Source organism: Indicator indicator, chromosome 2 (genome assembly GCF_027791375.1).
Source record: "Indicator indicator isolate 239-I01 chromosome 2, UM_Iind_1.1, whole genome shotgun sequence".
Lineage (NCBI taxonomy): Eukaryota > Metazoa > Chordata > Aves > Piciformes > Indicatoridae > Indicator > Indicator indicator.
In genome coordinates, this window is record NC_072011.1 from 40,951,967 (window position 1) to 41,095,235 (window position 143,269).

General features: G+C 46.0%; 2 protein-coding genes across 2 annotated transcripts; one reads left to right on the forward strand and one right to left on the reverse strand.

The window, feature by feature from the left end:
• The first annotated feature begins 1,262 nt into the window (after positions 1–1,262).
• Positions 1,263–24,279, forward strand: RSPH9 (radial spoke head component 9). The gene is made up of 5 exons (XM_054395697.1): positions 1,263–1,489; positions 1,815–1,977; positions 2,545–2,674; positions 4,233–4,379; positions 24,119–24,279. Exons 1-5 carry the CDS (start codon positions 1,263–1,265, stop codon positions 24,277–24,279), a joined length of 828 nt encoding a protein of 275 aa, XP_054251672.1.
• A 1,268-nt stretch (positions 24,280–25,547) lies between these two features.
• Positions 25,548–49,171, reverse strand: MRPS18A (mitochondrial ribosomal protein S18A). The gene is made up of 6 exons (XM_054395709.1): positions 49,072–49,171; positions 48,864–48,895; positions 45,495–45,599; positions 38,783–38,906; positions 37,937–38,003; positions 25,548–26,293 (listed from the first exon to the last, which is right to left on the reverse strand). Exons 1-6 carry the CDS (start codon positions 49,169–49,171, stop codon positions 26,149–26,151), a joined length of 573 nt encoding a protein of 190 aa, XP_054251684.1. The 3' UTR covers positions 25,548–26,148.
• Positions 49,172–143,269: the final 94,098 nt, after the last annotated feature.

The following is a 143,269-nucleotide window of genomic DNA, read 5'->3' on the forward strand; positions in this document are numbered from 1 at the left end:
TCAGATTGTGTGCTGTACAGCTCATTAAACATTTCACTTGACAGACAAGCAGGTGACGACTGTTACGGGCAGGAGTTGCAGGATCAGTGTTTTCCTGTTGGATGTTTTCCTTAGAACAGGAAATGGATGAAAGAGAAATCCAAGAATTTACGATGTGACAATGGATTGAAATGAAAGGGCACACACAGATATTTATTTATATAATGCACACATATAAAAGCTTAAACTTCCTAAAGATGTCAAACAGAAATTCTATTTGTCTAAACAGCAGCACAGACTCATTACTTATTTATTGCATTTTGTATTAAACCAGACTGCAAGATTTTTAGAGTAAAAACTGTTTCATGGATGTCTGTCTGTATGCAATTCAGCAAAATGAGCCACCAAAGAACAATCCAAATGTTATCATTTATAAATAAGCTGTTATTTATAGATGTATATGAACTAGGTAAGGTCTGTAAAAAGTAAGGAGATTCAGAAGGTGTTCATGCAAGAAATGAGGAATATGGAGAATCCCAGCTAAGATGCAACACAATGGTATGTTCCCCTGCTATTTGGACGTACTTTTGGATTTAAGCCCCTTGAAGCTGAGGAATATCTATGCAGTTCAGCCACCCCTAACTGCATGCTTAATGGGCTGCTGCTCGTTAGTGTCTCTGGATCATGGGACACGGTTAGCTTTACACAGGACTGCCACAGCCAGACCTGGCGGTACGGGCAACTGCCTGCACGTTCTGCAGGGCCCAGTTTTCTCCTTGCTTCTCTGGAAGAAGCCCGCGGCTGGTGCACAGCTCCTTGCCGTGCCTGTGCCGAGGAGGGAAGGCCGGGGCCGGTGCGGCGGTTCAACCGCACCTGAGGCGCAGCCGCCCTGTGCCTCCTCCCGCGCTACATTACTGAGGACGCCCTGAGACGCCCGTCCAGAGGCTCCCATCCCGCCTCACCCACGGGGCCTGCCCTGGGGCCCACTGCTCAGCCGGCGGCCCTTTCGGGTATGCGGGCCCGGCACCGGCCGCTCAGCGGTGTCGGGAGATGCCCCTCGAGGCGCCGCCATTGTTCGCCATCGCCCACCGGCGCCGTTCCCATGGCAGCGGAAAGGCGGGACCCACCGTTGCCATGGCTCACCGCCCCGCCCGCCAGCTTGGCGCTGAGTTTGATTGACATTTGGGGCTGTTCTCTCCGGCGGAAGCACGCCGTCACTTTGACCGCAGCGGCGCCTGCCTTCCCTCCCGCCGGCTGCCTGGCAACGGCGACGCGGAGCCGTCATGGAGGCGTCGTCGCTACCCGCCGCGCTGGAGCTGGTGGTTGGTGGTGGTGCAGGGCTGAGCCCGGAGAAGCGGGCAGTGCTGGGGGCCTCGCTGCTGCTCCTCCAGCGCGACTACCGCTTCGAGCGGGTCTGGTTCTGGGGCTGCATCCAGGGCGTGCGGGGCACCTACTACATCGCCGAGGGGCTGGGCCCCGACCGCGCAGCGCCCCGCAGCCGCCTCTACAGGTGCGGAGGTCGAGCTGTACTTCACTGCTCCAGACACCTTCCTGGGGAAGTCTAAAAAGGCTCGGGAGGCCCGTCCCCCCGAGAAGAGGGGGCTGGGAAGAAGAGGGGACTGGGAAGCCGGTAGGGGGACGGGGACGGGGACAGGGACAGGGGCAGGGACAGGGACAGGGACAGGGACAGGGACAGGGACAGGGCCAGGGACAGGGGCAGGAACGGCTGTCCAGCAATCCTGGAGAGAGCCTCGTGCTCTGAGGAGCATGGCAAGGCAGCGTGGGAGGCCAGTGCTTCAGAGGGCTTTAGCCTGTATCCTGGTTGTTGCTGGCAGCTTGAACTGCGTGGAATGGAGCCTTCTGCCACCAGTGACTGCAGAGATGGTTGTGCAGGCTGAGCAGCTGAAGGGCCGTTTCCAGGGCGATCCTTCTTTTGAGTATAAGTACACTGAGATAAAAGAAGAAGATGCTGAAAGATTGTTTGAAGACGGTAAGGAGGTAAATACAGCAAAACATTTTCAAGCTCTTTTTGCTACAGTTGTGTACCTCACCCTGGACAGGTGGTGACTCCTCATTGTTTGCAACAAGCAGCCTGAGCCTGTGCTCAGACAGAATACGCACAATTTGCTCTTTGCCAACGTTGTGTAGCAGCAGCTTCCTGACTGAATTCTTACTTCAGTTACTCCTGGAGTTAGACACAGCTCAGAAATTGTTTCTCCTTTTATGTTTATTACGCACAGTTGCTACAGATCCTCACTGCATTGTCTGCAGCTTTACATAGGAACTGCAGGTACCATTCTTTATAACTGACAAATCATAAGTAGTTTAATTGAGAGGAACAAAAGGATGGATGAAGGGAGGGACAGTTAATTCTCTCCTAAATTTAGACTGTATGCTCCTGCTTTGTTCTTATGAAAAGAATGTCCAATTTGTGGTCCTTTGCTTAGTGTCATTGGCCTCCAAGCTGATGAGTCTGATGTGGTTTCTATTGTCACCTTCAGTTTATTTTCAGAAATGCTAACAAAGAAAGCCCTGCCTTTAAAATTTGCTTATTTTTCCTTAAAGCCCATGATCAAGGAGGAGGCTCGCCTTGTAGCTACAATAGAACAGATAGACAAAGCAGTTGGTATCATCCCTCGAGGAGCATTTTTGAAGACTCCTCGTGGGTCTGTGCATGAAAACAGAAACTTTGAAGGTAAATTCTTATTGTGTTTATCAGGATAAACTCTACTTTGATCACAGAGGCTATAAATTAAAACAGCTTTCTCTAGCTGATGTTTTGGTTTCATGTTTATGTTTTCCTTGGGCAAGACGTGGAAAAACGGGCTAGATGGCCAGGCCCTAAGAGGGGTGGTGAATAGAGTTAAATCCAGCTGGTGGCTGGTCACAAGTGATGTTCCCCAGGGCTCAGTTTTGGGGCTAGCCTTGTTTGATATCTTTATCAGTGATCTGGATGAGTGGATTGAGTACTCTCTCAGAAAGTTTTCAGATGACACCAAACTGGGTGGGAGTATTGATCTGCTTGAAGGTAGGAAGGCTGTGTAGAGGGATCTGGGCAGGGTGGATCAATGGGCCAATGTCAATTGCATGAGGTTTAAAAATGCCATGTGCTGCATCCTGCACTTGGGTCACAACAAGCCCATGCAATGCTGCAGGCTTGGGGAAGAGTGGCTGGAAAGCTGTCCGGCAGAAAAGAACCTGGGGTTGCTTGTTAACAGCCAACTGAACATGAACCAGCAGCATGTGCAGGTGGCCAAGAAGGCAAACAGCATCATGGCCTGTATAAGGAATAGTGTGACCAGCAGGGCTAGGGATGTGATTGTGCCCCTGTACGCAGCACTGATAAGGCCACACCTCAAATACTGTGTTCACTTTTGGGCCCCTCACTACAAGGACATTGAGTTGCTGGAACATGTCCAGAGAAGGACAACAAAGATGGTGAAAGGTCTGGAGAACAAGTCTTATGACGAGTGTCTGAGGGAAATGGGAGTGTTTAGTCTGGAGAAAATTAGGCTGAGGGGAGAGCTTATTGCTATCTACATCTACCTGAAAGGAGGTTATAGTAAAGTGGGCATTGATCTCTTCTCCCTAGTATCAAGTGATAGAAGGAGAGGAAGTTGCCTCAAGTTGCACCAGGAGAGGTTTAGATTGGATATTAGGAAAAATTGCTGGAAGAGTGGTCAGGCATTGGAATAGGCTGCCCAGGGAGATGGTAGAGTCACTGTCTCTGGAGGTGTTTAAAAAATGTGTAGACATGGCACTTTGGAACATGATTTAATGGCCATGGTGGCATTAGGTCAATGGTTGGACTTAATCTTAGAGGTTGTTTCCAACTGAAATTATTCTAAGATGCCACTAATGTTCAGGTGCATGATTCAGTGCTGGAAGGTAGGAGAAGAGTCAATAATGGTTCTGAGTCCCTAAGCCTGTAGTTTTACTTGTTGGTGCATAGTTTATGTCAGTGTTTAGAAATTATAGCTGCAGTGAATTCTCCATCTAGATATAGGGTGTAACCAAATGGGCACAAAAACTTGGTCTCAACTTGGTGCCAGTTGCTTATCTAGGGCTTCAGTTAGCCATGGTCTGCACTGCACGGCATCAGGAAATGCTGTCACACATTTCTATCAAGTCTTTGGTCTTCTGTGGAGTCCACTGGAGAAAGATTGTGATTCAGTCCTACGCTCTGTTATTTGATGATATAATAAATGTTAGCCTAGCTTGCTGTGCTAATGGTCATCAATGGTCTTTTGCAGGTCTTTCTTTGGCAGAGGCAAAAAAGTTAAGTTCCTATTTCCATTTTACTGTGCCTGTTAACCTGAAGAATAAAACACTGCTGGAAAAGGCTGACCTGGACCCATCCACTGACTTTCTTGACTCTCTGGAGCATGATATCCCACCAGGTAGAGGTAGCAGAGTCAACAAATGGGGAAGGCAGTCTGAGAAGTCTGGGAAATGCAGAGATGACAAGGTGTGGGTTACTGTAGAGTCAGTATGCTTGGGAGAAGTGCCTATGATTCTGCAGAGAGACTTTATCCTTTACTAAATATTGTACTTAATTCCCTTTTAAAGCAATTCTAAACACTTATAAAGGTAAAATGTAAGTGTATCAGGGCTGTCACATCCCTCACAACAGGTCTAATCACACCAGCAGTTACTCCCCCTGACTGAGTGCCATATTCCCTCCTGACTTTTGTAAATCTGAAAGCCTGTGACAGCTGGTGTCCCTATGGGGAGAGATAACTCCACCAGTGATAGAGGGAATTTATGTGGTTTGAAGTATTTCACACCTCTTGTCCCACCTAGTATTGCTCTTTATCTAAATGGGCTCTCATTAACACTAAACTGCTATCTCTGAGAGGTTGAATTCAAATGTTCCTTTGATAAATTGTGTTAGAAATGCTGTAGTCTAGAAGAATCTGTACTCTAGTAGGGTTACATATTGTGGAAGGAGAAAGGAAAGTGTGCATACTGGAATGCATCTTCAGTTCGCTTCTCTACTGTTCTGCTTGATAACTATTAAATATATTTGTAGAATCTTCCAAGGATTCCTATGGCAGAATATTTCTCTAAAGAGATGGGAAAATTACTTGTAATTTGTTTCTCATTGATGTGTTTTTTTTAGCCCCCCCCTTTTTTCCCCTGATTTGTTTTGTTTTGGCCGCATGTTTTCACATCCTGCTGTCTAGAAAGATTCTTGGGACACAGTAAGAAATTAAGTTTGCTATCTTGGAGTATCAGGATAGGATAGTAGGTGACCTGTGCCCGATGAAATTGGCTGGAAAGACAGTTCATTGTCATTGATGTAAATTGCTTTTCAGACTTCATCTTGTAGATGTATCTCCTAATCTTTCCTTTGTCAAAAAAGAACTGAGAATAAAACTTAGTGAGCTCCTGCCTGAATTCAGAACATGAACAGCACCCATATCTAAGCCATTGTTTAACTTACTGGGAATATTCTTACTGCAGTAATTTTCCAGAGGTGTAGTGTGGAGAGATTATGCATTTTCACATATACTGGCTTATTTAGTTGGCCCCTTTCACTCAAAAAGGAGTATTGCAAGAAGAGTCGAGTCCTAGACACCTCCTAAGGTAATTTTAACTTCTAATGTTTGATTTTTTTCCCCCTCTTTTTACTAGGGCTTGTGGTAGGAAGACTTCTTACCTTTATGAACCCTGAAACTACAGAGCCACTGCAGCAGGAGATGAATCTGCAGGGCTTTCTATGTTTCCACTAGAAAACAGGTTCCAAAGGCCAACAGCCTGAAGAGCAATTGCATGACAGAGCTGGTTTTAGCCAACATCAGCTGTAATGGACAATGGCACCTTTGAAAAGACTACAGATATCTTCAGTGTTTCTAGTCTAGTTCCAGGGACCTGGTGAAATGGCAGGTCATGCTGTGTGTTGGATGGCAGTTTCACTGAGGTCTTTAAGTTAAATTTGACTTGTAGCTGTATTTTATCCAGTGGCAGGTAGAAAGTGGGACTCAGCTGTGCCACTGTGGCAACCTGACGTATGTGTAAGCCTGAACTTCTTGGAGGTTGTTGCTGTTAGTGCAGATCTCAGTCTTTGCCAAACAAAGTTACGTCTCAAAGATTAGCTGAACTCAAGTGCAGCTGAGTGATTCTCAATGGAAGAGAAGATTCATCATGGCTGTATTGTCCTGCTCTTTTTTGGACTGAGCATGGGGATTGAGCTCGTCACAGGCAAAGGAAGACAAGAACTAGTTACAGAATCAGCAAGGCATGTAGCCTTTCTAATTGCACTCTGTCACATGGGGATAGGAACTCTGACATTAAAGAAAAATCAACCCATCCCCCTTTAACAAGCATTCAGGCTGCCTAAAGTACTAGTTGCATGTGAAAACATGGGGGAAAAAGACAGGAGGGCAGACACAGGGTTCTGCTGATTTTATCAGCATGGCTCTGCCGAAGTCACTCACTCCTCGTTGGGAGGCACTCAGACTCTGGTTCTTGGATTACCTTCCTTCAGCTCTGCCAGTGCATGTTGGTCCTGACCCTGAGCAGACAGTACGTTTTCTGTTTTTTTAATATGTTATTCATAGCTCTGGTGAACCTCCTCGTATCGACCTGAAGCTTTTCTTGGCTTTTATTGCTAGATCCTCTCTTGAACAGTTACTGTCAGAGCAGAAGTAAGATGTCCCAAATCTGTTGCATCTAGAATTGTGACTGAAGTCAGAATTGTCTCTGCCCCCAGCAAATAACACCAGAGATGGACCAGGGGTGAATGACACCTAAGTGATGCTCCCAGCCTGCATTGGCTAGAACTCCCCTAGTATCTTAAAACACCTAAAGAACAGGACTGAGAAATTAAGGGCTGATTTAAAAATATCTGAAAGTTAACAATTCTCTTGGAATAATTTTCTTTTTTAATTGGAGATTGAGCATCTGTGATGGCTGTCATGGGGGTAACTGTCATAAAATGTACGTGGTGTCATTACAAGAGAGCAGAGGTGTCTTACAGAATGCAAAGTTGGAGGCAGAGAGAACATTTTATGTGACAGCTGAGAAGTGGGAAGAAAGGAAGTTTAAACCAGGTTGTGTAAAGCATGCAATGGTAAGAACAGAGAGTTTAGTGCAAGACTGGAAAACCTGGAGTCTTGTAACAAAACTGTCTGCCACCCTTATCTTTACCAGCGATATCTGTGGCGATTGCAGGTTCCAGGCTCTGTCTGTGCATCTCTCAGGTTATCTGTGCACTTTTAAGAGTTCAGAATATTTTGCTGCTCTTTCCCTAATCATACTGTGAGTCTGTTTTTTCTTGGTGTCAACTCCCAGAGACAAGTGACTGTGTGACTTAGCTTTAATTAAAAAAATAACATTTTTAATGATAGAAAAGTGGGAGAATGAGAAGCCAGTCTCGAAAGTAAATTAAATTGGTTTATCCCCTTTAAAGTCTCCCATTTTCTGAGCCAAACACATGAATTCGAGTGACCTGACTCATGATTTTTGAACATGGAGGGGCTGCAACACTGATCTTCTGTCACCACAGTATCAGATCATGTAGTGCTTTATCCTGATCCAAATGGCCAGCTGGTCAGAATGTTGCATGCTGGGATCTGTAGGTCTTGCTGGCCATATGTCTGCATTAAAGATAACCTTGTTTGCTCTAGTCTAAGCAGACAATCTGCTCAACTTTATGCCCAATTACATGCAGCCTTTCAGCTGCTGGCACATTGCCAGCACTGTCCTTTCTGCTACATCCAGTTCAGCACCCTGGGCCATCGCGTTTTAGGAATTAGAGTTGTGGTAGCTTTACATGTGCTTCTAGATAATGGACTGGCAAAGCAAGTAGCAATAATTCCTAGCATGCCTACATCGTTGTCACTTGATGACTTCATGTTGTGTCACTTCTTGGGCATTGAAATGAGGGGAAAGTGAAAATGGAGGGGGAAGGATGATTTTACTGTGACCATGGTATCAGATCAGGCTCTCCTTCTCAAAAGATAAAGGAAAAGGATGGGAGAAAGAATGAGGTACTACTGTAGAAAGGAAACCTTGAGAGGAAGTAAAAACAGGGGTTGGAGAATTCAGTTCTTTGACTCTTTGAAACAACAGTTCAGAAAAACAATAACTTGACTCTGAAACGGATTACTGACTCAGATCACTTTGATATGGAGATAAGGGGCACCAACAGGGAACTGCTAAAAACTGATGCATGAGGGGAGGTATATTAAAGGTAAATGAAAAGTGTAGATAGGAAAATATTTTGGTGGAAATAGGTTTTATGTGAGAAGACTTCATTCAAAAGACAGAACTCCTGCTCAGTAAATAGCTGCTTTTGGCTGATAGCCTATTGGTTCACTGGTGCAACGAGTAGGAATTAGAATGAGAAAGCAATAATAAAAAAAGAAATGCAGAAAGTTGGGATCCACTAATAATTGTTATAAATTGGAATTTATAACGAGTAGAAAATGATAACAGAAGCCAGGACAATCTAGAGTAGTCCATGACACCCATAAAGAGGATTTTTTTTAAAGTGTGTTGAGTGGAAAAGATAGCACAGTAACACTACTAGAAACTGTCACTAAATGATGATGGCAAAAAGTCTGATAAGAGCAGAAATGCTCAATCATTTTTTCTGGTTTGTTTTTGGAAAGAATATGGACTTGCATCAAAGGCAATAAAATACTGTTTCAGATCATTTTCAGACTGTTTGCTAAGGGAGAGTAGAGTTAAACAACCTTTACTGTGGGTCAAAACCTAAAAATGGTGGAGACAAGTGAGTTACCCCTGAAATCATTATCTCAGGAAACTTATGGCATACTTACAATGCTAACCTTTAATAAACCCCAGCATTGCAAAATATTCCTCCAGTCTTATCTTAATTAGTAGTTGTGATTCAGAAATCACTGAATGAGTGTATTTCTGGAAGAGGTCAGAAAGGGATTCACCTGAGACCACTGATATTCTTCAACATTTTTATAAATAATCTAAAATCACAGAATATAACTGGTTGGAAGATACCTCCAAGATCATCCAGTCCAACCTTTGACCCAGCACTGAAGAGTCAACACTAAACCACGTCCCTAAGTGCCAAGTCCCCATGCCATTGCTTGAACACCCTCAGGGATAGTGACTCTGCCACTGCCTTGGGCAGACCATTCTAATGTTTGGTAACTCTTCCAGTGAAGTATTTCCTAATATCCACCCTAAACCTCCCCTAGTGCAGTTTTCCTCTAGTCCTGTCTCTTGCCTTCAAGGAGAAGAGGCTGGATCCCTCCTCACTCCAACATCCCTTCAGGTAGTTATAGGGTGATAAGGTCTACCCTTAGCCTCCTCTTCTCTAGACTGAACAACCCCAGCTCCCTCAGACAGTCCTTGTAGGACATGTGCTCCAGGCCCTTCATGAGCCTCACTGCTATAAGTAAAGGATTGGTGGAGAGACAAATAATGACAAAGGCAAGATGACCAGAGAGATCTGGTAAACTCTGCTTACTTAAATAAAGTAAATTTTGAGGTAGCTACTTGGAAAATCATCTATCTAAGAGCAGCACCTAGAAGCCACACTTGTATTCTGAAAGCTCTGGCTCTGAAAGCAATTCCAGGCACAACCCACTGAACATCAGCTCCCATTTGATCCTAAGACATACAAGGCTAATATGATCTATAAATGTATAAACAAGGGTGTAGTGAGTAGGAACAGGGAGGTGACTTAACTTTTGAATATAATTAGTGGAATCAGAACTAGATTACTGTGCATTGCAAAACTGGAGAGTTGCAGAAAAGAGCCACAAAGTGATTCAAAGGCTGATAAGAGACATAAACAGTTCAATCTGTTTATCTTACAGAAAAGAACACAAGAATGACTGTATTACACTGTGTAAATACTCCATGGGGTTTAAGTATTGGGTACTGAAGATCTATTTAGTTCATCAGAGAAAGGCATAACAGGAACCAGTAGCTGAAAATTATAGCCAGAAAAACTAAAATGAAAAAGTAGATAAAAAATTTTAACAGTCAAATGATTACCAGCTAGCAAGTGCAATGGATGAGTCTGTGTCTCTTTGGTATCTTAGCATGATGCTGGATGTCTTCCTGGGAACTGTGCTTTAGCCAAGAGCAAATGTAAGTTGTTAGTGGCAGACATGAGTAACTGAGTTCAGTGTAATGGGCAGTAGTATGCAGGAGTCCAGAACATAGGATTTCCTGGTACACCTGGCTGGAAGCTTAATGACAGCTAGGGAGGGTGATGTTTAGCTTGGGTTTCTTCATTGTCAGTGATGTTAACACAAAGGTGATAATGACTTCCTGAGACAGTGACTCTAAGCATAGGACTCTCAGTACAGCTGGCTTGGCTTCATGAACTATGAAGCCTGAGGGCTTAAAGGACTGAGGAGATTCCTGACTTACTGCTGTGCATTGTGGAGTGTAAACTGGGGATCTGAAACCTCTCAGGTGTAATTGCCGACTCTGTCATGCTGGGAGAGATTTTACTGCATCATTCTAAATGGGTGTATAGTGGCAGGGTGGACCGTAGTGAGTCTTCACTACTTGCTATTTCAAAATGCACCTAGAGGAGAAGTTCCTAGAGAGGAGGTAGTGTCAGCTCCTTTGCCATTTTGACTGTGAAGGAAGTAACAGCCACTCAGCCTGTAGCTCTGTTGCTTCACCTGAAAGTGCAATGTTTTTGGAGCTTTCCATATACAGCAATACAAAGGGATTTGTGGCTGTTTCCTTGGCTGAACACTTCAGGCACTAGCCTTTCTGTAAGCTTGCTGAACAGTAGCCTGGGTTAAAACACTAACCTCCTGTCCTCTAAGTTTCATTAGTGTGCTTTTTATCAGTTTAGCAAAAGCTGGTGCTTAATGGGCCCTTGAAAATGGAGAGGTTGCATTTCTAAGTGAGAAATAATTTCCTTTGGCTGCTCTTAAGGGCCATTTTAGTAGCCCCATCATGGCTGCCCCAAAAGTCCAGGTGCTGGAAGGAAGAAGGCCAGGAGACACAACCTGCTTTATCTCCATGCATTAACACAGCTGCTAATTAACTCCCTTCCCCCCCCACTCCCTCTCCAGGCGATTAACCCCCTATCAGCCTCTGACTCCAGCCATTTGAAGAGTCTGTGTCTGCAGAGGTATTTACAACCCCTAGCTAGCCAGCAGAAAGTAAGCCGGCCGTTATCAGGGCTCTCAAACAAATGGCTGCCTATCTCCTCAGTGGTCTTGCAAAATCCAGCAAAGTGCTATGCTGTGCTGGCCACCTACTTTCACCCAGCCTCCCTTCTCCGCTAACATTTCACAGATGTGACCTGAGCCCTCCCCTTTCATTGCTTAACAATAAGCAGCACCTCCCCGGCTCTGTGAAAGCTGAGAGCAAGAGCACTTCTTAGCCTGCCAAGAGCCACACGGGGACAAGGCTTTTCAAGCTGTCTCACTGAAATCCGAACTAAAAGACCCATAATGAACGAGCGGGCAGTCTTAGCAAGGATAAAAAGAGGTAGCCGAAATGTAGACTGCAATACCTAGTGTGGCTCACAGCTATCCTTGTTAGGAGAGGTGATCCTTGGGCTCGGTGAATGTGTGTGAAACCGAGCTACAATATGCCATGGAGTGCCTGATACCAGTGGCTTTGACAAACAAGCTTTATGGCGCAGAAGGAGTAAAACAAATTAGTGTGCATTCGAACAGTCTGCTTTCAGATGTGAGAATGGAACCCAATAGCTAGACCAGTTACTAGTTAAAGCCTTGATATCCGATTTTCCTGTTCAAGCCGGAGTCAGCCGTTCCTATCAGAAACCATTCTGGCGTGGTTGCAGCTGCCGCCTTCCAGCAGGGCGCGCTATGGCGCCAGCATTGTCCGTGCTGAGCACAGGAAAAGAAACCACAGAAAAGTAAAAACGAGAAAGAAAAGCACCAAGAGCAACATTAGGAGGAGAAGGTATGGCCTGAATTTCCAGGCTCTGTGGTATAATAACCTCCTCAACTGTAGATATGGAGAAGATACTCTGTCCCTTCCAAGCTTAGGCAATTTCTTGAATGGCTTTTCATTAGCTTTCTTAACATCCTCACAGATCGCAGGCACACAATGGACATTCACAAATACATAAGCAAGTCTCCTGCATCCTTCAAAAGTAGAGTCACTGGTCGTTTTTGCTAGTAATGTGTGGAGTGGGGAGGCTAGGGCTACTCCTAGGGGCTTGGGAGCAATACAAGATATTGGCTGTCCTACAAGCTGGGGCAGTGTCAGCTCAGGAGTTCAAGATCAGACTGGAACCTTTCACGTGGGGCAGCACAGCAGAAGGAATCCAGAGCCAGCTAGCATTCTAGCTTTTGACTGGCTGTTCATGGTCTGCCTTGATTTCTGGAAAGGAGTCTTGTTTTCTTTGGGCTTTGTGTCTATGGGTAATAAAGCAGTGCATTCACTGTCTTTGGGCCCTAGATCTGCATCACCTCAGGGGTCTTGTTTAGTCAGAGGCCTTGGATGAGTTTATACTGGAGCAGGGCTGCCCATGAACTGAGAGCTGTGACTGCTGCAGTGAAAGAATGAAGACAGAAGCAAAGTCTTCATAGCAGCTTTCTAGGGATTGTATTTAAAGGTTTTTTTTTTCTCTTCAATAAAAGAAATCATTGCCCACTCTGTCTCCATATCAGCTCCTGGTTCATTTGACATGAAAGGGAGATGAACTTCTTGCTAACTGATGGAAAATGCTGGTAAAAACCTCTTAGGACCAGAAGTAGCTCTATCACTCTATCAGTCAGCCTTGGCCTAACCCTTTCTCTAGGGAATGATGAAAAACCACTTGCAGGGGAAAGCCTAAGGCAGCCTGTGCCGCTGAAGTTAGAATAAGGTCAGGTTTTGCTAGAAGGGTTTTCTGAAGGGCCTTCACGTAAGGAGTGGCAGCTCCTGCCTTTGCAGCAGTTGCCTTGGTGCCAGCTCTGCACACAACTTTTCTTTTGCTGTTTGCTGCCCCTTTGGCCATAGAACATTTTGCAGAGAGGGAGTCAGCAGATGTTGTCTTGTTTTACTCTACATAAATATATGGATTGAAATTCGGCATGCTGAAGGGGTGTGTGGCTGTGTGTAGAAGGAAAAGTACAAGGGACAGTTCATCTGTGGGTATATTTGTACAGCAGTTGTTCTGTACAGAGATAGATAGGCTACCCCAGGCACTAGAATATGCTTAGCCATCTTTAGTGTTCAGGATTAGCCTGAGTATCAACACAACCACACTGTGCTGTGTGGATATGCTCAGTTTGACAGTCTTCTTAGAAACTGGTAAACTCCTAGGAAATTTGGGCTAAATTTGGTATTTAGCTTTTTTTATTTTTTATATTTTTATTTATAATCTGTGCCATCTGTTCCACATCCTAAATCCTTTTAACTAGTCCTGCTAACTTGATGATGAGGTAAGAAGTGCAACTGGGGGACCAACAGGACTTGTAGCCTTGCCCCGGTTGCAGGAGGGTGAATTGGATGTACTCTAAGCATTTGGTGGGGTTTGAATCGCAGCGTCAATTGCTTTGTGTTCTTTCAGAACTCAGAGATCAATGTGAGGTTCTTTGCCCTTAATCCAGCCCCTGTTCATCATTATCACCTCCTCAAAGTGCCCAGGGTTTTGTTACCAGGAGAGGCAAAATCTTACAAGGTGGTCATAATCTTCTCTGAGAGTCAGACATTCTCCCGTGGGTAAGAAAGTGACAGTGACCAAAAGCTGTAGGGGGAAGCAGGCTAGAACAAAGCTGTCCATTGCATCCTTTCATCAAACTGTTAATCTTTCAAAGACATCACGTTTGTTTGGTGACAAAAGCCCCAAAGAAGCTGAATTGAGCCTGAAATCCTGCAGCAAGATTTAGAGGAAGCGTCTTTCATTCAGAACAGGGCGGGGCGAGAGTCTCCTTCTTTTTCTTCCCACCAACCAATGGGCTCACAGAAACCCACGAAGGTGACGGATTAATGCAGGGGCTCCCCAGGTAGATGCTACGTGACTCCCAGCACGCTCCAAAAACGTTTCCACAGCGACCAGCTGAACAAGAAATATGGAGTGTGACTAGATCCAGCATAAACTTGTGCTTTGGAAGGAGGATGCTTTGCCACTCTGAGAGATTTCAATATTTACTATAGAAGACCTAAGATACAATGATCTCTATTATAGTTGTCAGAATCAAAACAGTGAGGATGTTAATAATTTTTTTCCTACTCCTTAGAAGTTTTGGTTGCATATTGTCTTGCTGTTTCTTGCAGCGCTCAGCCCCATTCCAAATCTTTGTTCTGTATGATTTCTGTGTTCAAAGTCTGCATATTTTCTTTAACAAAACATCTTTTCCTTAACAAAACAAAACAAAAATATTATTCGTGCTCTGTTCTAATTATCAGGTGGATTTAGGACTAAAGGGCAAACTAACTGGGTTATAAGGAAGGCTGTATATTGATGTGTATTCCTTCTGTGTTAGCTTTTTTCAGTCCTTCCCATCCTCTGCAGCTGATTTATGTTTGTATATTGTCCCTTTTTTGGTGTTAGCATTGCTGGAAAAATACCTTTATTTTTGGCTAGACTGTCAGCCAGGTCGTTTCCTTGACCTGGTTCACTAAGCAGTAAATAAACACTTTTGTGGTCTCTATGATGGAAGAGTTATAAGGGGGGAAATAAGGGTTTGAGTGTAGAGGCCGCTTCAACTAGATTAAGCAGCACTTGATTGGATGTCTAAGTATGGCCTGAATTTCACCCAGTACTGGAAGGCACCTGAATATTGTGCATCTGGGACAACATTGCAATCCCCTCCTTGTCAGCAAGAAACAGGTATTTTGTGTGTAAGTGGAAGGCCCAGGACTGTCTTAATCATTTGTGCTGCAGAGGTGTCCCCAGTGGGAAAGGCTAATGGAGAGAAAAAGCCTCTGAAGTATGATCATTTTACTTTGAGGTTTGGGCACGGTTGCATTTGTGTGTCAAAGACATGGCAGGCATTAGGACCATGCAAGAGCCACTTGGCAGCATGTTTGTAAGCTGTGCTTTCCTGGCTCTTGAGGCTTTTAAAAAAGTGCAGAACCTGAGACCAGTCTGTGTTTTTGTTTAATTATTATTAAATAATTATATGGGAAATTGGACATATTGACAGCAGTGTTAACATATGGGGTGCAGGTGGTATGTCAAGCAAATGAAAGGGATTTAGTTTGCAGCCAGTAAGTGGCATGGAGGAGTTTGAGGCCCGCATAAGAGTGTTTGGATGTGTCCTTATGGCTGGTAGGCTGTGTGTGGAATGTCTGCGTGGCAAAATTTATTGAGAGACAGAGCACAGTGACCTTTACGTACAGCTGCTCTGCTCTGCAATTTGTCTTTGTTCCCCACAGACAACAAATTAGAAGCAGGAAGCTCTTCCCAGTGCAGGATTTTCTGTTGGAGGTAAATGGAAGTTAAATCCCATGGGTGTAGTGTAGCTTTGTCAGAGCTAAGTACTTGCGGTCACGCAGCCAAGCAGTGGCTGTGGTGTTGCCCCTCTCTGGGTGTTAATATGTCCTTGTAACTCCATACTTTCATGCTCTCAGGACTCACTGCAGCAAGAAATGTTACAATGTGCTCTTCTGGCAGCATATTGTGTTAATGGTAAGTGCAACCATGCTGTAGCTTGAAACATTTCTTTCTTTGAAGAAGAATTGATAATGTCACTTCTACCACCCTCTGTGAGCTTTTGCAACATGAAGCCTCTCTGTCAGGCTGGCTAGCTCTTGAAGCTGTTTCTTCTCAAGCTTGCACCAAAATAAGGCATTGCTGAATTGCCTCCAGAACAGCAATATTAGGAGAGGTCATACTGAAAAGTGGACCAGTTGTGGCAGGAAAGTTCTGCAAACAGCCCTCTTAAAAGGCTTTTGTTTAAAAGCTGATGTCTCATGCACCTTATCATCTCTGTGAATTACAAGATTCAGCTCATAGCTGAGACAGACATGGGGGATGAGGCAGGGATTTCTATTGGCAGCTGGAAAGGAAGAAGCTGAGAAGGAGGTTGACTTTTGAAATTCAGCCCTGGCATCCTGACAGCTGTGGAAGGGCCATAAAAAAGGTAGTGGTTTAACACTGGGTGAGCATCAGGATCTTCAAAGCACTTTCTTGTTTAGGAAAGATGTAAGGAACTCGCTCAGAATTTCTGCCTGTGTTTGAAAGGGTGGAGGCTGCAGCCTGATTCAAAGAGGGAATAGGAAGCTCCAGATCTTCATCCAGCGGATACTTTTCCCATGCTCTTTCCTCCCACACAGCAGCTCCCTCCCTTCCCTTCTGGAGCAATAGGCAATAGTTTCAGCACAGACAGTGCTTGGCTTCCTTAGATTTGCTGGGTGCAGCTTAAGAATTAACTTGCTCTTTTGAAAAAATGTGTTTTGAAGAATGGAAACCTCAGCAGAGCAGTGTTACTGTGAGATCCTCTAGCGTGAGACCAATGACCTCCAGTTCCCTGTACCTCAGCAAGCTTTGCATGATGAGGGAAGTTGAATCTGCTGGCTGATTTAGGGACAATACAAGCTACAGCTCACACATAGATGGAAATTAAAATCAATATTTAACTCCAGCAAAGCCAGCTTTTACTTTATAACTAGAAGTGGAAGTAATTTTACCTCCAATGCAAATAATAACAACAACAACAACAACAGCATTATTATTATTATTATTATTATTATTATTATTATTATTTTTCCCTGACAACTTTTTCTAGGAGTCTTGGTGTACCCTCCAGACTAATGCTCTGAGTTTCCCAGCCTCCCATTAAGAGACATGTTTTCTGACAGAGGGGCAATAATGAGCACAGGAACTGCCATGAAATACTCTGATCCAATGTTAGATGCATTTTGACAATAATACAGATGTACACCTACCCATGCAATGATTTACTCCAAGAACTATTTGTAATAGCAGGGAGTTGTTGTTTTGTTTTTTTTTTTTTAAAGGATAGAAGCAGCATTTAATTTTCATAATTCTCCTCATCCCTTTTTATATTTTATTATTAAATGCATTTCTAAGGCTTTCTTTTGAAGGAGGAAAGAAGGGACAGTAATTTTAAGCTATTAGACTGTTCATTAGCTACTGATTAAAGCACTGTTAGCATGATTTACGACGTTATTTCAAGCTCCTACAAGAAAGGTGGGCCTGAAAAAGAATCTCGTTTGAAGATTTGTGAGATTTGAGCTGTGATGGAAGAGAATACAGTTGTCTTGGATCTTTCAAGAACAACTTTCTCTGTGCTTCATGAGTTCAAGTATTTTCTGGACCATTTCATCAAATGCTGCTAATGTGGTGAGGTATGAGGAGAAAAAAAAAGAGTTCTAAGTTCTCAATTTTTCTGTTTAAAGCAAAGGTCCAAAAGAAGCAGATAGGTTCCAGAACTTTAAAGTGGTGTCTTAGAAGGCAGGCAGCAGCATTGTGTATCAAATGCAGTTTCTGAATGGGTTAGAAATGAAAAGCACAATCTGGAAAAGAATTCTGAATAAATATCCACCTTTGATAGCTGGGTTAGAATAATGCCCCCAGTGATCTGGTTAGTAAAAGGTGGAAGATGGCACTGCTGCTGTTTGGCTCTGCACAATAAACGGCAGCTCTATGACTAATGATCACTATGGCTGAAAACAGAATCTGAGTGAAAATTACATTAGTTTTAGGCAGTTTCTTATTCCCCCTCCCCCCCTTGTGTCTGTCTGTCTGGGATTGCCCTTAAGTAACCTGCTTGTTTTGTTCAGGTCCTCTTTCACAAGCAGACTTACACAACGTTAGCAAAACTTTATTGTACATATTTGCATGGAACTAGATGCAGAATCCAGGATCAGAGAAGAGCTGGAAAGGTTAAGAACTTAGTATGCCCCAAAGGTTTCAAATTTATGAAATGACAGATTTGAGCCCTTTGAGAGGTTGCAGCTTGGACAAACAGTAGGGAAATGAAGCAACTGCAAACCACAGCCTTCAGAGATCCAGCATAAAAGTGAACAGAGCTGTCTTCAGTTACATCTGTCCATTTCTGTCAGGTGGGAAGGTGCATGGCAAGCTGGTTTGATCAGCAGAGTAACTCTGCAGAGACTCTACCTTCTCTGTGAATTTGTCCAACAAGAAGCCTGACTTGAGATACAGTTACAGAGAGCACTAGTATCCTTGTTTTCCCTCTCACCTTTCCCACTTGTGCTCCAGGCATTTCTTTTTGTTCTTTGTACATAGTTTGGGGCAGAGGGTTCATCTGTGTACATGTACATATCTATGTAAGCTGTCATGTGCACCCAGGCTGCTGGATGCTTCCAGGATGTTGGGAGGCATTTGCAAACTAGGTATCTATAAAGGCTTTCACCACCCATCAAGGCAAGGCACAGTCCTGTTCTGGACAGACTTGCTAAATTAAAGACAATAAGAGTTCCTCATTCCATTATCTTTTTGTCAGAGTACTTGTTCCAAAAGTTTACAGCCCCCCCACCCCCAACCAATGTATAAAGGTGCAGCAAGAACCACCATTTATTTGAATGAAGGGCTTGCAGATAATTTCTGCAAGTTCAAGCTGCAAGAACCCTGCACTGAAAGCAAAGTCAGTTCAATGTTCAGAGCAGAAATGGAAAAAGTTACTTGTCACAGTTAGATTCAGACCTATTTGTTTGCCACTTGCTGTTCAACACCCCTATGTGTAGCCTTGCTACTGCCACTAGCAAATGCAGAAAACCTGTAGAGGCAAAATTCAATAAATGGTTTCAAAGCTTTGACAGCAAATGGCTCTTGTGCTTGAGCCACTAAATCATTTGCCTTGCAATGAAGTGTTCTTCATCAGGGTTCCTGGTTACCCAGGTAGTGAAGTTTCTTAAGAACATACAGATTTTGTTGGAGACCCAGTCAATTAGAATTTGTAATCCTGGTGGATGAAGTGTGAGATGTGTTTTAACTCCAGGTACAACAAAGATCCAGTCTAGTTTGTGTCCATGAGTGGTACTGGAGAGACTGCATAGGAGATTGGGTTGTCTTGTATGTGAAACCACTGCTTGTGAAGACACTGGCTCGTATTTTAGCTAGGACCAGTGCAAAGAATGTCAGTGCAAGGAAGGTAAAAAGATGGCACAAACCTGTACTAATCCTGCCCTATATTAAATAGTGTTTTGCTTTACTGTGATTCCAGCTGTTTGTCTTTAGTGGAAGCATCAGCTGGAATTTCTGTGAAATAAATACAGTATTCCAAGTTAGAAAAAAGCCTTGTATTATGCCAAAATTTAATAGAAAGGGCAGTAACTTCTTAAAGAGGTATTTCTCTCCATGTACAAGCTAAACCTGCAGCAAATTCTAGACAAGCAGATGGTTTCCCTTTTCCTTTGAAATATGGGGCTTAGAAGTTTTGTTTATAAATGCACAGAGACAAGTTTTACTTAGAAAATGTCAACCGAGGATTTTATTTTCTGCCAGATACACTACAATTTCACTGCTCACCTGAAGTCACCAACACTATCCTACCAAAGTAGGATAGCAAGTTAGGCCTACTGGGTTTTAGAATGAACCTCAGAGATTTTATGCATTTTCAACTGCTCAGTTACTGTTGAGTCAGAATTAAGCTCTCCAGTGTGGAAATCTCCTGGGTCTTTAAGACTGTGAATGTCTCTTGTACTTCTGTCCTCCAGCCAGACTCATTTTTTCAGAAAGTTCAGTGATTGTCATGGAAGGTAGGTGTTTTTATTTCACTTAACTGTGTGGATGTTTGCATATAACTGAAGAGGGTGCTTTGAAAAGCAACAGATCCAAGCTGTGCATATTGTGTTGTAACAAACCCATGGAACCTGCCACTGAAGGAGACAAGAAATGATGGTGTTCAAGAAAAGTACAGAAGTATAAAGAGAAGGCCTAGGAAACGTGAGTGGCACAACTTGTGACACCTGGTTTTACAGGGCTTTGAACTGGCATTGTGCCTTTCTGATTCTGCAGCCACCCATGTGTTTCCCTGCAACTGAGAATCATAGAATTTTTAGGGTTGGAAAGGACCTCAAGGATCATCTAGTTCCAATTCTCTTGCCATGGGCAGGGACACCTCACACTAGATCAGGTTGCTCAGAGCCACATCCAGCCTGGCCTTAAAAACATCCAGAGATGGGGCCTCAACCACCTCCCTGGGCAACCTGTTCCAGTCTCTCACCACTCTCATGGTTCAGAATTTCTTCCTAACATCCAATCTGAATCTACCCATTTCTATTTTTTTTCCATTCCCCCTAGTCCTATCACTACCTGATATCCTAAAAAGTCCCTCCCCAGCTTTCTTGTAGGTCCCCTTAAGATACTGGAAGGCCACAATAAGGTCACCTCAGAGCCTTCTCTTCTCCAGACTGAACAGCCCCAACTTTTTCAGTCTGTCCTCCAACCCTCTGATCATCCTCATGGCCCTTTTCTGGACACGTTCCAGCATGTCCAGATCCTTCTTGTAATAGGGGCTCCAGAACTGGACACAATACGAGGATGATTAGGGGACTTGAGCATCTCCCCTATGAAGAGAGACTGAGATCCCTGGGGCTATTTAGTCTGGAGAAGAGAAGACTGAGAGGGGATCTGATCAATGTCTATAAATATCTGAGGGGTGGGTGTCAAGTGGAGGGGGCCAGGCTCTTTTCGGTGGTTCACAGTGATAAGACAACAATGGGTTCAAACTTGAACATAGATTTCACCTCAACATGAGGAGAAATTTCTTTAGTGAGGGTGACAGAGCACTGGAACAGGCTGTCCAGGGGGGTTGTGGAGTCTCCTTCTCTGGACTTTCAAAACCCACCTGGATGCATTCCTGTGTGGACTACCCTAAGTGATCCTGCTCTGGCAGGGGGGTTGGAACTAGATGATCCTTGAGGTTCCTTCCAACCTCTGATACAATGTGATACTGTGGTAGTCCAAGTGGGGTCTCACCAGAATGGAGTAGAGGAGGAGAATCACCTCCCTCAACCTGCTGGTCACACTTCTCTTGATGCAGCCCAGGATGTGATTGAATTTCTGGGCTGGAAGTGCACACTGGTGGCTCATGTTGAGCTTCTCATCCACCAGCACCCCCAAGTCCCTTTCTTCAGGGCTGTTCTCAAGCCAGTCACTGCCCAGCCTGTATCAGTGCCGGATTGCCCTGACTCAGATGCAGGACCTTGCATTTGGTCTTGTTGAACCTCATGAGGTTGGTTTGGGCGCAGCTCTCCAGCCTGCCCAGGTCCCTCTGGATGGATCCCTTCCCTCCAGCATGTCTGCTGCACCACACAGCTTGGTGTCATCAGTGAACTTGCTGAGGGTGCACTCAATGCCACTGTCCATGTAGCCAACAAAGATGTTAAGCAAGACTTGTCCCAGGACTGATCCCTGAGGGACTCCACTTGTCACTGGCCTTCATTTGGACATGGACCCATTGACAGCTACTCTCTGGGTGTGGCCATCAAGCCAGTTTTTTTATTCACTGAATGGACAATCCATCAAACCCAGACTTTACCAGCTGGGAGACCAGGATATCATGTGGGACAGTATCAAAGGCTTTGCTCAGGCCCAGGTAATTGATGTCAGTTACTTGGCCTTCATCTATTAATGTTGTGACCTTATCATGGAAGGCCACCAGGTTTGTCAGGCAGGATTTGCCCTTGGTGAAGCTGTGTTGATTATACCAAATCACCTCTTTATTATTCTTCTGCCTCAGCAGTGCATCCAGGAGGATCTGCTCCATGATCTTACTGGGCACAGAGGTGAGACTGTCTGGCCTATAGTTCCCTGGGTCATCCTTCTTTCCCTTTTTGAAAATGGGAGTTATGTTTCCCCTTTTCCAGTCAGTGGGGACCTCCCCAGCCTGCCAGGACTTTTAGAATATAAGAAGAGAATGGTTTAGCAACCTCCTCCGCCAGTTCCCATCTTGTCAGGTCCCATGGACTTGTACGCTCTCAAGTTCTTCAGGTGGTCACAAACCTGATCTTCACTCACAATGGGCAGTTCCTTCTTCCGGTCCCTGCCATTATCTTCCATGACCCCAGGAGTGTGGCTGGGGCCCTTGCCAGTGAAGACTGAGGTAAAGAAGTCATTGAGAACCTCAGCCTTCTGCATGTCACTTGTCACCAGCTCACCTGTTTCCTTTCTGAGGGGGCCCACACCTTCCCTAGTCTTCTTTTTACCATTGATATACCTATAGAAATGTTTACTGTTCCCCTTGATCTCCCTGTCTAGATTTAATTCCAACTAAGCTTTAGCTTTTCTAACCAGGTTTCTTGCTGCTCGAGCAGCTTCCTTATATGCCCCCATTCTCGCTGTCCTTCCTTCCACTCCTTGTAGAGTTTCTTTTTGTGTGACAGCATGTCCAGGAGCTCCTTGCTCATCCAGGCAGGTCTCCTAGCATTCTTTCTTGCTTTCCTCTTTGTGGGGATACTTTGCTCCTGGGCACAGAGAAGGTGATCCTTGAACACTGACCAGCTGTCCTGGGCCCTTCTCCCCTCTAGGGCTTTGCCCCATGATACTTGGCCAGCAGATCCCTGAAGCAATCAAAGTCTGCATGCCTAAAGTCTAGGGTTGTAAGCTCCTAGTTGCTCTGAGGATCTTCTATTGCTTCATGTCACGGCAGCCAAGGTTATCCCTGAGCCTACACTGGTCACCAGCCCTTCCCTACTGGTAAGAACAAGGTCCAGCAACTTCCCTGCTTGCTCATGCCCTCAACTAGTTAGCCAAGAACTGTGTAAGAATGCCTGTACTGTGAGCAAGCCCAAAGCTTTACAAACACAGCTAGTTGCTCCTTTTGGCTACCAGGCAAGCCAAACAGCCCCACAGCTGCTGCTAGACCAAACAGCTTCAGGAGCTGCAGTCAACCCTTGGGTGCATCCTGGGGAGACCTGATGAAAAAACTTTTGGTGTTAAAGCCCTACAGCCCCTTGTCAAATGTGACTAAAATTGGCCAAGAACCAGAACTTAGTGGGAGGGGGAGGACTGGCAGCTGACAGCAATCACAGAAGTCTTCCCAAGGCTAACCATGGCATGAGTAAGCATGAGTCACAGAATAAATTGATGAGCCTAAAATTATCTACAAAGATGAATACCATCTAAGTGGCCCAGCACGTTAGTGGCTTTCTGCTTACTCTGGAATTGGCAGATTTTGGCTTTGGGAGCAGATAGGCTGACTGCTTGACTCCAAGCCAGTAGTAGCCTGACAGCTCCCTTTAAAAAAAAAAAAAATTAAATTTGGGCTATCAGATTTTGCTTTCAGATGGAGATTCAGCAGGAATCTACATTGTAGCCTCTAGCCATTACTGATTTGGTGCTGAAGCTGGTATTTTCTTCTCCTAGCAGCTCCTTGCTTTCTGGGCATTGAATCTGAGCTGATGTGTCAGCCCCCTGCTCTCCAGCATTGTTCTCAGGCTGTAGTGCCAGATGCAAAACAAACATTGTAGCTCAGAGGGCCTTGCATCCAGGAGAAATTGCGTTTTCACACTGGCTCTGAACCTCCTCTGTGGAGCCAAAGCAAAATTAATGAAGAAACTATTCCCTTTGCCCCTACCCTGCACATCTTTTTCAGTAGTGGAGTCAAGAAAGCCTGAAGAGAATTGACCTCTTGTCAATTTTTCTGAGATAGGAAATACCCTACTTTTCATTTTCTCTTCTTCCTCTTTCCCAGTTGCTGCATCAGGGAAACCAGTCTTCCCTGGAGCACCAAAGTGCCTTCTTCACACTACTAATGGTACAAGTTTATTTTAAGAAGGCATTTCATACCTAGCATGATTGCTATAGCTAGTCATCACGTCCTCTAGCTAGACCAAATAGGTGGCAGAGCTTGCAGCCAAGAACAGCGGTAGCCTCTCTTATGAATCAAGTATCGAAGTCCCTTCCTGTGACGCATATGAGACTACCCTAGCCATGAGAATAGGCTACTGTGTGAACCTAGAAGGAACCTAGAAGCAGACATCTGGAACTCAGGGCAGCCTTTAATACTGAATTGATGGGTTAAAAATGGGCATCGAGGTTTCTCGTCTCTGACTTCTGTTTTCAGGTGTCACAAGCTCCAGTGCAGCCTTGTGTACTGTTAACTGGTTAGGCAGACCCCACTGCAGGCCTTCTCCCACCTTAGGGACAGCTTTTGCCAGGAACACTGCCTTTCTCATTAGACTGACTCATTAAAATCAGAGATAGTAGGGGTTGAAAGACACCTCTGGAGATCATCTAGTCCAACTCCCCCCACTAATGGAGGGACATGTTCTCACACAGGCTCCTGGACTGTCCAGCTAGAGAAGGGAAGCACTGTAGTGGTGCTGCGGAGCTTGCTGTGGCTGGGACTGACCTTCTACCACATCCCAATGACCAAGCAATATGGCTACATCTACTTTGGCACTGGTGAGAAGAACTTTGATCTGCCCTTCATGCTGTGACTCTTCTGTCTGGGACAAGAACTCGGACATTTAGATTTTCTGTTTAGGAGATTTTTGTTTACTGCTTGTTCTAATAAATGTGTGAAAGCTCTGCATTTTGAATAGGATTTTTTTGTGTGTGTGTGTGCATGGACTCTGGCCCTGATTATTATTCTAGGTCTTCACTGTGTGCAATCCTCCTTCAGTTCCAGATTGAATTCCCTATGTCACTGCAAATCCTTTAGATACTAACAAATGGCATTTTCTTCCATTAAAGCCCTAGGTCAGAAATCAAAGCTAGGCCATCTGTTTGATTACAAAGACACCACGCTTACACAAAAACTAATTTAGAGACAACATGAATGAATGCCTGCTGTCACCCATGAATGATAAAAAGCAAAAATAGAGTTGGAGTCAGAGTAGAAAGCTGCTGATGAATACTATAAGGGATTTGAACTCTAGAAAGGCATACTGAAGAGTATTTTGCTTTTCAGGTGTTAGGTTTCACCAAAATTAGAGAGGTCTTTCCAGCTCATGGCATGAAACTGTAGGAAAAAATTAACTGTGGGCATCACCTAATCTTTTGCAAAATGCACTCATTCAAGTTCATCTCAAGGAAGTGGTTTAATCCAGTGATTTTTCCATTAGTAAAGCTCACTGAGCAGGGCTATCTGGGCTAGAAGACATGGTAACTTCTGTATGTAGGAGAAGATAAACCTTTTCCTTTCTGAATGGCTGTAGGTTTCAAAACCTTAATGAAGTCTTGACCCTTGTCTCACACAGCAAAAACATCTTTGCCAGCTCGAGGGGCTGAAAGTAGGGCATCCATTTCACAAAGTCTAAAAACCAGTATAATCTAATTGGATGTCCTAAGTAATATGAGTTTACCCTTACCATTTGTTCCTGTCCATGCTGAATAGGTATCAGCAGATGATTCTGATGAAAGCAGCACAAGGTTAAGTGGCATAAAAAAGCTGTGTTAATTGGTAGTCCCCAGATAAATAACAAAGAAATGAAGCCAAAGCAGTAATGACCCTGATAAATTTAAGGAACCTTTCATACCAGGCCCACAGGTAGCACTTCTCAAGCAGCAGTGGTCAACAGGTGGAAGGTACATACATGCACTGTACAGGGGGAGAAATGGTGCCACCTTTTTGTTACACAATGGAAAAGGATGCCCATCTATCAGCCCTAAACTATCCCAGAAAGCAACCGTATACCTGACATAGAAGACTTATGGCAAAGGTATTTGCAAGGGGAAAAACAGGCCAAGTGATCAAGGATGTCAACATTCTGTATTTGCTAGATCCAGGAGTGAAGCACAAGCCAGGAATTCTTTAAAGGGACATGGTAAGATGCACACATGCCTGTCTGCCACTGCTACAGGTGTTCTGCTGCAAATTACAGATAGTAGAGATTATTAAAAAAATCATTTCAGTAGTCATTAACAATTTCTGTTACTGCCAAGGAAATTAGAGTGCTGCAGGAGACTTTTTTTGTTCCATCAGTGTCACAGGTTTAAAAGTCCAAATGAAGCAAATCTGAGTTGAAACACATGTTAACAAGGAATCACCATTCACTGCTGGAAAAAAGGAAACCTCCTTTTCCAAATCTAGTTATGGACCATAATGACACAAAAGCCTTCAGATCCTTTCTGGCTTTGAGACTAAAGTCTTTGCCCCTGCTTTCTCCAAATAATTTTGCAACCTGAACTTTGCTTTGCTGAATCTTGTATTCTCCTAGAGGAGCAGATCACACATCATTCACTGGAGACAATATAGAGTACTAATGACAGTTTTGGAGTAAGAAAATTGGAGATACTGGCACGCTTGCAAAAAAACCAAAACACTGGAAACCCACTGTGTATACTGACTGTGCCAGTTCTGGCCACTAGTGATTTAAAAGGAGAGGCTTGTGTGTATATTTGACATTATCCTTCAGCAATGGGTGTCCAACTGGAAAGGGTTTTTTGCACCATTTAGGGCCTCTCTTCCAGATGGGCTTTGCAGATCTGATGGACCAGCGAGTCAGATACCTGTCAAAACAACACAAAACGATTTCAGTTTGAGACATCACTGAGAAAAGGTTCCAAAAGCAGGCACTGTAACCTCTGTCTTGCCACATGCCTCTCTGTAAAAGGAATAACCATGAGCAGAGCCCCTGCAGTTCAGCAGGGACTACTGGAAAGGAAGTTTTGCTTTGGAACTTCTAATCTGCACCTCTGTACTGAACCCACTGGCACCTGCCTGGTTTCCAGTCTCACAAAACAGATCAGGTGTAGTCTGCAGGCTGCTGGCATGTTGTCCACCTGTAGCTAAGCTGCAGTGCCAAATTCCTTCATTGCAACCAAGTCCAAGACTGAATGCATCCAGCCTCTATGGGAGGTGTAATTTCAACAGCTGACCTCAATAAAGTAAACTGACTACAAAGGCTAAACTCGGTAAGAAGTAATGACTCTAAAAGAGTATCCATTTACTTTCAGTGAATAATCAATTCTTTCTTCTGCACGGCCATGGGTTTTTGACCTAGTCTTGTGTTTTCACATGCCCAAATTTGCTTTAGTGTTCTCTGTGCAACACCATTGCAGTTTGATGACTCAGGATGTCATAACCTAAAGTTTAAAGAGGTATTAGAATGGAATTATCATAACTACAAATCTCTGTGAAGAACAACATCTGGCAAATATCCTCTGCTTTTTACCATTTGGAGTTTTAGACTTGGCTTTGCAAACAGGCTGGGGATTTCAGATCTAGAATCAGTTACTGGAAATTCTACCCTGTGACTGGGTGGCCTGGACTTTTGTTAGGCTTTAAATCTTTTGCTACCAGTAGAGAGGGGAATAGGGGTCCTTAGAGAAAGAGAAGTCTTTTCAGACAATAACGATCCAAAGTAAAACCCTAGCATAATCTGCACAAACAATGCTCCAACAAATTAGAATTTGGAACAGACTGATAAACTTTGTCCAGTGATGTTTGCATGCCTCTGTTGAGTATTCCCATGGTCTTAATGTAACCTCAATCAGTCATCTTCTACACAAACAGCTTTGTTACCTTTTATTTGCATCATGCAAATTTGAGATATTAAGAACTTTGGACAGAGACCATGTAATGCATTTGTTTGAAAGCATTTGGCACATTCCTGAGAATTACAAAGAAAGGTTGCTATGCTAGGCAGCTATAGACTGCATAACAGCAGCCCATTTCCCCAGTACTTGCTGCTTCCAAAATACTTTGCTTTTGCTTTGAGGAATTGATGATAGTTAAAACACTTAGAAGTAACAGTAGGAGGGGTCTGAGAGACAGCACAGAACAAGATCCAACCACTTGTTCTCCTATGCATGCATTACATTAGTCCCTTTTGACCTTTAACGTTATGCTAGTGCATTAGTGGAATCCCTTACATAACACCAGGACAGGAAATAGGAGAGACTCAGTCCTGTCTCTAATTTCACATGCAAGACGAGTTCAAGAGAGACCAAATGCAGGTCCCAGTTTGGAATCTGGCAAAGAACTATGGCAAGGCAGCTCCTCTGAGAAAAGCTGTGGGGGTATTAGATGGACACATGGGGCCAGGTCTTTCTTTTCATATTGCCCTTGTGCAAGGGGAGGTCTGTAGCACAAGTTTTGATATTTAAAGACTGCACTTACAGTGAAGGAGAAAAAAAAAGTCCCAAATTGTTTTAAAGCATCAGTGTGCCAAGTGCAGTTCTGGTCACGTGTCCACATGCTTACGGGAAAGTGCTCCCATGATAATAAATGATCTCAGTGAGAGAGACATGAATGTGTGAGCGACATAGACATCAATGCTGCGTGCAGGTTTAGACAGACAGTGGCGTTTCAAGAAAACCCCACTGCTGTGTGGGGCTTGGAAGTGCACACCCCACTTCTGCATAGGAAGAAGGATTTAGTAATGGCCTGATTTTAAAGCTTTTGTTATTTCTCCTTTAAGCAGGTCTAATCCAGCCCTCTGGTCCAGGCTTTTGGCTTCCTTTGGGGACTGCAGGCTGGGGCTTTTCATTGTTAGCTGAAACAGACATTTGGACACTTTCCCTTACTGAAGCACATTTGCTTTTAGTGCTTTTAATACTTGCTTTGTCTCAAACTCTCAAGCTTGTCCTATTTTATTTGCTGCCTTTTATTTTTCCCCAACCTTGATTCAGCAGTGGCAAAAGCCTGATGCCTGGGAGCAGTCAGTCTACAAAGTTCCTTTTCCTCTTTGACTAACCCCAGTTCCTACTGCTTCACAGATAATTATTTTTTTTCCTGAAAGTAAAAACAATCCACAAAACTCACATGTTAAAGCCTCAAAGCCCCGCACACAGGACTTCTCTGCAAACTCTGCTGCCCATGTAAGGCAGCATGCCCCTTTTCTAGTCAAGTCATCCAACTTTCCATTGTATCCAATCACACAGTTTGTCTTGGGGAGTTTTTATAATAACCTACAAACACACAATGGCAGATGGTCTGAATTTTCTCAACCAGACAAAAGCTGTCAGGACAGAGCCTCCACGAGGATGCCAAATGCAGCTGGTCCACAGTCTCCTAACCTGTTACCTCAGTGTGCAGAGCTCTCTCTCACTCTGGACAAAGCTGGACAGAACTGCCAATCTTGGGGACCAGCAACTCATCTTGGGGCTCTGCTTGCCCCAAAGGTCTGGGGCAACAACTAGAATCCTTAGATTCAAGCTGCACAAATGAATAGTTTATCTTAGATAAAGTGATAGGAATCCTGGTGGGATTTCCCTGATGGGAAAAGGCAAGACAAACCACAGGATGGGAAAAACTGCAGTTTGTCACTTGCAGTCTTTGCAATCGCCTATGATCTCTATGGCACGTGGAAAGCTATTTCCATGGATTTTATTCACTGGACAGGAGGGCCTCAAAGCCTCCCCACTCAGAGGCTGCCACTTAACACCTAGGACTAGGCACAGGGCTTCTATGTGCTGGGTAAAGGAAACGACCTGCCCATGAAGCAACTGCAGTTATGCATGCAGCCCAAGCAAAGGCCACGCTGGTGCAGTTCAAAGCTGAACTTCTGAACCCTCACTGAACTTCTTCAATCTGGCTTTTGTTTGGATTGAGAGCAGAAGGCAGAGGGCTACAGAACGCAGGAAGCACTCGATCAAAGTCCTGGCAAGACTGCCTCCTCCCTGCCACATCCCTTCCCATGACACCTCTTGGCTCTGCTCACCTGCAAGCCACTCTGGCTCTTTGCTTTTGAATTCACATGTTATACACAGCATAGTTTCCATGCAGATGAGAGAAACCACATGCTGTTGGAGTGAAATGCTGATAGCAGTGAAACCAGATTCTGCTCCCAGGGATGAGAGGTGTCCACAGAGTCTGAGAACTTTGTAATTCATGAGGAGTTCATACGGAACCTGCCTTTCCTAGCACATAACAACTTCTTTAGTTCAAGAGAAAGGACTGGATATTATCTGTGCCAAGTTCTGTTCTTGCAGTAGGAAGCTGAAAATGGAGTGGCAGCTGAGTGCTCAAAATCAAGTACTCCATAATCTACAGCACTTCTTGGCTGACAGAGGAACCTTTGACATTCCTCAGTCCTTTTGGAAATGGAGCAACTTCAGTCTTGTGCTTTAACCAATATTCTGCACCTGCCAGAAGAGACAGAGTGCTATATTCACATGAAGCAAGCATCTAGATGCTGGCTTGAACTCAGCAACTGTTCTGGATAGAGTGTTGGTCCACACTCTCCATGTGACAACCTTCATGCTGGAAAGAAAACTGCTGAGCTATTCAGGTTTCCATTCCTGAAATCAAAGACAGAAATTTGACCTGCAACTGTGGCCTGTTTTGCAAATGATTCTGGTGTGTGGTGGCCTGCACACATGACTCTGGAATCTGAGAACAGTCTGTCACTCTGCACAGCCCTAGTGAAGTCCCTGAGAGCCTCCTCAGCCTCATGGCCTAGTGACTATATTTTCTTGATGCAGCACTTAACTGGAAGTGAACATGCCAGGCTGGAGCACAAATGGATGCAGAAATAACAGTAGGAAGTTATGAAGAGGAGAATTCAGGATGAGGGAACAATCCTTGGCTGCAAGACAAACTTGCTTCTAGAATCATCCCTTAGAAACAATGAAAGCCCCAGACTGGGCCAAACATGAGAAAACGAGCTGCAGGGAATGATTCTGCATTGGTGGGGGTAAAATGACATTGATTTTCCATTCCAAGTTCTGAAAAACAAATCATACAGAAGAGAGGGTGGAAGGACAGTAGACTCAAGAGTTTATGGGTGCTGGGGGTACTCCCATGGTCATATTTCTTCAGAAGTACACACACAGCTAGTACAGCACTTAAGTAGTAACATTCATGAGCTACTGCTGTCAAACCTGAATCAGACAGAAAGTAAAAAGGCAAAGAACTGAAGTTCAAGAAATGAGACCTGGAAAGCGTAGAAGAGAGGTGGAGAGTGAACACCAGTTGAATTCTGATCATGAGGTATTCTCATATACCTCCTATCACCCCCAGAACCACACAGCTTGGATCAAACTGGCATTTCACTGTCATGTTGTACCTTCTTCTCCTCCTTTAAGTTATATTACATCCTGGATGGGTGACCCCATACTGTGCTAGATAGCTCGATGATGAAGAACAAGGTGGGATCTGCAGGCCGCTACTTCCCAAAGTATTCTGCTCTTCCCCTTGCAATCCAGTAGTAGACACAGTGTCAGGAGATGGGGTGTGTAGGGAAAAGGCCTGCTGCCAAATGCCCTAGTACAAAGCAGGCAAATTCTTACCTCTCTTCAGAAAACCCTGAGGCATATAGGAGGGAATGTCCAAAGTTCATACAATGCAGACAGCTCACTACAGAAAATAGAGCAGGGATTCTGCCTTTTAGAAAACATCATTGAATAAGCACCAGAGGAACACGTTTTAGAGGGGCAGAGCAGGAATAGGCATTCTGGATGGTAAATCCACACTTGACACTACTAGATCAATGGCAGAGCAACACCCCTGACCTGTGTTAAAACAAGGTAACTTGCTGATAGTTTCATATGGTGGCATGTTACATTTTAAGCTCAGCTAGGTGCTAGCCAGTACATGCCAGACACTTTGAAACAGGCTCACTTTGACCAGGGTGACTGTGACATGGGCCGAAAGGTTCTGGCCAAGATAGCCACAACTGCATCCAAACAAAAGTTGAGGAGCAGCTTTTCTGGTGCTCTCAGATGTATATGTTAACACATCTCCTCAGCCATTATGTGCTGTCTTAGTATCTCTGTCTAGGAAACACGCAGCTGGCCTGTACACTGTCTCAGGGGCAAAGAGCAGAGACAAAGTTTTTCATCAGGATAGTTTGTCCCTCTTTCAGCAGCAGATGAAAAACTGCTCTCAAAAATATTGGTACAAGCTTAGAAGAAGCCTGCCCAAACGGAGCATAAAATGGTCTGGGCCAGAAGGGACCACCAAGGGTCATCTAGTCCAACCTCCCTGCAGTGAGCAGGGACATCGTCAACTAGATCAGGCTGCCCAGGGCCTCGTCGAGCCTCACTGTGAATACCTCCAGGGAAGGGGCCTCAGCCACCTCCCTGGGCAACCTGTTCCAGTGTTCCACTACCCTTGTGGTAAAGAACTTGTTCCTAATATCCAATCTAAATCTGCCCTTCTCCAGTTTGAAGCCATTGCCCCTTGTGCTATCACTACAGGCCTCTGTGAACAGTCTCTCTCCATCCTTCCTGTAGGCCTCCTTCAGGTACTGCAAGGCTGCTATTAGGTCTCCCTAGAGCCTTCTCTTCTCCAGGCTGAACAGCCCCAGCTCCTTCAGCCTGTCTTTGTAGCAGAGGTATTCCAGTCCCCTGATCATTTCCGTGGCCCTCCTCTGGACCCTCTCCATCAGGTCCATGTCCTTCCATGCTCCAGACCTGGGTGCAATACTCCAGGTGAGGTCTCACCAGAGCAAAGTGGCAGAATCTCCTCTCTGGATCTGCTGGCCACACATCTTTTGATGCAGCCCAGGATGTGATTGGCCGCCTGGGCTGCAAGCACCTGTGCCTGCTCATGTCCAGCTTCTCTTCCATCAGCACATCCAAGTCCTTTTCCACAGGGCTGCTTTCTATCATCTCATCCCCCAGTCTGTATTGATAGTAATGTTCTGGCCCAGGTGCAGGACCCTGCACTTGCTCTTGTTGAACCCCATGAGTTTCACCCAGGCCCACCTCTCCTGCTTGTCCAGGTCCCTCTGGACGACATCCCATTCCTCTGGTGTATCAATAGCACCACTCAGCTTGGTGTCATCTGCAAACTTGCTGATGGTGCACTCGATCCCACTGTCCCATTGATAAAGGTATTAGACAGCACAGATCCCAGTATGGACCCCTGAGGGACACCACCTGTCACTGCTCTCCATCTGGACTTCAAGTCAATGAGCACCACCCTCTGGATGTAACCATCCAGCCAATTCCTTATCCACTGAACAATCCACCCACCAAATCCCTATCTCTCCAACTTGGCAAGTAGGATGTTGTGGGGGACTGGGTCAAAGGCCTTGCAAAAGGCATCAACGAGAGCTTTGAAAAGCCTCAGAGAAATGAAAGGGTTTGCTCACCCAAATGAAGTAATCTGCTTTTTGCTACTCTACATGCAGTAAGTGAATGCTCAGATTTTTATTATGCTAGTGGTGCTGGGCTCTGACTTCCACTTCAAGTTACACTTCTCACAATAAATCTACAGTCCAAGGTGGTGTGAGTGCAATCAGTCCTTGAGGTTCTTAGGTTTTCATCTTTGTCATGTCACTCTAGCAGCTGGTGGTATAGTCTAATGTCAAGAGCTCTAGCATCAGCAGAATAGTCTTCAGCCCAGTCAGCAAGATTTTCTGTCCCTAGATGGTAGGAATTCTCATAGAAATATGTGGGGTAACATCTGGAGTAACAGTGACTTCTTGTAAGTCCCTCCTTTACAAAAGTGAAAGGTTTCTCAATTCAGAGTGAAGAGCTAGACAACAGATTGCTTAGAGTAGTAATGAGAGGAATTTCAAAGCAGAAAGGGTGAGCACACAAAAGTACTGAGAGAAACATTGTCCTTCAGCAGGATAATCTTATTGTCACAGTCTTGAGACAGACCTTATACCTTTACAGTAATCTATTCTTTTCACCTTGCACCTTCCTATTTTAGAGCAGTTTATCAGGAACTGAGAGCAAAGCACTCTTCCATGCACAATGCAAGCTCCTGATGGCACAACAGTAAGTGCAGGTGAGCAAGAGGCAGCAGGAACAGAGGCCATGTGACCAGGAATGGACTAAATTCTCAGTATTGTAGAACGGCAGAATCAGTCAGGGTTGGAAGGGACCACAAGGATCATCTCGTCCCAACCCCCCTGCCATGGGCAGGGACACCTCACACTAGATCAGGCTGGACAGAGCCTCATCCAGCCTGGCCTTAAACACCTTCAGGGATGGGGCCTCAACCACCTCCCTGGACAACCCATTCCAGGCTCTCACCACTCTCATGGTGAAGAACTTCTTCCTCACATCCAGCCTGAATCTCCCCACTTCCAGCTTTATTCCATTCCCCCTACTCCTGTCACTACCTGATATCCTAAAATGTCCCTCCCCAGCTTTCTTGTAGGCCCCCTTCAGGTACTGGAAAGCCACAATAAGGTCACCTTGGAGCCTTCTCTTCTCCAGACTGAACAGCCCCAACTCTTTCAGTCTGTCCTCACAGGAGAGGTGCTCCAGCCCTCTGATCATCCTGGTGGCCCTCCTCTGGACATGTTCCACCATGTCCAGTATACTGGATACTACTGACCACCTGTGAGAACTATCCCCCTCAGTTTGCTGCCCTGATACAAATTTGTCTCCATCTCTCTTCTCTGGCCTGTTGCTGCACAACTACTTTATTTTGACCAGGGATGACCAAACTCCTGCAGAGCCAAGCAATCGATGCCTCTTTCACCTTTACAAACATCACTGCACTGAGCAAGATGATCCCTGGTTCTTTTGCAGATTGGGTTAAGGGTCCCTCAAGCAGCTGGTGGGAATTCAATAGCTCCAGCATCTGCAATATAGGTACTTCAGTTCACTCCTGAAGCGTGGCTGGTGTCATTTTGGAGAGGATAGGGTGCAGAAAAGCGTATTTCAGTACTACACTTGGAGTAGACCCACTGGTGGAACACAGAAAAGGCTGCCACTGCAGGCAGTTGGAGAGCACAAGGACTAGTTAAGCTGATGTTAAGGAATGTACATTATTACCTGTATTCTTGTGTTGGAAAAGCTTTAACAATGGGTTCAAGCATATAATGAGGCACCTCAGTGTCTCCCTCTTGGCATTCCCAGGGCTACAGCAGCAGTGCAGAAAGGCACTATTACCTCTCATTTAAGCAAGAAGGGAAAGACAACTAGAGCAGCCAGAACAGCAGCCTCAAGAAGAGCTGTAGTTCAAGGATTTGGAAAATATACCATTTAACTGTGCAATGTGCTGCTTGTTCTAATAGCCTCTCCGTAGATCCTGTTGCTCCCTTCGTGAACTGGCACTTAAAACCATCCGACACAAATGCAGTGAAGGGACAGGCTAAGTTGGATGTACACCACAGGAAAGTTTTGATAAAAGCTCTGGCTTAATTTCCAAATAAGTATTGGTTCAATGTCTTCACCATATGGGTAGCCTTCAATCCTCTCTTCAGGCTAGAGGAAGGAAGCCATTTTTATCTCCTGCCTTATTTGGTGCCAGCCTCTGTCCAGAGAGCAATGCAGGAAGTGCAGGTTGGGGGAGGTACAGTCACAACTCTCTCAGAACTGCAACGGCCAAGATTTCGCACAGCTCCAACATGCACAGCTTCCCCCTTCCAGCAGGCCGAGAAGACAGTATCAGGAGGGACCCTCCTGAAGTACCTCAGCACTCCATCCTGGCTCTGGGACTCATTTATTTAGTTCCAGCACTACCACCAAAACTTTCAGTGTGATTTCCTGATCCCATTCTCTTGTCTCCAGCTTGACCACAAAGCCTGCTTGTGTCAGTGTTATTCCACCTCCTCAGCAACAGCTTTACACTTTTTTCCTAAACTCTGCTTCCACCTTGCTTGCTATGTTCCTTTGCTGTGAGGTGAAAAAACAAGGGTGGTGTAGGGAGGGACTAGGATCCCTATCTCCAGTTCAAATCTCTTAATTTTAGAGCTGTAGCAGCACACCTACTTGCATGTGGAAAGTATCCAGAGGTATCTGTTCTTTGTTCTCACTAGAAGTCTATGGAACAATATGCAAGAGTCAGGCAGCAGTACATTTGGAGCCCTGGTGCAATTCCAGCAAGACACAGGATTTACCATTTCCTGTCTCAACCTGCTATGCAGGGTTGCTGTATGAATGCTAACTAGGTAATGTCCTCCACTCCACAGCTGCTAGATAAGCACAGCTACTAAAGAATTCCAAAGACTTGTAAGACACAGGAAAGAAGTTTTCAGAAGTGAAGCATCTGATGGCTCCAGAGCTGCATCAAAGAGTGCTCTAATTTGATCTTCACTGATACTCAATGTGCATCCTGTCCATATCCAGGGGACATTTCCCAGAGCTTGCCTCAAATCTCCACTGCAGAGTCAGACCTGAAATGCAGGAGTCTTCAGCTATCCCCATCCCTGCAGCCTAAGCTCTCCCAGCAACAGCCCCATGGCCTCTGGTAACCCCATGGCTTGCTAATGCAAGGTTCATAAACCGCTCTGACATCCCCATGGAAACACAGAGTGAGGTCATAAATGGGGATTAGCACTTCCGAGCACTCAGCACAGTGCAGGAGGTGACCACAGGCTTTTCCTTCACCCATCAAAGGCCAGGGGCCATCCCATTCAGGAAGGAGGAAGAGACCTTTGTTGCATAGGAAGGGCAGGTGAAGGGTGAATTGCTGACTGGGGGAAATAGGGATGGGGCAGAGAGGAACAGGCTTATGACAGGCCCCTGCTCGCTGCTCACCCCCAGTTCACTGGTGGCACCCCTCCTGGGCACCCTCCTGCTGTTGGGGACCATGCACTAAAAGGTTAAGAGAGCAGCTCACTACTCTGGACTTTGAAAGAACATACTATGGCCTCTTCAGAGGTCTGCAGGGGGAGCAACATGGGATTAAGCCCTGGATGGGAGAAGGGTCCAGGAAAGCTGGTTTATATTCAAGGATTACCTCCAAGCCCAGGAGAGATGGGAAAATGAGAACCCACTAACTGTAAATGCAGATGAGGTTCAAGACCACCTGAAAAAAATCTCAAGGTACACAAGTCCATGGGATCTGATGGGATCCATCCAAGAGTCCTGAAGGAACTGGTAGATGAAGTTGCTAAGCTGCTTTCTATCATATTTGAAAACTCAGGCCAATCTAGTGAAGTTCCACTGGCTGGAAAAGGAGAAACATAATCCCATTTTCAAAAAGGGTAAAAAAGGAAGACGTGGGAGCTACACGCTGGCCAGTCTCACCTCCATACCCTGCAAGATTAGGAAGCAGAGTCCCCTAGAAACTCTGCTGAGGCACATGAATGCAGGGGTGATTGGTAGCAGCCAACATAGCTTCACCAAGGGCTTATCATGCCTGGCAAAATATGTGGCCTTCTATGATGGGGTAACAGTGCTGGTGGACAAAGGGCAGGCAACTGATGTAGTCTACCTGGACTTGTGCAAAGTGTCTGACACTGTCTCCCACAACATCCTGGCCTCTAAATTTTAAATATAGAGATTTGATGGATGGATCGCTAAATGGATAAGGAATTGGCTCGATGATCACACTCAAAGAGTGATGGTCAATGGCTTGAAGTCTAAGTGGAGACTAGTGACAAGTGGTGTTCCTCAGAGGTTGGTATTGGGAATGGTGCTGTTTAATATCTTTGTCAGTGACGTGGACAGCAGGATTGAATGCACCCTCAGCACATCTGCTGATGACACCAAGTTCTGTGGTGCAGTCAATGTGCTGGAGGAATGAGATGCCATTCACAAGGACCTTGACAGGTTTGAGATGTGGGTCAATGCCAACATCATGAAGTACAATGTCCTGCATCAGGGTTGGGATGATCACAAGCACAAATACAGGCTGGATGGAGAATGGATAGAGAGCAGTCCTGAGGAGGAGGACTTGAGTTTGCCCAGGGTGGTACAGGCTCCCCAGGGCAGGGTTGTGGAGTCTCCTTCTCTGGAGGCTTTCAAAACCCACCTGGATGCATTCCTGTGCAGACTATCCTAAGTTATCCTGCTCTGGCAGGGAGGTTGGACCTGATGATCTCTTGAGGTCCCTTCCAGCCTCTAATATACTGTGAGGGTGCTGGCTGATGAGAAGTTCGACATGAGGCAGCAATGTGCACTTGTAGATCTAGGTGACACTGATTGAGCAGAGCGCTTGGACTGGATAATCTCCAGAGGACCCTTCCAACCTCAACTACTCTCTGATGCTGTGACTCTATCTCTGCAGCATCCTCCTGTTACTGCTCTCCAGAGTGTCAGCAATGAGGAAGTAAAAAGCAGCTGAGGAAGGGAGGGCAGACTCTTAACAAGTGTGGTGGTTTTAATCCTGCATGGATAAATGGTTTGAATGAGATGTAAGTCTTTTAAGGACAAACTACAAGAGAGTATCATGATAGACCTTCCTTTTCTGAAATGCTATGAGCACTCTTCATGGTATAAGTAACTGCTTTCCCTCTTCCAATCTATTCCTTAAAAAAAAAAAAAAGAGAGATGTGGAAAGATAAGACCATTCACCTGTTGAGCACGGGTTTCTTGGGAACATGCCCTTCAGGAAGTGGAGGCCTGTGGTTTGGCAACAAACCTGAAACAGAAAGATGTCAGATTTTGCAGTGCCTCCTTGCCTCTATAGCATCCAGAAGTTTCATTACACCTTACAAGCCAGACAACCCAGATCCCTGCTGGGACAGTACATCAAAAACTGAAGTACAGTAGAAAGAGTATTCCATCTTTAGTCATTGTTGAACATGCACCCCAACCAAAGAGAATCTAGAAAGTTCTGCTGTGTTTAGTGAGTAAACACACAGGTGCTACTCATTGAAGAGGCTTTTTGAGAGTGCAGAGGCACTGGTGTCTAATCAGATTCCATCTTCAGGATGATAATCTAACTATTAAAATTCTCAGTCCACTTAACTTTGATACAACTCAGGTACCAGCATAAAGATCAGCACAGTACTCCAATTGTGTCAACCTAAATCCCACTCCCAGGGTAAAGCAAAGAACTCTTCACAAGGCAGATGGCAGACAGGTGCATGTTATTAACAGGGTAGGTCAAACTTATGCTAAATCAAGTAATTTCAAAAGCTGGTATTTAATCATTAGTTACTGGAGACTGAGCCACTTCCCAGATCTTTCTCCAACAGCAGACTCATCTACAGAGGTAATGCCTGCTGCCAAGGCAGGAGCCAAGAACGCAGAACAGTCTGTAGTCCATCATCTTGTCCCAGCACTTGGACCATAATGAGCTTGCAGGTAACTGGACACTGACATCTCACTGAGCTATATTAATTGGTAGGAGATGCCTCTCAAGGGATTCTATGGGTACTCCACAGTTAGGGGTTGTCTCAGGAGGAGGCTAGGTACCTGCACGATGAGCCATTTGCACACAGACAGCAATCTTCCTGTGCTCCTCCAGACAGAGACCTGTGATCCTTCGTGGCAGCATCCCTCCATCAGAACGGATAAACTGACTCAGCAGCAAGACATCCTGAGGGAACAAGAGATAAGCAACCCAACACTGCTACAGTTACTTTAACTGCTATGATTCTTAGGTGTTGTGACGACCCTTGTGCTCTGTACAGAACTCAGAACAAAGGGAAAAAAACAATGATTCTTTCTACGCATTTTGGCTGTAGCTTCACTGCAAATGTCTTTAGCTTGCTGTCACTCTGCCTGCCAGCTTGGCTCAGGAAGGTCACTCAGATGATCTGAGTCTTCCCCTGACTTCACTAGCATAAACACATGATGTCAGCTGCAATCCTTGCTACTTCACTGTCACTTGCTCCAAGATTCTAGCAAAGATAATGTGTCCTAGGTACTCAGGCAGAGTTACACAAGACCTACAGATGGATACTGTTTACACAACTTAAATGCCATCACAGCTGCTAACCTAAAGGTCACAGATATGTTAGATCACCTCTGGCCCCTCCTTGTTACCTCAGAGCAGAATTGTTCTCTACTATCTACTCCTCAAACATTTATCCAGTTTCCCATGGTGGAATTTTTCTCATGTCTCTCTGGAGGGGTGGAGAGCAGGGAAATGGTCCAAGATCTTGCACAAAGAGTCTTTTTGTAAGAAAAGAACGTGTGCTGATGAGAAAGGCCTAACTGAATAAATGGCTGCCTTCAGTTCTTTGACTCTGCGTGCATTTAGGTGGAGCTATTACAGCCATGATGGACTTGGGGTATGCAGAGGATTCATCTGTGATTCAAGAGTCATTTAGATTGCACTGTTGTTGACCTTTCCAAGTAAGAGCTCTAGAAATGTAAAGCACTCTTAATAAAAAATAAAATTTTAATGATCTCTAGGATCAGATAGTATCACATGTAAAGCACTCTTAACAAAAACAAAATTTAAAGGATCTCTAGGATCAGATAGTACCACAGGGCTGGGATATTTTTTTAAGCACAGCAGCAACAGCTGCTGCATGAGTGTCCAATTAACTGCACAGAGTACAACATCCCAGTGTTTAGATACATGCTCTCCATTTCCAGACACAGCACCAGTGCAAATCTGTCCCTCAGGCCAGGTCCCCTTGGCAGGTCCCACTGATATGCTGATGTCAGCATAAGTTGGCCCAGAGAGCCTCTGGAGACTCTGTGCTTGTCTTTTCCCCATCTGTTGACAGATGCTGCTGGTTGAGAGTTTACTTTTCCACCACTGTTGTAAACATGGTCATAGTTGAGGTAGCTGAACCATGCAGGGGCTGCCTGCAGGCTGGAAGAAACCTGCCAGCAACCACCCGAACAGAAGGAAAATTCAAACTAGTTATGTCAGCACTTTACCCTCTCCCCCCACATCTAGGGCAACAGGCAAGAACAAAGAGTACTCGTTGCTTTCCACATTGGGTGACCCCCTGACTCTGTCAGTTGTTCAGATTTGCAGACCTGCTCCTTCCACACATCTTTGCTCTTTACAAAGAGCTCCCTGGATCACACCTAGCTTCATTTACTACCCTTGCAAATGCAGTCACAAGTGGATATAAAAACGAATATTCAGAAAACATAGCTATCCAGGAATTATACAATCACCACACAAGACCAGCTCAGCTCTGAAGGAGCCTTCTGGAATTCAGTACAGCTTTCTGGTAATGACTGATTCTGACAAACACCATCATACAAATTTTGCAGTCAGAATTTAGAGGTTATTTTGTTTGTCTTGGATTTTTGTGGTTCATTTTTGTCCTTCCCTCCTTCTTCCTTCAATCCCACCCTAATATCATCATGATGCACAATTTCCCTCTTCCCTTATCTGGCTTCCTTCCTACCGCCACTTGTTCCGATTTTCAGATCCAGCTCCTTTGAAACATAGCAGGTTAGGCAACTTCTCCCTGATACAATACATCAAGATACCAACCACCATACAGAGTGATGTATCCAAAGATGTGTTCTCAGCTCAGCTAAAACATGGCTTTGCCAATGAGAACAGTAACCAGGGGACCAGTTGGTGCCAGCTGCATTGATGGAAACTGGATGGAGGCCACCAAACAGTCCAAGAGCACTGACTTTTAGCCACTCCTGAAATGCACTGGATTGGATTCAGGAAACCAGAGCAAAAAACATCCCTGTTTTTTTTCCCCTCTTCTTTGGCCACACAGTTCTCTAAATCACCAACAGTTCAATTTGCCATTTAGCATAAACACATCGCTTCCTTAGGTGAAAAAGGGCTGTTCACCTCCAAGTGCCTAGAAAGAGAAAAGATTTCTAGACTTTTCTATTAGCCTGCTGCACTGCTCTGTGGGGAAGAGTCATTTGGCTGAGAATGCCACACACTGGACAAAAGGTTTCTCCATTTCTGAAGATCCCCACAGTGAATGAGCCAGGTGCCTCTCCCACAGCACTTGCACAGATGCAGTTTACCACAGGGAGAAAGCAGACAGGTACAGCCAACTTTATGGGGCAGCTGTGGAGGGAAGTGAACAACTATGTGGAGCAGTCAAAGAAAAAAAAATATGTCTGGCAAGTTCCCATGGTGCCGTCATGTTCCATGAAATTCAGATTTTGTGCTAGTGGACAGCCAAGCCTGTAACCACAGATTTGCTTTAATCAGTGGACAGATCCCACGAGGCTGGACCCAGATTCCCACCCCTGTAATCTGCAGCATTTGATGAAAACAACTTGGATTGAATTAATCTAGGGCTAATAGGCAAAGCTTGCAGTTTGGTTTCCCCTAATTGCTGCCAAAGCAAAATGACATATTTACTGCCTACTCAGACTAATGATGTTTGAAGTGAATAAGGGGGAAAATGAAAAACAAGTTTAGCTTTCACCTCTGCAAGGGCTGGATAAACTTGTTAAACAAAACACTATGAACAGCACGTTCTTGTGGAACGGATTGCAACCAAAATGCAGAGGTGGTTCTGCATCGTAATACCTGCAAACACTTTGAAAAGAAGGATCCTGGGCTGCTTGCATATGATTCACTAAAACCTTCATTTACTGCAAGAAGAGTTCGGTCTGTGCGGGCTGTGTAAGCCTAGTCTGCCAGTCATTATTTCCAGTTATACAAGAGCCTAGTTTTAACTTTCTCCCTTACTCCTGGGAGCTGTACACCGTTCTCCAGGCTTCTTGTAACAGGGTTGCAAGTTTCAGTCCAGCTGCACCCTAACAATGACCAAAACCCAATTTTGTATTTTCCAATGGATTGGGGCAGGCAGGGGGGGAATAAAAAAAAAAAAAACCAAACCAACAACTGAGGTCTCAGCAATGGACAGACACATGCAGACCACAAACTCTGGGAATTTATACCTTAGGCTCTGTTATCCTGAGCCTTGCAGGGACTAAGGCTGAACTGGCAAAGACAACTGCAGCCCTCCACACCACAGCTAAGGCAGGTTGGAATCATGACCTACGAGTGCTCACAATGCCTGCTCAGTTGATTAATAACTTTGGAAACATTAGTTCCCCACTCTCTGACAGCCAAAGTAACTCATTATGCCACTACTTTAGACTGTGCTAGTTGCACACGACAAAAGGAAAGTCCTATGAGGTCATCTTACTCAGCTCCCTCAGGGGCTAATTCAACACTTCCCTTTTCATAGTGCTTCATTCACTCCAATTACAAGCGTCCCAAGCAAAAAAAGCTTACACTTTCCCTTCTGTGCAATTGACTGATCTCAATTTATCAATTTGAAAGAAAACTGTGATCCATCTATTCTGATCTCTTACCCAGCACAGGTTATAGGTTATGCTGTATGAACTTGGCTGTATCTTTAACGAAAATAGCTGTTCTCAATTTACAGAATGCAGGACAATTAACCACCAGTGAGGAAACTCTGCCACTGTTTAATTATCCATACAGTCAAATGCACATACTTTATTATTTAGGCATTTCAAGATTCTGCTGCTCATCACTGCTGCAGCAAAGAAAAATAGCAGCTCTTTCATGAAGAAAAGGGAGATTTTGTTCACCATAGTATTTAAAAGGCTGAAAATTCATGACTGGTACAAAGCATTCAAACATAAAAGGGATTTTTTTTTTCAAGCAGAAGAGATGGTCTACTCCAGAACTGAAATGTCTCCTCCTAGTTCTCATCAGCCATTAAGAGGAAAGCTTCTGAATACTGAAGTAACAAACTTACATAGTTCTAAAATATCAGTTCACACTGCCCTCCTTAGCACTTTGCCCAGGGTCTCCTCTGCTCAACAGCAGGAGTACTGGATATATATACACACCAGATGCATATGCATGACAACCAGGATGGTCATGTTCTTAGTTTGTTTCTCAAGTCCACAATTTCTTGGGAACAATCTCAGCAATGCTTCTCAAAACTCTGGCTGCAGGATCACATATGGTTTTCTCTTGCATCCACACTGAACTGTAGAAATCATGACCTATCAAATTGACTTGTGGAAGAAAACTCATAACCTTAGTTCACTCTACAAACACACCTAAGAGTCACAGTTTACATTGTCTATTGGGACCAACAGCCTACGGCTAATCCTGGAATTTAGGCTCTACAGTCTCAGCCTGAAACTGCTTCTTTGGTTCTTGATGACACTGTTATCTCTATGTGCAACAGTCTTCTACCACAGAAAGCAGTAGAAAGTGAGACTATATATTAGTTTCCAAGATTTAATCCATTCCTGTAGCTCATTTCACCTCTGAGTACTAGTTTATAGTTTCTCTGGAATTGTTAATGTGTGACTCATGGAATGCTTTCTGGAAATCTGTACAACTAATCAGTTTAATGATGCTGTTGACTCCTCATGTTGAAAAGGCAAATAAAACTATATTAAAAAATATTTTTGAGTGGATACAACTGATATGTTTTGATCACAACACAATTCAGTAACCATGAAGAGAGCTGCAAGCAATCACTGCATTCAAACACAGGCTACATAAAAACCGCACCGTGATCTCTTGTTGTAGTACTTTCCATACCCTAATGTTATTTGCAGTTTCTTCTAAATTGCCATCACCTTCAAATTCATTGTATTTTTAGCTTTTTTAATTTTCTGAGAAATCAGTCCAGAGAATGCTAAGTCCCACCCCTGCCCCAAACTTATTTTGCTGCTCAATATTGCATCCAGCCTAAGTCAGAATCACAGACAACGCTTGGATCCTAAACAACTGAATTTCTGCAATACAGGCTTTGAATTACACTAAACTGATGTTTCATTTACATCTCACATCCCTGATTTCATGTGCCTGGAGTAATTGCAAGTATTTTGTCTTGCACTATTGCTGTGCTCATGTTCTTCATAATTCATGAATCAGAATTAGTCCTACCAAACAGATTATTTTTCACTCCTAGTTGATACCATTTTACTTGGAATCTGCAATATCTGATTTACCATGTGGTAATCATCAGCATCATACTGTCTTTCCTCTTTCAACTACTTTGTATTTTACTTGCTATTTGCAAACCTTTTGGTGATTCCTTAGGATTTTTTTCATGTTTTCAAGGAATCCTGCAAGTAACATGGTACATTCATTAGCTAATTCCCTTACGATTTTGGGGCTACTGCAATACAGGCCTGATGGTCTGTACCGAATTAAATGCTTAGGCTATTTCTGCATCTGCTTTTTTCTTTTGTTTCACATTTGCAAGACTGCTATTACTACTTAGACATTAAAACATGTTTTTTCTTTTGTCTGGTCTAGGACAGCAGCTCAGTCATTCTGCAGCTAACGCAGCTTTCAGTCTCCTCCTCCTCTCATAATGGACTCTCTCTTACAAAGATTTCTTTTCCTCCAGATGCATTTGTATCTCTCTCACCCTAATCCTATTGACATAAACGTATTCTGAGTTTTCTGTTGCCTTATCTTAGGAACAGCATGTTCCTGTCTGGTTTTCTTCTAATTCCACTACCGAGTTTTCAGCTTGCAAGGGAGGCCCTTAGTCCTTTTGTAAACTCCATCTGAATGACCTCTTGTAAAGCTACATTCTGCAACTTCCATCTCATGCTTTTTATTCTAAAGCATTCTTGACTGTTGTGCTTTTGTTTTAAAGCATTACAGGATTTCCCTTCCATCTTCTACATTCAGTGCTAGTAATCCTGTCATTAATAAATAAACTCCTCATTAGCATTTTCTTCAACAACCCTGACTCAAACATGTTTCTTCTGTTGCCAGGGATGTAAACATGTATGCCCTCCTTCATACCAATCAAGAATTTCAGAAGTTGTATAAAGCAATTACCTTAGTGGACAATGACCCAATAAGAGATCACAGTGCTTGAAGACATAATCGATCTAGTCAGGTCTTTTGACCTCTCTGGAGATAGACCAGTTGACTAAATGCTGCATTCCAGTTTGATTCTCCCAGAAGTGCAATGCTGAAAGTCAGCTAGGCACAAAAGAGATATATACATAGCCTTCTCAGATCAGATGGCCATATATATAATTCCAAGTCTCCTGTTTGATAGCAGCTCATCTTTCTTTTTCCCAGGAAAAACACCAGCCAAGACAAATAGTTACTATGTAGGAAGCTCCTGTTACACCCAAGAGAAGAGAGATGCAGTTAATCTTTACTACACCCAGGTAATGACGAGAGGGGCAGGTTGTGCAGTATGTAGATCTGAGAGCAGTATTTTTGCATGAGGATAGGACAACTCTGCTTCATTAAACTTACCACATAGTCATACTTATGCTTCAGGTTCCAGCGGCAGATAGGACACTGGCCAGAAGGGTTTGGAGGAGTTGGTATTTCAGGATCCTCTATAATTCTCCCTTCAATCTAGGAAATAATTCAAAAGATGTAACAATTAGGCATAGTTCAGACTGGTAGCTATGCGGAGAACAAAAAATTAATGGGGCACTGAGAATCATTTGTTCACTTCTTGTATGTTTCACTAAATGTAAACTAGTCAGTGTAAAGTTCTCTTATTTGCCTGAATTCCATTTATTACAGTAATTAGGACCACCATGCCTTGAAATTGTAGTGGCCCTTTAATCAAAAGCTTTAAATCACAATTTTTCTGGCCATATGAGAATTTCACAGAACAGCAGACAGAAAGCTGTGGATGAAAATATGCAGGGGCTTGCTAGAGTATAAAACACCAACAGGGAAAATTCTGAACAAAAGTTAAATTTAAGATGGCACCATTTGGAGACGTCTGCAGTTTTGTGGCTTTTTTTTGGTTGGGTTTCTTTGTTTTGGGTTGTGTGTAGGTTTGGGTTTTTTTTAATATTATTTTATTATTTATATTTAAAAACACCAGCATTTTATCCAGTTTGATTCCCTGAACAATTAATTCAGGAAATAATTTTATAATCTTTTCTATATCACTGCCAAGTGGTGAAACCTAAACACTCAGCTTTTCTCAAAGGTAACCTGCAAGGAGATGCAGAAGATGTGTATGGGAAGAATTTGAGATATTTGTTTTCTAAATATATAGATATTTTAGGAATATGAAGGCCATCTACATGCATGCTTGTCTTTTTTTTTTTGAGGATTTATAAACAGAAGCAAGTGCCATCTCAAGCTGCAATTAAATGGACAGGAAAAGACGATAAAACTAAACCTTTTTCCAAAAAAAAAAAAAATTAAAACCAGATTCTGAACACAAATTGAGAGCCTTGAACAGCACAAGCATTAGAGGGCTACAAAAAACCCAGACAAACCTGGGTGGAATGCAATGTTACTTTTAAGAAAAAGCCCTGACTGGTTTACACTGAGCTGTCGGGTTCTGTGCCCAAAAACCTGGGAAGAGGAAAGCACATTTTCTGTCATTGTGCATGGGACACTGGCATCTGTCTGATCCATCTGAACTGTCAGAACCATGGATGGAAACAGGCATCTCATTACCTCAAAGAGATAACACGGTTGATTTTCAAGTAAGATTCCTCTTCCCACAAGTAGAGCAGCCAATTTTAGAAAAAAACAAAAAACTGCGACTACAAAATATAGCCCAGTAACTATTTTTTCTATTAATCTGTAAATACTTTCAGTATACTTTCTGAGAAACCCATATATCTGTCTCGATTCTTGCTAGTCTGGTTTCACACAGTACTTTGATTTTAATTCCATCTTAGAAATGAATAAAGATTCAGAATGCTATGTGAATATCAATTTTTCTTGAGATAAAATTCAGTGTACAGTTTTTGGTAATTATTCCCCAGCTACTGAGGACTTTCATATTTATTGTTAACCCACTTTTATTACTCTTTTGTTAGAGAACTAACAAGGAATATAGGAGCTCTGTATCTTCAGTATGCCGATGAAATCTGTATTTCTGTGAGAATCATTCATCTGATTCACGTCAACATGCTTCCTTCAATACTAATAGAAGCAAGGACACATAGAAAGATGGATTCAGAAAAGACTGACAGAATTAGTAGGATAAAGGGAGTGACCAGAGAATATGCTGAGAAATATGTTAGCCCTTTTGTTGGTCAATTTATACAATTGCCAACAGTTTTTCTTCATCTAGGTGCACTGATTGATCCTAGATTGATGATAGAAATATCCAGATCTCCCTTATGCTTCTACAATAGGTCAGGAAGAATTCTTTTTCTAAAGGGCTCTGCTACTGCAATGCACACCTGCACTTCAAACCTCAGTTAACACATTGGGACTTAGCAATTATAGTTTGCATCCTCTTTGAAACTGAGTGCAAAGCACAGCAATCCACTGTGTGCACTGTGTTGGTGTGCTACACTCCCTCCTTGTTTTGGTTAAACCCATTTCAGGGCAAGCTCTTCTCTTCAGGTCCTGGGGCAAAGATTAGCAGTTTGGCACCTGAAGGGAAGAACAAGAGTCTTTCCATCACACCTACTGCTACACCTTAAACTTATTTTTGTTCAGTCTCAGAGATCTTGCTTACTGCCATATTCTATTTGAGACATATGTAAACTAGAAGTAACCTTTGCCATTCAGGTTTCAAATGTGACAATGTCCACCAATACAAATATGACAAGAAGGAAACTCAGACTTTCAAAGGCATGAACAACCAGGTTTTGACTGTTTCAGGAGGAAGCAAAAAGTTGTTCCCACCTTATCACTTATGTATATTATAGATCAGCAGTTAGATACACTGTCTTCCACCTATTCCTAAATAAATCCTGCTCCACTCTCCTCATCTCATATACACATTTCAAAATATCTGTGCTACCTCTCTCCAGCCAAGGCAAAGAGCGCTGCTGGCGTATACAATGTGAACAGAACAGTATGATCTCCTTTCCCCTTCCAGTAATTTCAGTGCTTCTTCTAAAAAATAATAATTCTCTTGAAAAAACGCAACTGATCGGATAGTGTTAGTTAAGCTACAATTCTAATTCTAGTCCTTCAATCTATTCCTTTTTGTCTTAAGCCAGAGCTGAGAAAATGCTCATCAGTTATTCAAAACTTCTAGTTTATTTTCAGGAGCAGTTTTCCTGTAGCATGTAAGGCGTTCCCTTGAGGATACTCCTTCCACTGAGTTTTTTTTTGGTTTTTTTTTTACCACCAACGGTGTTACAAGATGAAAGCTTTTTATCACCAGCAGTCATTATGGAACACACTGCAATTAACAAACACAACATAGATGAAAGGCAAGCAATGTGTGTGGTATACAGTCAGTACAGGGCCATCCTGTCATGCTTCATCGCCTAGGGTGAATTGACAAAGCCACTGGGCAAACCTCCTCCGTACCTGCCCACACTCCAGACGATGCCAAACGTCACTATTTTAAGAAACAAGTATGCACAAAGCATTGCCTCTCGTGTTTTGGGTTCCAAATGTCTCGTCAGGACTTACAACTTTACCGGGAAGGCAATGAGGGGCTTGCCACTCATGCGTGGCTGACTGGAGCCATCTGACACCACAATCCTACCTTGTTTTTGCCTTCACACCGTGAGGCGTCTTTTAGGCAGAAAAGGGATTCTTTATCTTTTGTTTGTTTGCTTTTTGTTGTTGTAGGGAATACAGACGGTGGACACGGGCACAGAAAAACGGAAGCTGAAGGAGGGACAAGCCACAGCAAGGACAATTATACTGAGGAGAAAGGGTGCAGGGACTTACTGTGGTCGTGTTGCCTTCAGTCACCTCAACGACTGAAAAAAAAAAAAAAAGAGATAAGAGGGCAAAATGAGGCTCATTCAGCCTAAAAGAAACAATATTTTTTGAGGGACAAGGTGAAACACAGCGAATACAACCGTCTCTCCCGACCGCGGTAAGGCAGCGGGGCGCGGGGCACCGCTGGGCAGCCCGGGGCCACCCCTGGACTCACCTTCCCGGAGGCCTCGGGCCGGTGGCGAGGTCCAGCCATTCCCGAAGAGCCCGGTGAATAACCGCCTAAAGCCCCCGCGCAGCAGGCTGGGCGCTGCCATCTTGCCACCGTCACCACCGCTGCCGTCACTCCGGCTTCCGCTGAGGGGAAGGCGGGCACTGTCGGCGCCATTTTGATGCCTGTCTCTCCCCCGCCCCTGTCACATGAGGGGAAGGAGGGGGCGGAAAGCTGGGGTGGGTTTCTTTATTTCTGTTTGTTTGTTGAAAGGTTTTTGTTGTTATTTCGTGTTGTTGTTGTTGGTTTTTTTTTTTAGCTGGTGTCATTTTGGGATGGAGATTAATTTACAGATAGTGCTGTCTTCCTGTACACTTCTGCCACAGCAGCTGCAGCTGAGTTTGTCCTGTCTCTCCAGTAAGAGAGTGAGCAAGAGGTGGTTTCACTTAAACTATGTGGTGGAGATGCTCCTTTGGTTCCGTGGGCTCCGGGTGACGTACGCATCAGGCCAGTTTTACATCTGTGCCTGCCAGGGGTGCTGAGGTCCGTGCGAGTTCCTGCACTGGATTATGTCATTAGGCAGGTGAAGATTTGAAGCAGCATGTTGCCAAGGTGTTAACTCTTGTAATCCATCTAGTTTAGATGCATCCCATTTTTGTTGAAGTATCATTTGCCTTTGGTGGGTCTTGAGCAGCTTGCAGGCTACTGAGAGATGACTTTCCCCTTTCTTAGCATGCCTTGTCTCTTTGCATCTGCTATGTGCGTCTGGTGGAAGATGGCCTGGAGGTGCCAGCTGCGGGGGTGTGTCAGATAGCTGGGACTATGGATACTATAAGCCATTTGTTTCAGATGGTGGTGTATCTCCGTCAAGAGTGCACTTAATCACAGAATCACAGGGTTGGAAGGGACTCCAAGGATCATCTAATTCCAACCCCGTTGCCATGGGCAGGGACACCTTCCACTAGATCAGGTCACCCTCCGCTAGATCACTTAAGGTTGACTTGAAGTGTAGTCAGTATTGAAGGTCTTTCACAGGGTTTGCCCATGAGCTTGGTGGGGTTTTTTTGGTTGTGTTTTTTTTTTTTTTTTGGTCATGTCGACTCTAAAAAAAAATAATCCAGGAAACAAAAAGAATAGAGTGAGATGAAATCCCTTGGAAGTCATTTGCACTGATGAACATTCCAGCTGTTCCATTCCATCAGTGGTCAATAGTGCTTGTGTGAGTTGTTTCGTACATTTTCTTGAGTTTCTGGCTGAAATGTATAAGGCATAAATTGTGATATACATGTAAAATTTAAATTAAAATTTCCTCTTGCACCTCCTTGTGCATTCCACATGCTTCTTTTTTCACAGTCTAGTTTGCAAGTATATTTCTGTGACAGATTTGAGTGCTCAGCTCGGGGAGTTTCCAAAGAAATGGGAATGAAGGCAGGGCTTCTGTATGGATTCTTGTGCTCTATGCCAATTAATGAAAATGCGGTCATCCCACTTATTCGGAGAACAAATTGAGTAAGAATGCTTGCTGGAAGAGATCTCTCTTCCTCTTTAAATGTATTATGATATATAATTTCTGGAAGAAGAGTAATCTTTTGCTTGTTCAAGGGCTTAAACATAAGAGCCAAGAAAAATATTTACTGCCATTAATTCTAGGCATAACTTCCTTATGAGGAGAAGTAACGGTATTAGGTACAGTGGTATAGTGATGTCATATTTTAATGATTTTTTTTTAAAAATTATGTATGTGTAGAGAGAGTTTTATCCTAGTGGAAGGAGTTTGGCTGCAACAGCTTTTAACAGGAGAGTTTATTCAGTGGCTCAAATGAAATGCAATTTCTTCTGCTGGCTTCCTGGCCTCTTGTGATTGGGAAAACTAAAAGCGTGATTCTCTTTGTGTGATAGAAACCAACAGCTGGTAAACACAGTGTTGGCTTATGTAAAGATATGTAGACAGAGGGTTAGGAGCTGTTCAAGAGTTTCTCTACATCATAGGGCTTTTGATGCAAATACTTAAGTACCGCTATGGCTTTTGGTTGGACAGAAAGAGGCCAGCAACATGATGACAGTTCAGATAGAGCAAGTACTCTGCTCTCCTCACCTTCAAACAAATGCTGTCTCCAAATGAATTTAATTGACATATAATTTAATGAAAAGAAGGAAAATAGTTGCTTTATTTTAAAACCCTGTAGTCTCTGGGTTGAGTGAATTGGACATCCTAAGAAGTTTTCTTTGCCTTCTGAGTATTTTCTGCAACCATTACCAATACAAACAATTGAGTCCCAAGGAGACAAACAAAGCATGTGCCAATTTGAATTGAAGCCCATCATCTCTTTCCAAGTTTGGAAATGTGACATATTTCAGATTTCTTGCAGATAATTTTTCAATGTTTTTATTTCATCAAGCACTTGTATTCAGGGGAAAAGAAAGGTATACTATGTCTATGTACCTAAGAAAGAAAAGTGATTTTCTTTCCTTAAGTCAGTTCAGCCGTGGGCTGTGATTTGTCAGCACTGAAAAGGGTCATCCAATTTACATAGAGCTGGATGTTTCTAAGGAACAGAATGGGATGTCATCGGTCATTGAAGAATGACTTCTTTTCCTTTTGAATTAAAATTAAATCTGCCCTCCCAAGTGTGGGTCTGGTGAGGACCAAGGAAGTATTTGTATTTCAAATGAGAAACTTACGTTCTAGTTGCTTATGGCCTCCAGAGGCCATAATGAGATTGTCCTCAAAGAAATGATATTCCCTTGTTTGCACTGCTTTATGATTAGATATTCTGTAAGGCTCTATTTTTGTTTCTCTTTTGTTTGTTTTCCATACTAATTTGTGTTCTGTGTTCTAAAAAATGGAATATGTTTTGCAATTTTTTTCTTATTTCTTATAACATACTACTTCTTTTCTACTTCCAACTATGCAGGAACTTTTCTGGTCCTTTGGGCCTTTTCTGGTCTATTGGATGCTAATGTATGACATATATATCTGCTCCAGAGCCTTACCCATGCAAATAGCTTATGAAGGCTGAGGCTATTCCAGCCAGACATGATTAAAAATCAGAAATCGAGATGGAAAAAGGTATTAGGTCACATAGTTCCCACACGCACCCCCTAGGCCAGTACAGGTTTGTTTCCAGTAGTACATTTTTGGTGCTTTCCAGAAGGGGTCAGTGCAGGTCAGTGTTCACTTGGTATCCAAGAGCCTGCCTCCCCTCCCCCTTCCTGAAAAATTAGGAAACCTGTATCTGGTGACAACCAGGTTGTGAAACGTCTAGAGTTTGTGTTATAGTTTGTAAGTTCATGTTGGGTGATCAAAAGCAGAAGAAATGTGTTCAAGTCCAACAATTGATCATTCAAGATTTTAAATGACGAAATTTAGTGAACTCTTCAAAATAACTCATTAGCTATGTACGTATGTTGTAGATCCTGACAAACTGCTCTGGGGATGCTCAGCTGTAGCAAAAAAGATTCACATCTTTATCCTATTGAGTACTCAATACTTAGAGTTTATTACAGTAACGTTTTATAGTTACCTTAAAAAAGTCTGGATAATTCAAATGAAATTTCTGATTGTAAAAAACCAAAAGTGATAAAACCTCTCTTGAGCCCACATAAGGGATGAGAATAACAATTAATGTTGTACCAAAAATGCAGTTCATCCTACACGGTCTTTCAGAAGATTGTCCTAACTGTCTCACCAGTCTGTTAGGGTGAGAAGGGCCCTGCATGCTTCATCTCACCTATGTGAATCAGGTGACCTGGTCAAGAGTGGCGACATGCTTGTCAGCAGAAAAGGCTAGTCTGTTCCACACAACAGCAGCTTATCCCAAATGCCTCTGTCTGTGAATACGTGACAACTAGTTTCTGAAACAGACAGTAGGGGATGGAGGAGAATGATATTGGGACAGAAATTAATAACTTGAAGTGTGAGTAGGGTTGAGAAGGTGGCTGGAAATAGTAAGAAGGGATTGCTGCAAAGAGAGCAGGAAGAGGTGGTGCTCTGGTAGAAGAATAAGCAACTCACTTGAAAATAACTTGTTTATATTTTTAGTTTTCTTATTTTCCCAGTGGATACGGTTATTTTTCAGAGTAAAATAACCAAGTAATAATTTCATTACGTTTCCTTCCAAGTTTTCAAGCTAAGTGTAAACAAGAAAAATCCAGTGGGAAAATGAATCCAACTTCTTTTCTCAAGAGCACTTCAGTTCTGTTTCTCCCCCAGTCTGTCTCCTTATATATTTTCACTGCTTCTGTTCTTGCACTCAGTATCTGTGACATTGCTGACACCAGCTGAATGACCTCTATGATGGCATTTGTTAGAGAAACCTTTAGGGTCATTGAAAATCTCTTCTGTTACAGAAATGGTAAGTTCTGAGATTTTCAATGTTTGAAAAATATTAATGAATTTTGGCACTTTGGGAATGTTCCATATACGCAAGTCAAAATGATGGAAAGCAACGGAGCCACTTGCACTGAGATTTGATCTTTAGCGATTAATATTTGGGCTGCATGGGAGAATCACAAGGAACAAAAACTCTGTAACAACACCGTGGCAATCAGATAGGCACGCTTCCAAAGCTTTAATTTTCCCAGATTTTAAGTGCTGCTATTTTTTCCGAACCAGGTGAAGGAGGGACTTCAGAAAAACAGACAGTGACAAACATTGAAATCTGTAACGGATGGTTGGCATAAAGACCACCACGTTGTTGAATGTTCAGATACTAGACCGCTGAAATACAAGCAGTGTTAATTTGCATTAACAGAAGTTAGAGAGTTTATCTAGGCCATTAAAAAAACAAAAAACAAAACCTCAAAAAAACAACCTTAAAAACTTTTATACATTTTAAAACATGTTTATATGTTTTTCTAACAAGAAAGTTGTGTCTTCAGATGTTTCCAGGTTGGATTGTAACAAATGCTGAGTTTGCCTTCAACAACAGACGTGCTTGTAAATGGTAAGGATGAGCAGAGGGAGACCTGGAGTCCTCTGGCTCATTCACATGAGGAGAGCCCGGGGGTGGTCTTTCACTGGGGAGTCACGAAAGCCTGAAGCCAGCTGTCTGTGTCAGTGTGTTTTGCTGCAGCACGTATAGCCTTGATGCAATTTTTCTTTTGTTGCCACCAAAGCCTGAGCTTTACCAGATAGCCCTTGGGACAGTGTAGGCAAAACCAGTGATGCCCAGTCCTTCCTGATGCATCCCTGTAGCGACTGCCCCATCGAGTATTTGATCTGGACATCTGTAAGCTTCAGATCCCTGTCAATGCGTGCAGGAGGATCCATAAGCTCAGCCTGTGGTCTCTCCGGTCAAGATTTATGTCAGGGTATCTGAGCACAGAGCAGGTTCTGAAACCTGTTCCAGCCAGAAATTAAGCACCTAGACTTTAAGTGGAGTGGGGTTTTTATAACAAAGCATTGAGTCAAGGTTGAAATAATTTGCAGAAAATAGTGCCAGATGGATTTATACTTTGCCAGAAGAGTAGAGGCTCTCTCATAGCAATGAACTTTGCAGTCCTTTTCTTGGTCTTCCCATATTTAGTTCCATGAGATTGGAGTGGGGGAAGCCTGTGTCTTGCTCTGATGTTGGACCACGATGGGGCGTGATGGAGAGATCTCCAGCAGGGTTTTCCTCTTATGGCTCCTCCAGCCAGATGGCTTCAATCTACTGACCAATTCTCTGTGCTTTGTGTGAGGTCTGTATGCAATTTAAATGGAGCCTGTTCTCAGTTTTGCCTTTTCTTTGCCCCCCCTCCCCCACAAGCACATATATTCCCAAGTGACCCTTTTCATGCTTCCCCTTTTCTCTAGCCATTTGGGGAAATTATGCTGGCACCATATAACAAATATATCAGCTGGATTCGCCTCAAAGCCCTTTGCTTCTGAAGGCTTTCTGCCATCTAACTCCTCCAAGTATTTCTGAGAAGAGCACTCAGGCAACTGTGCTGTTGATGTAGCTCTCAGAGTGGTATTTCTTTGTGATGCTGCTGTTTTCCAGCTGGTTAGAAGTTTAGAACATGGCGCTTCTTATATAGACACCTATGTTTGCTGTCACCCTGAGTCCTGGGAGGTTTGACTAATCAATAGAATACAGTTATCTGACTCTTGCTTTATCTTTGCATTTTGCAAATGTGGAACAAGACATTTGCTTCCTAGGTTTTTTTGGGATTTTTTTTTTTTTTGGTCATTTTTCAATATTGCTTAGCATGAAAAGCCTCAAATGTCATGACAAAGGAAAGCAGGGACTGCCCTTCTCACCACATTTTTATCACTGAGCACCAAATGACACTGAGTAGTAGACAATAGGAGATGGTCTTATTAGACAGTCTTCTAAATAGAAAACAGTAGAAGACAATAGATGAGTGATAACAGTACAAGACAGTAGGATGTCTCTGTTTGTTTTGTTTCAATCACTGTCAAGCTTGCTTCCTGGACAGGCAAGTGGGAAAAAAGCTCAGATGGGATGGAGTGATGGTTTGGTCTATTAAAATCAGTTTTACTTCATCCCAAACTGTATGTGCTCTCTGCTTTGCAGTCTTTTGCATTGCATTTTTTACTTTCATTAATCAGTGGCCTGGAAGAGACTTGGAGGCTGCCGGAAAATAATCGTGTTGGCCTCCTTGCCAGTCAGGTGAAAACACAATATGGTCTTGTATTTCTTATGGCTTCCTAGTATGAGTCACAGCCGGCTGGATACCTTATCTGTTTAGAGACAGATAAGGGAAAAGGGAATTTTCCTTGGGGAAAGAAAGCCATGGGAGTACTTTTATGACGCTTTCTAGTCCTCCTGGTAAGCTGGACTGTAGTGTCTACATGGGCCTCTGCCATGTTGTGTATCTCAAAGAGTTATTCCACTGATGAAGATCTCTAAAGTGTATTGCAGTGCACTGCTGCTTCTTTCATTTAATTTCTGTCAGTTCTTTGCAAGACAGGCATTTGGTGTCTGTGAGTGATAGTGACAAGGAATTCACATTTTGATAGATGAGACAGGGAAATAACTCGCTCCTGATCCTCAAGATACTTGTTTCAGATACCCTGCAGATCTAATGTGTAAGAAAGGGCTCTGCCTTTATTTCCCCCAAAACAAAACTGTTAACTGTAATCTCACTTAGTGAATTGGAAAGGAATACGAGTTTGGCATGCAACAAGAAAGCTGAGAGTGCTCAGCAGAGATGAAAGTGAGGTGCTGATGGCCAGAGTTTAATTTGGTTTTCATAAAACATGCTATTCTTCACAAATTGGCTAGTGCTTGATAGTTTCTTTTTATGAGTCTGGCAAGACAATGAAACTTCAAACCATTTGCTTTGCAGCTGGTAAAATGAACCAAGAGGTATTTGGAAGAGCACTAGGACCTCATTGTCTCTTGTATTGAGAAGAAGCAATTCAACAGCAAGGGAATGAGAGCCTCTTGCAACCATGCAAGCACAGTTTAGCGTTAAATCAGCTCAGCTGCAGTGCTCACCACATGATACTCCTTAGTTGCCACTGGGGAGAGTTCTGCTCATCTCCAGGACAAGAATTTGACTTGAGTTAATATTTATTTCCATTTTCACAGATGTGCTCTCCAGTGATGGATGGGATGTGTTAACCTTCTGCTTTTTCACACCTGGTCCACACCTGTTTGGGATCTCATTCCCCTGCCCTACTGGGCAGCAGCTCTTGTACTTTGTTGGATCCTGTATCTCAAGCCAGCTGAGGGTGGTGAACAACTTTGAAACTCTTGTCCAGAGGGATTTTTGTTTTTAAAGTCAGAGAGGTTGATAGGTTTTGTTTGTGAGTGAATATTCATTTTCATGACAAAAACATTTCACAATAAACTTTTCATTTGATAGCTCTTTGGCAGCATGTGTGAAATAAGTTGTTTCATTGTAGTTCAGGTCCTAGCAGTTGAGAATATCCCTGTTTCAGAAAAACATTGGACTTTTGTTGTACTCATTGATAGTTCACAAATCTGTTGATTAAACTAAATATTCCTCAGAGTCTAAACTCACTAGGGCACTAGAAGTTGATTTTCCAGCATTCTGTGAAGAGACTTACTCTTGTCTGTGCAACTCCTTTTGGGTAAGAAGGGGGCTTTGGTCTCCAAAGGTCTCTTCCAAGGCTGTGGAATCAAGAACATGAAATTCAATACAAAAATTTTAAAACAACACCCAAATGGGATTGATTAGAATCCTGTTACAGCATGCTTTTTTTCATTTGCACTGCAGGAGCTTTAAATATTAGTGTGTGAGCACTGGCCAGACTTAGTTTGGTCAAGACTAGAGAGAAACTGTGAGAAAGTTCAGAAAGACCCAGTTAAACTTACTGAAAAGGCAGCTGAGTGGCAAATTAAGTTCTCTGTGGAATGCCAGAAGATAATGCCTGACTGGGAGGAAACTTATTTACTCAGGTATTCTGAAGTGCTCTAATTTAGTTTAGGAAAAGACCTGAGCAACACTACTCAGTATGCACGTCAGTATTACTGAGAATATACTCGACTGGGCAGTGTGTGACTGTCAGGTATGTGGAGAGTCACTGTAGTCGTAATAACATAATTGGAAGCTAGATGAATGTAATGTTTCAGGCTTTTATACTAATAAACTAATATCAGTTCAAATTTGGATGGCAGACAGGTTACTAAGTGGATTTTACATCCTCCCCTGATTTGTTTGGTAGCTTCTAGATATGAAATACTGAACTATAGAGACCTTGGGACTGATACAGTAGAGAGACTCACATGTTCCACATCTGCTGGTTTCTGTCTGCGTGGGCTAAAGGAGGTGAGAGTCAGGGCTGAGGTACATGGAAGGAGCTGTGCTGTGAAGCTGTGACAAGAATAGTTGTGGTGTCTTAAGAAAAGACCAAGGTGTACCCGCAAAGATGGGTTATGGGATCACAGAGATGAGTTGTGCTTAACGTGGGAATAGACCAGCACGTTACTGTGGTATTGGGGGCTATCAATCAATGCTCAAAGGCAAGTACTGGTCAATGCGTTGTGGTTCCAGGGCTGGAATAGTAGGGGAGCTGCAGGTCAGTATGAGGAGAGTCTGCAGAGACTGTTTTGGTAACACCAGGAAACAACAGGGAAAGAAGGAGAGTTTCCAGTCAGGAAGGAGGGATGTTGGCAGAGCTCAGTGTGGTTAGTGCTATGGTGCTTTTTTCTTCCTTGGATGCCACTATGTGTCAATGTTTCCTCTTTTTTGTTTTTTTCCCAAATTTTCCTTCAAGGATCTGAATCCCCCTGAGCAGCAGGTGATCTTGACTATAATGTAGAGGGATAAGCTTGGGAAAGTTTTGTTAAAAGTGAACAGGTTATAAAAACAACCCTTTCTGCCTGGCTTAAACCTGTCAGCGTGATGCTGCTGATGACACAGCTGGAAGGCAACACGGCAGGCTCCTCAGCCCTGAAGCAGAGCAGCCCACACATCCTGCAAATGTAATGGGTCCAATATGGGTTTGGGGGAGGTGTGCCTGCCTTGCCAGGTGAGCCATGCATGGAAGTCAGATGCTTAAGTGGCTGTAAGCCTCTAATCAAAGCAAACATTTTGAATCCTGGTTCTGCCAAGGGTATAAGATGAGTGAGGAAAGTGCATGAAGGTCCTGCTGGGCTCATCTCCAAATTATAGGGTACTTCTGAATGTCCTTTTTGGGACTAAATTAATCAGCCCTTTGCAAGATGAAATAGCTCTTCATAAGGATAGTTCTCTCTGCAAGTGGCTGCAGCATGAAGTTGTGCTGGTATCCAGACCTATGGCAGTCAAAAAAAAGCTAGAAAGTGGCTGAAGGGCTTAGGAAATGTGTAACTGAGGCTCAGGATACAGATCTGCTGGGGATGTCTTGGTCAGGGTCAGTAGCTCTAGAGCGGGGGTTGCTGCAAACATTGTCATCCAGACAAATTGACCCTGTTTGTTCCTGTTGGCTTTGCTCCTGTCTCCTTTGTGTTCCAGAAAGGGAGAATTTACCCTCTGCAAGTGCAGGGCTTACATGCAATTTTCTCGTGGAGCTTGAACAGTCAGCCAAATCATCAGGAGCTTTTTGGAAATGACAGAAGCCAACTAAGGTCAGTTTTGATCTGGTAGGAACTTTACTAAACCAGCCCTGGTTAGGATTCGCTTTCTTTAGGCCAAGTCAGTAGGAAATCAGAGAGCTGGCTGAAAAGGTGTAACTCCTGGTGAGGAGCTCTTGAATGGAAATCACCTCTCAGATGGAGTCAGGGTGATGTGAAGTTATTTATCGCTAGAAAGGAATTTGTTCTAGATCAAGTGAACTAGACCTGTTTTAATATTTTTTTTTTAAACTTACCTTTTTTATATAGTACAACCCATTCCAAACAAGCAGCAACTGACCAATAGCTTTTGTGTAAGGAGAAGCAGAATTTAATATGCCCTTTGTGGGTGCCCTGAGGCCTGGCTGTAACCTTCTCTACTCGCAGCTGCTGTCTAAATTCCACTCTGTAGTCCTCACTTCAGTTGTATGGAGGCTTCTCTTCCTCAGAAGTCCTGAAGGAAACTTGTTTTCTCTCCGTCTCAGAGCATTCTATTGGGAGAAGAGGTGTTGTTTCACAGCATGATATGCAAATGTACATAGCGCTGTGTTGCGGGATATTCGGCATGCCATGTCTCTAGCTGTGCAGTTGCATATGTAAGCATGTCCCTGTGTCTATCTGTCAAGGCAGCTCACCTTTTCTCCCAGGATTATTTGCTTCCTGTTTACTGAGTTGTTACAGCCTAATGATGGCATAAATTTTCTCAGAATGCTTCCAGTCTGCAGCATCTGATCTATGTTCTTAGGTCACTAGCTGAGGATGCAGGCCACCTGGCTTCAATTCTCTGCTTTGACACAGACTTTCTGCATGACCTTGACTAGTCATGAAGTATTTTTTCCAGCATGTTTTTCTTGTAACCAATAAAATGACACATTTTTTGAAGCAAAAGTCAAACTCCAATACAATAGCAAGAATAATTTGGCATGATGGTCATTCATGGAGTGCAGAGTACCTGCATGTGATCTGTGTGGTTGTGCTTGAGCTTAGAGTAATTATTGAATGATCAAGGGCATAGCTACATTGGCAGGGTGCCATAGTAGGAATATGGGTTGCATGTCTAGAAATCTTTGTGTTGGATTTAGGCATCCTCTACTGCCTCCTCTCTTCCCTGCCTAGAGCCTTTTGTGTGTTTACCCAGTGACAACAATGAGGACAGGATAGGGCAGCATCAGTTTAAATGAATCCGTGTGAGGGTTTTTGCTGGTACAGTTACATCAGCATTACTCTTTGACTGGATGAGCTTTGTAGTGTGGGACAAGCCTTAGCCTTTAGAGTTCTACAGAGACTTAACCATAACATGGGGCATGACTGTGCCTCTCTTCCCTGTAGGTCTGTATGAAGATGAACACATTAAAACTAAAGGTTGCACAAGCAGTAGCTGAAGGGACCATTGAAAGTTTTTGATAGATACAGTTTGTATCATTTGACCAAGATTTTGTAAGATGACTGGAAACATGTGGAAGTAAAAATATGCATGATGTGGAGAGATAGATTGAGAATATTTTCCTAATTATGAATATCCTTGCAATGCTAGTAAAGATACCCATGTTTTTATATACAAGGAAGGAAAGTGTAAAACAGGAGAGCATTATGGTCATCTGTTTACTTTTAGCTACTCACCTGGCTTGCACAGTGTTTTGGTCATTAATTTTCAGTCTTGTCTCTCAAACAGTAAAATCATTGAACTGGGGATTCTCAGTGGGTAAGTGTGGATAATGGCACATTACTGTAAATTCAAAGTCTTTCAGCTGATCTTTGTTAGTCTCTGCCACAGGGAGACTAGTTGTGACAATTAGTGCACAATTAGGTCTCTTTTGAAACAGAATTGTGAAATGGTCCAACGCTATTATTGAAGTTCCTGCTAGTGGAAGCTCTGTGACCTGATCCTCCAGAGACTGGAGGATCAGACTGTTACAGGAGTTTTTTCCAATGTGGCCTGTAAAACCAGCTCTTTCTTTTGGCCTGAAAACTGATGGCCTAGTTGACCTACTACTTTTGGTTTCATGAAGAGGACCTAAACCCACTGGTTTCAGAAACAGACATTCCTTGTGGCCTCTCTCACATCAGTGCATACTTGGCCTTTATACTTTCAAAGCAGCATTCTTTCTTTCCTTCCAGATACCAGGGAACAAGATACTCAGAATGTCTGGTAATGCAAGAGCAGTGTGATGCCAGTGGCTGTCTTGCTGGCAGCATAGCATAAGCATGCGTGTCTTATAAGATGGTAACAAAGAAAGCTCTTAGAAAGCCATGGAAAGTCTACCTGGAAAATCAGAAAAGGTGCTACATGTCAATGACTAGGTTCCTTTTTACAGCTCTCAAAATGAATCCTTCTCCTGTGGGCATTTTAGTGAGTAGTAAGTGAACCATGCCTCTTCTTTCAACTTCTTCTCACTGACCCACCACGGGGACTTTATTCTGCCAAGGAAAAAAATCTTTGAAAGTTGTGTTAACAGGCAAGTGCTGTCTGTACTCTGTAAGGACAATATGTATCTGAGTGACATAAAAATATCATTCTGTGTTGAGAACTAGAGAATCTGTGTTTTCTGTAGGGACTGGAGATACAGAAAGTAACCAAAATACAAAATTGTCCAGTAATTAGTTGCTGGTAGCATGTAAGGGCGGTTTTCACAAAAGATTAGTTCGTTCTTTGGTTCCTGAATTGATATTGGTGTAGGTTCATGTACCTGTCTGCCTCTACTGGGCATGCATGAGGCAATGGTGAAGGATACAGACCTTGAGTTACACTTTGAGATAGATTCTTTACATATGAACTGTGCCTGGCACCGACAGCTGGGGGCAGGTCATCAGGGAGCTACAAGGAACTTCCTTGTCAGTCATAGTATGAGTAAGAGTATGCTAAGGGCAGATTTCTCTTATGTTACTGATGCATAAACTCCACAGATCCTTAATCTGATGAGGATTCAGTATTCTTTAGAGAGCTCTGCTCCTGTTGAGATCTTTCCCACTGGTAAACTCTCCACTGTCTCTTTGCACTCACAGTCATGACAAGATACATTGAGCTATGCAAAATGGTAGGGATGGAAAAAAGACTGGTGAGTTGGTATCTAGTTTCCAGGCCATTTCATCGAGCCCAGGAGTCTTTCTGTCCCATCTCATTCCCAGTGCTTTTGTAAAGGGCAGAGAGGAACTGGTCTGCAGTTTACAAGTTTTAGTGGTTTTAAACTAAAAGAGGGTAGACTTAGGCTACGTATAAGGAAAAAAATTTTTACAGTGAGCGTGGTGAAACAGTGGAACGCGTTGCCCAGAGAGGTGATAGGTGCCCCACCCCTGGAAATATTCAAGGTCAGGTTGGATGGGGGGCTCTAAGCAACCTAATCTAGTTCAAGATGTCCCTGCTTACTGCAGGGAGACTGGACTTTGTGACCTTTAAAGGTCTCTTCCCAAACCATTCCATAATTCTATAAGTCATGTTGCTTTTGGATTTTTTTTTTTAATAATAATATACAGTATACGCTGGATTGTAACACAAACTGCAAACGCTCTGAACAGAGCTTTTTGCCGTTCAGTACAAAGATTTCAGTCTTTTTCCCAGTACAGCTCTGCCTCTGTCTTATAATGGGAGGCCTCAGCATGGGGAAACACATCCTAGGAAGGGAGAACAAGAGGGCAGGAATTAGTTAGATGTAGAGGAGAGCAGCTCGATACTAAAGGCCAGATAGGCTCTGACAGCCTCACACCAATGGGCTACTCTCCTCTACAGGGAGTTTACGAGGCTTTGGCTTGTGTGGCCACCTCTGCTTATGAATGAAAATCAAAACCAGATTGATGTCCCCCTCCCAACAGCAGCTGCCTGCTTTTTTGCATAAATTGTGCTCCCCTGCCCCTCTCCAGGGGAGCTCCATAAAATAAATGGATTCATTACATGCGGATTTCCTTTTCCTTCTTCTCTGGAGAAACAAAGAGCCTATTAGACACAATATGGAAATGCACATACACATGTACACATGTGCAGACAACATGAAAATGTGCACATGCACAGGCAGTGTATAAGCTGCCTTCCATCTCCATACTCAGACAGTGCCATAAAATATGTACAGAGCACTCCTCTCTGCCAAACACACAAGCCTGTATTCATTCATACAGATCTGCAACTTAAATTCTAAACTAACAGGGACTGGAAAGCCCAGGGCAAGTTGCCTCCTCCCAGAAGATGCAGCACTGAGACTGCACTGAGTGGGGGTTGCTTTCTTTTGCCAGCCTCCTCTAGTGCCCAGGAGCTGTGTTTTTACCAAGAGTGCGAGGGCCTTGTCGTTCTCAGAGCAGGGCTTGCAACAAGCTGCACGCAAGGGACGTTGTAACCACAGGAGCTGGGAGGTTGCCAGCTCTCCCTCCAGCTGAAATACAGGAAAATGCTTTGTGGCTGAGAAAAGGCAGAGATGAAGGTAGGGAAATGGCTGGGTGCCCTTCATTCCTCTCATCTCCAGGTGGCGGCAATACTGGCACAGGAAAGAGCTGGAAAACACACCTTCCCTGGAACGCTCTGCCTGAGTGCAGCAGCCACAGAGGCAAATTTCACACACCTGCATACCGGGGTGAGTGACACACTGGAAACCCCTTGCTGAGCAGGTTATACAAAGGTAGGAGATGAGTACATTCACCTTCATTGCGCTACCATAAGGCACTGGGACCAGGACAAGACTGTACTACATCAGTATGTTCACACTGTATGCTAAACCTGGGTCAGAACCTGGGTCTGAGCACTAACTTGCTTTCCATGCAAAGTGTGAACGCCAATCCCTTCCGACTTCAGTTAGAAAGCCTTTGGGGCTCTGAAAGTCTATCTACCCTCAACAGGGTGCTGCTCTCTAGAAACAAGAGCCAAATTATAAAAACACTAGGAAATGGGTTGTAACCTTTACGAGCCTTTAGTTGCCTCTGTTTGCCTGACTGAGGAGCCAGGAGTGGATCAGAGGTGGAAGAAGTGATCTGCTTTCTCTCCCTGAAGCCAGGGGATGCTGTGCTGTGGGACAAAGTCAGAGGCACACAGAGCTCAGCTGGAAGGTGGGAAGTAGGCACAAGGTGACACTTACTGGGTCAAAGCCCAGGAGCATACTAAGGACATGCCATTAGTGCTTGAGCTGGACCAAACTCTGCCAAATCTTTGCTGTTTGAGGGAAGGAGCTGAACATCAATCTCCTTTTTCATCCAAAATCCATATTCCTTTTTAGCCTTTTTAGGAAGCAGTGTAAATTTAGGAGGGCATAGCATCAGGCTTGAGGCAAGAGAGGCCCATTCAGAATCAAGATGTTGGGGAAACAGCATTGCCAGCAGGAGTTCAGATACATGATCCAAGACCCAGATCTCTCAATCATAAATGCCTCAGTAGTGTAAGAAGATACTGAAATACTGAGCTTTCAGGTTACAGTCAGGCTTCATCGCTAGCTTTTCCTGGCAGCTATGAAAAATAGGAACTTATGAGAAGTATATTTTCATACATTAGAGTGAGTTTGAGCGATGGGGCTTTAAGAAAAAACAGTGACTCGAATGGGATGTCTGATGAAATCTGGAAAGTCATCTGCACAGAGGGAGACAAACTACAAAGGAGAGCTTCTGCAGAGCTGCTGAGCAGAAGCCCTGAGGCTGGGAGAAGCTAGCAAGAACTGAGATATGAAGGATCTCAAAACAGTTCGTATTGCCTTAAATTCAGTATTCTAAGCTCTGAGGTTTCAGACTTTTCAAGCTGGACCACAAAAATTCAAGATAACTTTAAAATCATGAACTTTTGTAAAAGAACAAATGATGCATTTTCTCTCTGTTTGCCCCTTGGTTTTTGAGCCTTAGAGTTGCATTCAAATCACATTTTGTAGTTTTCCCCACAGTGAAGAGTACTGGAGACTTCTGTCATATAAAAAACATGTTACATTGGGGCAATAATTTTCAGTGTTCCCTACAATGAAGAGAACTTAAAATTTGACTTACATAGAAAATCTGTTTCTCACCTAATCATCCGTCAACCAGGATCTGGAGCTTTAAGGAAAACGAGCAACAGTATAATCACAAGCACTGGCACCGCTACTTCAAATGCCTTCACTTCACTGCTGTCTGCAAGAACTTTGTTTACGCAAATACAGAGATTGCAATCTTGACCCTAGAAATGCTGGAGCCTTGAAATGGTCAAACTAGGTGAGCCTCAAAATCCATTTATTCCTAGATCCTGTCTCTGATGTTCTGGTGCTTTCTCTGATGCCTTTGCCAGATGTTTCAGGGGAAGGTGCAAGAACTTTGCAGGAGGCAGATGTAACATAATCTGTTCCACACTTAACATAACTTACTTTCTTGTTCCTATTCATTAGAGATGGAAATGGGGTCAGGAATAAGAATCTGAGCATCTCTTCCAAAAGTATAGTTAGCTATCATTACTATGCCAAGATGTTGTGATAGGACATCGTTGTCCTGTCTTTTTGTCAGGTTTGCTGAATTTTTGGCTTCCCTAACTAAATGTGTTAGGGAGGCTTAGTCCTATTACAGGTGATGTGAAGGAAATTATTTACTTTGATGGAGTTTTGAAATTGTTGTTTCTTCATCTTACTGAATATCTGTTTACCCTGTTGTGCCCAAGGACAACAGCAATACCCAGTATCTTTCTCTCTGCAAGTATTTTGTATGCTTTCATCAGGGTGCCTTCTGGTTGCCAGAATGCATGATGCTGGGGATTTGTGCCGGTCAGTTCTTTGCTCTAGTCTCCCATGTACTTTACCTGCCTTCTTTTAGAGACCCCACTTCCCCTCAGTGTTTTTCCCTCCCTACCTGTGTTACCTGATAGACGAGGCCCTTAGCTCAGAGTGAAGCAGCTTCTGATCGGTTTCCTGCTGTGGTCAGCATCTGCTCCTTTTTAGACTTGAAGCTCTGTGGCAGGGATGAGCTTGTGTGTGTGTATGTTTGTGCCTGGAAACCGTGATTTCAACAGGACCTCTATGCTCTGCTGTAGTGCATACAGCAATTAATAATAATGCACACTTAAATAAACCCTGCTCTGCCACTCACAGGGTTGAGCTGAGAGCTCCTTCTTGGTGACCTGGTGTCCGGGCTTAGTGATGGAGCTTATTGCCAGAGCATGAGGCCAATGGCTTGGAAGGGATGCAGCACTCCCAATTCTCCATGGGAAAGCAGAGGGTACTCCATTCTCTCCAGAAACAATCCTGTCTCTGTCTCCCTCCTTTGCCCCTTATCTCTGAGGACATTATGCAATTATGCAAATAGGATCAAAGGCTTGGAGATGCAAGATAGACTGCCTGAATATTTATTGGCAGGCAGTGACAGGCGGTGCACTTCAGAGCAACTCTTCCTCAACTCACAAATGAGCGAGGAGGAGGGATGGATGCAAGGGATCAAGACCTGACCCTTCTCTGACAGGCACCCCTCTTTCTTGCACTTGAGAGGCACTTGCTGCCATTTGTTGAACCAATATCTCCCTTCTGAATGGAAAATCCAGCTGTAGATGTGCCTGTGATATCTGATGCTCATCGCTCACACTATATTGGCCAGTTCTGCAAATTGGAGTGGGAACACAAACAGCCCCTCGTGACTTGCCAGCCATGTGTGGGGTTCAGTAGTCACACTGTGTGTGGGCTCCTAGAGAGGAGAAACCTTTCCAAGCATCACTGGGACTGTGATGAGGGTGAGAGGTGGGAGCAGGGAGGGGTGATGGCTCCCCTGTTTGGATATGAGCAAAAGAGTGAGCGAATTTGATAACCTTCAGATTTGCTTAGGCCCAGGAGCTGGTGGGGATTTGAAGGTGAGGAGCTGAGCAGCTGGCAACAGAGCAGGTCTGCCAAAAAGAGGGAGGAAGATTCTGTCTGTGTTTATGTGGGGCTTTTTGGCATCATCCTTACTGCAGTCTGCCTCCAGTGACTGGGACTGCAGCTACCACTGCAGAGTTCAGCCTGGGATTCCTCTTGGAGACTATCTTGTGGCTTTGATCAACCACAGCCATCTGCCTCCATCCCTGCCTGTTCCCCAGGCATGGAGTTCAGCTGTTCAGAGAAGTGTAGGCTCATCTTAGGGGAGTGGTGGACACAAGCCCTGCTGCTGTGTCAGCCGTGCTGGAACCAGGACAGATGCTGCCAGGCCCAATTGCCTCTGGTGTTCAGCTTCAGTATATTAACCCTGCTGCCCAGACTGTCCAGCAGGGACAGGACTTTGGAAGAAGGGGCCAAAGAAGCCTTGGAGACAGCAGTGTCCTGACATTCAGGGTAGACCAGACAGGTTCTCAGGTGCAGGATGGGGACACAAATGACCAAGGCAGTAGCAGGAGAGTATGCTGCATCTGCCAGCCTCTATCATCTATGCCTGGCCCACTGAAGGAAGCAGAAGGTTCCTCCTGTGTGTTAGTCATGTCTTGGCAAATTAGCTGTGCCTTGTCACTCCTTCCTCAGCAGTTGGGGCATACAGCAATGAAATCTGCCTGCGCTTCAGGCAGTGCTGTTTTCAGGTTCATCTATTCCCTGTCCCAGCTGGTGATCCGCTGGAGAAGGAGGATATAGTAACAATGGGAGGGCAACATTCAGGCTGTTTGCAGTCTGTGAAGATTGTCCCTGCCTATTGTGTACACTGTGCCATGTGTTAGCAGATCTCAAGAGTGCACATTGGAAACCACCCCCAGGCTGCCTTCTTTGGGCTGCAGTGCCTATTACTATGACACCTGGGCATCACCCAAATTGTTGAAGGCCTGCAGCTCCAGAGCTTAGAGCTCTTACTGGCAGCTGGATGGGCCTACTGGCCCTGCCCACTTCCAGACACAAAACCACGGCTATCCTCTGGTTTGAAGTCAGGATCTGTTTTCCCAGTAGTAGAAGTTTGAAGGTAGCCTCAGGTCTGGCAGCCTGCACAGCCTATTAAAACCCAGCCTTATAAAATATGCTCTAGGAAGCAAAATGTAGGAAAGAGAAAAAGGAGGAAACCACCAATTAGGAACACTGCCTGAGGGGATGCTTTCTCAGGAGCAAGGAGGCACTCTGCCAACAGGGCTTTTGGAGCAGGATGGGACTGACTGGAAAGGGAAGCACTGGGGATAATTGCCTTGCACAGGGCCCTTCTGCAGTCGGGAGAGCTGGTCTTGCAGCCCAGGAGCTGCAGCCTGCAAAGGCAGCTCCTTGGCTGGGCAAGGGCTAGCACCCAGAAGTGGAGAGGAAGAGGAGAAGGAGTGCTGGGGAAGTTACAGACATCCTTAGCCTATTGCAACCACTAGCAATGGGAAATTCCTTCCTCCAGAAAGCAGCTTTGCCAAAGAGCAGCTGGAAGGAGCTTTCAAAGTTCTGATAGCCAAGTTTCCTGCAGAATGGCAAACCCGTGTCTGACCACAGGGCTGCTGCAGGCAGGCAGGGGCTCTGAGGCGCAGCAGTGAGCAGTGAGAGATCCCACTGTGCAAAATGAACCCACAGCTGGTGTCCAGCTCCAGAGGTGACCTGATACACTGTCAGATGTCAGTTGTTAGACAAAGAGGACACAAAGTTTTAACTTTCTTGTTGGTGCATCCTTCCAACTATTTGGGGTATTATTGCTTAGTTCTTGGCCTGCTGGGCTGCTGTGGATGGCTAGGAGTCAGGATTATTGTCTGTTGGTGGGGAAGAGTGTGGTTTGTGGTGGGGGCTGTGCACCCAGTAATGAGCACTGAGACACTGAGGGCTAAATGACCAGGATGTGGCTTGTGGACCAATACCATGTGCTTTCTGCTGGAGAGAAGAGGAGTGGGTGTGCAGAGTGGCTTTTATTTGCTCCACTCTGTCTTGGTTTTCATTCTTCCTGGAGATGCCAGCTTCTTGCCAGCTTATCAACCTGCTTAGACAATGGGGTCTGGGGGGAGGAGGAGGTAAAATACTTGCTTGGGGCCCCTGGTGCTTCCTACAGGGACTGTTCAGGACCTGTGAGAAGGACCTTCTGCAGGTGGCTGGAAGCACTTGAAATCCTGTCTGCTTTTTGGGGTCCTAGTGGGAACTTTGTGGGAGATGTAGGTCCCACTGTTTTCTCAGCAATAAAGGTGTCTCATCAACTGGCTGTCCATTTCCTGTGGTCACCATTTACTGCCCTTGTAGTGGGCACTTGGCTGATCTTTGCAGAGGTTCAGCTCTTTGCTTCATCTCTCTAATAACTGGATCTGTGCTTTGGGGCAGCTCAGCTGTCCTCACTGTCTGTCCTGAGTGAAATGACATGAGAGTGGTGCTTCAGGTTAGATCTGCCAGGTGAGGAACACTGCAGTAATAGTGAGCACAGTGGCCACCCAGAGCACTGCAGGCAATGTGACAAAGTATTTTGAAGATGCTGTGAGAGCTGCTTAAATATTTGCTTGACTTGAAGCAGGGACTGAGTTCTCAGTCTCTAGTGTTGTGGACATTTTGCCCATCCTGCAGGTTTCTGTGTAGAGGTTCCTCCCTCTTCCCAAGGATTTGTCTTATGTTGTGTAAGATAATCAGTGTATGTTACATGAGAGATTTGATCATGGGCCCCACCTTGTCAGAGGAACCACAGCAGTGCAATGAATCAGTCTAGCTGGTTTGTTTGTTGTAGATGGTGAATCTGGGTCTCCCATACCCTTCTTCATCACCTAATCTTGACCTATGTGCTATGTCAGCCCTGATAAGTTTCCACAGAAAGGTTCATTTCCAGCAAATTGATACTTTTCCAGTAAAAAACCCAAACCAACCAAACAAAAAAATCTTACTGAGAAATGTCAGATAAGATCTAGTCCAGAAGTCCAGACATGTCAGTCTTCTTCCCAGAAGAGAATCTGCACCAGAAATCATCTTGCATTATTTGAATCTCATAGAGAAGTAAATGCACTACAAAGTCACCAGCTTTTTGCCTACTGGTACATGCAAGTGAGAAAAAAAAAGGAAGGAGCTTTAGTTTGACACACTGGGTAACAGAAATCAGATTGTGTAATAAATTCTACCTGTAAAAGGGAACAAGAAGTGGATAGATATTCAAAGGATATCTTCTGAGTCATTGCAGAATGAACAGGAAGTCCTGGTGATTTAAGATTTGGCACTTTCTCATGCTGAACTCAATGGCACATCCTAATGCCATGAGAAACTAGGTTGCAGGGAGTCTTTCTTCCAGCTGAGTGTAGAAGTGTCATCTTCCTCTTCATCAGAGAGGAGCCCGGTGGTATTTTTCCTGAGAAAGTAAAGCCTTGTCCATAGTATCCTGACCAAGATTGTGTGTGGAAATCTTCACCATCTCAGTTTCCAAACTACAGTGAAATCTCTCCTCACTCCAAACACATCTTGCTCTGTGATTGTGTGCACATGAATTAATTTGCTAATCTATTTGAGAAGCTAGTTCTCTTGCTCATTAGAACGTTTTATCCTTTTTGTTACTTACAGCCTTTATTTTTCTCTGTCTTTAAAAAGTGCTGAGATGCAGAGTGACTCTCATTGTCTATTTGTGGACAACACAGTTGTTTAATGTGTGCATTTTGCTCCAGGTAAAGTCAAATCTGTGCTTTTTTAGCTTTCTTTTGGAAAAAATGTTTCTGGGAGGAAGCTTCTTGTGGCTCCCAGTCTGCTTTATGGATGCTGTGGACCTCAATTGTTGGGATGTAATGATGTTAATTAATAATAACAACCATTATTCTTTCTCTGCTGATCATTTCTGGAGCAGTGCTTTGCTATTGTGCATCTCCAGCTGTCCCTCTTCCTCTTCCTTTCCCCTCTGCCCACCCCTTGGCATGTGCCTGTATGTCTCGCTTGCCCACTGTCCAGATACCTTTGGGAAGCACGGTCCAAAATCCTGCTATGACTTGTTGCAAGTGTTCTACCAGCAAAGAAAATCTTACAGTTCATAGCCAAGTCAATAAAAAGGAAGGGCTCTGCGTGGATGACTCATTTCATCTCTGTTTGCCTATAGCAGAAGCAGGTAAAGGCTTTCCAGTCGGTTGCCCCCTTAGCCAGGGTGTCTCACTGCAGGTCTCTTGAAATTGCATACATAACAGCAGGCTCAGTTGTTGCACCAGTGAGCTAAAGAGGACACTTAAGGCCTTTGAGCAGTAGAGTCCCAAGAAAGAACAAACATATGGAAACCATGCAGACCATCCCTGGCCTGCTGGCTGTTGTGGGCCCCATCCTCACTGCCTCTGCCAAGCCTGGCCATAGGAATGATGTCAGCGATTCACTCTACAGGGTTCTGGAGAGCAGCAAAATGTACCGGTGAAGTCAGTGATGACATTTTGAGTCCTGGGGGGTTACATGACCATGGATTGCCCCCACGCCTATTCTGTTGGATGCAGATCTGACAGCAGGACCCTTCAGCTCCTTGAGTACAACTCATTATATCTGGGAACAGAGCCAAGGGGGAATGAAGGAGACTTCAACTGGTGTGAGTCCCAGCTGCATGTCAGCTTAGCAACACAGATTTTTGTAAATACGGGATCCATGACTTTGTGCTCTCTGCTGGATTTTTGTTGCATGCAGACGCCCATGTGGAAGCTGGGGCCAAGAAAGGTATGGAAATGTTGAAGCTATTAGCCACTGGGCTCTACCAGCCACCTCCCAGGTGCTACTCCTCACAACTAAACAGTAGGATCAGTGGTTCCTGTGGGTTCTGCAGCAAAGGCAGCAACACGCCTCTGCTCATCTTCTGAACCACTCATCCAGAGTGTGATGCACTCAGGCTGCATCTGCTGGGGAGCTGTGCTGCAATGTGACAAGTAAGAATGTGATGGTGAGAAGTGGTGTCCCTCAAGGGTCTGTACTGGGACCAATGCTCTTCAATATCTTCATCAGTGATGTAGACAGCAAGACTGATTGCACCCTCAGCAAATCTGCAGATGATATCAAGCTGAGTGGTGTGGTTGATAGGACTGAAGGACAAGATGCCATCCAGAGAGACCTGGACAGGCTTGAGAGGTGGGCTGAGGAGAATCTCATGAGGTTCAATAAGGTAAAGTGCAAGGTCCTGCACCTTGGTCAGGGCAATCTTCAGTATCAGTACAGGCTGGGGCATGATGAAATTGGTAGCAGCCCTGCATGGTACTGGTGGACAAGAAGCTGGACATGTGCCAACATGAGCTTCAAAAGAAGAATGGCCAGCAGGTCAACAGAGGTGATTCTGCTACTTTGCTCTGGTGAGACCTCACCTGGAGTACTGTGTCCAGCTCTGGAACCCCCAACACAAGAGACATATGGATCTGCTGGAGTGGGTCCAGAGAGGGCCACAAAGATGATCAGAGGGCTGGAGCACTTATTCTACAAGGACAGGCTGAAAGAATTGGGGCTTTTCAGCATGGAGAGAACGCTCAAGGGAGACCTTATAGCAGCACTTCAGTATCTGAAGGGGACCTACAGGAATGCTGGGGAAGGACTGTTTGTAAGGGCTTGACGTGATAGGTTGAGAGGCAATGGTTTTAAGCTGGAGCAGAGTAGATTTAGCTTGGATATAAGGAAGAAGTTATTTACAGTGAGAATAGTGAAATGCTGGAACAGGTTGCCCAGGGATGCGGTTGAGGCCCCATCCCTGGAGACATTCAAGATCACACTTGATGTGGCCCTAGGCAGCCTGATCCAGTTGGAGGTGTCCCTGCTGACTTCAGGGGAGTTAAAAAAAATGAGCTTTAAGGGTCCCTTCCAACCCGATGCAATCTGTGAATCTGTGAATGCATCAGTATTGTGGTGAAGACCCGAAGACCAGAAAAAGTTTTGAGGAGTAAAATCCTTACATTAAAGGCAATGCTATTGTAGATTCAGCTTGGGTCAAAGGCTTTTCCTCCACTTTTCTCAGATGCACCTGGCCTCAGAGCTGCCTAGCATTGATCTGGGCATGAGCTGAGGATTCTGTGTCCATGTTTTGTTGATGTGTATGGATGAAGCCAGCCCTGCTTTCTGCTTTATCCCTGTGTGCCTCCACAGCCCTCTCTGGGTTCAGTGGATGGAACAGAGCTCCTTCAAACATTGATGCCAAATGACTGGAGCAGGACTCGAGGGCTCCCCTTGTAGCGGTAGGAGTGGAATTGACCTAATGGATGAAGCAGGACCCTGAGAGACAGGACTACTGAAATCATGTCCTAGCAGTGAGAAGGGGTGAGGCTGGGTGGCCAGGAGAGAGGATGAGGAGCCAGGATTCATGGGCTGTAGCCCCATCCATAATGAAGAGGCTTTTTTGATTGTGATGGTGGAGAATGTGGGTCAGCATTTACCACTATTATGAACAAACCACCCAGAAGCTTTATTTGCCTTTGATTCTGGTCTGGGTTCATTCATCTTTTGTCTGAGGCCATATCCAAACCTTTGCCTTTGAAATGTTTTCTGCTATTGTCATAAACAAGAAAAAAATTACTTGTATGAGTAAACAGATCCCACTCCATCCTTAGAAAATGAAAGCTGAGGACTGCTTTTCCTCAGGACTTACAGCAGATGAATAAGAAAGCTGACTTTTTGTGTATATGACGCTGAGTTGGGCTGACGAGAGCAAGTGAGCCAAATGGAGACAGCAGAGGCAGCATCAGAAGCTGGCACTTCCATGTGCTGGGACAGCGTTTTGTGCTGCATGTGGACGCTGCTGAGGAGGAGGAAGACCTTCAGCTCTGGGCCTCCAGATAGTTCAGCTGTTGAGTCAGCTGGGTCTGAGGCTTTGCAAAACAGTGAGAGGGCAAGGGTGAGCAAAAAGCCAAGAGTGTGCGTGTGTGAGAAAGACATTTCTCCTCTGGCAGCAGGCCAGAGGAGTGGCTAAGTTACTGCAGCCCTTGGAGACACACTTGCAAACAGACATGCTGGCTTGCACATGCACACTCTTGCTCACACACATGTATCACTAGCAGTGCATAGAGACAGCTCTCAGAGGCCAGCCCTTGTCCCTTTTAATGGCCAACATCTGGCAAGGTAGCTGGAGTGGAGAGGCAGCTGGGGCCAGTGAGCCCTGGCTATGAGTGATGAGGGGTGCTGAAGGCTAGGTTGGAACGGCTTGTAGTAGGCTTGTCTGCTCTAAAATCAGCCTGCAGACACTTACTCTGGCTTCCTCTGCAGAGGGCAGAGGTTGATCCGCTCTCTGCTTTTATGTTTTGTGTGTTAAAGAGTTGCTAAAAGACAATAGTGTGAAACCCCCCCAAACCAAGCGTCCCTGGCTGCACTAGGCCATAATAGCTAGTCAGGTTTTGCCAGCCCAGCCTAGCTTTGTCAGGAGGCCCTAGCTTTGATACAGAGCACAGGAGCACAGATATTCTCAATATGTTGTTAGGAAGGATGTGTTATGTTGATGGAGGATGTAGAGGGAGTGTGGGTTCACCCCACTGCTGCCTGCCGTGGTCCTGCTCCTTGCTTGTTCCTCGAAGTCTGATGCGAGGTGAGGTGCGGTAGAAAATGCACTGGCAGGTAACTACCAGAAAACTGCGTTTCTTAAGCTGCAGCTGTTCTTCATCCGGGAAGACTCCTGTGGTGAGATGGGTGGCTATGCCCACTCCTACTCTCCCTGCTTCCTGGCAGCTGCACCCCATCTTGCCCCTGGAATTTGTCTTCAGGGGCCCAGGGTGGTGATGTTCACACCTTGCCCAGCCTGGAAAATTTCTGTCCTCCCCATGAGAGCTCTGGGTGGTGCATACCTTCCCTGTGTCTCAGCCTGTGTGAGCCTGGGCTGCAGGTACCCTGATAGCTCTTAGCGAAAATACCAAAGGCTTTCTGGGCATCAGAGAAGTGATTTTATCCAGCTCTGCTGTTATCATAGCCTCTTCCCTGGGAGTACAGGTAGGAGGGCTGTCAGAGGTGGGGAGAGATAGGGGTTAAGAGAAAGGTAAAAGAAAGAAGAATCTTTCACAAATAAAGCACATGTTTTTGTAGCTGTCATCTCTGTATGTCTGGCATGGGACTGCTGAGGAAAGAGGCCTTGTTTCCTGCATCTGAGCATGCCCATGCTTCCTGCTGGTTGCACCAGCTGGGCAATGCCCTGCCCAACACACTGCTGACCTGAGGGGCTAAGGAGAGCGATGGGGCAGGAGGGACTGGGAATGGTGCACTGTGGAGGCACGTATCACCAGGTGTGGTGCTGGGCCTTGGGAATTCAGAGCCTCATGGGCATCCTTCACCCTCTTGTCATCTCACCACCATTCACTCTGCCAATAAGGTGCTGGGTAGTAAGGGCTGAAGTGAACACTGGAGTATCTCTTACCTTAGCAATGTCCTCAAATCAGAGCTCTCCCCAACCTGGGATCAGTGAGGCTGAACTCTGCCCTGAGTCTCTGGCTTCCAAGTTGAGTGTGGGGCTACAGAGGAAGGCTGAGGTTAGAGCGTGGCCATGCATCTAATTACTCTCCCAGATGTGCGTACACATGGTGCACTATCACTGGACACAGTCCACACGTCCCCACTTGCTCACCACTGACTCACAACAGTGATGAGTGGAAAAAATGGAAAAATACAATCCCACTCTGATGCTGTGATGAAGACATAAGTGCTCTCCTCAAGAAGATGAGTAGTGTACATAAGCAGCCAACCGGGACATTTGACATCCAGCATTGCTGGGTTGAAGATTGGGTTGTTTACTGTACAGCTGTATCGAGTTCAACAGGGAATGACTTGAGGCAGACCTTCATGACATGCTCTAGGCTGTTTAGGGATGATACTCATCAGTTCTGAGGACATTGGCTTGACCTCCCCTCTGCTCTGTCCCTTTCTTGAAACCCATTAGATGAGTGTTGAGCAATCAAAGCACTAAATCTCAGGTACTAAGGAAACATAGGAAGTCTTGTTGCATCACAAGACATTTATGCTAAGAGGGAAGGAATTCATCCCGGTTGGTGTTTGGGGAAAGGTCTCACTGGAGGTTGACCTGTCTGGGGCACCATGACAAGGCAGTGAACAAGCTGGTGGTGCTCAGGGAACAGGCAAAACCTTGCCACCATGCTCCCTCTTCACGGGATACTCCAATGTGGTGACAAAGCCCTGCTGAAGGGGATGCTCCACAGGCCATCTCAAAGGCTCAGAGGAGTGCACTGAGTCCTTGCTCAGAGACAGAGGAATAGCCCATGCAGCACACAAGGGGTGGAAATTCCTCTCCCCTTGAAGGCTCTGGCTGCTTCCAGTGCTGCCAGCTGTGCGCAGATGGGTCACAGATGTGCTGCTGCAGGGCACACTCACAACATACCCACATCTTTGCTGGTGGGCTCTAGAGAGAGCCCACAGTGATCTGAAGTGCAGGCAAGAAACTGGTTATTTCTGGGCTCTGTGACACTTTTGTTGAAGGAGCCAGTGCTGTCCCAGATGTGGGATCAGCAGGGATGCCCTTTATGCCTTTACACATCACCCTTTCACACTTGCATGCTTAAGGGCTGGACAGCAAGAGTGCTATGTCTGGTCTCCTGACACGTTGGACTGGGGAGAATGGAGAAGCAGAGCCTCTAACTGGTGAAGGGAGGGATCCTAACCATCACCCCCAGGCACTGGTGGAAACCCATTTTATAGCCTGTGGCATTTAGATGGAGTAGTTAGGAGGCTGCAGGATGTTGTACCGTGACTGAAGCTACCACCCTCTTCCCTTGGCCTTTCACAGGCAGAGGAGAGAATCAGAATCATAGAATGTTTCAGGTTGGAAGGGACCTTTAAAGGTCATCTAGTCCAACAGCATAAGTGGAAGGTACAGAAGATAACATTGGATGTATCATAGTATTGTGAACTCATATATTTAGGAACAGTTCTTTCAAATGTGCATTAATGCTGCTCATAAAGCTATGTAACAATGTAATGTTCTGTTATCTTCAGCTTTTAAGCATTTTCATGCTGATCTGATTTATTACTTCTTGTCTTTCCTTTTACCTTCCTCATCTAAGTAGCTATGCAGGAGGCAATGAGGATGCTAACTCTTTTTAGTCAATGAAGAACAGGTATTTTTAGAGCACAATTAATTTCATTCTTAAATAAATGCTTAAAATATCACAAAATCATCTCACCCTAGAAATACTAATTTTCCTGTGCTGATTATAGAGAAGCCTTGAATAGAGCCTTGGAGAGAAGGCAAGACCTCAGTGAAGGGAAAGGGTAGGGAGCTAAGTGGACACTCTGACACAGACATGAACACTGTGTTGACTTCTCTCCTTCATGAGGCCTGGAGCCCTGCACGTTTGCTGTCACCTAAGGGCTTCTATCCATGTATGATCCCAGGTTACCAACATTTCCTCTACCATGTGAATGTGCTCCCCATTATTCTCACAAACAGGAATCTCAGCCAGAACATTGGTCTGATCTCACATGGTGTTTATGCAGCCAAAGCTATCACAAGCACCTGTGATATGGCTTTCAGGCCTTGCTTTATGTTTGCCTACCAGCAGATCTGACTTTCAAACTGTTGATGGCATCGGGCTGCCATGCAGCTGGAGCAGCAAGGAAGAGTTTAGTGCACTGTTGTGTCCCTTTGAGATTGATCGTGCTAAGGCTCTGGCTCTCCACTTCTGACCAGCTTGACCACAGGTGTCAACTGTTTGTCTTCAACCAGCAGGTCTCACCACCTGCTGCTTCTTTCTTGACAATGACTCTCATCTCCTTGGATTCCAAACTGCCAGGTGCATGTCCCCGTATATAAGAAACTCCAGGGTGGCTGAGAGCCTGAGTATCAGACCCAGAGGAGACCTCCAGCTGTGGGGCACTGCAAGCCAGACCCACAGGAGAGTTTGGCATCTAAACAGCTAATTGAAACTAATTTGCTTGTCTCTGAGGTGGAGCACTGGGGTATCTGCTCTGCTCAGGTCTGCTGTTGGAGATTAAGACCAGCGGAGACTAGGTCCTGTTTCAGGGAAATGGTGGAGGACAAAATAGTGTAGCAGAGACACTGAAGCCTACAGAGATCAAGGGAACCTTAGAAACACTTGGGTCCAAAAAGTTGGCATCCGGACTCAAAAAAAACCCCCAACTCTGTATGAGAACAAGGCAAGAGCCATGTTCCCAGGTCAAGTTCCTGACTCTCCTGTTTTGGCTAAGGGCTTTTAATGGCTTTCAGCATCTCTGTGGTGCTGAGCTGTGGACTGCTGGCTCAGAGGCGAATTTTATTCTAGTCTCAAACAATTCATTAAGCAGTTAGTGTAGAAATGCCTCTCTTCCTTGACATCTCATCTTGTGAGACTGCACTCACAGATCTGAGAGTTTGGTGGCTATATAAGCCAACAGCAAGAAGAAGCTGTTGAGTGTGATCCTAATAGCTGCTGATGGGATCCAGAGATTGACCTAACAGGTGTGTTTTGTCCTTTGGTATCCCAATCTATCCTGAGCATCTGGGCCCAGTAATGAAGAGCATCCTGGGAAATACCAGAGGTTAAAAACAGGTGGAAGGAGGCAGGGATGGCTCAGCCTGGGATTGAACTGACAGCAGCATTTCTCCCTGCTGGGTTACTACTTAGCATAGGGGACAGGAGCTCTTGCAATGCTGAAATGTTTTCCTCTTGCTGTGGCCTCTCAGGCTCAGGGCCAGAGGATGTACTAGAGTTGCTTGTAGCCTGAAAGCCTTGGCATAAACAGACATCTGCATCATGGATGGGTGTCCAGGTGTGTGACAGAGTAGAAGTGAATCTGGCTGCTGAGCTGGAGCAGTTAGTTTAATGCTCTCTCCACTGGTTATTAGCTTGTTGCAGAGTCAAGCAGGCATGTAAGGCTCTGGGAGGTTTGGTGAGAGCACTTATGAGGGCAGGGGACTTCATTTAACCCTTGCACAAGGCAAGAGCATGGCCACAGGCTGAAATCTGTGGAGGCAGCCCTGTTCCCAACCCCAGAGCTAACTGCATTTTTTTGCCAGCACGAGTAACCAGAGAGGGGATAGCGTGATGCTGTTCATTACGCCTCTTAGAGAAAGGAGGAGACAGGCAGAGGTTTCCCCCACATCTGTGATGCTGGCGGGCTCCCCAGCTGCAGCCCAAGCATGACGCGGGCTGGTGAGGCTGCTGTGAGTCACGGGGCGTCTGCAGGCCGCGCAGGACGGCTCCTTCCCGAGGCACGCAGCGCAGTCAGCGCTGTGCTTGCGCGCCTGCATCAGCAGCTGCACGTAAGCTGTCCCTCCAGCCACCCAGACTCTGAATCACAGGGGTCGGGGCCTGGCTGCGAGCAGGGGGATTTCCCAGCACCCAGTACAAGGGTTTGCTTGTGGAGAAGCCTCTTGCAGGCAGCTTGGAGTTATCTCAGAGGGCTTGCTTCTTGACAAGTCAGGACTGAGAATGTCCCTGAGGGGGTGGATGTCTCTGAGGTGCTTTGCTGTGTTTTGTGGGGTTTGTCTCTGCAGAGAACACAGGGACAGAGAGTGCTGGTCATCCTGCACCCCCTGGTGTGCTGTCTTTCGCCCAAGTGCATCCTTATTTCTTCCTGCAGTTCAGAGTGTCTCTGAAGCTGCCTCTTTCCACGGGATAGACAAGTCCTGACACTGCGGCTCTGCCAAAGAGGTTGTGTGAAAAAATCCTGGGTGACTGGGGCTGTGTGGGCCAGTGCAGCCCCTTTGATGGAGGCTTTGCCTCTGTGGCTGCTGTTTTCATGGGCTGAGAGCAGGGGCACTGGGGTGAGCAGAGAAGTGCTTGCTGCTTGCAGGCTCAGTGCTTGCAGGAGGGCTTTGCCCGTTCCCACTGTGAATGCTCCCTCCCCAGCCTCCTGCCCGAGGCGCCCAGTGCTAGACCTTTTTCCCCTGCATTTCCCAGGGGAGAGGCTCCTTTCACACTTCCCATGCTTTCAGAGCACATAGCTGGTGTGGGAGATGCTGGGGTTGCAAGTAAGACATGGTGGCAGCAGAGACCTGAGTGAATTTGACTCTGCTGCTCTGCTGGATGTGAGGAAAAAATATTTTACCATTGTCCACGCATGGATGCCAAACAAGCAGCCAGCAGAAAGGCAAATATTTTGGCTACCCCAACACATCTGTTTGAAAACAGCTCAACCCCAGTTTTAAACAAAATGGGGAAGAAAAGGCATTAATTGAAGACATGTCCTTAGGAATGTGATCCCCTGGCTGAGGCCCAGCATTGGCAGTCTCATTGGGAGATCACGTGTCACACAGACCAGACAATTACCCAGGCTCTGCTGTGAGCCCCTGTGCTGCTTTTGGGAAGATCACACATGTCCTGCGGAAGCCCAGAGAGGCTGTGTATGGCCGTGTGAATTCATGGAACTCTTGCAGAGGTGCATACTCTTCCAGCATCATATCTCCCCACTTCCCTGTGTAACAACATCCTTTTTCTTGGGAAGGACTCTGTGTCAGCACTTGGCCCCTCCTGTTCTGCTTCATCTTTCATGGAAAGGACCTAACCCTGTGGGATCCTAAAACAGATCAGCTGTTTTTCTATCAGCTGATATCTATCTACAGCCCCTGGCTGTATGTGTGGGACTTGGATTATTAGATTTGGAACAGCTGATCCTAAGTCTGTTGACAAATCCATGAAGATTTGGTGAAGCTTAGACACCTCTCTCCTGATAGTCTCCTTTGGTTGACCCCAGACCTTGTTAGTCTCTGCTTCATTTGGAGGCAAGACTGCAGAAACAGCTTCAGATGGGAAACTGGTGTGCAGTGTGGAAAAGAGAGGTCCTCAAGCTTTCCATCTGCTTCTACAGAGAGCTCTGCAGCCCTTCCTGAGTTTGGTGTTCCATGTATTTAGGGTGTTCAGGCTGAGCACATCCCCACTGGTACACCAATGCCACCATGCTCACTGCTGTGTTATCCTGTGCTTGGTGTGCCCTGCTGCACTGGTGGCACTTCCCCATCTCCTTCCGTAGAGCAGAGGAAGCATGACCTGCCCATATGCCCCAGTCTGGCATGTGAAGGTCTGAGACAAGGGCTGGAGGAAGGCCAGCTCCACCCCAGCCACTGCATGTCCAGGACTCTCCTCCCTCTCGGTCTGCCTCTGCCAGCAGAACAAAACACATGAGCTCAAGAGGTCACTAGGGCCTGGGATGGGGACTGGAGGAGCCCCACTTACAGAAATGAGGATGAGGAAGGAACCAGCTGTCCCAGAGTCCCACTGCGCTGTAGCACTCAGCAAGTGATGAAGTCCCTGAGGATGGGCCTTACCTTCCCAGCAGTGTTGCACTGAAATCCCCATGGGTGCCCCTGAAGTGGTAAGGCTTCGTAGTGTCACTGAGGCTGCCTTGGTGTCAGCTGGGAGTGACATTCCCATGAGTTCCTTGTCACTGCTGGAGCTGGCCATGCTCTGGCAGGAAGAAAGGTGATGGTTAACTACTGCACCATTCTTGCACAGCCTTCTCCATCAAAATGCAGCTGGCCTCTGGGATTTAATAAGTACTAATGTTGATGTCCTGGGTGGAGGTGATGGGGGCAGGGAGGAAACCCTCAGCTCATGTCAATCAGCACAACATTTTATTTTACAGATCTCGCTGCAGTGCACTTCCAAGTATGAACAAACCTAAATGAAGACAGCTGGCAGAGGCTCTCGTCATCTAACTCCTTCCAGATGTGTGGTCATATGCCACAGTTTCTGACTAATGACATCCCTGGAGAAAGCCCTGGGGATGCAGCAGTGATGGGTGGGTGAGGGGCATGCCAGGAACCTGTTGGTGGGCTGACAGCACTGACTTCTTAGGGGCTGCTGGTTGGGGACTATGGTTGGGGGAGGGACCCTCTGCTGATCCTCCCTTACCCTTGTGATCAGCAGGGCTCAGTGGGTGGCAGGAGTCTGCATCTGCCATGCCAGGCACCCAGGCAGGTCTCCATGGGTGGGTGAAGCTACTTAATCCAAGAGTGGTGTCCTGTGGAGATAGCTGCTTCATGGCCTGGAAGGCAGAAAACCACACTTAGTAGGGTTGTGCTGGAGCAAATTAGCAATGTTTTCTGATAATGAATTGAGGTTGAAGCGTTTATGCTGCTTCCCGCTTGGAAGCCCATTCAGGTCTCCCTGTGCGATGCCTCTCTCTGCTGCAGAGATGTCTGAGAAGTCAGTCTGGGTGGGAAGATTCGTAAATCCTGTTGCCTTCCCTTAAAAGATGTCCCACACATCCCCATTTTATGTTCCTGCATGGCCTGGGATTTGTTAGAGCTGTGCACTGTCTCCAGTGGGTTTAGTTTCCTCAGTCCCCATGGAAAGGCTGTGCTAGTTTTATAAACTTGGGCATGGGGGACTCCAGGTGGCTTGGGGATGAGTCAGGAATTGGGATGGACCAGACCCTCCAACCTGAGGTGGGAGATCATGTCCTCCCAGTGTACTGCCTACTTCACACTCTTTCAGAAACTGCCAACCATGATCCAGGCTCGCTGTTCAGGCAGAGGAGTCATTCTGAGTCTTCCCATGGTCCCTGTTTTCCTCTGTTCTTCCTTTCCACACCATTGTAATTAACCTCTGAACTCTGGCTAATCCCAGGATTAGCATATCATGGGCTATTGATCAGGGCCCCCGTCACCCCTTGTATGTATCTGCATCCCTGACAAATTTGCAGGGGGGTCCAGAAAGCCAGGTTACCCCTGAGATTGGAGGAAGCTTATAATGCATGGGGAATGGAAGGAGCCTGGAGGGTGGTGAGAGCTAATCTGTGAGACACTTGCAGCTGATAAGGATCTCCCAGAACCTGGGAGCAGGGCAGAGGGATGTAAAGAGCCCGAGGGGGCTAAAGTAGCCACTAAGGCAGCATCCCTAACTTGGCCCCTACTGCCAGGCAGTGTGGACTGAAAATGGAAGGGGAAATTTGCTGACTTTTTAGTTTAACTATTTCCTTTGTGTGCAGGTAAAGGCAAAGGATTAATTTATGGCTTTTGTTGTCAGTATCTTTTCCTGGACCTTGAGAGGGTGTTGAGGGAAAAGAGAGAACTTGCTCATGGGTTTTATACAATCTCAGTGCTTGAGATGTACTCCAGATCTGTGGGTGATCTCTTTGCTCGCCTCTCAGGCTTCCTGTGCCTTGTCTAGGGCTTCCCAGAGGCACTTCACAGCTCTCAGGTGTCCCATTTTTCCAAGAGCCTCAGACAAATTCACATCCAACCTAACAGAGGCAGCCCAGTGACCTCTGTCACTTCACTTCTTCATCAAGATGAAAACTGAGCCCTGATCAAACATGCAGCAATACTTTGTATGGCTACGAGAGTTTCTTTTTACTTCCAACACATCCAGTTGTGTAATGGACTGTATGGTGGAAGTAACAATCACTCTGGGATTGTGATTTTAAAAACATGGGGGGGGGGGTGGCCAAAAGAAAAATAGAGACTGCAAGGGAAAAGCTCACAGCAGCCAAGGCATGCAGAATGGACCCTTGTGTCAGTTTTCCCTAGCTGAGGTATCTGTGTGTGGCCTTCAGTGGCTGCTAACCTCCTTGCCCTACATGCCCGCACCTTCTCCTTATGGTGTAACTCCACAGGCAGCTCTGGGACACCTTTGCAGCTGGGGTGAAGGATGAGACCAGAAGCTGAAGCAATTTTTTGCCATGCCAGCAAGGTGATGGGGGCTGAGCCTGGTAGGTACTATCTGGAGGGGACAAACCCCTGGGAAAGCAGATGGGTTTGCAGTGGTGCAAGCTGCAGCTTTCCTTTCTGAGGTGGAGGAGCAGCACTTTTCCCTGCTTTCATTATGTGCTGAGGAGGGTGAGAGGAAGAGAACTGCTCTTGGCAGGCCTCTTTGAGAGTACATGAGCTGGAAGTTTGTTTTCCCCTCTTATTGTGTGGAGCTGGGAGTGGGGCTAAACCCTAGGAGGTACATGGAGGTTCACAGAGGAAGTGGGCGGTAAGCTCCTGTACCTGCCATGTGATAGGCTCTGTGTGTACAGGATGTTTGGTTTCCTATCAATCCCATCCAGAGATGGTGGGGATGGGGAGACACAGAGACAAGCTTTGTGGTTTCTTTAATCTGGTGGTTTCCCTGCCTCTTTCTTCTACTTGCAGGCAAGTCTGTGCATGAGGCACCTGAAATGACTGGTGTGCTCTGCCCTGGCACCAGCTGTGTTTGCAGGGAGGTGGGCTGCCAGCTGTTTGTCTTAGGAGGAACTCAGGCTAATGAACCCAGTCTTGGCCAGGCATGGAAGGACCTGTTCTGGTCCTGGCAGTTTTTTCCCCATCTTCAAAAACAGAATAAAGGAAAACTCTGGAAACTACAGGCCAGTCTCACCTCTGTGCCTGGCAAGATCATGGAGCAGATCATCCTGAAGGCTTTGCTAAGACATACATAAAATGAAGAAGCAACGATTGGTGTTAATCAACATGGCTTCACCATGGGCAAATCATGCCTGACAAACTTGATGGCTTTCTGTGAGGAAGTTACAGCATCAGTGGATAAGGGAAGAACAACTGATGTCATCTACCTGGACTTGTGTAAAGCTTTTGACACTGTCCCGTATGACATTCTGGTCACCAAGTTGGAAAAACATGACTTAAGGAGTGGACCACCTGCTAGATAAAGAATTTGCTGGATGTCTGCACTCAGAGAGTTGCAGTCAGTGGCTCAATGTCCAAATGGAGACCAGTGACAAGTGGTGCTCGGACCAGTGTTGTTTAACACCTTTGTCAGCAATATGGGCAGTGGCATTGAGTGCATCCTCAGCAAGTTTGCAGATGACACCAAGCTGTGTGGTCATGCTGACGTGCTGGAAAGAAGGGATGCCATCCATAGGGACTTGGACAAGTTTCAGAGGTGGGCCCAAGCCAAACTTGTGAAGTTCAACAAGGCCAAGTACAAGGTCCTACACCTGGGTTGGAGCAATCCCAAGCACAAATATGAGTGAGGAGTGGCTGGAGAGTAGTCTTGAGGAGAAGGCCTTGGGGGTGTCAGCCAAAGACTCAGCATGAACTGGCAATGTGCAATTGCAGCCCAGAGGACCAATCCCACCCTGGGCTTCATCAAAAGAAGTGTGAGCAGCAGGACGAGGGAGGTGATTCTCAGTCTCTACTCTGCTCTCATAAGACCCCAGCTGGAGTACTGTGTCCAGTTCTGGTGCCTCTGGCACAAGTTGAAGGACTGTGGTGTGAAGAGACATTAGGGAGGTGCTAGAGTGCTTCTTACACTGTGACCTGAGGGGCACCTCCCAGAGTGGGAAGGATAGATCAGGGGGGTCGTTCCATCAAGTGCACACAAGTGCACACAAGCAGAAATGAACCACAAAGACAATAGGAAACTGCCAGTAGAGCAGCTCAAGGCAGAGAGATAGGTGGAGACTAGAAACAAGTGCAGGGGAGCTGTGATAGCCAGTGGTGAAACAGAACAGCTGTTGTGAGAAGAGGCACTGCACAGATGAGGAGGCTGGACTTCAGGGAGCATTTCTGAGTCCATGAGATCTTATCCTCAGGAAGGAGTTGTCTGCGTGAGTGGAAGTTGATGGGACTGTTCATGGGTCTCAGTCACACTCTGGCTTCCTGATTGAATAGTGGCCTACAATGAAATCAGTGGGACTTTCCCAGCTCCTCACTCTTCCTAGCAGTGATGGTGAAGGGGGGTAGTGGAGAGGAGAGGTTAGGAAATACCATTACAAAGTACCTCTGATGATCCTGCCCCATCTGATTTCTGTGGTATCAGGAGGGGAATGACAGTGTGCATCCTCAGCCTCTGAGTGATGCTTGCTTTGTAAAACACTATTGAAAAAAAAGATTTTAAAAGAATTCTGAGATGATTCTGATCCTTGCACATTGCTAGGTGCTGGAAGAGGTCTGAGCTGCCCACAGAGCAAGACCTGGGTAAGCCTCAGGCATTCCTCTGGAGAATCCCTGTCTGCAGAGAGGAAAACTTCTGGGAAGAGGCCCAGCCAGCTTCTGTGAAAAGTTTTCATTCATTGCCATCCAGGCAGGAACTGATGCTGGTAAAAGGCGATGAGGGGATGTATTTCATTCTTGGCAGAGCCAGTGGGGGCTGGTTTTGATCAGAAGTGATCTGGCACTGGACCTTGGCACTGCTGATAACTGCAACCTGCTGCCCCAAGCACCACTTTGCCCACAGGAGGCTCACTTGTGTTTGCATTTGAAAGAACCTCCCTTGCTCTCTGTGCTGGTGGTTAAACAGCTTCCAAGGCAGCTTACCTTTCTCCCTTTTAATTGCCATTATTATTTTTTAATGAAGTTCCCTGATTAGCCTCTCAGGCTCTGTGGCGGAAGGGCCTGGGAATTAATTTCCTCTTTTTGGCCACTCACAGGCTAGCTCAGTGCTAACAGGAGGGGAGACTCAACATGGTGGCTTCCAGTGGGGCAAGAGGAAGCCCGGGACATCCACTGGCTCTGTCCTAAAGACATTGGGCTTTTTGGGAGATGCCAGAGGGAGCATGGGGTTGGTGGGGAGCCCTGGTGCAGGGACTGCAGGTGTGGGACATCTGCCTGTGAAGTAGAGCTTGCAGTGTTTGGAAGGGGGGAAGATGTTAATTTGAAGAATTGGGTGAGAGCAGCCTTGGCCCAGTGACTCAGGATTCAGAGGCTTCATCAGTTTTTGAGAGGAATCCTGTGGTGTGGGTTAAATAAAACCAGAACAGAGGGAAGAGTAACTGTGCTCTGAGGATTTTCTCCAGTCCTCAGGACTGTTTATTAATATCAATTATTAGAAAGACTAACTAAAACATTAGCATTTATATATATCTCCTCAGCACTGTTATTAATATTAAATATTATAAAGACTAACTAAAACATTAGCATTTGTATAAATGCACATTATCTGTTGCTATTTGCAGAACTGAGGACAAAAGGAACCCAAGTCTGCACAGAGGGATGACACTGTAGATGCCAGCAGCTCTTCTGTTCGTACCACATTCTCCATTTTTTTCCCCTCTCCAAAATCCCCAGAAAATCTTCTACTGCCCTCCTCAGAATGCTGAGGCTGCTGGAGGGCAGTGATGTGGGGTCCCACAGGGAGGCAGATGGGTTGTGGGAGCCGAGTGTGGGTTGCACTTGGGTCTTGGCTTGGCAAAACACCATGGTGACAAGCATAACTGACCTGGGGTGGCATTTCCAGCATATTCTGGGGGAGGACAGGCTGAATTCAAGGCTCATTTGCCCAGAGTCCAAAGTGAAGTGGGATGGGGACAGCAGTGCGAGTGGATTGGAGAGGTGGAGAGGCATAAACAGAAGAAGTTCCTCACTGAGGAGCCTCAGCCAGCCTGACTTATCCAAAGGCCCTGGCAGGCAGAAGGGAGCAATAGCCAGGGAACTGAAGGGATGAGCATGCCCACAGCCTCAGTGCCCTGTGCTGGCATTTTTCTTCACAGAGTGCAGATGTGGAGGCACCAGCAGGAAGGGAGCATATTGTAGTTGGAAAATGTCATGTGTTAGGGCCATGCATTGTAGTGGGTGGTCTTCCCAGAGAGAGGGCCACTGGTACCTGGAGGCACTTCTGTGGTCAGCAAGCTTCTTCAAATGTACGTTATTGGGAAATACTCACAGAAGTTGCCTGTTCTCCACTGACTCTTAATCCTCACTGATTTTCTTGTCTAGAGCCCAAAGGCTCCTAGATACTCATGATTACTAGGGGAGTGGGGAGGAGGTTGGAGATTCTTACACTGCTTTTCATGTTTTCCTGCTCTTCCTCTGACATCCTCATTGGGGTCCTTCACTCTTGGGCTGTGTTTCTCACTCATTGCAGCATCTCACTTCCCTGACCAGCTTTGATTTTTGGCTGGCCTGAGGGAGAAGCCACCCGTTGCTAGTACACATTGCTTTGTTTGCCTTCATTTACTCAGGCCCTTCTCTCTCCAGCCAACATGCTGAAGATAACATATCTCTCCCTCCCTTTGCCTCCTTCCCCTTTCCCCTTCATTGCATGTATTTCTCTCTTTCCATCCCTGTGACTGAAACTTGGCAGGAAATTCAGGGACATGCTCAGTCATTAAAATGACCATCCCAAGGAAAAGCCAGAACACAGCCTGAAGTGGGGGAGGGGGTGGGGATAGGCTCTCGGCTGATCCCCATCATTTCCACATCACATGGGAATGAAATTCCTTCTCTCCCTGCTAGCATCATCTCCTGGCTGGCCCCAGTGAACAGGCAGTGCTCGTGTACGCAAGCAGGAGATGGCATCTGCTAGGACAATCTTCTTGATGCTTCTGCCCTGACTTTTAGCTTGGAAGATGGATGACAGCAAGAGCATTGGGAAGTCTTTGGGAGTGGGGATAAATGGGAGGCATCTGGAGGGGAGAGATCCCTTGATCTGGGCTCTGGAACCAGCATGCTAGTGTAAAAGTGGCGCTTGGGTATCTGTGTGTTTGCATGTGCGTGTCTGTTATCACAGTGGGATGCTGTGGCAATGGTGCCTGGCTGGACACATGCAGTCAGGAGAAAGAGCACACACAGCAAGGGTGCTGTATGGAGCAGAGGTGACACTTTGCACAAAGCTTCCTTGCTGGAGCTAGTGCTCTGATTGTAACTCTGCTACTGTTTTCCGGGGTGGCAGGGAGGCAGGACACCATGGTAGATGAGATGTCCTGCTTCTCTTTGCCAAAAAGCAGCCTAGCAATCAGTGATTGAGTCTGGCATATGAAGACAAGGGTTTGTGGTACCTGGCTGGACCATGCCTTCTTCAGCTTCACCTCGGTGTGGATCTGATGGTATTTTTACAGCATAGTTACTGGATCTGGTTGTTCAACAGCTCTGGACTAGACAGGGCTTTTATATACTGTGGTTTCATTTCTGCAGCTCCCCCATGAGATGTCATTCAGGCAATATCCTAGCTTCCCATGGGATAGTGCAGATGCAAGACATCAGGTAAAGCCATAGCTGTTCCCAGCTAAGACTGTCCCATCATGGGCTTAGTGGGACTGAGGTGATGTGAGGAACCTGTTTAGAGCAGGTCTTTGGGAATCGCTGCCCAGATAAGGCAGATCTTAGGAGTGACAGGAACAGGCAGTCTCCATAAACTTCTTATCCTCTGGTACTCCAAATGTGGATGCTAGCCAGACCATCTGAGGTTGGCTTGTTGCTACTCATAGCGTAGAAGTGCCTCATGAATTCTGTTAGGAAATCCCCACATGGGATCTTGGGCAGCCTCAGTTCACTCATTGACTTTAGCCTACCACCAGCAAGCTCTAAGGAAAGCCAAACTGGTATGCTAGCTGCAATGGTCCTTGGAAGCCACTGTCTCCCAAGCGGAAAGGAGCTTTATGAGCATTACTGGAAGCTGCTGTGGCTGAGTTACCAGAAATAAACCACCTCAATTTGAGGCCGAGTGCTCACAGACCACTGTGTTTCCCACTCTGGTAGCTGGACCACCTTCCTAGTCCTTTTGCTTCTCAGCAGGGAGATATTATGTGTGCTATCCTCTGCTCTTGCTGATTTGGGTAGGTGGCAATGAGGGAGGAAGACAAAGGCGAGTGCCTTGATGAAAGCTTCTCAGCATATATATATTTGTTTTGTTGTTGTTGTTAGAAGTGCATTTTCTGAGAACTTCTGTGTTTCAAAAGAAGTACCAAGAATAGTTCCTTTTAATTCACAGACAATTTCAGGGCTCAGGGGTGGGAGGCAGCTGGAATGAGAGGGTTTTGCCCACAGTCTGAGAGCAGGCCATGTGTCCCTGGAGAGGCTCAGGTACCTCAAACGGCGGCTTTGCACAGATGGGGGTGGCAGAATAAGTGGCCCTTAACCACGCATCACTGCTGTTCTTCTGCCTGTCTTCAGTTTTAATTAAACTGCAATTATGATGCATGAGCTACATGTGAACCTGCCTCTCATCAGGAAGCATGGGGGCTGATGCCTACACGGCCCCTAGCAGGTTTCTTTTCCCAATGGGCCAGAAAAAAAGGGCAGTGACCTGTCAGCCCTGGCTCCCAGGGGGAATTGAGGCAAGGAGGAACTTGCCTGCTGTATGCAGTGGGAGCCCCGAACCCAGAGCTTTAATCACAAATCTACGTTTTGTTTTCCATGGGAATACCTGGTGAAGTGGCAAAGGCTGAGAAAGATGCAGGAATGTGGAAAGTTTCTGTGGGGCTCAAGGCAAAAGTTGTAACTGGTACCACCTCTGTTTAGATGGAATGGAACATCGTCTGACAATTCAGGACTCTTGATAATTTCCCTTGCCAAGACTTTGAGTTTTGCAAACATCAAGAGCCCACCACCAGATTTTCTTGACCAATGCAGGGAGCTACCTTTGCTACCAGGCTCCTTTCCCAAGGGCAGGTTTTGTTTGGTGGAAAGAGAGTGGCAAGATCCCTCTAGGATGCTGAGGACCTGTTAGCAGCATGTTCTCCCTGCTGTGCTGCACACACAGGCAGGCCTGTAAGCAGCATGGCCAATGCACCAAACCCGCCAGCTTGGCCAGGTTCCTAACCCCAAATAACAGAGCCAGTTGCCAGGCAGCGCCTGGTTTTCTGCCCTGGAGTCAGGAGGAAGGAATGTGGGCGGCTCTGTGTGTGGAGGCTATTGATGTAGTGGTGGCTGTCAGCCCCTCTCAGAGTTGATTGCCAGCCTCCCCAGGGGTTAGAAACCAGCACAAACCCTTTCCCAGGGTGCCATGTGGTCTCAGCTTGGATGCACAGGTCAGTGACCCCAGGTTGGGGCAGTGTCTAGGTCTGGAGTGGGCTGCGCTGATGCTGTAGTGTATTATTGTGCCAACTTGTGTCTCTTGCTTGGTGTAACATCTGGTAACTTGCCATGCATGTGGGGCTGCCATACCCCATCAACTCATCCTGTGGAGCTGGGGTGATGGCATCCAGCCCAGGGTCCATCAGATCACATTGTCTTGCTCAGTATCTGCTCTTTCCTATGTTATGGTTATGGTCTCTGCAAACCATTCCTACAACCAACAGCCTGCTCATTCTTGTCTGCTGGCCTCTTCCTTGTCACAGGGCCATCAGTGTCAGCGATCAGAGGACTGGTTTTCTCCATTGCCTGTAGAGTGCAGTTCTTGCCATGTGGTGGGAATGGCCATGGGTGTTGAGATGAAGACTGACTTCTTGTCACAGAGCAAGGAGGGATTTCCCAACCCTTGAGCCAGCAGAAGATGGCAGATGTTGTATCTTCATCCCAAAAGATCCCAGGATAGACCCAGCTACCTCTTGGCAGAGGACATAGCAAGTTGTTGAAGGGGCACTATCCACTTAAAAATGCGCATCTCTCACATAGTTCTTTCCATCCTGTCGCTGAGCTGTGAAGTTCCAAGGTGCACAGGAGTAGAGAAAAACACTCATGCTTGGCTCCTAGCTGGGCTGTGTGGTGCTGTGTGTCAGCGTTTTGGTGCAATCAGTTTTTGTCTGGTCAGTGAGTTTCTTCCGTTGTTTGGGTGGGCCTTGCAGAAGCCTTTGGGGGAAAGCAAAAGCTTTTTTAGAAAGTGGAATATATGACTGTGAAACCACAAGAGTGACAGAGGGTCTCAGGCGTGGGCAGGAGAGCCAAAACGGCTCCTGGCTTTCAGGATATTAGTCACCATCCCTATCGCTTTCCTGGCGTGCTGCTCCCTGCTACTCACCTTTTGTCAGTGTCCTCATTCTCTGTGAGTCATGCAGGATTTTGGGAAGACCACGCTTTCCTCACTATCTGTACAATTCATAGTGCCTCATGGCTGCTACTGTGACTTAAAAAAATGTTAGTAAAATAACCACAACACATTTTCATTCACACAAGAATTAAAATAGACAGTTTCTCTCTATATTTAGGAGTAAACCCACAGGCCCTGAAAAAGTTCCAGCTGGTATGAGGCTTAGCATGCATAAGTGTCTGTGAATATTTGAAGTATGATATTAGGAAACATTTCCTAACTGTCAGGCCAGTTAATGCTGGAGCAAGCAATCTAAGGGGGCAATAGGGAATGGTTCCTGTGATGTTTTCAGAGGGGCTTAGACTAGTATCTCCCAGATAGTGCTGGTGATGCCTGAGCAGGGATCCTTTCATTTCTACACCTCTATGATCTCTTCTACTTTCTGTCCTGGAACACAAAGTCCTGTTCAATGTCTCTGTTTTAAGACGTCAGAGCTTTCTGTGGGCTAAGCTTAGCCCATGAAAGGGGCTGGATCCTTCCGTGGCCATTCTCTGTGAGAGATCTACTATGTCAGTGGCTCCTGAGGAAGGCTTGAGAAGAATAAGAGAGCAGAGTAAAAGTGACAAAAGGGTGACTGAAGTTGTGATGCCAGTTGTATGCTGTAGGAGTTCTTGGTAAGGCTCACTGGCAGAGGCACAAGCTGTTCCATACAGCTCAGCACATTATCAACCCCAGAAGCTGCAGCTCTGGCACAGAAAGGCAGCACGTCCCATCACCCCTCTGCATGATGGAGAGGATAGGACTGAGCTTACCTCCACCCGTGCAGCCTGTTACTGTATGGGTGTAGAAACCTGGAGGTAGGGGATCTGCTCTGGCATCCCAGACACCATCATGCTTCCAAGAAAAAAATGATCCAGTTAATGTTGATTTTGGCTTATTTAAGATGCCAGGGATAGGCAATATGTAAAGTACAAAAGCAAAGGGGGTTAGTCCTTCACACAACCCTTGGGTAAGCATCAGGATGTGGCAGGTGCTAAAAATCTGTGACTCTTGAAGCTGACTAATCAGACTCTTGCAGAAAAAGTCCCTCAAGGACTCTTAGATATGAAGACAGCCCCTGGCCCAGGAAGTCCTGAGGCACAATCAGCTTGGGAGAGCATGTGGAGGCAGTATCACTGTTGGCCTGTTCTTTTTCTTTTCTCTCTCAAGCATCTGCTATCAGCCAAAGTTGGAGACAGAGTGCTTGGCTAAATGGATGCTCACTTTGACCCAGTACAGCTGTGCTTCCTCCTTGTGTGTAGAGCCACAGGGAAGCTGTTGCTGTATGTAGATATTTTGCAAGGGACAGTTTCACAGGGACAAAACATCATCCTCTCCCCTTTCTCTTGTGGAAACACCAATCAGCTCCCATTCCCAGGCTGTCAATGTGTGCTGTCCCTGCTCATGCTGCTGCTGCTGGGTTGTGCACCTTGTCTGCGGTCCCTAAGGACACCCAGACCTGGAGTTCCACAAGGTCAAGTGAGAGCTGGTCCTTTTGTGCAACTATGTTTAAACCCTACTACCATGCTCACAGAGGGAAGCATGCCAAGATGGAGGCGACTTGTGGGAGGTCAGAAGTCAAATGCCCTTTGCCATCTTTAGCTAAATACTGTGTGATTTGTGCACCACAGGTTCCCCTAAGGTGAAACTACACAGAGCCCTGTGGCAAGGAAGGGAGCAGGAGAGTCAGCACAGGGCTGCAGAAAGCCTTCTGGTACTTCACCAGAGTATTCTTGCCTGGTGAAGGATGAGGATACTACTGAAATGAGGTCCACATTATGTGCTGAAATTTGGTGAAAGACACGGCTGATGCCAGTCCCTGGCCACTGCCATACTGAATCCTGGTGGCATGGGGAAGCATCCCCCACCTTGTTGCTGCCGTGTGCATCAAGGCTGAGGGCCTCACAAGGAGCTTCTCTAAATAACTCTGTCAGGAAAAGCTGGGACTTAGTGTGGAGAGGGAGGTGCAACACCTTGAGAAGACTCCCTTGAGCAGTGGCTCCTGCCGTGCACAAGGCACATGAGGGCTTGGGTCTGCTGGCAGAAAGTCCCTTTCCAAAACTGCTTGAAGAGCTTGTATTGGTAGAAAGATCTGCTAGACTCCTCTGGCTCTTACCTCCCCTTTGCCTGGCGCTATCCTTCAGGATCTGTGCATGACACAAAGTTGTTTTTATTATGCTGCTTTCCTTTCCCCTCTCTGAAGGGCAGAAAAACTTGGATCGGAGCAAAAATCTTCCCTTTTGCACCCAAAAGGTGCAGTTAATTGGGAAGAGAGAGACAGTCACTGACAGGGTACAGCCACTGACCAAACCCTGAGCGGGGAGCTGGGGCATTCCCTGCCATATTTGCACAGGGCTGAGCCCTGCCCCCTCGGCCCCCTGCTCCCAACCCTGGCCCCCTGCGACCTGCTCCCAGACAGGGTGGCCAAATGGCCACCCCACCCCCCGCCCCGCCGGCCCCAGCAGGGCTCTCCACACAACAGAGGGGCTGTGTGACCTGCCTGCTCCCAACTTGGTTGCTATAGGAAAGGGAAGAGACTGAAGAGAATGTGTGGGGCCTATTCACGCCCCCAGCCCCGATTCACAGCGCCCCTGAGGTAATGTTTGCCCGGCTGGCCGTGATCTTGCCTGATAAAGGGGCCTCCGAAAAGCAGGGGGTGTCCAGACCGAAAGGGCTGGGAGAAATATTTGCCTTGAATGCCAGTAACGTGTGGAAATGGGGAGGTGGAGCAGGAAGGGAATGATAAGAAAGGACCCTTTGAAAAAGAAGGAGGTGAGGAAAATTGTGTTCTGGATGCCCAGCTGGCCCAACAGGCTTGCCACCTCTATGGGGTCCAGCCATGCAACAGGGGTGTTGGGGTTGCCCTTCTTCACAGCCAAGTGCTGACATTTTACAGGTACAGGTGCACAAATCCCTGCAGTGAGGCTGTGTGGCAACTTGTATCCAGGGGTGGTTTTCTCCTAACACCAAGGTTCCAAAGATGGAATCAGCTCTGCAGCAGGAGGGTCTATATGCCTTTCCAAAACTCACCTTTATTTCTTTCTGTTTACCCATCTCACCCTGAATGCTCCCATTATTTAAATTATTGCTATTATTAAAATATTTCTGCTTTTGTTTGGTTAGAATGCCCTTCAGACTCACCTTTTTTGCATATTGTAATGGAGGATGGGTTTTGTTTCAGAAAACCCCTTCAGATGCATGTGAATTCTGAGAAACAAACCCAAAATTCCCTTGTATAGAAAGAAGCAAAACAAAACTCCAGTGATCCTGCAAATATTTCCCTGCATAGAATAGGAAGAGGAATTTTGGCACACGGCAGGGAGTGGCCACCTCTTAAATTTTCATAACTGCTCTTTACAAATGTCCTTTTTGTATGCTTGATAGTCTTCTTGACTAGCTGGATCCAAACAATAAGACAAATACATCTCTTCTGTCAAGATACTGTCAAGATAAAGACTGCATCCAAAATGCATTTTCAATGTTGCTAATGAGGCCCAAGGAGGTGTGAGGAGGGTGGTGCGAAACATCTGGACCCTGAGGTCCAGAGAAGCAAACCAACCTGCAGGAAGGTGTATGGGAAGGGACTGGTCACACCATTCATTCACAGGACTGTGTTTTACATGTGCTATAGCCACTTGGCTAGGAGGCTCAGTAGCAGCAGGCATTACTGGGTTCAAAAGAAGACAGTAAATAACAAAAATGGGAGTGGGATGAAAGGGAAGAAAAAAAAAAGAAAAACCAGCAAATATTATAATGGCATTTTCACATGGGAAGGGAACACAGTCTTCAACTCTAGTAAAAAAGAAACAGAGGGGGTTGGGGTGCTGCTATTAAGAAAGGCTGGGAGCCTGGGAAAAACACTTCTATAATGACAGAGGGAAAGGATGAGGGTGATTTAGGATAAGAAATGTTGTCATTAGCTTTAACTAGAAGGAGAGCAGGTCTGCTCCTCTTCTGACTTTTTAAACAGCACCTATCATTGTAGGAAGAGAACAGACTCCAAACAGACTGTGAATATGGTTTGTAAACCCCTCTGCTTTATTGTGAAAAGGATGCCTAGAAGTGGATTTCTCAACCTTTCTCCTTTAGTACAAGGACTGACTTCTCACTTGGGGAAAAAAAGCAAAGCAAAGCAAATCAAAATCAAGTCCTTCTCTGTGTGTTAGGGAAAAATGAACATCAAATGCTGGGCTGATGACTTTGGGAGGAGAAATGGTCTTCAGAGAGGTGACTTCTGGACCTGGAAGAAGAACTTTGATTGAAGGGTAGAAAGCCTCAATGTTCCTTCTCTTTGGGATTTAATAACATTTTGGCAGTCTTGCCATCCCCCTCAGCAGCCTTTCCACGGATGGCAGCCTACCAACTGGGGAACATTGCCCCTTAACCATTGGGGATATGCAGCACAACAAACAGGGAATCTGGGACTTAATGTATGCTTTATATTTCATTTCAACATCTTGATTTGGGTTCTGCCATTGGATCAGTTGCTGTTAATCCTGTATTTGTATTTACTAGGTACATCTCTTGCTCTGTTTTGGGGAATTCTCCTTCAAGGAGATCTTATGGGTGATGCAGGCTGCATCACAGAGAGTTTAGCTCTAATTCATCTTCAGAAGAAACCAGACATATCTGAAGTTTGCTGTTATTTAAACTTAAAGTCTGTCTCCCTCCCTGCCCCTGTTTTTGGTGACTTTAATATTCATCAAAGGAGGTTTTTACTCTTGGATAAAGCTGTCCTTTAAAGCCTGTGTTGTCAATAACCTGGCAAGTCTGTGCACTGTTTCTGAGCCCTCTGAGAGCTCCCGTGGCTAGCACAGATTAAAGGAACTAGGTCAGATTTCTAAACTATAGCATACATGGCGCTGCTATTCCAGCTGGACTATCTACAAAAGCTGGAAAAGAAAATCAGACTCTTGGAAAGAGGTTTTGTTGGATGTGCACTTCCCAGAACTCCCCCAAAAAGCAATCCAACTGTGCAGACTGCAGTGGAGAAGCTTCAAAAGGTTTTCCCTAAATCAACCCAGCCGGCTGAAATCCACAGGAAAGCTTGTGAGAATTTTGCAAGTAAGCAAAATGGAAAAGTATTTTTCTATGTGGTGTCATTCCCAGCATTATTTTATGTGAACCGGTGCATAAATAATCGTGTTTCTCCTTCAGCCTTAAATGCAGATAAGGAGGACTTTACCATCCTCTGCAAAACATTTCTCTCTGGAATGGGACAGAACACTGTCCATGCATATGCCATAGTACTTCAGAATGGCTTGGAATGCACAAGGAAAAATAAGTTTGCAAACACTGAAACTGCTTCAGGAAAATGGGGAGGGAAAACATGGCATGTTGTGATTCCATGCAGCAGTTTCCACTGACCAGGCAGAGGGACTGTGATGTCCATCTCATGACCTTTTTGATCTCTAGCTTCTGTGAAAGGGTACTGGTCTCTCAAGCCAGGCTGGAGCCTGGCCAAAACAATATCCTTATTCTGTAGCAAGTGCTCTGGGATCAGACCACATGTGATGAGTACCCCAGATTCGCCTTGCATCAGGAAGAAACTATTGTCGTGACCCCTGCCATGCCCTGGGAAAGTTACTTGGCCATGACTCACAGGAAGGAGAAAGCTTGCTTTCTCTAGATCCACCACTTCCGCCTTGGTCCTTCCCCTCTCATGCGCTGTACCACATCTCATCCTACTCTTGTGTGCTGGGATCAAAAAGCAGCATGTAAATATTGCATGGGCTGCCTGCTTTCCTGTGCCTACAATGGAGCTGGTGCATGGCTGTCTTCTCCTCCTCGGTGAGAGAAGTGCCCCTGCTTCTGCCCCATGCTGCTGCTGCTGCCCACATGGCGCCAGCCTGCAAAGCTGCCTGCAGGACCTGGCAGCCCTGGCATGGACTGAGCATGGCCAAGCAGACTCCCCAGCGTGGGAAATTTCTGAAGCAGCAGCCTCTATAAACCACATTTTCATTTAGCTAGTCTAAATATATTTCAGTTTCAAAACACACACTTAAAAATAGCTTACAGAAATATTTATATGAACACTGAAAGGAACTTTCCAGCTTTGGAGATTCAGCCTACAGCCCACGGCAGAGCCCACAAGTGCCATCCTATTCAGTCACTTCACTTGTTACTGAGCCTCTTGGTTTGGGAGTGTTCGAGTCTCCTTTTCCTTAAGTTATCTTGCTTCACTCCACCCTGCCTCATGGACTCAGAGGGCTTTGCTTTAGCGAGGTCAAGACTGATATCGCAGGATAGCTTTTCTCACAGTCGTAGTTATCATAACTCTCTGTGGTACAAGTTTTCTTTCAGACCAACACTGCCTCGACTCAGAGAATTCAGCTGCCCGTGGGATGGGGCATGGCACCTCTTTGGGCAGTCTGTCCCCTTCTTGCCCTTTTCTGTGTCCTTCATTTACCTGCCTGTCTCAGTTCATCTGTTGCTTGGGGCAGACCTCAGCTTTTGGTAATGCGCACTGGGCCTAAAGATGGGAGTTTGACTCTTCTAGGTGGTTTTTCAAGAAAACTGCAATAGTAAGGGTAATAATGTGGCCTCCTGTCTTGTGTGTTTCACCTCCTTTATTCGTTACTGTCAATACTTTCTGCTGTGCCACTGTTGGCTAGCTGGAGGTGTACCAACCTCTTGCCCTCCTCTCTGTGGAAAACCCCCTTTGCTAAAGAAAGGCTAGGCTCACTAAAGCATCACAGTATGGGCAAGTTCACAAGTCCATACTATAGATCATACAGCAGTCTGGGCTGGGACAAAGGTTGACTGATAAGGATGCGTCGTGCCATTTGCTTGTGTGTCTTGGCTTTTCCAATGACAGCCCTGTAACACAAGAATGTCTTCTAGGAGGTTTGAAATGTCTCAATTATCATTTCACAAGATTTTATTTTTTAAATCATGATGCATTATTTGCTCAGTACATATTACAGCTTTGATGAGAATCTGTCCTGTGTTTAGCAGGAACAAACAGCTCAGAGGAAGGTGTGCTTGCTGTGATGAAGAGTATTTGAATTACAAGAGAGGTCAGATGAGTGCAAACCCCACTGAAGCTGTATATTCATTCAGTCTTGTTCAGTGGTGCAGGAAAACTTGTGCTTAAAACATGAAACTACTGGAAAAGTTCTTCTGCTACAAGAAACATTTGTGTTGCTGTAGAGTTAGTATCTTGCATAGGAAAAAGAACAAACACTAGATAAAAGGTAGTTCTGCAGTGTCTTTTATGGGAGCAGCTCGTGACACTTTGTGTCACCACCAATGAGTCTCTGGTTTTGATTTTCAAAGTGAGGTTCAGCACCCCACTGGTTTGCTAATGATTTTGCCTCTGTCCCCCTCTGCATTTCTTTTTATATGTAGAGGCTGGAGAGGAGTATGTGGCTGAGTGTGTTTTTGTTTTTCATCAAACTACAACCCAAAACTTCATACAAAGCAGTGGGAACAGACTCTAGGTCACCAATTAAATGCAACTAGCTCTAAAATGTCACACAACATCTATTTAAAACAGTCCAAACTCCAGGCTTGGATTAAGATCTGGGCATTCCTAAAAACATAGGATTAAACTGAAAGCTCGGATTTCCTTTAAAAAAAGAAAGCTTCCTGTTCTCTGCCTGCATAAAAGAGATCAAAACCCTGAACTAAAGAGAAGTGATGCAAGAGCTTCTTCTGGGGTCCCAAAACCCCAGGGGTGTGGTTCAGTTCTTCAGTTTGCCTGGCAGCAACGGAGGACAGAAGTTTCTCTCCCAAAACGTTCACTCCTGCCTCTGCACTGACATTTACTGTGCCTTTGGTTTTGCCACTGCTCTTGTTTACAGGCTGAACCATGGAATGGGTTACAAAGGGGCACAAAAGTTGCTTTAATTTTAGAAAGATTTTCTTTTTTTTAAGCCCAGAGCATTTCAGTGAATGTGATCTCTCTGTGGTTATGTACAGTGATGTAGCGGCACCACTGAGGGTGAGAGTAAGAAGAAGAGTAAGCTGCTGTGCAGGGTCAGGGACAGAAGCTTCATAGGCAGCTTTGCTACCAAGGGAAAACTGACATCAATATGCCCCTGAGAGGGCAGAACATTGCAGCACAGGTTTAGTAACCAGGCTTGGGAGAAGCAGGAAAATTTTAAAACAGCTTTCTTCTTGGAGATAATTGATTCAGACTAAGGCCTTGAGGTAGCAGCTGTGAAAGGAGTGAGCTGTCCTGATCACCTCATTGAGGTGTCCTTTCAAAGGCTCATTTATAGGGGATCCAAGCAGCCACTTGTCATGAACTCTCATGGTGACAGGTGTTTGGGGCATCATTTGCATCCTGCCCTGAGTGGATCTTTTCTGTAGAATAGATCTAATCGAGGCCACATTGGCAGCAGGATGGGGAAAGACCTGGGGTAGGATCTCATGAATCACCAGTCCTGCTTGGAGCAGGACGGCACTGCTCTGTGGAAATCTCTTGTCTCAGTGTGGCACTTCCTTACCCCATGTAGCTTTCTGAGAAGATTACAGCTTAAACTGGGCATTCCTAAGGACCACAGAAGGATGATATCTTGAGGATTAGAGGCCTATTTTCTTTCCAGGAGAGCTGAGGGAATTGCATCTGGAGCGAAACTGAAGATTGTGCTGGAGGCACTAATCCCCAGGGACTGCAGTGTGGGAGCTCCTGGGGGCCCTGCAGTAGCGACACTAGCTTCCACCACGCTCTGGTGAGACAGGCCAACTAGTACACCAATTTCAGACCAAGCCAGTAGAGGTCACAGTAGGTCCAACAAATTCCCCGTACCCTCACCCATCCGGGTCTGCCCTCACATCTTAAACAGTTCACCAACTGGTACTAAAACCTGCCCCTTCTAAACAGCCTGAGCAAGCTCAACAAAGCCAGCTTGTGGCTGCTGGGTGCCTTCCTGGAGGGAGCAATTAACTGCAGAAGATTTGGTCTGTGGCTTGGTTGTGACTGTCTTCCTCAGCATGTGCTCCTGCTGCAGCTAACGTATATCTTGGTGGCAAAGTCAGTCATGAGGGTGTGGATATGTTTTCTTCCTGTCATTGTACAGAGAGAAAACACTAGACATGCCCAGCCTGTCAGGCTCCCTTATCTTCCCAGACCTCTCACCTTCATTTTCCCCACGCCAAGATCATGCCTAGCCTGCAGGATGTTCCAGCTGTATGAAGGTGACTAGGTCTTCAGGGAACTTGAGTTTGTGTCTCCCTGTGCTGCATCATCCCCATATCAGCAACTGCTCTAGGAAACTCACCTGAGCATTTCTGTGCCATAATCTGGGTGGATACCTCTTGTTCTGGGATCTCTTGTGGTCTTCCACAAGAGCTGGGATGTAGAGGCGTGGAGCCTTGCAGTGAACTAGTCCGTGTTCCTGCTCAATTACAGCAGGTATGGCAAATGCAAGACCAAATTTGTAGTTTTGTATACAGAGATACTGGGGATTTCCTTCCTCTGTTTCTAATGGTGTCAGGGGCAGGGGAAAAACAGATGACAAAACCTCTGTTTTTCTTAAGTAAATGCAGAAGCTACAAAGCTCTGAGCTGAAGGCAAAGTCTGCATAGGCTGTGGTTGGCTGAGGTCTCCCACAGGCTACTGGAACTCTTGCCAAAGTACCTTCCTTAGCAAAGACTTTTTTGACATGACAGCTTGGTGGCTTTGGAGCCCGCTATGGCTGCAACGTGTGGCACTGCCCAGTGGCCCGAGATGCCCATGTTCTGCTGTGTAGCGTGGGATGGCTGTAGCTGGGGGAGTGAGGTATGATAGATAGTTCCTGAAGGTCGCTGCCACTGGAGGGGGACAGAGCACCTCTATGCACCTCCATGTAGGTGTCTCCCCCCGCCCCCGCCGCCGCCCCTCCCCGAGAAGACCCTCCCATGCCGCAGGGCTTTCACCTCGTTCGGCCTGGTGGATGGGCCACTGCTTGCAATGCCGCGCCCCGAGTGGGTCATCGCGGCGTTGCCCTTTCGGCAGACTAGCGGAGCCGTTCGGCAAGAAAGCAACATTTCACACAATAGCAGTAAGATCCTGCCACCGTGTGTGGCGCAGCATGTCCATGGAGGGGTGGTGCACAGGCGCCCAGCAGATGTGGGAGCTGGGGGCTCTCTGGATGCAAACTCGCTCTGGGCTTTAGGTGTGCTCTTGTTGGTCACTGGTTTCAAACTTTGGACAGGTCATTGCCATCACCTTTGGCCCTTGGAGGGCCACTCACCAGTTTTGCTATTAGCCTGTGGCTTGAATTGCTTGAGCAGGGCCATGGTGCTGCGGTGCCCCAGCCCTGGATGATCTAGATATGCATTCTGCAGATCTTGAGGGCTAGGTACAGTGGAAGGTCTGCATTGGCTGGGTCAGTGCTATGCTGGGCCGACCACGATCACTCACACAGGGCCACCATCAGTGAAGTGGGTGCTGGTCTCTGAAATGGCACCTTTTGCCTGCCAGAGCTTCCTGCAGAGCAGTGTCAGCAGAGGGTCTCTCTGAGGAGATGCTATCTCAGCCCTGTTCAAGAGGAGGCCACCTGGGCAGCTCACACCTTGTTTGCTCACTGGGCTCTTGTGCTGCTCTTGTGCCAAACACAACAGAGACCTGTGTGGCAGCTCCCCCTGCACATTTTGGGAGGGTGTGGAAAGTTGGGAGAGGCTGTTCCCACACTGGGGTACCCTGAGGAGCAGACACCTATCTCCTGACCAGCTTGCTGTGGCCAACAAGACCTGACTGATGAATGAAGCAGGGTTTGGCATGCTGCCATCAGGCACAGGCTGCATTGTGCAACAGTGTGTGATGCAACTGAACTTTACATAACCTGATGCAACACCTATAGCTGGAGTTTAAAGCTGCAGATCCTGGTCATTACTGTATGGTGCAGGTACATTCCTGGCGTGTACTTGAGTGAGGTCAGCCAGTGTGTGGACAGTTGCACTGCTCTGGGCAAATACGGCTTTACTCTTGGGCTTGAAATTGCTGTGAACAAACAAACAAACAACTGTGGCTTATTAAGGGTGAACAGACCAAGGGCAGAGGCAAGAGCCAAGTGTATTGCAGATGGTGACTGCGGAAATATCATCCGTGCAGCTCAGCTCGTACCCTTCATTTCTATCTGCAGTTCATCCAGTCCAAAGCCTCTTTCCACACTGCTGCTCCTCAGCCACGGCTGTTTCAGGCTTAGTAGACCCCACCTTTGACCCTGTTGTGCAGTCTTGCTATGCCTGTGATAGCTCAGTCCTTATTTGCAGCCCCTCTCTCCCAGGTGCACTCAAATAGCTTCCTTTTTCCACATGAAGTCATGACTTTGAGCTCCATGCCATGTTAGGCTGTCTTGGACTCTGTGGAGCTGATGCTTAACCTAATTCCCTTGGGAAGGTGACAACAGTCCTTTCCTGGGTGAACAGCCCTATCCTGGAATGGAACACCAACACTCTGCAAGACAGTAAAATGAAAGATAATTGCCTTAGAACTGCCCATGGCCTGACTTTCAGTGTTGTCCGTCCTGAACTTCAGGCTAAAGTCATTCCTCATCTTTTCTTTGACATTTGTCAAAGCTAAAAGAAAGCAGAGCTACTGCTTGACTGTTGTTTTCTGTACAAGCAATGAAAATTTACAGCTGTTGTGAAGCTGGTACACACATGGTGCCTGAGCAAGTCATGGGAAGCAGCAGCACATCAGGGAGGAAGGACAAAGCCCCAGAAAATAAGAGATCATGGTGCCCACCTTTTTCTCTTCATCAGGGGGATCCTGCATGCCCTTCCCTACTGTAGCATTGGGTCAGTCTACTTAGCATATCTGACAACAGCTGTAGCTTCCTCAGGCTTTTCTGTCTCTCCCTCTGCCTTTCTAGCCAGTCCTTGAATGGGGACGTGATTCCCATTGAAGGTAAGAGAAAGTAGCAGAGCTTGGAAATGGCCAGGTCTATTTTTTGCATGAGATTCAGATTGGCATGACCTCAAATGTCACCTGGCTTTCCCTTCTTCCCCCAGGGGACGCTAATCCTGGGCATTACCAGCGCTGCCAAGTTTGCATGGAAAATGCCACTGTTAGAAGCCAAGCAGCAACTCCTTCTGAAATCCAGCTGGGAGGGGACAAGCTGGTATCCCCTTTCTGACGTGACTGTACCTGTGACTCACTGTCAGCTCAGTATCTTTCCAACCACGTTCTTTCACCTGCAGCCAGCACTTGGGTGTCTGGTGAAGTCTCTTCCTTTTCATCTCTTTGTGCCAAGTCTCAATGATGTAACACTGCAGGTGAATTTCCACAGCTCTGCCAGAATATACACCAATGCCAAAAAGGAGAGATGAAAAATTCCTTTCCCCACTTGAGTGCCTGGGCTGTACCTCTGTAAGAATGGACCATTTCTCCATCTCCCTCCCTCTCTTCTCTAAGATACATGGGCCCCCTTTCTCTGCTCCCTATTGTGCCCTCCAGAAGTGATGTATATTAAGTCTTTTTCTTGCTTGACCATGAGCAGAAACAGTGCTGTAGAGTAAGTAAACATCATGAGGCACCTCTGTCAATTTCCTGTGGTGCCAGGAGAGAGTCCACATGGCACAGGGATTATAGGAGACTCACTCACATCTGTGTTGGCAGCCAGCTCCTGCATTGGCAGTGGCCCACAGGAAGTTTAAATCCCCCCTACTGTTGTGTGGTGCCAGTCTCCTCACTCCTGTTTCCCTCTCAGCAAAGTGGAGATAAGGTGAGAGAGGTACTGGTCCTTGCAGGCTCTGCATGGACCCTTGCATGGGTTGCACTGCACCCCTACAGCCAAGCTGCCTCAGATGGAGCCATAGGGCTCTGTGGCCTGTGTCCTGCCAGGGGCAGCAGCAGCAGGGGTGGTGAGTGCAGTGGTGATCTGGGTGAGTGCAGCCTGGTGTGAGATGCACTGGGAGATGATGGCAGCAATAGGGGCTGCAGTGAGGTTCCAGTGGTTTTGGCACTAGGGGTGTTTAGGGGAGTGATAGTAAGGGGAAAGCAAGGAAATAAATACCATGGTTGAAGCTGGGACAGTTTCGACCAGTGGTCACCGCACTGTTGCATGCTGGAGGAAGGTGGGGGTTGACCCCAAGCTAAGGTGGGTCAAGGCTAGGGCAGATGCTCCTGGTCCATGGCAAGCAACGGCATCACATTGTCCCTTGGAGAGAAGAGAGAAAGGAGGTTGAAGCTGTAAGCAGAGATGCCTGCCGGCAGTGGTGCAAGCTACTTGTGTGCTGTGGTGAGGCCTCTACGTCGCTGACGATGTACATACAACAACCTGGGTGTCAGAACTCCACTGGCATGATAGCAGCACCTGATGTGCAGATCAGCAGCTGTCCAAGATCAGTTCAGATATTCTGGGAGGATGTATAATCAAACCAGTTCTTTACATCCTAAGCTAAACAGAGCCCAGGGAGAAAATAAACGTTTAAGAAGACAGGTTTAAGTGCTGAAGGAGAAAGGAACGTTTGCTCCACACTCAAGGCCAAGTTGTAGTGGGAGAAGTCACTGTATATACACAGTAAGCACTCATCCATGACCGTGTGGCTCTTTGTGTTATGACTGAGAAAGAAAGAAAAACAAGAGTTGGTTACCAGAGTGGGATTATAATCCAGGAATACTGTGACTGCTAAAAGTTTAAGAAACCACAGACAAGTGTCTTCTGTTAAACCAGTGAGTGAAATGCTCATTGAGATGGTGGGAGTTTTCCCAAATCCTCTCTTCACAAAGACAGTTGTGATAGCAATGCATTTGAGCTCCTGAAAAACAGAATATAAGAAAAAGGAAAATGAAACAGTTTTTAAATTTATTTGGAGGGTTAAGGAAATTACTAGTGTGTTGCCAGTTTGGAGAGAGTTTAAATGCTGCACCAGGGGAGCGGTTAGTGTGTGGTATGTAAAATGAAGCAATACAAAAATGGTTATTATCTGAGGCTGATTTGCCCCTAAAATGTGCTCTAGGAACTGCTGTGTCAAAAAATACAGCTAATCCAGAAGACAGGGAGTTGCAACAGCATCAAACAGCCTGAAACTAAACTTTTATGGTTCCTACTTTGGGGGCATTCACCCTTTTGGAGTGAAACTCTTTCAGGACAACATCAGATCTGAAAACATTCATGAGATAAAGCTTTGCTTGAAAGAGATTTAATTCCACTGTGATCCTGAGACCCCATCTGCATGATAACCTGTGTAGGGGCTGAACAACCTGGGATGCTCTCAGGGGTTTCTGAGGGAGGATATGGTGCCGTAAAAGAGGAAGGAGAGGGCTTTCCATTCTGTGGTGGTTCCCTGGTAGCCATGAAAGAAGACAAGTGTCCTTTGCCTAGGTCTGACTAAGTAAAACCTATCATTCACATGGGGATGCTGGCTAATGGCAAACAAATACTCTGTGTATAATGCACACAAAGTTTTACTCCAGTATAACAGGCTAGCACCAGGATAGCTTCCACAACTGTGTTCTGGTGGAGGAGCACAGACCAGCTATTGTGAAGCATTTTTAACATTTAGAGCAATGCCAGCAAAGTGTGAGCTGAAGGAAATGACATCTAGGGATGTCTGCAGAACTATCAGTGAGGCTGTCAAGAACGGTGGGACAGCAAGTGAGGGAAGAGTGAATTTTCCAGAGGCTTGACCATGTGCTATGCAACTTGCAGATGATTTTCATAAATCACCATTAATGCTTGAGGCTATTCTCAAGGTACCTCAACTACAAGATATGTCACAATTTTTTTTCCTTTCTGGGGATAGGCAGTTATTACCAAGGGGTCTTGCCCAATGCATCAACACTATTACACTCTCTAAATAGATCAGTTCACAAAGGACAGAAGGAATGTTGATCCACGTGATGTACCAAGGCTCCAGATGAAGCAAAGAACTTTGAATTATCAAAAAGTGAAACTCTGCTTGTAAAATTAGATTATAGAACTTCTCCATGGGACTGAAACTGATACTGAATGCCAGCCATCAGCTTAAGATACTGAAAAGACCTGTGCTTGGGGCTCACTGGCATCAGTCTGCAGTTACTGTGTTCACACCCAGAGAAAAGATCCACACGTTGTCTTGAGTGGTCAGCAGCTTATCTCAAGAGGAACTATTTATTCTGGCTGCAGATTGCAAACACTGGCTTTAATGCTAGCAGTAGCGGCCTGGTTAGGGAGATACAAGGTTTTCTGGGGTACTACCTGCCCTTGTAGCAGGGTAGGAATACATAGTGGCTGGTATTGCAAGCACCTGGCAAGTGACAGATACCCTGATGCAACGTGAATTTGAGAGTGAGCCAGGCCTAACAGGCATCTAATGAAAGGATGAGGAAATGGGCTTAGCACACAGCCTCTTCAAGCCTTCTTGGCTAGAAAGAGAGCACTGAAATACATGTCCAGATTGCCTAACGTGTGGCACCAGAGCAGTTACTGTAATAAATCTCAGATCTAGTGAACTCCAAGAATTACATGATGGCCCTCTGGGTGCAGTAACTATGAAAGTCCTGGCTGGAAATTTGCTTCAGTGGCTGGACACTGATATACAAATAAGAGGAATGACAAAACAATGTCAAGGGTATTAATAAAGCTAGTTGGGAAATTTTCCATCAGAATAATTCTCCAATGGAAAATGCCCTTTTGACTAACTCAGCAGTTTTGGTAAGAAAATTGCAGATTTCCATTGGGAAAATCAAACTGAAGTATCTTTGGCTCTTTTTCTACAAGGAGAAAATAAAATTGCTGAGCGTGTTGTAGGCAAGCTAGCAGAATTTGTCTTTCCATGCAGCTCTCAGCCACTCAGCCTTCCCCTCAGGTCCAGAAATCAGAGACACAGCTGAGCAGTCAGAGGCACAAGAAGAGTGGGAGATAGGAAGTTGCCCTATGAAGTTTTTGACAGCTCACCTGCACCTGAAGTCAAATAATTCCTTACCAGATGGACAGCTGAAAAGCCAGATTTTTTCCTTTTGGTTCTTGTGAAGCATGATTTTTGCAGAACTTTAATGAAAATGGTATTTTTTATTTTTCCAGTCTAGTAAGAAATGCAGTTACTATTGTTTTCTTTCTCGATGAAAGGGATTTCTGTTTCCTGGCCAGCTCTGGATATCAGCAAACACTACACTTGCTTAAATATTCCCCTTTGTATTCTGAAGAATGGCTAGCTGCTCTAGGAAAGGGAACTTAGACAGAACTTGGCCATTTATGAGACATATGTTTTTGATTGCAGGAAATGCCCCTTGTAAATGTCCTGAAGTGCTGTGTATGAATGCTACTAATTTAATGCAGATTGGGAAAGTGTTAAGGTTAGTATTTTCATGGACAGAAATACTTTATTGTATTGTAAGTGATGAAGGGTCACTCTTTTGATGTCCATAAAGTTGTGTGGTTTCATCCAATAACATAGTATCAACCCAGTCACATAAGCTCCTTGCTGTCTTGCCATAAGAGAAACAGTAAGTAGATTTGTTCAAACATCTGATTCAGTAAGCTAAACCAGTAAGAAGTTTGGATAAAGTTAGCTTATAGTAAAAAGCTGTGAACTCTCTTTTGACCTGGGAAGGACATGTTAATACAGACCTCTACTACAATCACCCATGGTGTTGGGACACAGATTTTTCTTGCTTGGACTTGTTAACACCTGATTTCCAGGGGGGTATTTGCTTGAAAGTGATAGAATCAAATGGTCCCACATAGTCATGCATGACTCTGCTGCCTTTTGATTGGGAAAAAAATCTGTGCAAGAGGTAACTGAAAACTTGGGGAAATGTTAAGCAAATTGTATGACAGCTGTCTCCTCTTTCTTATCAGGTGGAAATGACATTGGAACTTTGGAATTAATTAGAAGAATGGAATGATTGAATTGGGCCCTCTTATCAGCAATAGTAATAATAATTTGCCACGTTGAGGGAGAGGTTTTGTGATTATGAATGCTGAAGTAGGTCAGCTGGCAATTACTCAGTTAGCAACAGTTGAGACATGAAGCATCTTGGAAAGACCAAGATGCTTTCTGACATGCCTGTGAGCTTTTTAAACATGCGGTTTGAAGCTTCCACATTTAGAAACATTGGTTGGGCTCTCCTGATCCCTCGGTTTCCTGAACGTCAGTAAAATGGGAATGCCTTTGTTGAGGGGGTGTAAAGTTTAACTGTGTTTTGTTGTGAAGGATGTTGGAGTTCTCTGGAATTCCTGATGGAGGTGTTACATGTTGCAATCAAATGTTTGTTTCATGCTTGCTGTATCACACTTTTGTATTGGTTTTTGGAAGTTCTTTTGCTTTTCTCTGAAGCTCTGGCGTTAGCAATCAGACCTCAAGAAGGAGTGATACTTACTTGTAGAAATGGCCTAATGACCCAATGCTACTCTGCACAGCTTGGTGGCAGGGCCAGCTTCTTCGGTGATGTTCCTATGTCTTTGTCACAGTATTTGTCCTGCTTTAGTTCTTTGTGGGGATCTTTGTTTCAGAACTTCAACAACTTTTGTCTTTTGTTGTCATGAAGATCTGTCTCTATTAGCAGTGGACCATGGAAAGTTGACGATAAACTCCAAGAAGTGTCCCACAGGAACATCCTGTCCCACATGACATCCTATTCTCCCAGCTGGTAAAGTCTGGGTTAGATAGATGGATGAACCATTCAGGGGATAAAGAACTGGCTTGATCGCCTCACCCAGAGAGTAGCTGTCAGTGGGTCCATGTCCAAGTGGAGGACAGCAACAAGTGGAGTCCCTCAGGGATCAGTACTGGGACCAACCTTGTTTAACATCTTTGTTGGTGACATGGACAGTGGCATTGAGTGCACCCTCAGCAAGTTCGCCAACAACACCAAGCTGTGTGGTGCAGCAGACACACTGGAGGGAAGGGATCCATCCAGAGGGACCTGGACAGGCTGGAGAGCTGGGCCCATGACAATCTTGTGAGGTTCAACAAGACCAAGTGCAAGGTCCTGCATCTGGGTTGGGGCAATCCCAAGCACCGATACAAGCTGGGCAGTGACTGGCTTGAGAGCAGCCCTGAAGAAAGAGGGGGGTGCAAGTGCACACTGGTGGCTCATGTTGAGCTTCTCATCCACCTTCCTGCAGTTGGAGGTGCTGGTGGATGAGAAGCTCAACATGAGCCACCAGTGTGCACTTGCAGCCCAAAAGCCAATCACATCTTGGGCTGCATCAAGAGAAGCATAGCCAGCAGGTTTAGGGAGGTGATTTTCCCCCTCTATTCCACTCTGGTGGGATCCCACCTGGAGTACTGTGTCCAGTTCTGGAGCCCCTGTTACAAGAGGGATATGGACATGCTGGAACGTGTCCAGAGAAGGGCCACCAGGATGATCAGAGGGCAGGAGCACCTCTCCTGTGAGGACAGACTGAAAGAGTTGGGGCTGTTCAGTCTGGAGAAGAGAAGACTCTGAGGTGACCTAATTGTGGCCTTCCAGTATCTGAAGGGGGCCTGCAAGAAAGCTGGGGAGGGACTTTTTAGGATGTCAGGTAGTGACAGGACTAGGGGGAATGGAGCAAAACTAGAAATTAGTAGATTCAGATTGGATGTTAGGAAGAAGTTCTTCACCATGAGGGTGGTGAGACACTGGAACAGCTTGCCCAGGAGGTGGTAGAAGCTCCATCCCTGGAAGTTTTTAAGGCCAGGTTGGATGTGGCTCTGAGCAACTTGATCTAGTGTGAGATGTCCCTGCCCATGGCAGGGGGGTTGGAACTAGATGATCCTTGAGGTCCCTTCCAACTCTCACAATTCTATGATTCTGCGATAAAGAAACTTTGCTTTTCCTTCACTTTTCCCTTGCTTATCTGCGGAGTGTACAGTCTCGATCCCCTTCTGTCTGAGCTGTGGGATGGCCCTTCTCTGGCAAGACTAACCAATCATTCATCTGCCTCTCTTTTCCCCTAGCTGAGCTTTCACCTATTACAGGTTCCCCACCAGACCCATCTCTAAATAGACTAATCACATCTCTAGCAGATAAGGATCAGCAGAGCCATCATGTACAAGGCTGGACTTGATTCCCTGGTGCAGGGTCAGCTAGCATGTGCTATTGCTCTTACCTCACACTCCAAAACACACCACCCCTTCATCAGCTTGTCAAGAGAGGTGACTAACACCATTCCTCTGTGATGTACTCTGCTTCCTAGGAAAAAGTTCGCTTTTTGATGGGAGGAGAGTGTTTTCTTCAGGATGTACATCCCTTTGTGGAGAAGGAACATCCCAAAAATAGGCCTTGCTTTTGTTAGTAGAAAGCGTTAGGACTTGTGGTGTTGGGTCCTCCAACACAGACCAGTATCTGAGTAAGTGTGGCTGTTCCCTATCACAGGGGAAGGCCCCAGGGTGTTCGAGGAGGGGTCATTGACATGAACTCAGAGGACCCTGAGGATGTTTTTTACAAGTCCGTGTTCCATCCAGTGCAATGCAGCCATCAGTAGCAAATCCTTGGGAATATAGATGTAGAGGGAATGCACTTCTCTGTATTTCTGAGTCACGTCCTGTCAGTACTTCTCACATCAGATATGTGAGTGAGTTAGAGAAACAGAACAAAAAGCTAAAAACAAATGAAAACAGTATTCTGTACAAATCTCAGTGATCATGAGGTTAAATGATACAATTTCAACATACAGCCTTAATATGAGATTTCTATCCAGTTTATGAATCTCTTGCCTTTCCCTGTGACCATTCTGCACCTTAGCTAAAAGAGCTCTGGCCCTTTTTCTGGGAGGTGCTATAGAGCATTCTCTAGCTGTGGAGAAAGCAAACTGTCTTAATTTTTTACCCTTCTTTCCCATTCCTCGTGGTCTAGATCTTTCATGGGAGTAGCAGCTGACGCAGAAGACCTAGGACAGCTGAATAATTATTCCTTGGCAGGATTGCCAAATTTATGAAGGAGATAGGATGACAGGGTAACAGGGTTCTGAACAAGAGGAACAAAGCTTGCAATACTGAGATGTTCCAGTTGGTGGTATTGCCAAAAGGGACACAAAAAGAGATCTCATTCAGTTTGGTGCAGTGCCCTAATTAATCTCAGTTAATACACACAACTCTGCTAAATGAATTCCTATCTCAGTTGCCCATACAAACCCACCAGCAAACATTTCTCCCTTTTGTTTTGCTTCAAAAGAATATTGAAAAAAAATTAAAAAGGTTTCTGGTTTTGCCCTGGTGCATTGGCTATGGCTAGAGACAAGATGTGGTTGGGTGTTGTGGTGATTTTAGTGGCACACAGAAACTCCTCCAAGGCCTAACATGTCCAAAGCAGATATTCTAGCTTTAAGGAAATGCTGGGCTCGAGGACAGGAAAGTATTTCCATCCAAATCAGATTGTCAGGAGCAATTTTTTCACCTTCTGTAGTGTGTGGCATGGTCTGCTTTCCAAGGGCACCAGGAGATGTTCCAGTGAATTGCTGAGAAGAATAATGACATATTTCATCATGTGGGTGATGGAAGGGATGGAAGTAAATGTCCTTGTGATCTCTCTGGATCAACTTTTACCTGTAGGGACTGGGACAGATGGCCTTGGTGGTCCTACCCAGTCCAGTAGTCCTGTAGGTGATAAACAGCTGTCGGTCTCTTCCCTGCCTGATGTTTAAAGGATGTCTTCTGGTTTGCTTTCAAAGATAACCTGCATTGTGTGCAAATTTGGTGTCTCTTCCACTAGTTCAATACAGAGCAACAATACAGGCTTTGCCTCCTGGGTCTCATCTGCTGTGAGACACATTCCCAGCCCTGGGGCCGTGTCAGGGCAAGGGAAGTGATTAGTTCCCGCATCCTGGGAGGGGAGCCTGCTCATGTCAGTCTCCACTAACCCTGCAAGGGCACAGCCAGCATGATGCTGTGTGTGGCAAGATGAAGGACTTTCCTCCTGGGAAGTGTTTCAGAAAGCCCTGTTGTGGCAGGTAGAGCTCCTCCCTGGCCTCACGCTAAAACAGGCCGTTGTGTGTGTGTGTGTGTGCCTATGAATCACCACAAGCACATTCAGAAACAAAGATGTTGTGTCATGTGAAATGAAAGTGTAAGAAAGAAACCAGTGGAGTTTCAGGGACTGGCTTTACAAGAGGTCAGGAACAAGATAACTGTTTTTTATGTGAAGGCCTCATCTGTGCAGCAGGCAGTGTCTGTGCACAGACCAGCTACGTAGGGGTATGCAGTGAGGATTTCAGCAGTAATCCTCACCACAGGCCTGCATTCTGCAGCATTCCCCTCTGCTCCTGGTGGAGGAAGTGAGAAGCCTGGTTGGCAGGATCCACACCGATGCCTCATGCTTCCTTCAGCTTGTCTCTTCACTCCCACAGCTAGCTTTGTGCTACCTCTCAGGAAGGCTCTTTATAGCTAAATCACACAGTGACCCCTAAGCTTGTGCATTAGCTGGAGCTTTTTGTGGCGTGAGGCTGCTCCTGGGAACCTTCAGCTGAAGGGCCTCTATGCTCCTTTTGTTTTCTGTTTTAGAGAAAACCTTGATTGTTTGAGCAACAGCACAGGGCTGAGATGGCTGCTGGCATGAATTAAGAAACCCTCCCTCTCCGAGAGGTTCTAGATCATGCCCCTGCTTATGGCATACTTTACGGACAGGGCTCATGTATTTTCTGCAAAATACCTGCAAAAGTCCTCCCTGCTGTCTGCTCACATGTAGCTTTATATAGCAATTACTTCAAGACTGTAGCTCTTGATAAATGTGTTAGATGTAAGCATGACTTATGTATGGTTTGCCTGCTTCTTAGCTCATGCCAGCCACATCCAAACTAGTGAGAAAGCTGAAGTTTTTCAGTGCTGAAGGCAACTCTTCACTTGGGAACTCTATATTCTGGTTGATGGTGGCTTCTCTGTTTCTTGATGTCTTTGAATTGACACTTCTGGAAGGTACACCTTACTGGATTCAGATAGTTGGCCTCAATACGGGAATAACTGAGACTCAGTTTCATGTCTTGCTTTGTGTATGAGGTACCAATGTATTTTGGCTTGAACATCTGAATCTGGGCTTTGGTTTCCATCTAAACACAACAGTATGTGATGCTTTGGAGAGAGCTAAGCTTTGCTGGGCCTGAGAACCGGTGATCATGTGCTACCTCCTCACAGACAGAAGTGCTTTGCTCCTGCTAAGGGTGTGTGCTGCTGTTGGACTCTGTGGGGACACAGCCAGCCTGGGGCACATTTGAGGGGCAGTTTGCTTTGGGAGTAGGAGCTAAGGTCCATTGCATTTGCCTGTACCAGTAACCCATCTAAGCAAGCTGCTGCCATATCCTTCCAGGCTCTTCCTTAAGTTTCTTTTGGAGCTTAAGTCTGTAAGTATGAGGAGATGTGGTGGTTGATGCAGGGATTCCTGTTCAATACCAGCTCTGACAGCTGGGCAACAGCTGGTTGCAGATAATTGCCAGCATTAATAAAGGACGCTGTGTGATGGATACCCTTATGTAGGGGTCACTAAACAAAGCCTAAGGAAGCTCTGTCTTCTTCAGGAGCAAATGCAGCACAAAACCTCTTCTTGTTCTGACAGGCCAGCATTGGGTTCTTCTCTGCTGTGATTTGCAGCTAATCCCATGTGCAACTGCTTCAGAAACTGATCTGGTGAGAGCAGCTCCTCTGTGCCGCTAGTTGCAAGTGAAAAATGCCTTGCAACCAGGCTGCTAGTTGCAAGGGAAACATGGATATTTAGAAGGGAGGTGATTCCTTGGGGGCTTCCTAAATGATTTTGCAGTGCCTTTTGAGAGAACCTAGGGCAGACTGTGGCAAAGCTTCCATTCTTCATGTACTTGTAAGCAAAGATATGGGGATGTAGGGGATGGGAAAGCTTGCCCAGGTCTCTTAGGATGGTCCCAGATGTATTATGTTATGTGTTAAAAGGGTCATGGGAGGGGGAACAGGCTACAGTTTCCACTTTTCTGCCTCCATGGGCAGTGTAGCCCTCGTACTGGCCCCTGGAAGGCCCCTGTGCTCATGAGGAGAGCGTTTCCCATTTCCCTGGGACCAGGGTCACCCTTGAACAGGCAAGTCCCCTGTGGGATCTGAAGGACAGTCTCCCCAAACCTACCAGGCATCTCCTCTTGAAAGTCACGCTCCTTCTTGAGCAGCCTCCACGTGGACTATGCTGCAGAGCCTTGAGGGCAAACCTAAGAGTACCATCTGCAGTCTCCCTTTCAAGCCCCTATCTCTTCAGTATTCTCTGTCCCCCTCCTCTTTGCTCTGGGTCAGAGCTCTCAGCCTGCTGATCCTCCCGAGCCTGGCTGTTTGCTACAGCCTGTCCACCCCTTCCTGGGGCTGTGGTGACTGGAGGCTAGAGCTGGGCATGAGGTTAAGGGGCAGATGGGAGCTGGCGGCCATCCCCTCCCACTGCCAGAGTGAGGGAGGGCAAGTCACTGACCTCCCAGCAGGAGTGACACAGGAAGCACGTAATTACATGCTTGTGACAGCAGCACTGGATCATCTTAATCATGCTGCTGCCATATCAAAGATGCTGTCTCTTGGGATTAAAGAAAACAAACAAACTGAAGCAGCACTGGCAGTAGTGGTAGCTCTGTCCAGTGATTATTTGGCACCTCCAAGTGCAAGAGTCCTCCCAGCATTGGCTGGCCCAGCTGTGGGGGAGAGTCTGATGGGGGCCAAAGGCTCAGCAAACAAGCTCATCTCAGTATTCTCTGATCAATACACTGCATCAACACTTTTGGAGTCCTCTCCCTTTCTCAGCAGCTCTCAAAACATGTAGTGACTGACACCTCCATCACCTACTGGAAGTTGTTGGAATCAGTGGTAAAAGTGGGCTTTTGAGACCCTTGCTCTGCTGCTCCAATCCTGCTGCTTAGCCTTTCTCCTTCACTTTGGAGAAGAGCACTGGTGTCCTACCCTGTGCTAACCCTGTTGCACTATGCTGGTTATGTTTTACTCTGGTGATCACTAAACATCTCCACTTTTGTAGTATGAAATTTACTTTTCATCCTTATCTCCTTAATGAAGTGGCTCCATCTCTGTTCCCATCCCCATCTATTGGAAAAAGTCTGGACATCCTTTTCAAAGACAAACTTGACATCACACTGACCCATTCTGCAGAGCAAGTGGAAGTTATTAATGCTGAGTTCAAATCATTCTTCTGCTCCCCTGAGTTGAACCAGAATAATTTTTCTCCCTTTCAAAAACCTTCCCTGTTTTCATGATTCAAAAATGTGGACCAGCCATTTGTCCCTTAAAAAAAAAAAAAATTCCACCCCCCAGTTTTCCTTTTCCTTTTTGAAAGCTTAGCACTTTAGTTAAGATTTGCAGCCCCTCTAGTGTTTCCCTCCTCTGTGCAAAATTATCTTTCTTCCAAGTCCTCATGGTGTTGCTTCAGCACCATTTCCTCCTCCCTGGGTACTGAGGAGATGCATCAGCTCCATGGCATGGGTGTGATATGGAAGAGCCCAATTGTGTTTCCCAAGGAGAGGCAACCTGGTTAAAAATCAAAATGGCTCAGCCCCAGGGTGGTGTAAGGCTCATGGGGTTGGCTGTCTTGGCAAACACAATTCGGAAAGACAAGGTTTGGGGCAATTCAGTTTTCCCTCCTCCTGGATACAGGGCTACACCTGGGGCAGCCCTAAGGGCAGAGTCCTGAGGTGCAGGAGAGGTCGTATCCTTAATGAGCTTTACCAGATGGTGTGGTAGTGGGCAAACCTATCCCATGTTCTTGGGAGGGACCCTGTGCCTCTGCTAGCCAGAGTCCAGGAAACAGCACTGATGCTGGGCAGAATTTCCCTCTTGCAGACTTCCAGGCCTGCACAGGAAACCGAGAGATCAGGACTTGGAGATGACAAGCAGGTCCCCAGCGCATCCCCAGAGACTGAGGGGAGCTAGCCCTAGACTGGGGGCTTCAGGCTTCAGCCAGTTCCTAATCCAGTGTAGAGCTGAGAGGATCAAGAGATAGAAAGGTTGCTCGCTATAAATCCTTTTGAAGTTGGTTCCAATTCTTTTGCTGGGAACTTTCTGGCCTACATGCCAGAGAGGATGCTAAGCTGAGAGCAATGAGGATCAGGGGTGTGCCCCCTCATGGGGCCTCGGGCTCTGAAAAACTAGTTGCTTGCCACAAGGGCTGCTGCTGTGAAGTGCCCCAAAAGCAGCAACAAATGAAGCTGCTGGGAGGGAGAGGGTGAAAGCATCAAGCTTGGTGAAGCCCCACTACAAGAGCCCTCTGGCCCCACTGGGAGGGGAAGGTGGTAGGAGAGTCCCTGAACACCTCTCATCAGGACACAGCAGCTGAGGAGATGGCTGTTGCAGGGGTGGCTGGGTGGGCATGGCTCCAGCCCTGAGCCGCTGTGCCTGTGAGTTGCAGGACGGCTTGCCACTGGCTCTGCTCTTACACAAACATGCTTTGCTTCCCTTGCCTTTTGTCTTAATGAATGCCTCCTCTCCTGGCTGTTGTTTTTGGACTTTGGCTGACTCTGTGGTTTTCCTTCTTCAGCATGTGGTACAAACACTGCTCGATGTCTGTTTCCTCCAGGTGATGGACACCTGCAGTTGTCCCCATGGCCCCAGAGGAGTGGCGATTGGTGAAGTTGGGTCATAAAGCCAGTACTGCCAATTCATGGGGGTATGAAAAGGGCTCTGCATAAAGGAGCTGATGCTCCCTGAAGAGAGAAGGATATGGGGATACTGGAGAGAGGGAAGTGAGATGGCAGTGCTGGGCTTGATGTGGGGCTGGACACTCCCTGAGCAGCATGGGCTGGAGAGCGGGAGCAGTGCTGCAGCCTTGTTGTGCTTTCCAGCTAGTGGTGAGTAGCCACCCTGCATACTGGCCCTAAAAATTCCGCACTGCAAGCCTGAAGTGTGCAACAAATTGATAGAGTAAGTGAAAATATCAGTAAAGAAAACCATCTGCATTTAACGGTCCCTCCCATCCTCCCCAACTTCCAACTGCTTACCCTTAAAATTCCTCTCAGGACACAACTGTTTCTTTGAAGTCACCAGGACTAGAAATCACCTTTCTTTTTCAGACTAGCCCTGAAAAAAATCTTTCCTCAATGAAAGCAGGGGCTTTAAGGAAAACCCTCTCTGTCACATAATCATCCTAATTTGGGTGCCTCTGCCCTCTGCCCAGACTCTTCTCTTCCTGTTGCATGAGACAGGTCCTTCTCCATATTTGTCCTTCCCAGGCAGTATCTGTCCCTGCTCCAGAGGCCAATGACCCCAAATCATGGCCTGGTGGTGGCCGGCTGTTGACCTGAATTAGTGCTGCCCATGGCATCCAGCCTCCCTGGCCCCTCTCCCCAGCCTGTGCTTTTAATCCTTCCCCCTTTTTACCACGAAAATGCAAAACACACAGCCCTGCTCTCTCACCTCCCAGTGCTGTGCTGTCCTACAACTGAGCCCCCTTTTTCCTTCTTTCACAGTGTGTCTCACAAATGAAGATTTTGCATAGTCTCAGAGCAGGTGCTGCAGAAACCTCTTGGATGAAGGAGCAGTGCTGATTGCCATTTAATGGTATCACATCCAGAATCGTAAAATCACACAATTTTTTCATTTGGAAAAGAGCTCTAAGGTCATTGAGTCCAACAGAGGGGACTCCCCTGGGATGGGGCAAAGCAGGCATAAGGTATAGCATCTCGTCCTGGAGGTGAGGAGTAATTTTCCCTAGGAGGTGACACTGGACACCTTGTTTGAAAATAGAGGAAGTTGAATCAGTAGGTTGAATCACAGGGAATGTGAGGTAACCCAGGTAAAATTTTTCCACCATGCCAGGCACTGGGCACAGACAAAGGGCCACACCTGTGGTTTCCCTAAACCATCTCACCTGATCTAGTACCCCTGGTTCCTGATTGACTATGGCAAACTCCAGCCAGGAGTTTCTTCCTGTACCCTTTGATCTGCTTTCAGAGTGGCTAGGGCAGCCCTTGCTTCTCCTCATCCCTGGCAGACCCCTGTGCTGTGGGAGGGCTGGGAGAACTGATCAGTGCGGGGTCATCTGCAAGAGGAGCTCAGGCTTGGTGTTGACCTTGTCCCATTTATCTAAGTTATGTAAGATGTTCCTGTACAGGCTGTTGGCTACGTGACACCTAACTATTTAGGCCAATGTAGTCTGTGACAAATGTGACGGTTGGTTTGGGGGAGGGAAGCGGGTAGGCTTGCGCTGTCTCAGACCCAGGCGGGAAGGGAAACAGCTGGAAGCCTTGCAGCAGGGTCACTCCTCAGCTGACACAAATTCCCCTGTCCCGCTGCTTGTGGGAGATGCCCAATTTCAGCTGAGCTCAGCAATCCTGCACCGAGGGCCTCTTTTCAGCACAAGAGCTGCTTTAATAAATCCGCATGTTCCCTCTTGACCATCCTGTTTAGGGCAGGAGGGGAGAGAAGACAAGAGGGTAAACTTGGAAATCTCAGTCCTTTCCCTCTCCCTTATGGGTTCATAATTAGGCTGGGATCTCCCTGTGGTTCAGAGGAGGGTAATTCCTGCTGGAGCTTCAGTTTGCATTTGTGCCAAAGGAGCCAGTCCAAAGAGCAAGACCTGTGACTGCTTCCTGGGCTTCAAGGTACAAATCCATGGCAGCTTTGGAGACAGGATCTTGGGAAGGGTTGTGGATGGGAAGCTGAAGCTCATGGTTAGCTTTGGGGTGGTTGGAATAAGAGCAACATGAGGAGCCTGCAGGCACAAGTAGTTGCAGATCACAGTGGTGCTGCCACTGGTGAGTCTTGCCTGAAGGGAGTGGTGTTGGATTTCATCCGTGTTCTTCTTGCCCAGCTACCCCAGCAAGGAGACATTCATCTCCTTTCTGGGCACTGGCACAGAACAAAATATTTCTAGACAAGGCAAAGGCTCCTCTCTTTCCTTTGTCTCCCTCTGTGTCATGCTGAGGGTGCTCTGGGTGCGACTGTCCACTGCTTCCAGCGATGCAGTGGGTGACTTCCACCCAGAACGCCCTGGGTCCTTCTGAATGTGGAGCACTCAACATTAAAGATGCTTTCAGACTTCTGGGTGCCATTCCAGGTGCAATGTACTGTTGACCTTCACATTGCAGTACCCTCATGCAGCAGAAAAAATACTTGGGTGAGGAATAGGAATGGAGAAGGCACCACAGAGAACAGATTTTTATTAGTCTGGCATCAAACTGAGCTCTTTGCAGGTGCCTTCAGATAACCATGGCTGTGGTCTGACATTGTCTCTGCCATCACTCTGCAGTGTGACAAGGGGCATATCAATCTGTCAGGGGTCACAGCTTGGGACTCCAGTACTGGAGGCACAGGGAGCCAGGGTGTGTGAGGTACAATGACCAGATGCTGCCAATCTGTGGAGCACTGTGAGGGATGCAGGCAGCTTTCTGATACATTCAGATGCTGCAATAGCATCAGATGGGACAGCACCGAGGAGGCGATGTATATTCATAAATGGTACCATAAATCTCCTCATGTTGTCTTTGCCTGTAAAGCACTTTCTTCTGGAAGAACCTTATTGAAGATGTTGCTACCATTGAGGTTAACAGCTTCTTGGAGTTTCTGGCTTTCTTGGCCAGAGTAAAGATCCAGTCTTGCACTCCCTTTACCTGGCTGTGCTTCAGTGCCTTTGATACAATTTCTGTATGAGGAATGTCCACTGCTGCAGAGGACAGTCACTGGGTCTTTGGAGATGATGTTCTTCCTCAAAATCCCCCTGTGAGGCCAGTGTGGAGGCTCTGCTGTAGACAAAGAATATATTGCTCCACTTGCACTGATGTTGCCATTTCTTTAAATGTTGAAGCCTTTGGTCTTCAAGGTTGCATGTCAAGCACCTTTCATCAGAATCAAATCCTCCTGAGTTGGAATTTGCCTTTGGACAGACTGAGAACCACTCCCAAATACCACTCATCCAGATTATGCCCTCCATGTTGGTGGCACTGATATTCAGGCTCCATTTGGGGTCTTAGTCATGTGTCCCTGTGAGGATATGTGTGCAGCCCTCCTTGCTTTCTCCTCTGTAATGTGACACCTCTATAACAAGTGTTCCTGGTATATTTATTTTTCTGTCTTCTGGACTCGTTGCTTGTTGGGAGATGGGAAGCAGCACTCCAAGTGCCTCATGAACAGGGCAGGCTGGGGCTTGCTAGCAGCACTTAGTCAGGATCTCCCTGCTCACCCAATTCATCTATGCCACAACCATATGCTGTTATTAGGTGATTAGGTTTCTGTATCTTCGTTGTGTAATTAGTCACATGCTCCTAAACAATGTAAATAACCCCTAATGAGTTGGTAACTTAATCATTCAGTAACGACTGTCCACGTGGAGATGCAGCTAACTTTATTTTCTTTTTCTGTGTTGCAAAATCAGCTAACGTCTTTGTTCCTTATTTTTCCTAACACTCTGCAGGCTATTCTGATCATAAGCCACTTGACTTGAGTGGATTTATTCACCAATTAATCCAGAAACTTTGGCCCCACTGTGTCATACTACTGCAGTTACTTAAAAAAAAAAAAAAAAAAGAAAAAATACATGTAGCAAGTTTCTCTTCTATTAAAAAAATATATTCTAGCATTAATAGTCAGGGATGGATCCTTGACCTTATTCTTATTCGACCTTGCTACTTTTTAAAGTCTTTTTTGGAGTAAATATTTAGGCCAAATCCTTACTTAGGCAGAAGCTGCTCTGCACTTAACATCAAGGAATTAAAAACAGTCATGCCAAACCCAAAATCTAAAGAACTCTAAATCAAATTATTTTTCACATATTTCTTGTTTTTCTTTAAACACATTTCTATCCCAAAGAGTCACCAAGAAAAACTTAGAACTATGAACTCTGAAGGTTTAAAAACTCAGCGGCAGAGACATGAAAGCTTCATCTTACCATACTGGATTTTAATTTTTTATTTTCAAAGAAAACTCACAAAGTTTTTTTTTTTTGAGTCTGATTTGTGCTTTTGGATGCCTGAGATTGCCATTACTGTGTGAGAATGGTGCTTTACTGTCTTTCTGGTGGGCTTTTTAATCAGTGAGGAGAGCCCAGACTCTCTTGTCCTTGTGGCCTTGGGCATTTCCTTTTGTAATATTGGAAAAAGAGAGCTCAAGCACTTTTCAGAGCTTCAACTTCTAACCATAGCCATGCTACTAATTTTGTGTAAAACAGACCTTACCATTCTTTTCCAGATACATTTATGAATTACTGATACATGTCCTTGTCTCTTTTTGATATATTTGTGTATTTCTAGAGCAAGGTTGCTATAGTGGATAACCAGAGGAAAGCAATTCAGTTTGGGAGCCACTTCCAAAGCTTCCTAATTAGGTCTCAGTCTGTGCTGGGACAAAGCCACAATATTTCAGCTATTCAGGCAGAGGGTGTTGTGTCAAATTTCCATTTTTTTGTCTGTGTGAAATGTGACTTTCAGACCGAAACTTACATTTTTCAAAGCTGGAATATGAGGGGTGTTTGTGCCTAGGGAAATGGCTTAAGAGATGCCTGGATTCAAGTGTCTGCTCAATCTCATTTTGGGCAAAATATCTACTCCTGATCATGCAGTCAGCTATAGGACGTAGCCTGATCCAAGGCTTGGGTTTTCCTTCTGGCACTGACTGCTGGGAGCCTGCTGCTCCTTTCTGCTCCCATCAAGCAAAAAGTGAATCTGCACAGAGGAGGAACAGCTGTGCTGTGTCAGACCAAGGGTTCGTGGAGCCCAGCAGCCTGTCTCCAATGATGGCTGATAGTGCATGCATAACAAAGAGCATTATTTGAAGGCAAATGTATATGGGAGACAATGTGATATGTCTCCCAAATGTTCCTCAGCCTCCCACAGTCTGTACTTTGTGGACTTTCTAAGGAAAACCTAATGTCTTTGTTGAGTTTTTTTCCTTCTCTATGCATTTGTCTTGCTGGGTTTTGAAACCCTACAAACTTGTAGTACCCACAGCATCCTGTGGCAAAGACCCCACAGTGTAACTACCTGTTGTGTTCATGGACACCTACTACTGCTGGTTTTGCCTGACACTTTCATTTGATGACCCAGGTTCTTGTAATGTATATTAACAGGTTCCTTGGATGAGTCTTCCCTACTTGCCCCTCATGCTTTTGGTATATTCTCACCCTAAGGAAGGGAAGGATGTGCCCTCACTGGGGCGGAGATGCGAGTTTGTCTCTTCTATGTACCTTCTAGGCTCTTTCACAAAAATCCAGGAGCACAATGCAGCTGTATGAGCTTGGGATTTTTTTGCTGGTGTGACCAAAAATTCTCGAAGCCTCTATACCTACTGGGGTTATTCTCTATCTCCCCATCTTGGTTTGATATGTTCTCCCATTAGGAGTAGAGACCCCAGTGAATGCCTGTTCTCAGTAGGTGCCATTTTGTTTCAGGACACCTTTTGCCAATGGAATCTTTGCAGACACAGGCCCTGAGATTGCAATGATCTAGGGCAGCACACAAACACATGCTTAGCTTTAATCCACACATACTCGAGTACCTTTTGAATGTAGCTTTGCTCTATGTTGCTAGATGTCTTTTAAAGGACCAGCAAAACCCAACTGCCAAGTTCCTACTTTACACTCCTCTTCTTGGGCTGCAAAGCCAGCATGTGTATTGTTTTCAAGAGTCTTCCACATGGCCACTGACACCTAGTGCAGGAGTTGCCGGGATGGTAACTCTCTTTGTTAGCTGCTTTATGTAAACAACAGGCACCTTGGGTGGTGCTGGATCTTGCCTGAGCTGCTCCATAGCAAGCTAGAAGCTGGTCTTCTCCAGCAGGGCTACACAATATCCCCCTGGAATATGCCAGGCCAGAAAGGCACCACTGTGTTGCCAGAGAAAGATGTTTGTCTGCAGTTGTAGCTCCCTGTCTGCGTGCCACCACACTGGGATGTGCTGTGGGCGGTGTGTTTTGGCAGCAGAGGAGCAGAGCCGTTCCTAGAATGCCAATGATGCCACGCTGCGGATTGCTTGGCCGTACCTGGTGCAGTTTGCGTAACAGCAACTGTCTGTCTGTTATCACTCTGGAGATGCGAAGCCGAGATTATGGCAGCTGCAGCAGTGCACAGCCTCCCTCTCTGGGCGCGTTAGGCGGGCAGCATTGTTCGTGTTCCCGCGCCGGGACACACACACACACACACGCTGCTCACGCAACGTCAGCGTGCCACGCCGTGAGATACTCTGCCAGCGAGTGAGTGAGGTGCCTGGTTGTACCTCGTGTCTGGAGCTGCTGCGAGAGTGTGATGCTGCACAAACTCTGGCATCTTTTGAAAGTGTTTAACAAATACAATGCACAGGCTATTGGGGTTTAGGGTGTTGGTTCTCATGGCATTTGAAGCACAGAGTAACTATGGTGGGGCATCCATGTCCTGTCGTGGCACTGGTCTGCTCTGCTTCCTTCAGTATTGCATTTCTTGCTGCTCAGGCAACAAGGAGGTTATTCACAGCTCAATGCTTACCAGCTTAATTCGCTCACAGAATTTTCCACTCCTTATGTGAGATGGTTAAAATAGAAAGGGAGAGATGGCAACACTCTCTGGGATAAGGAGCCAGCCCAGCTCACCAACTTCAGAGCATGCTGAGGAGTAAGGAGCCAACCAGAGCTGTTTTCTTCCCATTGATTGTTGCTGTGGATGTTTTCCATCTGCTGCTGGGGGTGAGCCACAGATGAGTGGGACTTTGGAAAGGAATAGGACAGGAAGTGTGGAGGACTTGACTAAGTGAAGGGGCCTCAGAGTTGGCATCTAGGTCCAATTTGGTGATATCTTGGCTGAGTTTCTGGTTACCATGTGGACCTGAGGAGTCATGCCTGCAACCAAGTGAGTAACACTTCCAGTTATGTGTCTGGGGCAGTTAAACCCTGGTCATGTTTTTAAGCAGTACATGAGTTTATGATTGATCATTTGTCATCTCAAGTGGTACTTTCATGTCTTGATTCCTGAAGAACTCTCATCAGTGTGTTTCTTGCAAATCCCCAGTTCTTCAAAATAAGAGTTAATTTCATTTTCTTGGGAAATGTTGGTCACGTCATTTATGGTCTTAGATGTTGAGTCTCATACAGTCTCATGACTCATTCAGAGTCTCTCTTGTTACTGGCCTTGGAGAAGCCTCATACTTGGAAAGGGATACCTACTGGGAACAGGATTTCCCACAAGAAAGTTAGCAACATCCTTGCAATTCTTGCAGATGTTCCCCACAGTAAAAGTTCTTGGCTGGATCAGCACAGGGAGGTGAGCACACAGAGGATGAGAATGCAGCCAAAGTGAATTTCATTATTCATTCAAGCAGAAACCTTCAAAGTATTTGGACCTTTCTAAACAGGAGCAAATTCAACTCTACCTTATTAAATCAGTGACACAGGGGAATGCCTTGCATGTTCTTCCTGGGGATTCAGCCTCTTCTTGGCCTGTTGTCTAAACTTACATCAATGACTGTGATGGTTTTAAGACTTTTTAATTTTTTTCACAAAGTTCAAGCAGAGAAAGTGAAAGAATGTAAATAAGTCACTATTGGGTGTAAGAAAACAAAATAATGATTATTCTAAACACTTCCATTGGAGAGATGTTTAAGAAATGTTTAAGAATCTCTACTCAAAACAAGGTTGGGGAGTTGGGCAGTCTCAGCTTGCTTGGTTTCTGTCTGCTTCTTCTTTTCTGGCTGAAGATAACACACTGACCTTGACAAGCTAAGTCGAACAGCCTCTCTGCTTCTTGACTCTCTGCCATCTGCCAGGGGAGTCTGGGGGGATTCCTTCTGGCTGGGGGGGAGGCCCCTTGGGGAAGGTCCCTTGCGGGAAACAAAGGGAGCTTGGTTGTGCTTTTCTGTTGATTGTACATATTTGTAAATGTTGTGAATAGTGTATATTTGTACATATTCATTGCATTTCATCATAGGTTGTACTTTTGCTTGTAAATACAGCTTTCATTTGCTTCCAGACTGAGCTAGCCTGGTTATTGTCAGTGTGGGATGGGGATTTCAGCTCTCACACTGTTACTACAACCTATTAAAAGAGCAGCTGAAATGCAGTCAGACACAATTAATAGATACTTTGTTTACACTTGACAGACATGCAAGGTAAGAATGAGGATGTTAGCATTCAGGCCATGCGAATGAGAACTCCGTTATGCTAAAGTACTCTTGGCCAGTTCTAGTGGTGTCCTAAACCCAAGGACAAACCACAGCACAAACCCCAAAAATGTTCTAATGCTTCACAAGTGTTTTGAAAGCCTCCACCTCACCCTCATCAGTGGCTCCCATGCTTAGCACTGTGCAGGCCCAGTGACTGCTATACACACAAAATCCTCTTCAGCAGATGAGAGCTGTTGGCTACTGAGTACTGGCACTCAGCAGCACCTGGAGAGAACCTTACCTGGCTGCATGAGTATCTCACTAACTGCTTGCAGTTTTCCATGTCCAGTACATGTTGCCAATACCAAGTGGATCAAACAGTTGTAGGCATTTTCAGAGTGATGTCTTGAGGTTTCAGTACACCAATTACTACCCTTTGTATTGGGTTCTGTATACCTGTGAGATTTACATATGCATATATACATGCATATGTACATGGATATATATGATGTACGTACTTATTTGTAAAGACTTGTAATGTCTTTATCTATTATTGTGTGCACAATAATATATAAGGTGGTACTAACAGTAGCCTGTCTGTCACATTCACAAGTCCCATTCTGGAAATGCCAGTCAGATCTTCACTAAAGCCAGCCTTCTCCCCAAAGAAAAAAACAGTTTATCTGAAGTAGACGGACAAACTCTGAGAGAGCAAATACAAAAGGGAATTGTTTCTCTGAGATCGTATGGAAGGCCTTAGAGAGAGCTGGAAAGGGGACTTAGGTCTCCTGACCCTCAGACTAGAGCTTTATCTACTTGACTACTATCTGTCTCATCGAGTGATTTACCAAAATCTCTAGAGACCTTTGTCTTCAACTTGACCTTGAAAGGCTGCAAAAAGGTCCTTCAAAACAAGTGAGTATTTGGCAAACAATTTGTGTAATGTATTTGTTTGGGAACATTTTGATCCTCTTTGGGGCTGCCAGCAAAGCAGATGCAAGGTGGAGTTTTTTATTCATTCACTCAAGAGACAGTGAGGAGTTTGGTCAAGTGAGGATGGGCCTGGCCAGGTGGCTCTTTCTACATGCTAGTATGACTGGGGTTAGGATGTTTTCTGCTGGGTGGAGTACTCACTTTTACCGAGGGTCAGCATGGAGGAAGAAAGTCAGGTGTATTTGCAGGGTATTTGTATAGCCCTTATTTTCTGAAGAAAACAATGACTGTTTGGTTGTCCACCATTCCCTCTTCGTGTAGCTCTGCAACAAGTTAGTTGGTTTCAACCACATCTGAAAGATTGGTAGGAGTTTCAAAAACAGTAACTTTGTGGCAGTCAGCGTAGATGAAATGATGTAAACCAGTGATCTGTGAAGGAGAAGGAGAATCCAGCTGTTCTACCTTCTGTTAGACATCAACTGGCCACACCATCACCACGTATGAATATGACCTGCCCTCCAGCAGGTACCTAGCTCTAGATTATGCACGCTGCTATTGTCTCTTGCATGTTGTGGGGTAAGGGTTAATGCAGTGGGTGAGGAGATGTCTGGGGAACCTTGGGCTTTGCTAGCTGTGTTGCTCTGAGTGCAGCTTATTTCTTTTATGTGCGGGCAGTGCTGAGGAGTAGCTGAGCTTGGTTGGCATTTTGCTGTGAGCCTAAGAGTTCCCATCGCCTGCAGGACTGAGTTTCAGAATCCAGAGCCAGTTCCAAGGCACATTCTGTGTCTCACACATGTTCTTCCCTACATTGTTTGATGGTGGTCTCATCCTGCCAGGACACCATTGTCAGCACTGGTCAGAGTGGATAATGAACAGAGAGAAAGCTGGGAAGACAGCAAAAGTCTACCAGGAGAGTGATGGCCTCAGCCACCCAAATAATAACTGGCTTTTTGAAATAACAACTCAAATGAAAACAGGTTGGGCAAGCTTCTGAGAGTACTCGGGCCAACTATACATTACTTAGGGCATGCTGAGCACACTGCACACCTTCATTAAGTAAGCACTGGCCATTGGCATGGTGGAAGAAGCCCTCAATGCCAGGGTGTTCGCTCAAAGGCATCCAGGGCGTCCAGCCTATCTCACCACATGAGCTGTCAGGCACAACTAAGTGAAGACACCAAGGACTTTCTAAGCAAGAGTTACGTGACTGCATGTCTGAGCCACGGCAACATGTCAGACTGGCCTGGCTACTAGCCCATGAAGCCTGAAAGTCTGGCTATTAATTTCAGGAATTGGGATTGGATCCATGGATGGAAGCGCAGACTCCTTGCGATGAAGTGACTACACCCTGGGGCTGCCTTGTGCATGGCCTTTGCGTGCCTCATGTTATCTGATATTTCAGATAAAAGCCCAATTCCCCTTTAAACTTTTAAGCGCTTTATAAATTATCAGAGGGCTTTAATCTCTTTTTTTTTTCATGAGATAAAGGACCTTCTAAGCCCCAAACTCTAATTGAGTGGCTTTGGTTGTTTAGTTTTAAGTCCCTCTTTGGAGGAAAACAGGCTCCTCACCCTGAGAAATGCTTCCAATGTGATCTCAACTAGAGTAGGGTTCAGTTGTGATATTGGGCATGGACCCAAGCAGAGGATTTGGATGGTTTATTCTCCTGCAGGAAATAATTGAAAAAGGATGGAGCAAACAGTAGATACTGATTTATCCACCTCTGCACTCCTTTAATTTGTCAGGGGCATGAAAACTTTGCAAAAGCCTGCTGAAGACTCAGCTGTTTCTGGCCCTACTGTCAAAACTGCCCTCTCTGGTTAAATTGATTCATAGGTATTAATTTAGTAAACTCCTTTTGGACCTGGTCGTTCTGCCTTGAGCATTCACTGAGCTCCAAAGAGACATGAAAATCAGACAAGAGAGAGTGGCTTCAGGAAACCGCTTCAGGGTTTGTAGTTGAGTATAACTGTGCCATCCAAAGGATTCCCCTCATGGCAAGGGATAGAAGGACCCCATGGCACCTGCACATCCACTCAGAACAGCTAATAGTTCAGGCAGACTTACACAGAACTTGTTCATGAGTGAAGTGATGCCTGGGAGATGCTTGGGGGAATTATCTGATTAATAGTTTCATGGACCAAATAGCAGGGATTGAAAGAGAGAAAGAGATGAAAGAGTCAGAAAGAGAGATATCTGAAATGGTGCGATGCAGCAGGAAGAGACTACTCTGCAATGAATTATGTGGTGGGAAGGTAGCAAAGAGTAATATTCAGGCCCTGTCCCCAGGGCTGGAGGGAAGGCTTTTCTGTTCCCACCTCTTTCATCCTCAGAAATTGTCCCATGCTTCCAATGGAGTCACCCAGATTTACGTCATTCAGTGTAACTAATTGTGGTTGCTGTGATGGCAGCTCCCAGCATTTAGGGCAGGCTGAGGATGGGCCCTGCTTGTGTCAGGATAACCATTGGTGACCGCTGCAGGGAGGCTGGACAGCTGGCACAGCTCAAAGCTTATGTTGCAGGGAGCTCCCAGTCCTATGTCAGGCCTCAGAGGCAGACATAGCCAGGGTATAGCAGTCATCAAAAGAGAGATAAAGTGTTGGGTGGTGGTAGCATTACTTCAGGCTAGGAAGAAACCGTCCACGCTGGGGATTTTACATGGCACGACAAGGCATTGTGACCCTGGAGCCAGACTGAACAACAGAGGAAACACAGGCAGGAAAACACTGTTCTCAGAACAAACAGTGCCGCAGGCTTGATCCTGATCCTAACAGCAAACCTATGAAACACCTTCAAAAAGTGAGCAGGGAGTTAAAATCTGTGACTTCAATGGATGCTAGAAACCAAGGATGTAGCACCAGTATTGGTCTAACAGTTTTCCCCAGTTACCCCTTCTTCCAATAATCACTTGCTATATGCCTTGCAAGAACTTCTTCCTCTGCTTTTTATATGGAAACTAACAGTCTTTAACTCTCTCCCTTGCTAGTGTTTCCTGCTGCTGTGGATGCACTAACAACCCCCTTTCCTTCTAAACAGCTATCAGATTGAAATACCTGAAGTTAAACTTGAAATACTTTTGGCAGTTGGTACTTAGCTTAAGGTTTGACATGTCTCTTTCAGACGTAAAAAAGAGCTCAAACTCTCGACAGCTTGTCTTTCTTTTCCCAAATACATCAGCTGATCTAGTTAGAAAACTCCTCTACTCTTCCTATGAATCTCACTATGCTGATAAAAAGGGCAGTAGATGAAAATACTCATTTTCTGTCTCACACCCATAACTCTGGATGATATTTATTCCCTCCATCTCCCTTTGCTATATCCATGACTATCAGTGTGGTTAGGCATAGATGTGAATAAACATTTAGCAGAACAAGGGAGATGTGAACACAGAGGGTTCTGTAAAGTCAAATGTTGTGTGCTACTTTCTGTATGAGGTATTTGCTATTCCAGCTCACTGTCATGGCTAAGGCAGGAAGAAGGGAGTTAGGACACTTGGGTTCCTCTCATAGCTGTGTATATGGGTTACCTGTTGTCTCTGGGAAATTTGCCCGTCACCACAAACTCACTGACAGAGAGGGGTGCAGATGTTCCAGTGTAAGACCAGTTCAGTTTGGCACTTGGGAACTACACTCATGTCAGGCAGAAACTCTGCAGCATGGAGCTGCTAACCCTGCCAAATCTGTTCTGTGTGAGCATCAAGATCATAACTGGACCAAAATTCAGGTATATTTTTCTTGGGGACAGCAAAGACATATTCTTGGCAGCTGGGCACATCCCTTGCCTAATTTCAAGTTCTTGTCTGAAACTGTAAACTGTCAATTATCCAGCTGGAAGCATATTTTTTTTAGCATGGATAGAATAATCTTTTTTTTCTTCTTGTCTTTTGAAAAGATAAAAATCCCTAGATATGTGTGGACCTTTTTTGTTGGTTTTGGTTTTTTCCTTCTTTTTCTTCTAACAGACTAAGACAGTGCCTGGTCTGGAAAATGTCAGCCCAAGTGGTGAAAATGGCAACTCAAAAACGATTGAAACCAGGGATTGGAAAGACAAGTCAAATAGATGCCAGTTCTTATATTCTCTAGGACAGAACAGAGCATCCCAGAGCAAGACACAATCACCTCCATATCCCAGGAAAAATGTTGGAGCTACTTTCTGTGGCGGAGATCTGTTTTCTCTCACTGCTACATTATCTTTGCCTGAGTCCCTCAGCCCTTTCAACTCCTTGCATGGGCTGTGACTCTAGGAGTGCTGTTCCCTGGCAGCCACCACTGTGGTCCTTGAGTTTCTTCACCACTGGAGTGCTGTGACTCCAGGAGCACTTTTCCTTTTCACTCCTTTCCCAGGCTGAGCCTGCTCCCAGAGTGGCAAAAGCAGGGTGTTTCCTCCCTGTGCTGCATAAAGCTAGCAGGCAGCTCTGGGTGATGGGCTGGTTGTTTTTTGCCAACCTCATCTCTTTGGGAAGGGCTCACAGACTAGGCCTGCAGGAGGCTATGATTCATTCTATCTACAGATTTTTTAATGAGACCATTTCCATTGTCTATGAGTGCTGGGTAGGAGAGCATGTCTGCATCAGAGGCTCCACTTGGGCCCAGATTGTGTGTACTTGTGTGTGTGTACTTGTGTGTGTGTGTATGTGTGTGTGAGCACTCTTGGGGCTGTTAAGAGGTCTGGGTTGTTATGATGTGGGGTACAGATCAATGGTATGCCCTGGCCTGCTGGATCTGAGCACTGAATGCAGCAGCACTTGTGAGTGAGACGAGGTGTTGCCACTCATCTTGCTGCTGCCAAGAGATGGGGAAAGAGTGGTGAGGCTGGGTCCTGGGAATGCAGCCTGGGATCCATGGAGAGCAAGGAAGACAGGCGGTTGCCTCTATTTCTGGGCAAGCAGCTCCTGTGGAGCAAGTCATTAAGTAACAGCCATGACTGGTGCTGACTGGTGTTGAAAAGGCTGATGTTTGCAAGGAGGGAGTGATGAAGCAAGATGACAGAGCAGCAGGAAGCAGCTGGCAGGCAGGTGAGCGTCTCGGTACAGTCTGCTAAATACACTGTACTTGGCTTTCCACGTAAGGCAGTCCAGCAATGGGATGACCAGATGTGTATAGATCCATGAGAGATCAGGCACTGAATTGCCAATGGTACCTCTGGGATATAGCCCTCCTCTGCATTAGCAGTGTGCCACACAGAATTCTTGGTGTGGCACCAGGCTTCCAACTGCATGGTGCTCCATCAGCAGCACATCCACTTGTGGCCCTAATTCGGGCGATATTAGATCTGATAAGCGAGTAGGGATACATAGAAGGGCTCTGATTTTTTCTCTCAAGTAGCTAGATTGTCCTTACATTCCCAGTTCTCCAGTTTCTGCTTTGCCTCAGTTTGTGTGTTATCCTGAGCTAGTACTAATACCTGTGTTATTTTTATACCTTTCATGGCCTCTCTGTTCTCCTTAGCATAAAATATCTCTGCTAAAGTGTGCAGCACTTCCCTTCCAGAGTGGTGGGGGAGGGGAAGCCTCCAAAAGTTTCCAGGCCCACTGTGTTGAACTGGTAGAAGCTGTGTACAATTTGATCCCCTACGTACCTATGCATAGAACCGTGTCCCTGCTGAAACACGTACTTGCTCTCCTCTGACATATGCAGCAAAACCAGTGTAAGGTGAAAAGTGGGGTGAAGGAGTCTGCTCTCATGGAGGCACCTCCATCCCTAGGAAGCACTTTCCTTTGGGACAGTTTTTTACAGTATCACAAGGTTCAGGAAGTTGGTGCTAAGTGGGTAGATGAAGAAATACAAGCCCCAGCTTAGCAACCACGTGAGCATCCATGCAAGCTAACATGTGTGCTCCCAGACTGTCTTTTCTAGCCTCCTCTTGTCTGTACACCCTCCCTTGATGCCCACACCTGTTTCCCCAGCTCTGCACCTCTATATGTTGCCCTGTCTTTCCTCTTGGACACTAACTGGTATCTTCCCTTCCTCTTCCACCCTCTCATCTTCACCATGCCATCTGCACTCTCTTTAGCAACAAGAAAACTGATGTACATCCTTCCTGGGAGGTTGGACTCGATGATCTATTTGGGTCCCTTCCAACCCAATGATCCTGGTCTTTCTGGCCCCTTCTTGGCACAAAAGCCCCCTAGGCTGTCCCCCACTGCACACCAAGTCCTGTGTCTCCCACCCTGCTCCCTTTGAACATCTCCTGTTTTCTGTTCCTAGCCCCATGCCCTTTCTCAGGCATACATGCAACCTTGCCTTCTCAGCAGTGATCAGAAACTGGGCCAGAAGTCATGGATGGGTTTCAAAACCACTTGGTAAGTCCTGGAACCTTTGAAGCCTAGAGTAGCTGCTGGAGAGAGTCAGGTCTTTCTATTCTCATTAGGATTATATGCTTTCAGGCCAAACTTAGCAGAGTTACTAGGTTGTCCAGAGTGCTTCCCAGAGCCTGGAGTTTGGAAAAAACAGAGTAAGACTTAAAAAAATCCAACCAAACCAAACCAAACAACTGCATGGAATAGCCCTGAGGCTTTCCTCCTGACAGCTAGTGCTGCCGTATAGCTTAGCTCGGGCAGGCTTTGCCAGCTTGCTTACAACAGGCTCCTCTTCTCAGCTTCCAAACTGGAAGGAGATGCTACTGTAACTCTGTTCATTCTGTCTTGGGGTCTTCACAGTTTGCTCTGTTGCTTTTAGTTAGGTATGTGTGCATATGTAGTGTGCTCTGCTTCTTTTTTCCTTCAGACACCTAGTCCACTGCATTGTAGAGATGTGACCCTCATAGATTTTTGTGGTGGGATCCCAGACCCTGTAGGTGCATCTTGGGGTGGCAGAGTGAATTAGTACATCTCTCTTTGTTCTTGACTTCTACTGACCACTGAGGAAAACTTCAGCCCCTTGTTTTCTAGCCTGAGGGGTTTTCTTGTATATTGCTGTACAGGTCAAAAAGATAAAATGAGTAAACGAAAGATGGAGAAGAAGAACCTGGCCTCCTGGGGTGATCCTGGAGGAGGTCAAGGCAGGTTTGCCTGTAAGCCATGAGTTCTTTTAGTCAGGTTTGGACTGCACATACTGTCCCTCCCACTGCTCTACGTGCTCATCTGCATCAATCAGCTCCGTGATTTCATGTTAGGAGGCAGCTGGGTACCTTGGGAAGAGCCTGGCCTTCCTCATCCAGTCTGGCTTGCAGCATGGAAAAATCTCCAGCAACCTTCTGCTGCCGACATGGGGGCGGTGGTGCAGGCATGTGTACTTTGGAGAGAGAGAAGTATGGTGCCTCAGGGGCACAGGAACGTGCCCAGGGCACAGACACCCTTCTCCTCCATGAGCAGCACCAGGAGCAGGCACGTTGTACACGCAACTGCCAAAGCTGCTGCTGGGCGCAGGGCAGGATCACACCCAAACCTCTTTGTTTTTGCAACACAAAGGTGGAGATGGAGTGTTAGGGAAGGGGAAGTCCTACTTGTTCTTCACTCCTGGGAAGGCATCCTGCAGCCACACTGCTGCATGTCTGGGCTGCCAACAGTAGCAGCACCGTCAGGCAGCTTTTCAGCACCACTTCAGCTGCCCCTTGAATGGTGGAATTTGATATTGTCCTCAGTGGGAGTTGAGCATCATTAAAAATCCAGGTATTTCAGGATAAGGTGCCCTTCATCACTGTCATCCTCAGAGCACAATTTAGACTTGTAGGGTTATGGGGTGTTTTTTAAAAGCAACATTTCTATACTAGGAAGCATAGCCATTCCTACAGCAGCACTGAAGTGCTACAGCTAACTCATCCCATCTGCCAAAGCATCAAGGACATCACTGGCCACAACAGCCCTCTGCATAGCCTGAAAGGTGAGCTTCGTAAAGCTTTCCTGGGCCTGGTCGTGCCTTGCTCACAGTGTGGTCATTTAGGGCAGAGGATGTGCACTCAGCCCAAGGCAACCACTGGTCTCCTACTGGTGAGCCCCTACTGGGGCTCCTACCAGGCCCCAGCACCCAGGCCCATGAGCATGAAGTGCTTGGGAGCACTGCAATGCAAGAGGGAGGCTTTTCTGAGTGTACCAAACATGCCTGAGTTTTTAAACACCTAGCTGAAGTGAACTGTAAGGGAAGACTGAGGAATGGAGAGGGGCAGGTGGTGGGAGAAGCTGGAGGGCTGTGAGGGGAAGGCCACAGAGCCTGGATGGAGGATGCAGAGAGGGGGCACTCAGAGCAGGGCTTTGCTCTTTCTGCTAGAGATGTTGGTAATGGCTCTGATCCCAGACTCTGGAAATGAGTGAACCCCTCCTGGCAAGTGAACTCCACGTTAAATGGAGGCACAGATGAGCACTTGCAATCCATTGAATGGTGTGTGTGAAAACTGCCAGGCAAATGCTAACTCGCCCTCCTCTGTCAGGCAGTTACAGCGTATATCATCGTGATCCTTTGCAAACAGGGGTGCAGCAGGATCGTGGGCAGAGCACTCAGATGTAAGGGCTGATGCCGAACTCGGCAGATAGGCATCTGAATGAGGAATCATCCAGATGAAGAACTGTGCAACAGGAGAGCAAAAGAGAAGGAAGGAGACAATGTACTCCGTGGGTGCCAGTCCGGAAGAGCCTGCTTCACTGTCAAATCTGGAAGTAAGATATTTGTTGTGTTTGACACAGGAACTTGCCCCAGTGTTTGACAGCATTGATTGGATATGAGGAAAAAATTTACTGCCCTCTCTGCAAAGGTCATGAAGTGATGTCTCTGGCTGTCAACCCTGTGTGGGGACTGGGCAGGGCTGAGAGCAGCTGGGCCAGGCAAACTTAGGAGCCAAGGTTTGCTCCTGGCTGTTGACAAAGTGCAGAAGACAACACTTCTCTCCTTCCCACTTTCTTTCTCTGGTGAGCAGAGCAGTGGGAATGGGCTTAAAGCCTGTGTCAGCCCTTCCTTGATCTCCATGTGTACTCCCTTTCTTATGACTTTGTCAAAATAGCAGGTCAGATGCTGTCTCTGGTAACTGGGCTGCCTCCTAGGTAGCTGAGCAGAATTGAGTAGAGGTGAGAAATTCCCTCTGGAAAAGATAAGCAGAGCTCTCCCTTGTGTCCCTTCCCCTGCTCATCCCCTCCTGCAGCTACTAATGCAGGAGAGAGAGGAACTCTAGGGACAAAGTGAAAGGGATACTGTGGAAGAAAGTGGGGCAGACAGGTAGGAAAGACAGGGAGGGAGGGAGGAAGAAAGGAAGAAATTAATTTGGAAAGAAGGAATTTGGAAGGAATCTGGAAGGAATGAATGAATTCAGAAGGAAGGAAGGAGTCTGGAAGGAATTCAGAAGGAAGGAATTTGAAAGGAAGGAAGGCGTTCGGAAGGAAGGAAGGACATTGAAGAGGGGTAGAAGCTACTTCTCTCACTGTGGTGAAGGCTGCTTTTGACCTGAGTCAGTAGCTTGAGGCTGAGGAAGGAATTTAGCACCTAACTAGTAAGAGAGCTCTGACCCTTTGTACCAAGGCATGACAGGATTCCAGCACCTTGCATAAGGCATTCACTATGTAAACTCTGCAGTGCCTGGTCATGCTTCTTTCTATCACAAAGGTTCTGGTGTGGTCAAATCAGGACAGTCTTTCCATAGAAGGTATGCACTGGCATGATGGTGAGACTGGCTTTGAGGCCATTGCTTGAGAGCCTTGCTCCTTGCCTGGATCAGCTACTGCATACAGTCCATTGCTCATGTATGCAATCCAAGTTGTCCTTGTGACAACACAGTGGAGATGCCAGTCAGACAGTGTGGGCTTGAGCTCCAGCAATTGCAACACTTGCAACCATTATTTCTGTGCTTGGAAATGCTGGTCAAGAGGGCATGCAGGGGCTCTTGTCAGCATAGTCTTTTAAAAGCCCAAAAGGAAGGAAAAAGCTGGCTGCTGGGAGCAGGAAAGCTCCCAAAGAGCAGATCTCTGGATGGGTCTAAATCAGTATTGCTCCATTTTGTCACCAGGCTTGACCTTCAGCAAACCAACATGACCCAGCAGTATCCTCTGAGTATCAGCTATGGCGTGATCATGAAGTCTCCCCAGCTGGGGCAGGCAGGGTCCAGGAGTGTGTCAGGGAGGAGATCGTTCCTCATTGCGCTGCAGGATGTTACCCTCGTCATGAAGGGCGTCAGCTACAAAACTGCTGATAGGAGCAGGGATATTTCTGTGTGGAGGAGTGTGCAAGGGGGAGATTTGGAAGAATACACAGACTCAGCAGCCCTCCTCCCCCCAGCCCTCCATCTGGGACCCTGCACTGGGTTTGTCTGCAGGGATCAGGGACAGGCTTTATGGCAGTCATTAAGTGGAAGTGGTAGGAAAGTGGTGGAAAAGAATAGGAATGATGTGAGACTATAGCCTTCCAGAGCGGTGGAAGAGTGGGTAAGCTGCTTGGCGACAAGTTCACCTGAAGGCAAAACCCTCCAGTGTAGCTGTGAGTGCTAGTTTGACCTTTGATGACCTCACCTGCCTCTGTGGCTTATCTGGGACTTCAGAATTGGTTGCAGCTTCCCTAGAGGAATGGGATAGTATTTGTCACACTCAATGTGACTGGTGCTAGTGATGATAATAAAACCAAGATTCTGACTTATGTGGACTAGACACACAGTTGTCTCCTGTTAGCTTACTGATCTTTACTGGACCCTTAGGCAATCTGTTTTGCTATCTGAAATATACAAACTCATACGATCCCTATTGCATGTCACCTGAGGTCACTGAAATTGCACAGAAATTGTCTTTGTGTGCTGTGTCTCCTCAGGGAAACTGTCTGTTTTCTGATTGCCCACTGTGAAAAATGCCATCTTTCTAACTCTATCAAGGGTGAGCAAGCCTGATGTTCAAGACTTGCCTTTGGTCTCAGAGTAGCTGCCTCTATTTTTCAGGCAAATATAGCCACACAAGCCTCTGAGTGCTTTCTAATGGAGCTGATTCCTTCAGGGGTGAAAGGAGACTGAGTGCCTTCCAAGCTGAAATGCTAATGGGAGTAAGTATATGGTGTATGTGTGTAAATGATAACCCAGCTATGTGTTAACATGCTGGCACCTTCCTGGCCCTGTTTCATGGAGTATCCCTGCTGCCCTGGGGTGAAAAGCTCTATTCATCCTGTAGGCCACCCAGCTCTTCAACACAGAAACACTGAATTTTTAAGTGATGGATTTAAAGCTATTGGAGGGATGTGGGATTAGCAGGGCAAGAGACCTTTCAACCACTTATCTGTGCCTGCCCGATATGCTGTGAATCACTGGCATGCCCCAGACACTTCTGTCCGTGCCTTGGTCAGGGAGCCTTGTCATGCCCCTGCTGGGACATTTCTGCTGCTCTCCTCACACCAGACCTGGCCTCTGCTTCCCAGCCACCAACTAAGGCTGGCCAGGAGTGAGCCACGGCACACCTGGCTTTGTCTCCACCCAACACTGGTGCTGAAGGATGCCACCTCTCAGACTGGAACCCTCTCCCCTGCTTGCAAGTGCTATAGCTGGGAACTGTAATTTTTGTCCTGGTGGCCATTGCTCCAAAGTAAAGGCAGAGAGCAGGAGTCCACCACAGAAGGCAAGTTTCCCTCCCAAGGCTTACTCTGGTCTCTTGACTCTGCTCTCTAACCTTTCTGCCCTATACCTCATGCTGTACCAATTCCCTGGCTTCTTGCAGAGCCTAGTCAGGTGGCAGCTCTGATGGGCGATGCCACATTTTTTGGAGCCTGAGCAGAGAGTCAGGCCTCCAGTGAGGAGATTCTGATAAGCCTCAACTCTCATCACAAGAAGCTTGTTCAGAAAGCAGTGGTTTTGCTTGAGTGCTGAGAGAAAGGGCTGTGCAGTTGAGATGGCTCCCAGCAAGACAGGTCCTCTAGGATTCAGTGTGGCTCCCAAGGCCTGAGGCTAGGGAAGGGAGTGCCTTTCCTGAGGTGCACACCTTCAACCCATTTGTCAATGCTGCCATTTTCTCCCTGAGTTTATTTTTCATTAACCCCCAAGGCTGTTTATTGTGTAACAAAGGGGAAAGCAGGCAGGGATGTTGAAAGCCTGCCTGGGTTAAGGCATCAGGCCTGTCAGGGGCAGATGTGATGGCAAAGAGAAGAGCTGGACAGTTCGGCTGCAGGTCCCAGTGTTGTTAGGAGAGCCAGGGCTGAAAGCAGGAAGGAGATGATCTCCATGCCACACCTACTGCCCCAGAGGTGTGGGGTGGGTGGCCATCCACTGAGCTCATGTGCCTGCAGGGTCTGGAGGCTCCCAGCGGAGCAGACACTGTCCCAGTGAGACCCTTATTTCCATCAGCAGCAGCGCCTGCCTTGCTGACGTCCCTCCTGTAGCACCCACCATGCTGAGCAGTGCTAACAAGGGTCTGGGGGGAGAGCAGTGGTCGTGAGAGGCTGGATTTATAGCTCCCACCTACCCTGGCACCTCCTGCCAGCATGGGTCCTGCCAGCCCTGCCAGCCCCATGTCTGTGGGGACAAGGCTTTCCTGGGAGAGGGTGTTTGCATTGTGGGGTGTGCCCATGCCCTTGACAAGGGTCACATTGCTTTTTAATTTCTTGCTGGAAGCGCATCTGGAAAGTTTAGTCAATTACTGGCTGGAAGACTCCCTCACAAGGCCATGGTATTTATGAGTTCCCTCAGCCCGGGGGGTGCTGACCGCAATTATAGGAGATGAGGGAGTGAAAGTTGCCTGCGGTGAACTCTGGGGATGGAGGAGCTGGGGAACAACCCACTGGCCACTCTCAGAGAGGCAGCAGCTCTGACCATGTGCTGGGAGAGGGTGGCAGACCTGCGGGCTGGAGGGGAAAAGGCAGCAGTGGGGAGGAGGTGAAGAGGATCGAGCAGGACTAAAGCAGCACATGAGTGAGGCAGACACAGACAGGAGATGGTGTGGAGGAACATGTTACTCAGACCATGGTGAAAGCTTGGACTTCATGAGGAGGATGGTGCACATGTATCCTGACATTGTTTGTTGTGCCTGAGATTCCAGTGTGTAATTTGATACAAAATGAGGGGCTTGACAATTTGTGCCTATGTGTAGCCCATTCAGAAAGGCTTCAGTGTCATATACATCCTTTAAATGTTGTGTGCTGATGAGGCAGCATTAAGAGGTCATCAGCCTGGTCCATTCTCAACAATTTTTTGCCTGTATAACTCCATTAATTAAGGAAAAGAAGAGTCATATTGTCCCTCCCATCAATAAAGCTATGGTGGCAAGAGTCTTAAGATGATGCTCTGCTCTGCTGGCAGAAAATTCATCTGGGATAATTCACCTTGGCCTGTGCAGACTCTTTTCCAGTGAAGCTGCGTCTCTATTGGAAAGGCTTGCTACAGCAGCTGACCAATTTTCTGTGTGAAGACGACCTTGCTGGCAATGAGAATGAGGTGGCCTGTGTGGTGGCAGGTGGAGAAGTTTGAGGTCAGCAACCTGAGTCAAGTGGTAGAAGAGGACCAGCTGGTGACCCACTTTGGTTTTACCCCTGTCTCCACAAGCCCTGCTTCCTCTGTGATGTTTCTCGTGAAGTGGCTGCCACCAAGCTGTGATGTTGCTTGATAGCCTTGCTCCATGTCTTGTGAACTGCATTAGCTATCAGGGTGGTTGCACTGCTTGAAGTCATGCATCCATTCATGGAGCTGGCAGGCTTGTCCTCACTGACATGTCAGTGTGAGAGTAGGTACATGTGTGCAGTAATTGAAGAGATCAAGGCTGAGTGAGCCCAACAGACCGACAAAGCCAATTACCCCTCAGGAATTTCTGCTCCTCAGGCTCAGATGGTGATTACAAAACCTTCGCCATTAAAAATTAGCCAAGGGAGAAACTTGTTGCCAGAGTCCAGCAGGAATTTCCCATGCTAATCTGATACAGAGAGTGACCACAAAACATGTAGACATCACCTTTTCACAGGTCTGACATTCCCCTGTGCTTTAGGTGGTAGGTAGCATGACACCTAGATGCATGTAGATCCAATGAAGCAGAGCATGTGTCCACATATTTTGGCACATACAGCAAATAAACTGCAAAGCCCCAGTAATAGGAGGTTGTGAAACCCACAGTGATTGCACTAACAGCTCCCATTTCTGGCTGTCTGCTCTGGGCCCAGCTGTGGGGTCTTGGGGTAGAGGTGGAAGATGGATGAGTGGCTGAAATATGAACAGAAGGATGGGGTCTTGCTGCTAAAATTCTGTATCCTGGAGATGGAAATGAAAACCACATCCTGCCCTCACCTTGTGCAGGTGGCACTGTGACTGTTCAGTGTGTGGGCTGAAGGGAATCAGAGTGGGAAGGCCACAACTGGACCAGAATTACAAGCTGGACTGCCCTGTCTCTCTTTTGGAGGCACTCAGCCTCTCTGGCCTTTCTGCTCAGTTAAGAGTGAGTGTTCACTGCAGAGTTAATGAGATTGTAACTCCAATGTTACTGGTAATTTGCGTCTAATCCACACCCACATCCCCATAAATCAGAGATGGTTTTTGACTTGAGCTGGCTGGCCAGCTGAGGAGATGGGCTGGAGTACAATCCCAAGGCTGTTGACATAACTGCTTTGCAATGCGGGTGCAGGCTAGCCCCTCTCCTGTGCTGCTAAGTCCTCCAGGGGCTTCCTATAATCCCTCCCTTGCCCTGGGTCAGAAAGACATCTTTCCTTCCAGTTCTCTGGGAAAGGGTTTGCAGAGCCATGCAGTTTCCTGCATAGCAGTTGGGGCTGTGGGATAAGCCCCCAAAGACACAGAGAGGAGCCAGTGAGGCACAGCTGCCTTTCTGCAAATTCAGCTAACTAGAGTGGGAAACTGGACTGTAAACAGCATGAGTTAACTCTGCCATGCGGATGAACGCTTGCTGGCATAAACCCTGCTCATCAAGTCTGGCTCTTGCAGGAGAAAACTGGGGAAAGTCTCACAATATGCTGACAGGCTTGCTATTTTTAATTTCTCCTTCCCTTGGTAATAGAGCTAGAAAACTTTTTTACAGGAGTCTTATTTTGGGGCATTAGTATTGGTGGGAATTCACTCCTCTGCAGAGAAAGTAACAAAAGGCTGGAGTCAACTAGAGATTCATACCCACGCAATTCCGCATTTATTTAAAGGGAGCTAAAATGTCAGATTAGGCTAGTGTTAGCCCTTTGCACCACAGGACTGTCACTCTTGTGTATTCCTCTTCCACCTTTGTTTCTCTTTATACTGCCCAATTTCAGTTTTGTTAGGATATTGACACTAAAAACCCCTTAGCAATGGTTCTGTGAAGCTTCCTGACTATTCACTACTCCCTGTAACCTTGCAGCCATGGGTCACTCTCACCACTGTGGCATGCTGCTGTGGCTGTTTCCTGAACTGGGAATAAGGAAGGTACTCTTGCCTGGGGGAATTAGTGAGAAGGATGAAGCTTTTAGGAAGTTTTGCACCTCTTCTCTTCCAGACCTTTTAAGCCTCACTAAAAGTAATTTCCCTAAACTGAATTTGCTTGTACAACACTGGCCCTGGTCCTTCAAGGAACAATTTGTGAGTGGAGGCACCTGCGAGAAACACATAAACAGAATCAAGGCTTGGGTTTGTAACCCTGCAGCACCTCGACAGCAATACCTGCAATTTGAAATCCCTTCTGGCAATCGTGTTATTTCCTCTTATAGCCCACTGAGGAGGCCTCACATTGCTCTCTGATGCATGGGCTTTATGAAGGATACAGCACCTTTACAAGACAGGGACTTCATGCTCCAACTTGGGAAGAAATAATTCAACTACTTGGTTTCCTAGGCTCAGCTTCTTGTTTTCCATGTCCTTCCTGTATATGCCTTGCAGCCCTTCTGTCCTCTGATTCCCATTAGAAGTTCACAGTGATTCGTTATGCTTTTTTTGTTTCTACTTGCCAGGGAAGAGCCTCTACATGCCACTTCCTTTGTGCTCCAGTTAGTCCTCTGGAAATTCACTGCCTAAATTAACTGAAGATGTCCAGCATCACATAGTGTACTTGTAATGCCTGCATTTAAAGTCATCTTGGCATGCTGCTGTTACGAATATGCCACGGAGCAGCCTGGAAGCAGGAGGTGCTGGTTGGACTTAACAGAACAATTCTTTCATGCTACTTCTGTTAAGCCATCTTTTGTCCATGGTGCCTGGGCACTTGAAGAAACCTTGTCCTGGGACTGCCTTATTTAATCAAATCTCTGCTTGATTCTGGCTTGACTTAGCAAACATCTGTGCAGCTCTGGCACAGAGGAGTGGCATCAGGCCTTGATCTATTCCTGCCCCTCTTCCTATTTCAGTTCCAGTCTGGGCTTTGGAGGCTTCAGTCCCACGTGCCACTGTGCTAGAAATGCTCCATCTTGGGCACCACCTCATGAAGCTGCCAACTGCTGACCATTACTTCCTTTTCTTGATGCAGAAAAAGGATACAGGGTTGAAACCACCCTTACTCAGCTTCATGAACTCAGTTCAGAGTGTGCTATGCAAGACTATTTACTCGAAGCTTCAACGGTGCTGCACAGGATTGCACAATTCAGGCTTCAGGAGGTGCCATGTGGGTGTGCATGCACTCTCCACACTGAAAGAGGCACAGACAGTTCCTTGTAATAGCCTTTGTTTCAAGGCTCTGGGGAACATCTTAAAAGTTTGTCCCTCTCCTATGTCATCTGTCAACTTCCTTTGCACGTCACTGGAACACACACAGTGTGTGGGAGAGGTAATGACAGTGGAAGGAGAAAGCGCTCAGAATGTAAACATACTTTCACCTTGCACAGATATCAGAAGAGAGCTCAACAAATGGCCCCACAAGGAAGAAAGTCTCCCTCCAATCTGGTGTGTCTGCTAGGGGAAGGTCACAGGCGTTGCCTGGATGAACTGCATTTTCTGTAGGACAGTGATGCTGCTACAAGCACTCTCTAATGCTGCACAGTGTGGCTTTTGGAATTGCAGTACAGGAATGTCCAAAAGCTTTTATACTTGCCACGTGTCTTAGAGAGTTGTGGCTTGTAAAACTCAAACTGGCATATCTTTTCTTCCCCATATTTAAAAGAAAGTGCTTGGAATTGTCATCATGCAGGAAGTTTTTATTTCTGACTCTTCTGATTAATTTAGGGAGAAAACAGAGGTCCTGGAATTTCCTGCAAAGCAGAATTTCTGTTTTTCCACCAGCTTGACTCAGCAAGAATTTTTCCCACAGGAATTTGGCTGTGAGCATTCATACTAGCTAGACAGTT

What these genes read in the sequence shown, in the direction of transcription:
- RSPH9 (XM_054395697.1), top strand. Translation starts at nt 1,263, where the DNA reads ATGGAGGCGTCGTCGCTACCCGCCGCGCTGGAGCTGGTGGTTGGTGGT. An exon ending in CCCCGCAGCCGCCTCTACAG is followed by an intron (nt 1,490 to 1,814) that starts GTGCGGAGGTCG and finishes TGTTGCTGGCAG; the next exon opens with CTTGAACTGCGTGGAATGGA. An exon ending in GGAGCATGATATCCCACCAG is followed by an intron (nt 4,380 to 24,118) that starts GTAGAGGTAGCA and finishes GTTCTCACACAG; the next exon opens with GCTCCTGGACTGTCCAGCTA.
- MRPS18A (XM_054395709.1), bottom strand. Translation starts at nt 49,171, where the DNA reads ATGGCAGCGCCCAGCCTGCTGCGCGGGGGCTTTAGGCGGTTATTCACC. An exon ending in CTGAAGGCAACACGACCACA is followed by an intron (nt 45,600 to 48,863) that starts GTAAGTCCCTGC and finishes ATTATTTCCTAG; the next exon opens with ATTGAAGGGAGAATTATAGA. An exon ending in AAGAAACCCGTGCTCAACAG is followed by an intron (nt 26,294 to 37,936) that starts GTGAATGGTCTT and finishes TTGTTTTGACAG; the next exon opens with GTATCTGACTCGCTGGTCCA.